Source organism: Odontesthes bonariensis, chromosome 8 (assembly GCF_027942865.1).
Source record: "Odontesthes bonariensis isolate fOdoBon6 chromosome 8, fOdoBon6.hap1, whole genome shotgun sequence".
Lineage (NCBI taxonomy): Eukaryota > Metazoa > Chordata > Actinopteri > Atheriniformes > Atherinopsidae > Odontesthes > Odontesthes bonariensis.
The window spans coordinates 5,365,186-5,497,286 of record NC_134513.1 but is presented as its reverse complement, the minus strand read 5'-3'; the positions used below and the strand labels follow the sequence as shown (position 1 = coordinate 5,497,286).

The 132,101-nt window shown below is 43.5% G+C and overlaps 2 protein-coding genes across 8 annotated transcripts; one reads left to right on the top strand and one right to left on the bottom strand.

Moving 5' to 3' along the window:
• Positions 1–11,280: 11,280 nt before the first annotated feature.
• Positions 11,281–107,438, bottom strand: foxp2 (forkhead box P2). Of its 7 annotated transcripts, none has more exons than XM_075471412.1 (18): positions 107,428–107,438; positions 106,724–106,789; positions 77,215–77,401; positions 61,356–61,445; positions 52,455–52,592; positions 51,065–51,151; positions 49,180–49,378; positions 47,891–48,176; positions 46,118–46,222; positions 40,340–40,427; positions 38,815–38,898; positions 35,415–35,625; positions 34,512–34,615; positions 34,273–34,374; positions 31,715–31,836; positions 30,488–30,557; positions 29,490–29,794; positions 11,281–11,410 (listed from the first exon to the last, which is right to left on the bottom strand). In XM_075471412.1, exons 3-18 carry the CDS (start codon positions 77,389–77,391, stop codon positions 11,407–11,409), a joined length of 2,172 nt encoding a protein of 723 aa, XP_075327527.1. In that variant the 5' UTR covers positions 77,392–77,401; positions 106,724–106,789; positions 107,428–107,438; the 3' UTR covers positions 11,281–11,406. The 7 variants fall into 7 exon arrangements, with proteins under 7 accessions (XP_075327527.1, XP_075327520.1, XP_075327524.1 ...); XM_075471405.1 differs by lacking the exon at positions 11,281–11,410 and adding an exon at positions 21,970–25,640; XM_075471409.1 differs by lacking the exon at positions 11,281–11,410 and adding an exon at positions 21,970–25,640 and having other exon boundaries at positions 34,512–34,588.
• An 11,517-nt stretch (positions 107,439–118,955) lies between these two features.
• On the top strand, positions 118,956–125,200 carry ppp1r3aa (protein phosphatase 1, regulatory subunit 3Aa). Its single transcript, XM_075471404.1, has 4 exons — positions 118,956–119,890; positions 120,631–120,689; positions 120,804–120,901; positions 121,428–125,200. Exons 1-4 carry the CDS (start codon positions 119,109–119,111, stop codon positions 124,518–124,520), a joined length of 4,032 nt encoding a protein of 1,343 aa, XP_075327519.1. The 5' UTR covers positions 118,956–119,108; the 3' UTR covers positions 124,521–125,200.
• The last annotated feature ends 6,901 nt before the right edge of the window (positions 125,201–132,101 follow it).

The window sequence follows — 132,101 nt, the reverse complement described above, 5'->3', positions numbered from 1 at the left end:
TGTGTTGAATCCATTACAGGGCTGATGTGTAATCACACAGGACCTCTGTGCCCCCTCAGACTGTAATTACCTGGATATTGATACTCCCTCACTCCATCCCCTTGAGCTTCTCAAAACCCAGAACTCCATTAACCAGCATGCAGTGCTTTCAGCATGCCTATCCGGGTGGCAATGTAGAGATTTCAGACAGAGGGGGGGGGGGGCAGCATGAAAGAAATCATGATTAAAATTGCATCTAAGGGCTGGGATTTTGGCCATTGTTCACCACAGAATGAATGATGATCAGAGCCAAGCCTCCACTGCAAGCCCCCCCCCCAACACACTGGAACTGTACAAGCAACATGACTGCACCGTGAAATCAACCCCTGTTGTCAGTCTTTGTCTCTCTTACATAGTGACACCGCTGTTGCTGCTGACAAACATTATCTTGTGTGTGATCATGTGCATAGTGTCACCCCCCCGACTCCCTCCCCTCTTTTCTTTCAGAATAAGTCAAAGTGGAGCTGGCTGTGTAGACACAGTAGGTTGTCACACTGTGTCAACTGCTGGTGTCAGCATTGCATCTGTTGCAGTCACATCTCAGAAGACTCTAGGAAGCATCTCTCTGTTGACTTCATCTGTTTGTTTGGCAGGCTGCCTGATTGCTGGAGTGTGTAGTGGTGAAGAGAAGCGCCAGCTCAGTCGCTGCACACGCCACCGACAAGCTTAATCCTCCTTTGCTGGGAAAAGAGGGAATCTGGCCCCAAACAAACAATGCAGCTGCAAGCACCCATGTCTCCCCTCTTGCACACTGCAGTAGACCAGGCATTTTACATTTGTGCTGCTTGCCTTGAATACATTTTATCAGGAGAAAAGTGCATGTACAACTGCTTTAAAGCAATAGCTTGATATTTTGATAGATATGCTTATTCGCTTTCCAAGATTACATAGACGAAGCCAGCTGACGGTTAGCTTTAAGTATGCATATCATTAAAGAAAAATTGTCCACTCCTCCAACCCAGTGCCTCATACCACTCTCATTCAGGAAAGATTGGGATGGTATGGAAGATACAAATGAAGAAATAACACTTTCATTCTCTATTTAGTACAAACCCAATACATTTCTTTCATATTTTCTTAATGGCCTGCAATGTATTTATTTTTTTTTTTAAAGCTGATACGGGGAAGATTTGGGGCTCGTAATGAGTTTTCACAAAGATTGCTTGACCAACAGAGGATGTCGGCAGGCAATTAGGCAGAATCCACAAAGTCTTTGAGGAGCAAAGATGAGAAAAGGATCTCGTGTCAATCTAGGGTGAGAAAATAATTCAAATGTCAAACATCAATGCTCCTCAAGGAACGATTGGAAGGGATTTGCTTATGTCTCTGTCTACAGTGAACAATATCAAAACACAATTTAAAGAAATGGTTTTAGTGCATAAAAGACAAGGGAGCAAACCTCAGTTGGAGACCTGTCATCACTGATCTCTCAGATGGTGCAGCATCTAGAACCGTCGTTCATCAAACTTATACATCAGCCACATGTGCAAGATATTAGTAAGTTACACTTAAACAATCAAGAAGTTTTAGTCATAAATACCACAAAGTATCTCCCTTTAAACTGAAACTAAGCTGACCACTCCTTTCCTCGAGCAGAATACTAATACAGAAGTCTTGGTAAGATCATGAATATGATTATTTCCTGAAATGCTGATCACTGTACTCCTTTGAAACGCTGCTAATAGCATGACTTCAGCAACCTTAACAGTCCAAGTATTCACTTTGCCTGGACACCTGTTTTTTTTTAACTATGAGGCCCCCTTGTTATCAAAAGTTTGCGAACCACAATCATTTTTTTTGTGCTAGAACTTTGACCAAAACGGAGCTGAAAATGAGAAATGGCTGCAGGAAAGAGCATCTGTTATTAGGCCTAATGAGCTTATTCCTGAGCAGGTTGCCAGTCTAATAGAAATGCAGATGTTGGCCCTTGGGACGACTTTAATGACCAGAAAAGAGTTTGAGGTGTCGCTTTTAACAGCAAGAACCAGCACCTGTACCTGATCAAATCCTCAAAGATTTTACACAGGAGTCCATGCAGAATGAGAAGAACTTAATAAGTAAAGCCTTTTGAAGCTGACCATGACACCAGCTGAACCTTGACGCCCTCACATGATTAATAGCATTATGGTAAGTCCTCTCTTTCTTCCTCCAAGCAAAGGATTGTTTGAGGCTGTCTGATCAAAACATTTCAACCTTTTATTGGTCCAACCGTCAAAGAAGGCAGACTCCGTGTTTGGCAATGGGAATCACTCTGTCTGGATGCAAAGAGAACACGAATAGGGCATACAATAAATTGATGAACTCGTTAAAGAAAGTCTCTCTATGATCAGAGTGAAGCCTGTTGCTGCAATTGATTTGTATTCAGTGCAAAAAAAACACCCTGTTCCTGGAGAACTTTGGGAGCTGAAGAGTCAATGACTTTGTGCTTGTAAAGCTGCACATCTGGAATCAAGTTCCAAGTGAGAATGCACATAATCATTTACAAATGTGCACAGAAAAGCACCAGACCTCATAAATATGTATCCTTCAGCCAAAGGCAGAGAATAGCAGGTGATTGGCGATTAAAACTGATATCAAATACAAAACTCGACTGGTTATCACAATAACTGTGAAAATCCACATGTGAGGAAGGTGCCTTCACAGCAGCCTTAAAAGGATTCGTAACGGCCGTTATTTTGCGAAAAATAGGAGATCAAAGCTGACACCCATCTGAGATTCATTTGACTTTATTGACAATCATCTAAAGCCACCAAGACAGCAACTGTGTTGGAGCCATCACTCAGGCTCATTGCCCTGCCATGTGCTGACATGTTGATGACATGTGCAAACTGAACAAAGGTAAAGTCTGGTTTATAACTTAGGTCTGAATGCATATCACTTGATGTGACAAATGTATTGTAAGCGCTAACCTTTCTCATTAAGCACCTTTTTATTTCCAGCACCACAACACACTTTGACACAGTGAGAGTCAGTGATGAACTGCTGCTTCACATTATAGACACGCCACTCAGGCTCGCAGAGATAGTTACCTATTATATGTGACAGTTACAAGTTTGTGTCAGAGAGGACTTGTTTTGGTGATCTGAACCTTCAGACACATTTAATGAGCACTATTAATGCTCATTATGTCTGTAAATTAGGGGTAGCAGCTTACTCTTTTGATTGAAATGTCATTTTTCTGTTTTTTTTAACACAACTGTAAAGAAACGTCTCATTGCTGAAAGGTATCCGTCTCCTCCGTCCCCTGCTGCCTTTGTTGTCCAATGTGGAATGATAATCAGAAATGTAAGACTGTTTGGATTTCTATGATCCTTCCCAGATTTCTATTAGCATAATCCATAAGCCAAGCTAAAGCAACACTGGCTACAATCACAGTGGGATCCTTATTTGTTAAGGCGTGATGCCTCATACCCTGTTTGTCCTGCTTTTAGCTTTCTTACTTGGTGCCAGCAAGTACCCCTGAGTCCTGTTAGCGAAACCCCCCGGGTGGAGGCAGATCAAATTTTACCCACACACGTTACACAAACAAAGCACCGAAATGCTCTCATATTCATGCACAAATTCACTCCACAAACATACCAATTTTATGATTAATTGGATGCCCTGTCGAAGCCTTCTAAATTGTGCTTTTACATAAGTTATAATTAAATAAGACAAATTCAGGAAGTGTATGAAATCTCTCTTTTACGGAGCAGAAATGTGAGTTTTAATTTACCTCATGCCGAGCCAAGCTGCAGTCACATGCAGAGAGCCAATTCACTGTGCATCGCTCAGTGCATGATGTCTGGCTTGGACAGAATGCGTCGTTAAAACAAAAACCCCTATGCCAATTTATGGAATAGCGGTCAAATATTTATCCAGTTGATGAGCTGGGCTGTGTGTTTCTGCCTGACAATAATTAAAGACAAACCCAAGCTAAAGGTGAGCAGTAGCCCTGACAGCGTTTTTACACCGGCCTGGTTTGAACAATGAGGTAGTGGCAATGTGAAAGCGTTGTGATGTGTTATTTTCCATTTGCTAATGAAGGCATGATGGGTAAGAGGAAAGATGGATGTGCAATGCAGCTTTGATTGTTTGTTCCCGCTAGCGTGAGCTGATGCATATTGGGTTAAATACCAAAGTAACCACTTCAACCACTGTATGAACACAGGAAGCAGCATCAGTCTGAAATAAAACGAAAAAATTGAAACAGATAAGTTTGCATTGTTGATGTGAGCCTCTAACCTCCACCGAGCCACAGCGGACCCTGCTCAACATGTCACAGTGGAATCATAGTCAAATTCTGTCATCGGGAAAAAAGAGGAACATTCCCCATCTTCCACTGCACATACACAATAGAATACAAAGATGTGAGGATGCGTCTCTATGTCCTTATTTCCCTTATGGTTGCCCGCTACCTCCTCTGTGGAAGCCACAGAGGCACAGGCATGAATGGGTATGAATGGGATGCTTGGTTGTGTGATGTGGTAAGGGCCTGTTGTGAGAGCTGGGGTATCTCAGACAAGGATCACAGCCTGAGGTGCTGCGTGTGTCCAATGAAGAGTGCTCAGCACCCTGGGATAACAATGAGAGCAGAGCAGTTCTGAAAATCAATAAACTGCTGGAGCTCTCCTTGGTCTCCTTCATAGAGAAATAACAGCATGCCAGAGTCTATCTGTGTCTCTTTATTTCCCCCTCTGTCTCTTAACACAGTCTTACTCCTCGGCTTTTGTTTTTTACATAAACAGGCTCACATGAAAAGAGATGATCTAAAACACATTGTAAAGTATGGTACACAGTGTAGTCCATACAGTAAATATCGACACAGCATTGAGGATATGTTCTAAGTGTCCTTTTTTTAAGTATGCCCTTATAAATGTCACCACTAATCCATGGACTCAAAGCATTAATGTGAAGATTGCAAGACGTGCATGGAAACAAGTCAAGATGGGAGAAAAAGGGGATTTTCTAAATCTCCCCTCAAACTTGTCTAATTATGTTAATCAAGAATTCTCCAAATGTCAGCATTGCTGGAGAGGACGAGATTTGGAAGAGGGTACAGTAAATGGTGAGCAAACCAATCAGCTGGATCGCAGTGAATTAATTACAGTTAGACATACAAAAGAGGCGGGCTGAAGTCATGCGCTCACTTCAAGAGTTAACACCAGTTAAAATCAAGAATCAATTTATTTCTGGATAAATATTTCCCTATCCTGAATCAGCAAGGATTTGACTCTATTGGCTTAAATCCACTTCAACTGGCCGGGAGAACTAAATCCAGTGAAATCTCTCTCACTCCATCCTAAAACCAGCTCGCTGTGAAAAGTTGAGAACAGTTCAACTTTTCCAGCGGCAGCTCAAGCACCAGCCAAAGCAACCGAACCTCAGCATGTCTGATCTAATCACTAACTGTGGCAACATTTTCAGATCATTTTCAGATCAGTCTCTCCCCCAACACTGGTGATGACACCTCTGTCAAAGCTGAAACAGATCAGAAATTTTACATCTCAGCGACAGGATCAAAGCGCAATCTTCCTCTTAACTAACCAAGAATTTGTGTTTTATGATCCTTCTGATTGGGATCTACATAAAAAATAATAATAGCCCAAAAAATACTGATTAGTAAGGCAAAGATTTTAGTCTTTCTGTTTAAAATGATCGTATTTAGGCTTATGTTACTGGCTCTGAAATACAAAATAACACAGTGAAGAGAGTGGCAATAATAAGCTAAATAATATATGAGTATGGCAAGAGAAATATGCTGCCCGACTCTTTAAAAATTCGTGATGTATGTATAAGTGGCAGACATTATAAACAATCAAGCTGTTTATTGTGTTTGCAGTAATTAGATCTTTATCAGCAGGAGGCTTTCCCCCTCTGATTCTCTAATTTGATACAGTATCATCTCATCCCTGTGCCACAGGTTAGCCACATAGGGAGGAAACATTAATCTAATCTGGCACTCGATTCAAAACTCCAGGGGATCCCCAGCTAAGTGTTGCAATATCCAATCATTAAATGAATATTGTTGTTTGTTTCATGTTGAAATAAATAGGATATGCCTGATGAATAAGCTGCTTCGCTGAAAGAAAATGATCTGCAGCGGTGTCTGCACAGCATTCTAAACTTACCTGTGTACGATGCTGCTTAACGGGCAGATTGAAATTCAAATGCAATACTATCGCTTCATTTTCACGTTCATATAATTTTGTTGAAGGGAATCATATTGAGCCCCGGAGCTTTTTACTGATGCACAATCAATCCGGCAACATGAATAACTTGTGAGATACACTACCGTCCTGGTACCTTTAATTCCTGATTATTTAAGAGTGGATGTGAGTGCCAGATAAAATGGAAAATGAAAACGTAAACTTTTTAATTTGAAGTTTTCTAACCCAAAACTTCCCAACAGCTGGTCAACCTTTCTTTAGGCACACATACCAACTGAGACATCCCATTACACCACAGAACACACCGGTATGGGCCTGGGATGGAACACAACATTAGACCCCATTTGCATGTCATTAGGAAAATGGAAGCCACCTCCCCCTGTGGGTTTAACCCCTTATAAATATATTTAAATATATAAATATCATGAATACATTAATTGACATTGCCGTCACAACACAATCACTAAAAGCACACCACGCTCACACAGAGGAGCTGCTTTGTCTGTTTCGAGGCTCGGCTCACACCTGGAGACATGCGCACCTGCACGGACACGCACGGAACTTCCGTGCTTCGACACACTTTTCACCCAACTTATCCCTGACCTTCTCGTAAACACACACAGAGAGCTTCACACTCCACCCTCTATAAAATAGTCGCACATATTATCCTTCCCTGCCACCCACACCCACCTAGCCTCTTTCAGGCTTTACAACACTGTGTCTCTCTCTGTCTTTCTCCACTTTTCTTCTTTTCTCCCTCTCTGTTCCCTCTGTTTTCATGGATCAGCGGAGAGAGCAATTACATCAGCGTCGGTCTGGCGGCCTGAAGATGAAGAGCTGTGCGGCTATGGGCAAACACCTGGCCATGGTTAGAGGAGCAGAGCAGGAGCAGGAGTCGGAGGAGAGGGAGGAGATGCGATGTAGACAGATGTGCGGCAGGTTCAGGGGAGGCCTGGAAGCGCAGTGTGAGAGTGAGTATGTGTATATGTTGGGGGTTGAGTTGTAAAGGGGAGCAGTGAAGCACAAACGTGAGAACCCACAAGATTTGTGTGTGTGTGTGTGTGTGTGCGTGTGTGTGTGTGTGTGTGTGCGAGTCTATTTGGAAATCATGTGTGAATGTGGTTGAGTAGAGTCAGTGAAGCCCTAAAACAACCCCCCCATCACAAGTGGTTAACATTACAATCCTTCACAGCAGTCAAAACTCTGCACCAGCAAAGTTTCAGGCTATCCATTCAGCGTGCTTTTGCCTTATTGACAGAGTCACAGCCATTTGCATTACAAAGAGGAGCTGTTTGAAAATATGCACACAACATGTCATCTGTAATATGGCTTCAAAATGCTTCAAACGTGTCCAAAAACACTGCTCTCAAACGTCAAGAGGACAATTGAAACGGCAGTGCCGCCATTTCATCGAATCCATGGCTGAGGGTTATTTAACTTTTAGCAGGAGGAAAAGATGGGAGGAAAAAAAGAGGGAAAGGTGCGTAAAAGAAATTGTCGGGTTGCGTGTGGATTGCAGATCTGCTCTTTGACTTCGGTCTAACCTCCAGGAGACCTCAGACAGACATGTGTTTGCCATCTGGCCGAGTTTACCATACTTTATATCACCTGATTCATTCTTAAATGCTACTTGCATTATATTGCCCTGGCTAATTTGGATTTAGTTTTTTTAGTCCAACATGAATGCATATTTCAGATTTGAATTAATCTATGAACCTAAGCGGTCATGTGATTTAAAACATCTGTGAACAAACCAAATGTCGGTTACCTCACATTAGATGTGAGATTTGCATCAATTTCAGCCCACATTGGTCCAAATGAGCCGCGTAAAACCCTCATAAACATAGATAAGTACAGTTTTAATACACAAGTATAACTGAAGGTTAGTGACACCTGAATGTTTCATTCATATTAAAACAATTTCCCCTTCGTGCAGTATACGCTGCTGATATACAGAATATTTTACATGCAAGATATTAAAACATGAGAGTGTGAACCAACTACAGAGAAACATATCTCAGACTGCTTGTGCTGAGGTTTTTAGCTCACAGAGTTACAACTGCAGCTGTTCCCTGAGAATTATGGGTTAGAGGGAACATACTTTCATTGTTGTTTTCTATGGATTCATTTGCATGGGAACGCTGGTTGAATTAACAGTTATGTTGTCATTTCTCATCACACATTTGCTCAGAAAACCTGAAGCTTAATCGTCACTTCATTCCTCTGTGTTTGGTTTTGGTGTTTATAACTGTTGTTTACATGCCTCACTTTTTACTGATATTTACAGGATCAATTACCTGTTTGACAATTAGCTTAGACAACGTATTTGTACTTTAATTGGAAACTGGCAACTACAAACATGAGTAAAAACTCACATAAGCAACATCTCTTAGCTTTAAGCTCTAAAAACCTGAACAAAACACTGAGGAATGGAGAGCCTATGTCGAGCCTAGATGTTTTTATTATGTCGGAATAACGGCATGGATTTTCACTTTTCTACTTTCCACCAGCTGACCATTACCTCACTGCAGTGTTCCTATGTGTGATGCAAACGCAACAGGAGAAAAAGCTATGGTGTCCTTTGAGGGAGCTCCCCAGTCCCCCAAGCAGTTCTATGAAATACAATGAGCTGCAGTTCCTGAGGTGTGACACGAAAAAGAAGCGGAACTTCCTACAACAGTTAAAACAACAACGTTTCAGTGGTCCGAAAGCACCCACTCCTATTCAAAAAGCAAAAAGTCAAATCCTTTTCCCATCACTTGTAGGGCCATTAGCTTAATTTACCTCTTCTGGTCAGTGTGCTGTATAGCCATAATTGAATAGATATTTGGCCTCAAAGGGTGATGCTTTTGTCCAATCAGGTTTCTACCGTCTGGATAAAAATTCAATGTGTTACTTTGATGTACGGGAGGGTTACTCTTTCATCTAGTGACTTGATATCTAGGTGCAGCGTTTCTGAATTCTGAGGCCGATGTTGTTTACAAGAGCTTGGAAGCTTTGCATCGTAAGCTTATGGAAGATCAAAAAACTGCAGCATGAATGAGGGCTTTGAATGCAAGCTCACAAAGTAGAGGTAGAGGTGAAAACACGGGAGATGCCAGAAAACACAAATCATATGAAGTCAGAGCAGAAGGCAAGATAAACAGTGATGCCTCAGTGAGGCAAAGACTCCCGCCAACGGGATGAAAGCTGGAGAGCAAATAGCATTGTTGTTGACTGAGGTGCTATCTTCTATTTTCATATATTTCACAATATCTTATCTGTATTTTTGGTGGCTGTGGACATGCATAACAACACTGATCTGCAGTAGATCAGCATCCACTGAAAGAGGTATTTTGTTCATATGCCCACACAGACTCTCGCCAACAACCCACGACGACAACAGTTAATGAACACTGACCCAAAGAAGCAAAGAGTTTAACTCCCGCATAACACGGAAAGGCTTTGACTGGCCAGAAATGGGCTTGGGATGGGAGCCACTGTCAGGTTTGGGTGGTGAGGTGGGACACGGATGCGGACTCAAAGGTGTAAAAACAAAAAAAAAACAGGGATTAACAAAAAGCGCAGCTGAGCCAGATGACAAAAAAACTAAACATTACTATGGCAAAGAAAAAAAATAAAGAACGTGACTTGACATGAAATACTTAACTTGGCATGAGGGATATTGACGGGTGAGATCTGGCGAAAACAATGAGGAAACCTGGAAACTAAATACTGACTGAGTGATAGGTGAGTGAGTGCGGCTATGGGGAAAAACAGGTGAAGTGAATGAAGGTGATTGCAAAGCAACAGAAACTATGGGGAAAACATGGCTAAACTAAATACCGGACCTGGACTAGAAAACTAAGGCATGAGGGAAAACTAAAACATGGCAAAACTAAAAAACTAAACATGGACTTAAAAACTAAACATGGACTTAAAAACTAAGACATGATTAACACATAATAAAACACCAAACTAAAAACATGGGGAGAAATCCCATGGGGGTGACAGCCACTGAGGCCTCCTCACGGACAGGTGAGGAAGAGAAGCGCACATCAAACATAATGACAAGGAAATCAGAAGAAAAGGCTTCTTCAAACATGGGAAAAACTATCACTTTGGATAAGGGGAAACTTCCACCTCTTCTAATGGCTTGACCGAAAGGTAAATAGAAGTAAGAAATGTCGGCTGAACAGATAATGACTGATTCAGATTGTTGCTGACTTGTGTGTCACAGGCAGTTTGTCGCTCTGCAGCAGCCCAACACAGAAGCACTTGTTGCAGACGAGCGTAAAGCCACAGCACACCTCCAAGCCAATTAACAGCAAAATCAACCCAAACAGATTTTCAATTGATAAATCTTTAATGATACCAGGGATTTTACACAAATACACACTTGACAGTGCTAATTTAAAGCAAATAGGAGGCTTGATTAAAAATTCCCCAGGCATAGTGGGGGGAAGATAAATGTTTGAATAATTTATCAGATTTAATTGACACGACTGCAATGTTGTAAACAGAAATGTTTTGATGTTCGTAATGCATTTTGACACGATGAGAATTTTGGGAGAGTTCCAAGGAAGAGGGAGCTGGTACTTGTGAGATTGGGGAGAGATTCACGGGAGGGAGGGAGGGAGGGTTCCACCAAGGGAAAGAGGCTGTTGAGGAAGATGAGGCAGAAAAGGAGGGTAAAGAGTCGTGGACGCTGAAGGAAGCAGCAAATCGAGCCTTAGCACTTTCCTTTATCGTATTATTCAATATAACAAATGAAAAATAAATAAAGGAAAAGGAGGAAAAGTGGGGGCCATGATAGGCAGGGAAAGTGATCAGGAAACACAATGATACACAAGCCTCTGAGCCAGCCTGAGGCTACGGCCCTTTGGTTTGACCCCAAGAATGCGACACTAAACAAGGATGTAAATACAGCGATAAACTGAGAGAGCAAAGCGGAGGAGGCGGGCGGGATGAAGCTGAGGGACGAGGGAGAATTCTTAGGCAGAACACATGTGAAGTTTGCCTCAGCAGTGCTCACATAAACACAAGCGCACATCAAAATAAACCGAGAGATGGCAGAAGAACAAGGCCAGCGTGTCGTATTCCAAGGCTCGTGCTCCACCGGGGACTTAGCAGGGGTTACACGGCCAGCAGGTGCGGGGCCACAACTTTTCCGATAAGACACCGATCTGCATGTGCCCGTCTGCTTTCCTGTCCGCCCGGCCCCCGGTAAACATTCCGCTTATCTGCAAACAAACAGAGTTTACAAGTGACTATGAATGAATACATCAAATTTTGATAGAACTACCATGTCGGGCTCCCTCGCGCTCAGGATGCATCTCCTCCATGATACAGTGTACACCTGAATACATGAATAGACAACAAGGAGGCCCTCGCTGTTTGTAGGGGTAATGTTGACTGAATTTTTAAAGATGTTATTTTGATTTGACACGACTGGCGGCTCGGTGGAGGTCGGAGGGGGGGAAGATACAAGACAGCCAGAGGAGGAGAAGGAAAATCATCCAAGGCAGTTCGTGTCTGGGGAAGGAACAGAATAAACAGCAGTGGGAGAAGCTGGAGAGGACAGAGACAAAAGACAATCAGCTGGTAAGGGATGAAATCACCATACTGACTGTCATGGGGATGGACGTTATAGAAAGTGTGGGGGAAGGAGACAAAGACATAGAAGTTAGCAGATAAACAGATCCAGGCATGACAGGCTCACCGTGACAGCCCTACACATAAAGACATAAAAGCACGAAAACATAAAGCCAGCCAGATGCAAATATATATGGCAGCTTCAGATGTCAGCATTACAGACAGCAACATAAAGCCACCTCGACAGCCTCCAGGTAATGTAAGTAATTGTCACCATTAGTTTTTTTCCGTCACCTTTTATTCCTAACAAAGACAATAAGAGTCATCACAATGGGTGTCCGCCGCATGCCCCTTGCAAAATGGAGGCCAGGAGCAAAGCCGACATCACGACATGTATGCATTCATGTTGTCTGACGATGCATCGCCTCCACATCAAAGGAAGCCTCACCTTTCGCAAAGGAAGCGCAGACGAAATAAGCGGAGGCCCCTCGCTTTATTAACTCCCAATCAATAAACATGCAGTCAGTGGCGGGGTAATCAGGAAACACTGGCAAATGGCCTGACAATGTATCAAAGCCGACGCTGCGAGGCAACGGCGCAAACTCTAACAAGCATTTTATTACCGGTTGCTGTTACTGACATTAGTCAAAAACCAAGAGAGATAAAATAGAATAAGGAATGCAGCGTGGCTGGGTGAGAGGGCCCCTCGGCTGAGAGCGTGTTTGATAGCCACACGCCTCCTCTTTGATATGATAACAAATATAAATTGTTTAAAAACATCAAATAGGTTGCAAGCTGGAAGCAGGCTTGCTGTGACGGATGTCTGGTTGAGAGGGCGATAATGTTGCTTGTCCACAAGTGTGGCGATGTTCAGCTCCAGGCTTTTTGTTTGAACAGCGGAGATGAGGATGCAGGGCCACATTTTTAAGTGAAATTACTCAAAAGTGATTACTCAGAGGTACGGCGCGTCTGCTTCGTGGTGGCGTTCAAATAGCATCATTGTTCAATATTTGCAACTTTACTGTTTACCGAGTAAAAGTCGGACACACTCATGCTAATACGGCAGTTATTTGAAAAGCTCGTCAAAATAAAGGTGTTATCAGAGAAAGAAATTTGACTGTCTTTTTTATCAGTGTGTAAACGGCATTTTACCACTGTGGCTCGTTAGGCGGCAAAAGTTTTGACCTTTGACTTTTGGTCAATGTTGTTCCCAACCTGCAGAGTTCAGCCTTCTCCAAAAGGTCACAACATAATTATGAAGGGTGATGACGGGTCAATTTATCTGATCTTTGCAGCGAACAGCTCATACACAGATTAAGCTCCACAGATATTTTTCAATCAAGCCAATGTGTCCTAATAGTCTTTATTATTTAAAAAAAGGGGGAAACATCTGGGGAAAAACCCCTAAAAGGTTTAGACTGTTCAGTTAGAAGATTGATAGCTCACCCAGCTGTGCAGGGTGTAGCCATGGGTCTGTTAGCTTAGCTTAGCTTAGCTTAGTTTAGCGTAGCTTAGCTTAGCACCTCCAGGAGCAACAACAGCTCTTAAGCTCACTAATTTATAACTTTTAAACCACACAGTGTGCCTGATTTTCATAAATGAAGCTCAACTGAATTCCTAAGTATAAGCTGAGTTCAGAGTACCTCATGGCTGCAGTGACAGCTTTTCTTCCATATTGGATTGAATGAAGAGTTCTATGTTTTTTTTACAGCCACAATTTGATTCCATCTGCCAATAAACTAGGCACAGAAGAAGACTTGGAGCACAAGTACATTTTCAGCATTTTACAACAATGTTTGTGTCATCTTCACAAGACTAAAAATGACACAGTGTGTAAGGTTTAGTGACATCTAATGGCGCAGTTTCAAATTACAACCAACAACTGGAAATACCCCCAGACACGCCCTTTTGACAAATGCTGCATCCTAGTCTCTTTTTAACCTTTTTAACCAAGAAATAGAAACTTTTGTAATTTAAAATGTATTTTCCAAGTGCGTCCTGAGCAAGACGAGTCGTCGCTTAAGTCAGAAGAAATATCACTTTTGTAATAAGGTAATAAGTTTTAGGTTTCTGTATTTAGACGAAGGTTTATCTGGTGGTGGAAAATCTAGAAGTTTTCATGGTAAGGACTCACATGCACTACCATGCATCTGGACCAACTGCTGCAACACAGAACAGAGAAGCTGGAATTATGACACAGAGACTGAATCTGACTTCCTTCTCTGAAAAAGTAGCAATTACTGAGCTATATTTTCACGTAGCTGATACCGGATTGTTGTATTAAAATTCTAAATATTGTGTATCTAACGGGCTGGCATGGCAGTGTAGCACTGTCAAATAATAGCAAGAAAGTTCTTGATTCAATCCTCAGCTGGGATTTTTCTGTGTGGAGTCTAGCCTTGCCTAATGCCAGCTCAGATGGATCCCGCCCCCTGCTTTCATGAACAGGATCCAGCAGGCATAGATTTAGTTTTTGACTTTTAAATCTGCGGATGTAGAGAAGGGTAAGGTCTTTCCATCTGAAATGTAGAGAAGCAAGAATACAAAGTGTCTTGAAAAAGAGAAACCATTCGAACTACTGAGGTATAAGTTCCCTTTTACCTTTTTCCTATTGATTCTAACTGCGCTCTTGCTGTCAGAGAGCCTTGTTCAGGACCAGCACTTTACCCCGAGGATCGCATCCAGGTGAGGAGCTGAGATTGATGCTCGCTCAAACCTCCCGTCAGCTAATTTGTTTGTTTCGTTCTGGGGCATAACTGATATTAAAAGGAGATCCTGAGCAGTGGGGACAGAGGGATGGAGGGAGCTGGGGAGAGAGGGAGTCAGGGAGGGAGTGTGTGTGGGGGGGGGGGGGGGGGGAGGGATGAGTTTACAAGCCCCAGGTATGGTGAATGGGTGAGTGAGAAGATGCAGAAAAGAAGGCAATGAGATAGAGAGGAAAAAAAAAATCTCATCCAAATAATTTTCACCCTGTGGGCGCTAAAATGCAAATCACAGATCAAAGAGGTTTGCAATGGAAACTAGCGAGATTGGGAAAGAATATCATCAAGCTGGGGTTATATATGTATGTTCAAGACGTGGGACAGACACGCAGGACCCAGGTAATGGAGCTGACCTGCACTTGAGCACTGCCCCCCACTGCCACTCTGATTTCCCTGCCTTCCCTCTCAGGGTTGTAGCACACACGTACAGTACACTGAAAAGTAATTTACTTTCTCCTTACAGTAGTTTTCTTCGCGAGCCGTCTCCTTCGGTCTGTGTTTAGAAAGCCTTTTCATCAGCCAGTGAATGTGCAGTTTACTCAAACCTCCTCTCGAAGCAGCGTCAAATTCCCCTCTTACATGTTGACACTGACATCATGTGTGGCAGAGGGGCCTGTTTGCATGTTGCCCTGCACAGCAAGAAACATCCCATCTCCTGCCTGAACAGCTCCAGCAAACACATTCAGTCAGGAAGGAAAGTCAAAGCGGTCACAGGGCGGCAGCTGTAGCGACAAGCATAGGAATGTGTATCTCACTGTGGAAAAAAAACACTTGACCAGCTTTAGATGTTTGAAATATCCAAGCAGTGTGTGTCATTTTTGTCTTGATTTGAGGCTAATTCGAATCCTTTAAAGATGCAAAAAAGTCTCAAAGTGTCAAATCTCAGCCCACAGTTGTAACAATACTTTAACATCTGCTTCAACACACTGACGTGAGGGAACGTGCAGTCGGTGGAGGGGTGTGGGGACACACAGAATGGGCGAGCTATAGATAGAAGCTCAAGGGAAGGATGTGACTTGGAGAGGGTGAGGGAAGACTGTACGAGGAGTCTCCACATTAATACCTAATTAATGTCTGTCTCCCCATTAATGTCTAATTAACAATTTATGTCTGTCTCATCCACCTGAAGTCCTGTCATAACTTTCCTTGTCTCACAAAATTAAATGTGACAATGTTGTCTTGCGGCACATACTCCGGTTGTCCGCCCCTGTCTGAAAATGGCAAAAGACAGCCTGCAAAACAGATTTTATACAGAATATACATCCGGTTGTGCAGAGTTGGATATTTGCAGATTTTCTGCTTTCACAAGACAGAAAATTCGCAACTTGTTGATGACAATTTTGGGCTCATGACCTTACAATTACATCGTGTGACCTAATTCATGGCATGTCAGCATGCATTAGCAACATGTGCAGCAGCCTGCTATAGCTGTGCAATGACAACACGTTCCAGAAAGGACATTTCTTCTGGCAAGTAGACCTACAAGTTATAGATTACCAGTCACCTCCAGACCTGTCAAACGCGTCTCCTCGTTAATGAGAACTTTAGGTACACAAACTTTATCTAAACACATGTAAACCACCAACTCTTCACAAGGATCCTGCGGGTTTGGAACAAGTAAGAAAAAAAAAATCCAGAAATTTCACAAGAAATACTGGTTTTCCAGAGCTGCAGCATCTCTTTTCAGGGACAGAGCAGGGATGCAGATGCAGCTCTCTGGGTGCCATCTGCATCAGCACCAAAGCGTCCCACTGAGGTGGATTAGCGGTTCGCGGCACTATGACTCTGACTGCCTCAGGATCCGCTTTTTTATGGTTGGTCAGCACAACCTGCTCTCAGTCTTCACTCAGCTCTCTTTAAAGGCACCGTTTCTGCTGTGCCATCCGCCCACCTTTCTCCCTGCACACCCTTCCTTCCATCTTTTCTCCCCGTGAACCTCCCCATACCCTTGTTTTTGCCAGCCGGCCACATTTTCTTTTTGCACACGGTGTCACCTGCTTTGTACTCTGATTACTTCACAGCAGAATTAGTATGTATATTTAATGCGGCTTTTTTTCTTCTTCTTCTCTCGTCTGTGTCTTCTGTTCTTTTAAAATCTTGATGAGAGATGCAGGAAAGAATGGAGATGGGATGGGGTTGCGCTACTTGCATGTCTAGCGGATATGCCAGGGCCATGCTAATAAATGACAGCTGATTAATGCGTCTGTATTCTTTTATTTATAAAAAAATAGCAAGCGGGCTGATTTCTGATATTAATAATACAAGTGGATCCTTTTTGATTAGGCTTCCGTGGAGAACTGTGCATATTCAGCATTACAATTAAAGCCTCTGATGTGAAATAGGAATGACACGCTAATGAAGCGAGCTAGCGAGCCTGAACCGCGACTGTCCAACAGCATTACGGCCCATCTCAGATGAAGAGTAATTATACGAGGAACACTGAAATGTCATTAAAAATCTTCAGTAAGTGATTTAACCCACCATTCCTCACTAATGTTGGATATTTTTTTCTTTACCACCCCCCAACCTCCAGATAAGGTTTCCCCCCTTTTTTTCCCACAAGGACCAAACTTCTCCCTCAGAAGTTCCACAAACAAAAATTGGAAAACAAAACAAGAAAACATCAGACCCCTTCAACGCAAATAATTTGAGAAATGGGACAAAGACAGTGAGATGCATTGTTCTAATTTAATTTTAGAGCTGTGTGGTGGCAGCCATGGTGGATAATTGAAATCATTCCATTATAAATTCCATTATGAATTGGTGATTAAGGCCAGATGTGATTATCATGGACTAAAGATGATAGTTATTTTTCTCCCAACATAACCTCTCCATCCACCTGCACCTCAAAGTGCATTATTCATTACAACTAAACATGAGAAGGAGGCAAAAAAGCAGAAAACGGTGTAATGTGTGAAAGAGAAGGGGAAACAGATGTTAAAGGCAAAGTGTGTTTTATTGTTACAGGATTTAGATTAGTCTCGCTTGGTGTTCCCATTTTCACAAGCGAACGATTTACCAGCAGCCCGGAAGCATTGTTGTTGTTATTAAAGCACGAAACAAACAAATAAAGGACTGTATCATGTTATCATGTCATATTCATTGAGGCTATTGTAAAGCCTCTCTGTGCACGTGGGTGAGTGTGCATGTGAGAAGGGAATGGGGGTGGTAGATAATGCCACAGGCAAGAATTCATGAATATCAGCAGTTTCTCACCATTTTGTTGGGTTAATCCCTTGTTTCAGTTGGAGAAATAGGAATTTCTCTTGCATACATTACTCCGGTTCCTGTGCACCACATCCCCACAAAAGTACCTTTACGTCAGGGTTCCTCTCACATTCCGGTGAGTGAAGTTTTATGTATCCAGGTCACTTAGTTTTTTATTTTTTATTTTGTCTGGATCAGCAGCTCCGTGGGTAGAGCGGAAAGTCAGTCATGTCACAAAAAAGCAGGTGAATTTAGGCATAAAACACGGAGAGCAGCTGGAACCATGCACCTCCGGATCAAACACTGAAGTAGTCTGATGTCATGGGAATTTGGTTTTGTCTGGTTGCTTTTCCTATTTCACAAAAATACTGACTGTGAGGCATCAACAAAAGATGTTTTTACATAAAAATGAGCAAAGACATGACTTATAGACGCTATGAAATGCACAGAAAACGTCACAGATGTGGCACAATCATGTGTAGTGTCCTGTGAGGCCCAACCCAGCACCGGCCAAACGCTTTTTGGAGCTGGGTGGGGCGGGGAAAGGGGAGCAAGCGTCCCCCTCGCCCACCACCGAACCAAGCGTCATGCCTCCGAGCCATGCAATTATTTTTGCACTGCGTCCAATATCAACTTGAGACCAATGCAAATTATTTAAGACGCGCTTCTCAGGGCTTGCAATTATAATAATGATGATCTCAATTAGCGTTGCCATTGCCTTGGACTATTTAGCAGGCAATTTTGCAGCCTCGGGGCGAGGGTCTTCCAGGGAGCCGACACGCATCATCAGGTCAGAAGGGCTTTGGAGAGGAAGAAAGTGACCGAGACGGAGACTGCTCTCTTAATCAATAAACTGAGACTAGAGATATTTACCGCCCAATTCCACAAGGGCATGGCTCATAAATTGACCTAATTGGTCGATGTTGGAGATGAAATGAATGATGCCAGGATGCAGTGTCCAATTCAGACATGCAGGATATAAGCTAAGTTGCCATGTGTTGAGATCTATTCCATGTCAGTGTGCAATTTTTATACAATGCGCTCATATGCATTCCCCCTGAGAGTTGGACTTGTAGCATTCTTTTGTATGTATATTCCAGGCTTTTGTGGACCTAACTCACTACTTTAAAATGTGCATTGTACAAAATATTGTTTTTTGTGATTTCCGAGGTAGGTCCACAAATTCAAGTCACTGATTATTAGCTTTCAGCTCCTTATTATGTGTTAAACTCTGGAAGATAAAATATAAAGAACAACTGAACATCGGGTCCTTGGTCACAATTTGTATCCTACAAATCTGGGAAACATGATTCTGGAAACACAGAATTTGGTCCTTGTGGAGAAACAAATGGGGAAACTTGTAAAGATCGGTGCTAGCAGACAAAGAAACTAAATTTATTTTCTAATAAAAAATCACAATATTTGATTTGTTCATTTGTTGGAATTCTCAGTGTCCTCACCGACAAACTTCATTGTGCTTAGAAAACGAGAAAATATCTAGAATTTGATTTGATTTGATTAATAGAATAAACACGTAACACCATTCTGGAAGCTTGTACATGAACAGGTTCACAGGTGTGAGGTAAAGGTGCCAAAATTGGGCATAAAAGGAACATCCACCACAAGCTTAAAGTTTCCATGCAATGATGGGCTGTGGATCAGCACTCAGAAAGCACTCATAAGTCAGAAAATCATCATTCAGTTGAAAAAATGCTGTCAATGCAACAGCTGTGGAGAACTGTGCATCTACAGTGCATATTTCTGTGAAAATATTCACAATAAGTGTCCGTGTGTAAAGGCCAAGGTGGTCCTGCATAAAAAACCGTGCCGCCATGATCAGTGTAGACTCCAACATTGGAAAACCAATGTTACAGAACCCAGTTACTCACTCAACACAGGCTGCCTCCAGAAACTTAAATTTAATTTCAATTCAGAAGTCACCTCAAAGCATTTTACAGGGAAATAAACAAGTCCGACATTTGAACTTATTCAGGATCCAGTTAAAATGAAGTCCAAGCCTATGTATCATGTGCCAAAGATGAGAAAGACCATCCAGACTGTTATGGAGGTGCATCGGTGCCCATGACATACCTTCCATATGCGCAAAGATACCATTGCTGCAAAGGTGTGTATGTGCTACTAAAGTGATATTTTCTTGAGATTAAGTGGTTGTTTCAGCAGGAAAATGCCAGACGTGGTTCTGCACGACTTACAACAGCATGGCTATATGGACACACTGTGTGTGTGTGTGTGTGTTCTTGATTGGCCAGCCTGCAGTCCAGATCTGTCTCCGTGAAAATGTATGGCACATTTCGACGTGGAGAATCGGACGACCACGGACTGTTGAGCAGCTGAAATCTTGTATTTAGGAAGAACGGACACAGATTCCTCTTGGAAAACTGCATCAATTAGTATCTACAGCTCCCAAAAGAGTATCAAAAGTCTCATTAAATGGAAGGGTGGTGAAGCTAAACGTTTTGGTTGTATTTCCGATATAAACTTCCCACCTTTTCTGGAAATCGGGGTCGGTATGCTTACCTTTTGAAGCTGAACTTGTTGTTTCTGTCAGCCATTTAAGCTAAGATGAGCTAACATTTCTGGCTGAAATTTGATATTTACTGACAAGAAACTAGTTTCAATCTCCTCATCTAACCCTGAACAGTAGGAAAAAGAGTAATGTCATAAAAGTACCAAAACATTCTCCTTTCTTTGATAAATAAATAACTCCTGTTCATGGCATTCCCAACACGTCATGTAGTATACTGCACTGCGACTGTATATTAGAGGGACTTTTTCCTCCCTGCCATTCATGTGGAAAAGGCTTGCACCACCAGCTACCCTTTCTTTTATTCATCGCACTGTAAATAACTCCACTTTATGAAAAGCAGTCAGTGTGACTCACGGATACCTCTCTAACCACAACCCATTATTATTTCATGGCCTTTGAAAGACGGGTCTATAGCAGGCGCTCTCACACTTTAATGTCGGAGCTCCCTCTGATGTTGTGTAGTACACAGCGGCCCTTGTTGCACTCCGTATGCAATCCCTCACTTGAATTCACAAACACTTCCGAGTGCATAAATAGCATAGAAGACGAGTGCCTTGCGAGCTAGCTAATGCTCTGGAACGCCACTGCTGAGGAGATAACAGGAGCCTGCCATGGCTGATGTCTGGGACTGTCATGGGAGGGGGGGGGAGAAAGACAAGTGTGTCTTTTCTGAACAACGCTGTTGTTTTCTGACCTCTCATGGGACATCATATGGCAAGGCAAAAGAACATGCATCAGCGTTACGATTAAATGACCAGCGGATATGATTCAAAGGCTCCCACGATGTCCCTCTGAGCACCCTTTGGAACGTGTAAAAAGCTCTCGGCATACAGACGAGCTAATGGGCAACCTATTGGTCATGGTAGATTCAGTTTGAATCTCAATGAGGGTGTCAGTGTGTGGCTGCTCCATGACCGACAAGGTGTGGTAGGCCTGCTGGAGTTGATTTAGCCACATTGCTTGTCATAGCCAGTCAACATCCATCAATCGAAAGGCTAAAAAGCATGTTTTTTTTGCCCCCCCCCCACACACACTTTTGAAGTACCAAGAGGAAACTGCTGTCTTAAAGATGGATGGAAAATGAAAGGCGTCTGATGCAATTTCACATCTTTGTTTCCTGTCCATGATGCAGAACCTTGATGGTAATAAGGCAGGCGTTTCTTTTTTTTTTTTAATCATTATTCTGAGCATGACAACAGACTTAATAATGTGGTTGGTGCCAAAACCACTTTTGCAGTGTGCAGCCCAGAAATGAAGCCTGGTCGGGTCACTCGCTTCGCACAAAAGTCTTTCAAAGGAGTACACAGCAGAACGTCTGCGCACTGGGAGATGCTTGTGGTACATGAAAGCAGCAGCGGGCTGGAATCACACACGGGCTAAAGCCATTACAGGTCCAGAGGGGTGGGCAACACAGCGCCTTGTCCCGCTCCTCTAAACAAGACCCAAGGTGCTGGAAGCTGGAAAAAAGCCTTGTAACATATACATTAAATTTTAATTGTTTTTTGTTTTTTTTCTCCTTTTTCCAACCCCTTCTTTCACATCTCTGAAGTAGCGGCTCCTGAAATGTTAAACGTGTAATGCCAGCTACATTTTCATGGCTGTGCCTTTGTAGAATAAAAGATATATGTGTAACAGTGGGGGAGGGGGGGTGGGTGGGAATAATTTACTCTCTGATGCCGGAGGTAGACAGTTGCTTTTCAAATTCCAAGTTTTGGTCCTTTATTTTATTCAGCAGTGAAATGCCATGAATACAGAAAATAATGTCTGTTACAATTCTCAACCATGACCTTCTAATGTCAGAGAACCTTTAACGTATGGACACAGTACACAGTAATGAGAAGTATAAAAAAAAAGTAGTTGAATCTCGATCGAAAAGGAAATTTAAAAAAAAAAAAAAAAAGAAAAGGTTTTCACCAATTACATAAACATATGTTTGCTACAGTCCCAATTTACTGTATACATAGGGGGATCATATTCTCAATTATTAGAGAAGGATAGCAGTAGAAAGGATACATGACTCAACTGCCAGACATAATGCTTCATAAAGTATGCACAGAGGTACAAGCAATAAATACACACATTAGGTTAAGCCTTACAGCTACGCAAAGCAGATGCAGAAAAAAGCAGGTTTGCTATTCTTAGCGAGCAATGAGAGAGAAACAGTAAAAATTCAGGTAAGTCAGAAAAGAAACACAGATTTTTTTTTTTTCCTCTTAGAAAAAAGTCTGGTAAATTTATGGGTCCACCAAGGTTTTTTTTTTCTTTTTACATAAGTATGCACAGTTATCAAAATACAGACAAAATCAACCCAGAAAATCCAGACAACCCTAAAATCTAGTGGAGGAGGAGCAGATCGCAGTTCTGGAGGTCTTTCTGGTATTATGTGCAAGCAACTATTTTAGACATTTTTTTTTTTTACTTAATTTATACAAAACCCATGCAAATCTACAGGTAATATGCATTCTGTGACTGACAGGTTTTATCCCTCCCAAAACAGTATATCTGAGGTAATGCACTCTGATGCATTGAACATGTAGGCCATCGTCCTGATGATTTTTATTATATTCTTTTTATTAGTTCTTGTTTCCAGTCCACCAAATGATTTTTAGACATGCATTTTTAAAACACAATATTCCCTTACAGGTAATCTATACATCATCATTCTACAAATGTTTGCGGACAACCTATTACAATGCAAATCTTCCGTATCTTGACGCAGGGAATGTAAACGTTGGTTTGAGCCACGTCCTGTGAGACGAGTGTAGTAAAGTGTAACAGCTCCTGTGGCATTCTCATAACTCGTGCAATCTGTCATAATTGTTCTGAACTTGTTGTGCAGAGGTAGAAGCTTTTAGAAAGCCTTTTTGGGTAAGTGGGAGAACCCTTTTTTTTTTTTTTTCCTTTGAAAGACGCAGCGTCCTCTTTATTTGGTGTGATAAGATTATTAAGAACGTCGTCTTCAAGTCGTTTTGCTGACTCCAGCTCAGTACTGAAGGGATAAGCTTTGTTCCTGGGCCCAGTGTCCTCTTGACGTGGAACTGGCAAGTGTGTGTGTGTGTGTGTGTGTGTGTGTCTGAGGATGTGCGTGCTTCCTGGGCTTGGCGTCACACTCCAAAGCAACATATGCACAGTGTGTTTCCATTTTGGTCAGAAGGGGCAGACGCGTTGCTCGTTACAGCACCACACAAAGCCACAGCGGTTCTTCGACAGCATACGCTCTCTGTCAAAACAAGAAAGTTGGCCACGGGATCTCTGTGTTTGATGTTTGTTACACTCTGACATGGTTTGTGTGTGTGTGTGTGTGTGTGTGTTTGTGGCTGCTTTAGGATTTCTTTATCCCATACAAGAGGAGGCAGAATTTTGTGTAACTTTGGTTTACTGAAAACAGAAATGACCATTAAAGCAACAACACTTTTCTAGATGACATAAGCTGATGTAGTTTCCACAACAACTGGTTCTTTTTACCAAGTGTGTTGTGAAAAAGCTGACTACCTACACAGAGCACGTCAGTGTGAACACCGGCTGTATCTCTATAGTTTAGAAGCTGTGACCCACACAATGAGTTTTTGATGAAGTTAAAGCAAATATCACCTAGAAAAGGTCACCTTTCACCTTAGATATCCTCTTCTGCAATGGCTATCACTACTTGCTTTTACATGCTCACCAAGCCACATCATTTCATATTAACTTGAAATCATGACTTATTTGGCTTCACTAGATATTTTTCATGTTTGGTTAGAAATGTTTTCAGTTTCGGTTTGGACGCGGCTCAGAACAAAAACCGCCACGGAAGCAAGACGTGACAGCATTTCAGTCCCACTTAAAAACGATACACGTGACAAAGAAGAAAAGAGGAAAACATGATGTGTGACAAAAGAAAAGAAAGAAAACTTCACAACAACACAACGTTTCTGCACTTCCACTGAATACACGAATGTTTCGTTTTGGTCATGATCCACTTTTACAGTTAGCTGCTCTCCACCGGTTACATCACCAGCACTGAATGCCTGCAGGTCAAATGTCACATCGCCCTTCACCCGCAGCGCGTCTGGCAGGAAATCTCCCAAAGTGGACGTTTTTATGAGTTCTCAAATTACACAAGAAAAATCAGCATTTCTTTCCGCTCTGTCTTTCATCTTTGTATAGGGCTAAATGAAACAATCCCAGAGGTTATTCCAAGGTAGTTTGCTGAACGAAAGCTTCTCTTTGTACTAGTTTAAAGTCACAGAGAGCGGGCCAAAAAGAGTTTGGCGGCTTCTGTCGATAAGCTATTGGCCATTGCTAGTGTTGGCTTTGGTTTCTAGCTGTTGCCTGTGACTGTTTGCAGGTAGACAAAGCTTTAGAACGCAGAGGTAAGAGAACAGCAAAAAAGGAAATGATGCAAAGATGTTCTGTGAATTATTGTTTCCCCAACTTCATTTTCCAGTTTTCTCTTTTTTTCTTTTTTTACTGACACAAACAGGTAACAGACTGGAGGCCAATTTCTTTATCCTTTTTTTTTTCTCCCCTCTTTTTTCTGGACAGCTGCAAAAACAGTCTTGGTAACTGCGGTTCCATTACTGGTGTGATTCAGGGAATGGAATTTACAGTTGGTGGTGTCTTAAAAATCATATCTGCAAATTAACAATGGAAAAAAGTAAGAAGCTAAAAATAATGTACTGGTTTTCATAATAGTAGCAACATACAGGCAGTGACACAAATTTCCGAGACTACTCCTGTGCAAATGATAACAGAGCAACAACTTGAATTGAACCAGCAATTGTCTCTAGACATGAACAACTACTGTGGGTTGGATTATTCACAAACATAAAATGTCTTCCTTTTTGGCAGTATACGAGGCCGCTAGCTTTCCATGGAACATGATTTGCTTATTTGTCTCGTGTTTTTTCCCCAGTCCATGAGTCCATCATTCGTGTAGTGTACGTGGCCACGCCACCCCTAATGAAACGGGTCTCAGAGAGTTTTTTCTTTTTTTTTTTTTAAACAGACATCTCATGTCTGTCATGTTTGGGGATCCCAAAGGACTGCAACAGAGAGTTCCTTTGGACTGGTCTCTATCCGGATACATGCTCAATAAATAGTCCCAGTGGTGAGAGAGACAAAGAGAGTCACCTGTGGTTTTTTGGACTGTGGAGTGGTTTCTAGTCTTGTAGGTCTGCGTGAAAGAAACAGTGCGGTCGGGTTAAGGGATACATTGACCAAAAACTGTATCCTAGTCACTCCAGGTCTTCCGACAGGTTCCCTTCCTCCAGCTCCCGGTCGTCCTCCAGCTCTGGACTGTGATTGGCTGTCGTCACGAGTGACATCGGACAGTCGTCGTCGTCCATATTAAGTGGCTCCTCCTTCACGTGAACCGGAGGCCTATGAGACAGTCAGAATGCCAATAAATCCCGAGATTCTTATGTGTTTTATGACACATTCCTGCAGGCGTTAGCACATCAGTACCAGAGAGAACTCCTGATAATGCAAAATAAAACGTCAGTTGTAGAAATATAAATTACAACGGCTGTAATAAGAAAAAGAACATTTTGGGCACACAGTTTCTTCACTGTAATGCAGGGAGCTGTTCGGCTAACACATGCATATTCTGTTGTATCGAAAAACAAGCGTGACGTATTATCGAGTGAAAGTAACAACCATGTTGTTTGCAAGACGCTAATTCGACATGATGCCTCACGTCTACTGTAAGTAAGCGCATGAAAATTGCATGAAAAACGCTGCCCCTGTAAGGCCGATAAGCTGTGATGTTCCAGACATGTTTGGCATTTAAAAGTTTACTGATGACACCAGGTTGAAATACATGAAAAAGGGAAAAGGGGGAGGAAGAAAAAAAACAGGACACATGATAAATAATGGAGAATTTCTCATCCCTGAGCCCCCTGGAGCAAAGGCAGAGGAGAGGCTTTTTTATCTAGTTAATAGAAAGCACAGCCACTCGTTAATATGCAGGGGCTGTGCATGTCGCTCCTCAAGAGGAAAAACCGGCAGCTAGGTTCTGCCATTAATCAACTTCAGCCCCGGCAGTTTGCTCGGACACCATGATACATGTTTTTAACTCTAAATGCATGAATATCTTTAGCCACTGTCAATAAGCTGTGGGCAGGAAGCAGCAGCGGTGCCGCTCACAGGACGCCTTTCCCTTCAGAACAACAGAGGAGTGGGTGGAAAAAAAAGTGTTGGGCGGCTAACAAGAATAATAATGCTGTCACACACAAACAAGGCGGAACATGATCCGGGGCCCTAGTCAGGGAGAAGGGTTTGTGCCACAATGATAAATCTGACAAAACCTAATTATTTTTGACACATCGGATGCATCAGACAGTCCCCATAGACACTGAAAGAAGAGAGGGAGACTTATCAAGTGGTAGTGCGTTAGGATGCGCCTCTCCTGGGCTGCCTTCATCAGTGGAGGACGAGAGGGCGGGGGGGGGGGGGCTTTGAATTTGAAAAGAATTTTTAAAAGGTACAGATGACTTTAATATTCAGAGCCAAATACTGTAAATTAATATTCTGATGTGGTAGGATGAGAGGAGGAGGCAGATCTTAGCCGGATGCAAGCGGAGCGATGAATATTTCTGTTTCTGTCCCCCTGCTTTAGACAAAGCATGTGCATGTGCATGTGCACGTGCACGTAGAGAAAAAACACACTCAGTCAAATCAACCTTTTCACACCGACATCCTCGTTTCTTATGTGTTAAAATTCAAAACCACAACAACGTGGCTGCAAGCTGCAATAAGGACGTTTTACGTCACATAGTGGTGCCCAGAAAAGGAGTTAAAACACCAAATGACCAAATTAAATTTGCTAAGTAGGGGGACTTCTCACGAAGAATCCCTTAATAAAGAACACATCATGTTTCAGTTGCTTAAAGCTGATACTACTATAGTTAGATTCCACAAGCAAGCCTTCCTCATACTGCATACAAATGCTTGTTTTCCAAAAAGCTCCTGATCATCTTTTAGTCACCATCACTTGAAAATGAAAATGAGCGCACACCATTGATCACCTGTCAGAGCTGAAGGTGCTCCCCCCTGTCCTCGTGTGCTTTTAATATGCAGCTCATTAGCTGTTTGTGTGGCTTAGAAGAAAAATATGTGGCACCGCATTCGCAGGCTTGAGCTTTCTGACACTTTATTAAGATATGTGGATGAGCCATTTAGTGCTTAATGGCTAGCTGCCATTATTGAGTCACTCAGGAGCAAACGCCGGTCTTTGTGGTGTAATAAATACGTGACGCTCTGCGGATGTGTGTGCGTGTTGTGGAGATGCCTGCTCTCACATCAATTGGAGATTAGGAGCGGCAATCATGCAGAGGTATGTCAGGGATGCAAATAAGGTCATTAGTCCAGGCAGCCTAATGGTGGGTTGGGCGACAGGAGAAGTGGTGTAGTGATGGAGGGAGGGGGGCATCTCTAAAATCTCACTAGGATTCATTAACCAACACCAGAGAGGGGTGGTCACTCAACAATTAAAAGTGACGGGATAAGGCACAGCTCACGAGACAGTGGCATTACCGTAAATAGATTTTATTTTATTTTATGTAAACACGTGATGGAGTCGGGTGAAGCACATCCAGGAGAAACACTTCACTCGAGCTGTGTCCATTTTGTATGAGGTTGACGATTTGCTCAAGTTGGGAAGTCTAATTGTGAGTTTCGGTCTTCCCGGGTGTTACTGGCACTACTTCTTTTAAGCAAACCCCTTAGGGTGTACATGAGTGTATTACAAGTGCACACTGGCAAATACACACGCCAGCGCATGCAAAGCCAGCATGGCCCAGGGCAAGCTGGTCTGCGGTTAAGCAGATATCATTAACCTTTAGACATTTAGGGGAAGGGGAGGTTTGCCGAACTGTTGAATTGAGTTGGTTGTGCAGAGGACTCCTCTCCTGAGAAGGGCCTTCGAGGTGATGTACTATTTAGTTTAGTGCTACAAGCCACTCTATTATTTAAACCCATTCTGGAAAAGGCAGTCGTGAAAAACACATTTCTTCCATTTTGAGGTTGTCGTGGCTGCGCGAAGGCAGGCAGGGATGGAGGAAAGGAGGGAGGGCGGCAGGGGGAGAAGGATGGATGGATGCATCTCATCCTCCGCAGCCACTCATGTCAAGGCAGAGTGGTCACAGAGAGGAGAAAGCAGGAAGAAACGCACAAGTCAGTATTGGTCTGTTGCTGAAAATTAAATGACCTGAGGGAGTGGTAACATTGGGATTCTGTCTGGAGCTGGGCAGATTTGCTCCACTTAACACCCCATTTCAGAGACGGGAAAACATGTCCAAATATATTAACGTATAGACACTTGATAGGATTAGGCAAACACACTCATAAATACACTCAGCCGTATGGAGAAGAAGCGCATCCTTTATCCATTACCGAAGTGGTCGGCTAATGTGGACTGACTTAGCAACATGAGCTGTGATGGACACTGGATGAGAAACATCACAATGTCATTTTAACGGGGGTTTTCCCCCAAATGTTGCATGTTGTGTGTGTGTGTGTGTGTGTGTGAGAGAGCGTTTCCATACCAGCTGCCTTCACTCCTTTACTTATTCAGACATTCCTGAAAGTCACACAATATCAATCTTTAAAAACTCTCCCAGCTACATTAAAAAAAGAGACGTGGGGGGAGGGGGGTGTTTAAAGTAATTAATGCTATACTTGATCAATATTAATGGGGACAGTCTTGCATAAAAAATAGCAGCTAAACCTCTATAACGCACGCTATGGTGTAATCAAAGACGAACGTGTAGTAAGAGACTATTTATAGCCTGAAACCATGGCCCAAAACGTCAGGCGTACTTCAGGTAGAACCACAGACGGAATGAAATTACCACAGCGGATGGAGGAAGAGAAAGTCTGCTTATAATGTAACACTTTATGGATATTGAGCATTGCCCTTGGGTCAATGCAAACAGAAAAAGAGACTGATACTGTGGGTTAAATGCCAGACAATTAAACTAACAAAGGGCGCAAAGGCAGCAAGTGAATTCAGGCTAGGCAAAGTGAGGGGGTGAGGGGCAACTTTGTGTAAGGTGCAAATTAGTGTGTTCCTTATTCATTTAACATTTTCAGGCATTTCACAGGAACCCTGCTCAATACTGTTCTACACTTCAGTGAATGGTGTCGACCAGATGAACCCACGTATGCTCGTGCACAGCTGCGCTGCATACAGGAGGCAAACTGTGTGGATTTATTCTGTCTGCGACTTACATGTGTACAGGGGGGGAGTATCCGGGGCTGCCGTGCTCGTTGGTGTCCAGGTGGTCAAGTGAGCCGTTGAGCTCCTCATGGACGGAGTGCAACAAGCTGGGGGGGCTGACGCTCTGCGTACCTGGGGGGCTGCCACCCAGAAAACCGTGTGGACTCCCACCTAACAGTCCATGTGGACTTCCTCCAGTCAGCCCAGAGGGGTCTCCGCCGAGGAGGCCGTGGCAGCTGCCTCCCATTGGGCCTGCGGCACTGCTCATGAGCCCCGGGGTCCCCAGCAAAGGCAGGGAGGTCTCTGCCAAGGCAGCCTGCAGAGGAAGAGGAAAGAGCAAAAACGATAAACATGATTGCTGATGAGAGGAAGGTAAAAAAAACTACTTTTAGACTTTTTTACAATTGAGAGGTCCAGCAGATTTCTAACCATTAGGTTGTGGCTGAAGGATGATGGGAGAAAAGTTACGAGGGTGTAATTACACGAAAAGTTAAGGAAGTAAGAAGTTGGAAGGCAGGTATGACGTTTGGTGGCAGAATGGAGAGTAACCTGTGCACTTCTTGCTGTCAGCTACCTCCCACCTACTGCCATTCATGTGCTCTTGTATGATGCGGCTACGTATTTTTTTTAAAAAAAGTCCCCCCCCAAAACTTTAGCTCACAATAATAAAAAGCCCTGACACTTTCGCCGGCTGCGCATTAAAGTTATATACAGTGATTAAATTTTTAAAGTTTTTGCCATGAGCACCTCGCTGGCGTACACTATGAAGCCAAATCATTTATGACAGCTCAGATAAATATTAATGCACATGCCCTTGCATTTGCACATGCCGCAATCAATCTGGGGTGGCTGCCACCGATGAGAGAAAGGAAGGAGAACGGAGAGAAAGGGGGAGAGCTGCTTCTTGGTTCGACCACAGGGTGGCCTTCTGAGTCTGAGGGTGGAGAGGAGAGAAGGTGTGACAGGACTGATGCCGTGAGCCGTCGCTCAGGAAACTTTAGCTTCGTACCTGTAAGCTGGCATTTAGTGCAGTTCCATAACCAAGGCTGGAGGGCAGGTTCTTCACCAGAGATGGACTTCTAAACACAATGTAAAGAAAACAAAACAAAGCAGTTAATACACAATGTTCCATCCTATGCAAAATGCCATGTTCAGTCTATGTTGTTTTGTTTTTTTTGTTTTTTTTTCAGACAGATGCAAAAAACTAACTGTTACATTATTACTGTTATATGTTAAGAATATCACACAATGTATTCTTTTTCAGCATCTGCCCAGTCTTTTTTTTTCCTTTACAAACAAACATAAATAAAAAAAAAATTAATAAAAAAAACTACAGTCCAGCAACAACACACACATCAAGCCAGACTTACAACACAAAACCTAGATAAACAAAACAAAAACACAACACCCTAGGAAGTCTACATAGCATTCATATCCTGTACCTGAAAAAAACATATATATATATGCAGAGGTAGGTACATCCTTACATATCCAGCAGTTGGGCAGGAATGGGCCCCATACTTCATTAAATAGATCTTCCCTCCCAGCCACTCTATAGGTGACACGCTCATAGCTTGCCATTGAGCTTAGAACCTCTATCCACTCCTTAAAAGTGGACAAGATGGGAGATTTCCAGTGGCGTAAAGTTATCCTGCACCCTGTTATCATAGCTAAACGACACCATGATTTTCGGCGTTTTGACATTTGAATATTATTTGGAAGCAGTCCCAAAAGACACAGTGAAGGGTTTTTGGTCAAGTGCGTACCAAACATCTTATTCAAGAACAAAATTATGGCATTCCACATGTCACTAGTTTTGTCACACTCATATAACATATGCACCAGAGTTCCCACCTTTCTATTACATCTCCAACATATATCACTATTTCAAAGTTTCAGTCTTGCCAATTTGGAGGGAGTCTAGTAGGATCTATTTAATATCTTATAATAGATGAGCTGTGATTGGGTTTCACGTGAGTAACTGTACCATGATGCACATAGATTTTTCCAGTCATTTTCTGGAATCTCCTGAGCCAGGTCCCAATCCCAACATAGTTTTAAACCGTATAGTTTTGGCACTTGTGTAATGTTCAGTCTATGTTAATAAGGAAGCATATATGAACTGAATGGCAGGGACACAGAGAGAGGGCTTCAGAGGGCCTGCTGAGCTGCTGTGATCCTCTAAATGCCATTGACCTACTGCTCTACATGTGAGGAGCGTTGGCAGAACTCCTACCCTGTGATCTTCTGCGACCTGCGTTTCTGGTACTCCACCTCGTCCACCGTCCACACCGCCCCCTTCACATTCTCCACACGCACAAAGCACTTGTGCAGGCTGAGGTTGTGGCGAACAGCATTCTGCAGACAGACGACACACACGGGTCAGACGGGCGAGGTAAAACAAATCATATTCACTCATTATCCGTCAAGAAAAAAAGGCCTGGAAATTGATTTTTTTTTTTTCCTCACATTTTGAAGAAATTCTTAACATTCACGCACCATTGATTTAATTAGTAAAAATTGAGTGAGAGCGAATGCTCTTACAAGTCCTGCACACAGTACATATCAATCAGAGTAAGTAGGCTAAAAGGAGGTAATCAGCATAGCGAATGGCTTATGGTGGTGACAGAAGTGGTAATGCCGGCCTTGATAATGGTGATGTCAGTAACCCTTCCTGCTCCAGAAAAGCACAGCTCTTAATGGACACATTGCTTTAAAGATGACAGTATTGGAAGAAGAAAAGACAGTTATCAGGAGACCCTCGTGTCGTTGTGTGTGTGTGTTGATGAGAGGTTGTGTGAGGGTTGGAAATAAGCTGAACTCCATCTGACATCTATATGTCCAAATTTTCTTCATGTGGTGTCACATCTGGTGTTGAACATGTGCTTACATGACACACTTATCTTTTAAATTTATTATCAAAGCCGCCTTCAAATTAAAAACAGGATGTGTCATTCATTATTAAAAGCAGTAAGGTGTTTTCATTAATTACAAAATAATAAAATCCTATTAAAACAAAAATCATATTAATACAACCGTCTGAGCATAATTAAAACATGCATAGGACTCTACAAATAATAACCTTGGCTTTAATATCCTTGCCTCTCATATTTATCATATCTCTTAGCTTGGTGTGTACAGCTCTTTCTTCAAGAAAGGGATTCAGAAAAAAGAAAAAGAAAAAAAAAAACTCATAAGCAGATCTCGCATCTGACCTGAAAATCCCAGGATTTGATTGATCTTAATGCCCATGGCTCTGAATATGATAATTTTAATATTAATGAGCAAATGAGCAGTTTTATTATGCATGCTATATAGTTAGAACTAATAAGCTTCTGGGTGAGAGAAAGGAAAAGTGGGGCTGGGGGGGGGGCAGATCTCTTTTGAGCTGATGAGACCAAGCTGAGATATTAAACTACCTTTCATTTCTTTCTCTCTCTTCTTTCTTTTTATAAACACATTCTCTCCGTTAATCTAATGACAAGCCCATCGCTGATCATCACGCTAATGCTTACAAAGGGAATTGTGGAGCTGTGGATGTAAATAGATCACCTTGGTTATTGTGCGGGGTTGGAGACATGAAGACAAGATATTTCTAAAGTCACTGTGACATCCCTGCTGGGAACAATGGAACTCATGCAGGAAGGCAGGAGAGAAGCCGTTTAAAACCGTTTGGGATGTTGTGAAATCCAAAGAGTGGCAAAACCGCTCAGAACATATCTTGTCATAACATTATTACACAGCAAAGCACGGCACGTACTGTATTTAACAAACTGGAAAAGGGCACCGATCTTCTTGCATGCCCTCCTGAAGTGGTGATCACACACCCATGTGCTCATTTGCATCCCAAATCCAAATTAATTCACTTTGCTAAATCTAGTGCTGTGACACGTCTCGCATGCTGATGAGCGGCTGCTGGAGTTTTCCCTCCAGTCCTCCGTGCAGCCACAAAGGCTAAAGGAAGCGAAAGGAAAGCGTGCAGGGGCAAACGGAATAAAACAGCGAAGACACCGACGCGCTGCAAGGCTTTCTTTATCAGCAGGCACACACACTCTGGGCTGAAATGTGGCATTTTTCACCATCTTTGTGCAAGCAGACAGGACAATAAAGTTGTGAGGACAGATATACAAATGGGCCCTTTTGTGTGGGTAAATAAAGAGAGCTCCCTCCATGACAGGCTCATTCTCACTTCCTCTCCCTGCTTTAGTTTCATGCGAGCACACCCTTAACCCCTCTCTTTGAAACAGTTTATGTATTTGTGTGTGAACATGAGAGTTTTTGTGTGCATGCATCCTTGGCCTACCCCTCCACACAACGAGGGTCTGTTTAACAGCCAAACAACCATCTTTCCTTCCAATTAACCAATGATATGCAGGAGACTGTAGTTTCAGGAATAGGAGGAGGGGTGTATCTCCTAACAAAAGGTGCTGATGATGGAATGGCTGCTGTATAATTAGTGCGTCAGAGCCCTCTCCTCTCCATGCCAAGCCTCCACTATTAATTGCGCCAAATTAGAAAAAGATATCTGAGGGGGAATAATTCTTTCAGCTGTCATTTCTAAATAGAAAAAGCGGTATGGTGGAAAATAAATAAGAGAAAGAATGAGCTCTATTCAAGGGAGAGGTTAGAAGGAAGGGGAGAGGAGTGTTAATCGCTTTGTGCTGAGTAAATGTATGCTTCCTTCAGGTTTTGTGTTTGACTCAAGCAAGTGGAAGGACCCTTTTTTACTTTTTTGAGGAATAAAATGCAGGAGTAGGACTGAGGTGCAGAGGAGGGTCGGTTCATCAAGGTTACCTTCCAAGTTGCAGCGTTACGTCTGAAGTAGGCAAACGTGCGTGTGAACCAGCTGTATATTTCATTAAGTGTTAACTGCATGTCGGCAGAGTCCATGATAGCCTGAAATGAGATGACATCAAATAATGGTTTACTAACACACCAACAGGCTGAGAGTGGTAAGAGAGGGAAAGCTGCCATGATTCATGCAGCAATTAATTTTAATCTAATCAAGCAAAGTTAATTTATTTCCCACTCACCTGTCTTATGAGGGTTGCATAAGTAAATGGCGGTCTGACATCTGCGTTCTTATAAAACTCGTAGTTTGGGGCAATCTCTGGAAAAATAAATACTGTGTCACCACCTGAAATAATTGGTAAATTTTATTCCTTTAGGTACTGAATTTACTCAAGGTCTCATCAAATTAAAAAGGGGGAGGAGGGTGGTTGGAGAGGGAGACAAAGAGGGTGGGGTAGGTAGGACGGAAGAGGGGGGGGGGCACATCAAATCAGCATTTTCTATGTCTAACAAAATGCATTTTTAATTAATCTCCCTCGTGAGAGATCTTAAACACTTATACATCCACAACATGAGATCTGTGTAGTTAGTTCGGGTGAAGTTGAATAATTTATGCCTCTTCACACTAAACACAGAAAGTAAATACAAACATCAAAGACAGGCCGTTTAAAATGCAGAGCATTAATACATGGGATGTCTTAATATAATAAATATTGTATTTTTTCACCATTATTTGAACTTAATTAACATTCATGCAATATTTATGCGCAGTGGAAGTTCTTGTCTGTTTACATTTGGAGTGATTAAGCTTTTAGAAATCCACCAGACTTCTCACATTTGCAGTTGGGAGTATGTGGATGTGTTCCACTGCTAATAGTGCAGTGCTCTGGGTTGAGCTATCACTTTAATTTGCTATTTTAACATCCAATAGATTTAAATAGAAAAAAGTCAGGGTTTTGTTTTTTTTTCCGTCAAATCAGCATTTAGACTAATATCTGTATTCACATTAAATTCAAGCATTTTCGGTGGTTTATTTCCCTAAAAATCCAAACATCGGTTACATTGACTTTTCTTGGGACCTCTGTGATTCGGATTCTGATATTTGAGGGCCCGCGTTGTGTGTAGCGCTGAGTAGTTGGTCCTACCTGACGACAAAGGCATGGAGTATTTGTCCGAGTGGCGTCTGCGCATGGCTCCCATGCTGGGGACGTTTGCTCCTCCCAGCACTGACGGTACCTGGGGCATGGCAGCCATGGGTGTGATGGGGGCTGTGGGCGTGGTGGGGGTCTGAGGTAAGTTGGGGGGCGATGCTGAGGGCAGATTCTTGGACATGGTGACGCTGGAAACCAAGTTGAGCTGCGGAGGAGGAGCACAAAGTGAGATTCATGGAGCGGAAAAGAGACGGATACAAGTGTGAGATCAGGGAGGAGGAAGGCGATATTTTGTGGTTTCTTGCACAGAGCAGTGTGTCTGCACTCCTCCTCTCTAACACAGCTGTGTTTCCACTAACAAGGCTCGTGGAGAGGAGCCAGCCCATCTCCACTAATTACAACCACCAAATTGTATCATAAGAATTCTAATTAGAGCACGCTGTTCAAGATTATCCAGCGATCAGCCTCCGTGTTATCCCGGCCCCATCTCTCTTTATCTCTCGATTTATTGCACCCTCCCTCTCCCACTTCCTCCCTTCCTCCTTCCCTCTCTACCCACCCCACTACAAACAGTCATCATCATTACACACTGAAGAAATGAGCATCCCAAAAGTCCAACGTAGGTTTCTGATTCTGGTCCCGAACCAAAACTGTGACATAACTGCACATTGTTCTGAGGGGGGGGCACAGTCTGTTCCACTGACCTACTGTCACAGATAACTTCAGAAAATCTTAGTAGACAAACTACAGGTGGCCTTCTGTTCAAGATGAATAAATCCATTCTTAATAAAAGCCTTTGCAGTTATGATTCAACGACGACAGGCTGGGTCAACAGCGTAAGGATTCTAATTCTGGTCCTTATTTTTATCATCACCGTAAAATAATGGAAGTCTGCACAAATACATACTGTAACAGAGTTACTCCAACTTCACATTAACTAAGCCTTTACTTAATAAAACAATCTATAATCTCTGGATTTGACATATTTGTGCTTGTCTTTCTGGAGCCTGATAAGACAAGAGCGTGTTTCTAATGACTTTACATCAGAGAAATGCAGGTAAATACCATGTTAAAAGCAAACATTTACAAAAGAAGCTACACTTTGAGCTTTTTAGATTGGACCGATGTCATTTTTCTATCTAAAAAAATAAAGGTTTCAGGTTTAAAATGCTTTTAAGAGCAAGTCTGAGCTCTGCGTGGGTTCAATCAGAATTTTTCAACTGGTCTGTCTTTGTAGAGCAGCCTGCTGGACGGGATATCCTGCGATTACAGAAGCTCATTTTTTTGTTGTATATGCAAAATAAGTACTGGCACTTACTGATGAGAGCCCGGTCTAAAATGCTTTTTTAAAACGGACATTTTCTACAACAGAACTTCAAATCAACACCACAACTGACCATCATTTCTTCAGGAGAGATTCTAATTGTTGCAGAGCTAATGCCCCTAATTCAGCGCGCCTTGCAGTGAGTAAGAATGTGGAGTTCACGTTCTTTCTCAGGGTAAGGCTGTTGAGACAAGTTTAAGAAATCTGCATTGACAGTTATGTTCATTTGAGATATTAATGCACTCTTTACTGGATCTTTGTCTCCACTCCTTCAACATCAGAGACGATGGAGTGTTACTTACCTCTGGCTCGAGTGCCATCTACGCTCGCTAATCGCTCATCTTCTCCACCACTTTTTCACTTGCTTCCCAAATCTCATGTGAGAGGCTCTAACCGACTGGAAAATTCCTTTCTGACCTTTGAGTCTCTGCGCTAATTTACTCGGAATGGTAATGACATCGTTACATATTCAAACCAAATTGCCTTAATTGTAAGCCTACAAGTGGAATGCATCCGTAGCGAGAGTTTGAATTGAAAGCGACTTGAAAGACGGAAGGCAGTGTGGGCCCAAAGGCGCCGAGAGATGGAGGGGCGAGGCCGAGGAGAAGGTACCATCGGTCATTTGCAGCTTGTGTTGATAAATACGCCAAAATGTCAAGTTTGAGAAACTCTGGCAGACGGAGGGGTTTTCAGATCATATACCCACAGCTGTAATGAGCTGCTATGGTGCTGTCTATACAGGCTTCTGTTGTTCGGTAAGTCCAGTGTGTGTGTGTGTGTGTGTGTGTGTAAACGTCAACTTCTCAGCATTCTGTTACATGACTTCATATGTGCATTTGGGCTAAACCATAAACCATTCCCCGTGATTCATGCTTCCATTTGGGAATCCACCAACCATCTGTTTTGTTAAATCTCACCACTTCTGTACAGAAGATAAACACACATGGATGTCATTCCCCCAACAAATCTTCATCTTACCTCCCGTTAAAAAGCAGGGAAGCCTTAAAACTGAGGACTTAACTGTTCGTTTAGGAATTCTGTCTGAATTGCCCCCACCATCAAATGCAATTAGCTGCTCTTTCATGTGTGCTTTATGTAATGCAATACTTCATTAGCATCATTCATTCATATTCAGGCGTGGATTATAGGCTGCAAATGCTTTATTGGACGAGATGGAACCAAGCTGCTGGAGTTTTGAAGATTAAAAAAAAAGAAAGAGCTACAGAGAGGGAGAGAGGAAGAAAGAGAGATTGAATAATAAAAAGGGAGTTTGATTCCTGATGGAATTATCGGATAATTATGCTATCTTGTGATTATCTACATTCTGTGATGAGAGGTGATGAGAAAAAATATTCCATTGAAAGTAGGCACTTACTAAGCAGCAGGAAGACGCTAACAATGTTTTGCTGTCTAATATTTCAAAACGTCTAAAATTGGCAGCGAGGGGGGGGGGTAATGTTTTCAGAAATGTACCATCGTAATACCAAATTCAAATGCTGGTTAGAATGAATGCATTCATAATCATTCAATCTGAGAGTAAATGGCAAGAGACAGAAAATTCAGAATGACATCATTTTCCTTCTCCAATGACTCCCTTTCACGATTTTGGGCTATTTTTTTTTGGTCGCCAATTTCAGCTTCTCTGTGTGTTCATCACGTTAACATCTTCTCCACTCAGCTGTTATTTTCAGCAGTTTGTTCTTAAAATGACACATCTTCTCCTTGCTCATTCCACTCCTGAGTGCTTCTGCGGCCACTGAGCCAAACAGTCATCAGCAGCCAACAGGTTGTTTTGGCTATTATGTCTATCACAAAGAAATGACCCCGCTGTTTCAGCCGAGGACTCCGCCGCTCCGCCATCTAATACACTTCCAAAGTCTATTGTCCTCTCGCAGCGCACAATAACTGATAAGAAGCAGATGTAACTCTGTATTACAAATCCCATTCCCCTCCTTTCATCTTCTGTCACTCATTCGCTCAACTACTGCGCAGTTAAACTGTTCATTTTCTGTGTGGCTGTCTTATTCGGAGCCAGACATGTTTACGGCGGGCAGAGCAATATGCACTCACTGGTTTGGGAGATGATTTGGGTTCTGAGGGCCGCATGTGCAAGTGGGTCATCATCGCCTGAAGACGCTCACGTTCTTTAGAAAGCTGTGAAGAGAAAAACAGGGGAGAGTACATTAGGGTGGATTAGAAAGGAGGGGAAGAACAGAAAAAAAGACGATGGCAATGGAAGGGGAATACGAGACCAGGGACAGACAGCTGCAGAAGGTGCAGACAGGTCAGGCAAAACAAATAGCATTTCATCTTTTTGTCAATACAAGAATTTAGGTCAGCCAGGCTTCGACAGTAACAAGCTAGTTGGGCCATAAATTAGGTGGTCCTGAGTGTCTGCTCAAAGTCCTGTGGACACTGTTAGGGGATGGAGCGTAGCCAGCAGCTGCCGGGAGGTGAAGGGGTCTTCCAAACAGGGTACCAGGCGGCCCCGCCTCCCCAGTCCAGTTAGTGGCCCCAGCCGGTGCCTATCATCAATCTAATTCATACGGAGTGACAGGGACCGGACCGTGTGAAAGGCTGAACACCCACCCACCCCCCACCACCCCCACCCCCCTGATACATACGCACACACAAGGCTCCAATACACACAAAGACACGCAGGTAAGCACACACACGTGTGCACATGCACAGAGCTGGGCCTCATTACTGGTGACGGCTCTCGTTGAAAAAAGAAAAAGAGGGGGATGAAGGGGTTCAGGAATAGAGTAAAAGGGAGAGACAGGACAGACAGTCCTGTAATTAGCCACACTGTACAGATCAAACTTTAATAAACTGCTGCTGAAATAGAATCGTACAAACGCAACTACACCCATCTTCTGTTTTATTTGACATAATTATTTACTTTCAAGGCACTCCAGATTACTGCCAGTTCATTTCAAACTGTTCGAGTGAGCAGACGGTAAATATGTGTGGAAAGCGGCAGGTCTGGGACGCAAAGGGGAGAACTTTTTCTCTCCTACCCAACCATCCCCCTAAAGTGAGGCCTGGTTTCATCTGAATGTTTCCAGTTTCAAACGTACATGTCTATTTGTTTCTAAAGGAAGAGCAGCGCATGTCGCCAGTGCTGAGTAATAATGTCGCTCAATCAGCACTCTCATTATCTAGCCAGCATGACTTCTTAATAAGGTCACGCTCCACCTACTGAAAATAGTTCCCTCCTTTTGAGCTTTCTTCAGGTGCAAAGTGCAGTTAATTAACACAGCAGACTGGGAGAGATGCGCTCGCTATTAATTGGAAAGAAGAAGAGAAAAAAAAAAGAAAGCAGAAAATAAAGCATTGGCTTAATTCAATTAAAACAGCCATAATGGCTTTCGTTGTAAGGCCTGAGGATTCCTTTGTTTAGAGGCTTTGTTGAATTCAGCAGGTCCTGCTTGTCTGGGAGTGTTAAGCAGACCACAATATGGCTTCTTTCCAGCTTCCACAACTTGAAAAAATAAAGTTTTGAATGGAAAACTTGTGACTGAGGTGCTGTAAAAGGTGATAATGGAAGAATGCAACAAGGCGTTTTCTCTTTATCACTCCTGAGAGAACTTACTTGTATTTCAAGCTGCTGTACAACTTGCATCTGGACTCTACACTGGGCTGTGCTCCGGTCATCGAGGGCATGTTCGCTGTTTAGGTGCCTGGTGGGACAGACAGACAATAAGAGATATTACACCCCAAATTATAACCCATCAAATGTGTCACATCTAACAAGAAGACAGCGAATTATATTCACTTTCATGATCAGAATTGTGGAGGATGATAATTACAGTATCAACGCTGTTGATATGTTTTGTCTTTATGATAATATTTCTATACTGGGACAATTATCTATAGGATCCAGTGAGCAACCATTGTTCTCCTCTGAAATGAGGTAATTAGAAGTAACATGATGGTGTGTGGTGCCATGTTTAACATGACAATAGGCCTGCGCCAGTTTAGATGGCTAACTTCAGTACCACCCTGAGCACTGCTTTCTTCTGAGAATAAAAGATGCTGGCCCAGCAGAATGGCTTTGTCGCCTTAATTTACTGAAAACAATACACACAATTTAACACCAGCAACATTTGACACACAAAAGCAGCTCTTCACTTCAAGGTGCATTATCCTGCAGCAGACATATTAAATATATCTGGTGTGTTCGCCTCATTGGAAGAAAAAGGCAGTCAGACGGCCACAGCAGTCAATGAGGGTTTTTGTCTTGATTGGATTTCGTCTGTAGGACACAAAGGCTCCGCCATTAAGGCAGACCTTCGGTCCCGGTAAAGCGTGCATTGGCAGACGCACGCAGAAAAACACAAATATGTGGCGAAAAGGGCTCTGCAAAGTGTTGTGATGCTGGGTAATGAGCCTCCATCTAAATGATCATTGGTGACAAACTCACAAAGCAAGCTTTGAGGAGGAATGCTTATGAAATGCCAGAGCTGCCACTTTATCTCCAGTAATTATAGGTTAGCTTGCAGACCCTTCAATGATCATTTACAGCGCTGCCTCCAGTGCATTAGAGGGAGTACAAAATATCTCCCCCTCTGGCTCTCACTTTATCTAAGAACACACACTCGCTTACATTATCGTGAACTTGCACAAACTCTGATTGGCCACGCAAAAAAAATACGCACACTCCCACCACATCCTCCTCCACTGTCCTCCCTCGCTTCTTGTTTATCTGCAATGTGCTAAACAAGACAACCCGATGAGCCGGCTTCTCTCGGCCTGTCAATCAAAAGCCGAACAGAGCATTTGTAATCACAATAGCTCTGTACCTTTCAATTAGACTGTGCGCATTTAAAACCATTTCATCTTGTCCCTGCTTATGCTTTCGTGGCCATTCAGGTCTGGTGCTCAGAAATTTTTCATTATAAATCAAGAATGAGGTAGCACTAAAGAAGGAGGGGAGGCCAGAGGGAGGGATGAGGGACAGCGGCAGAGGGGAGGGACGGAGTGGTGGTTTTCTTCAACCCTGTGCCTAATTGCTGTTTCAGAATGCGCATGCAAAAAGGGGGCATTTCATTAATCATTTAATCACGTCCCTTGCAGGATGAGGGAACTAATGTTGCAAATACCCTTTTCATTTCACTGCCCATAATGCTATCTTATGCACTTGATGTATGGCGTGTGTCATGAATTACAGCTGCTTCAAAAGCACAGAGTGGGCTGCTCGCTGTCCCTGAAGATACCTCATTACAAAAAGAAAAAAAAAGGAGACAAAGACGATGGGGGGAATCTTTATTAAGCTCGCCTCTCATCGACAAGCAGCTTGTTTCTCTTGCATTTTGCCAATCTGAATGTGTTTGTGTGCGAGGGCCTCGCGACAGTCCTCTAGACAGTTCGAGCTTCCAACATTCAATTTCACTGCTGGCCAGTTAGCAAGGCGATTACAGGAAGATTACTACGTGCATTTATGAAATATTCAAATGGCAGCATGTTCTGCTGAGCATTAATAATGCCAAAGGAAGACAAATGGAGGAGGAGGACGGACGCACATGACGGAAAGAAAATGATAACGAAAGAAAGTCTTATTTACTGAAATGTGGGGAAAGAGTATTTTCCTCTTTATTTCCATCATTTCTGAACTACAAATCAGTTTTAATTACATCAAAATCCCCTTACATTACCTCTTATCATATTCCCTTCCACATCTTCTCTTGTTTGTCTCTCACACACGAACATTTTCATTACACTATTATCTTGAACTCCACTGTCTATTGTTTGCTTAAGTTATAGCTAAATCTATATAATCTGAAGGTGAAAAATGGAAGAAGTTGGATTGACCGAACTGTAGCGCCTGTGTAGAACCACTTTAACTCAGAGGTGGACTGATATTTGTCTCAATATCAAGCCTGGCTGGCTACTGTTTATGTTTACTGTTACGGCTCATTCCAGAGGAACATTGATTTATGCCCTTCAGGGAACTACCCATGTGAGTTGCGAACAGGGGAGAAAAGATGTAGATAGAGACTGAAAGATGTAGCCAAGGAAGAGAAATCAAAGCAAATAAAAAAGACAAAGAGAGTGATAAACAAAAGGTGAGGAAGAGGCGAGACAAAGATGTTGTTTTTCAAGCCACAGATAAGGATTTGTTCTTTATTGCATCCTTCAGTCTGCCTTAAAGAGAAGGGAACAAAAGATCTCAAAGGTTTTTCCCCAAAGCTGCTCACATGAATATGTATAGGCCATCAACGTCCACTAAGGGCCCAATAATAAATCTACTCAAGCCAGCATATATGGATGATACACTTCTGCTAATTGTCTGTGTGTATTATCAGGGGCTATGAAAGCCCTGCAGAGAAAGTTAGGCCCCCAAACTGTCTGCATGTGACACACAAACACCAAATCAGCCAGTCTCACACACATACACTCACACATACATTGCACAACACTTCTATCTATCCGGGTTTGTACTGTAAACCTACTTACATAAATAACTAAACCTATATTTACAAATTCTCTCTCACACATACAGTTGCTGCCCTCCCTTTTAAAGGTCTTGTCACAGTGCAGCAGACATGCGAAAGGGTGGAGGAGGGCTGGGGGTTGCCTGAGTGCCCGCCTGCCTCCACAGCGTGCATATGTGTACATTATATAGAAACTGAGACATGTGGCTGCTGCCTTGTGGGTTTAATTAGCAGCGGGTTACAGACACCAACGTTCAGGTTAGTGGCTGAGCTTGCCATTTTAACATGGAGCCTGCCTTGCTGCCAGTAATAAGGAGAGCAGAGCGGTGACAGAAAGTTGAGGAGTTAAGTGTGTGTGTGTGTGTGTGGCCGGTGTGGCAAGCATCCGTTTATGTACAGATAGTCAACGACAATCATTTAAAAGGGAAACAAAAGGTGAAAAGCCAAACTAGCGGGATTGAATATATACATGTTTGTGGGGGGGGTTTTGTTTTGAAATAATCAGCAAAGTGTTCAAGTCAAAATCTGTGGTGAGCAAGAGAGATATTGTACAGACAAATATGGCCTCATACAGTGAGAAAAAAGGTGCATATAAGAATCTAAATGTGCCAACATTAATTGGATTTTCTTTACCAAAGGCTTCCCTCAAAAACAGCTCACAGCATCAACGTGCCACTCCTCTTTGTCTTGTAACTAACACAAATACACCCACAAACCGTAACACCCACCACTTAAGAAACAGTCCTGGCGACGCTTTTTCATTTTCAACTTCACAGAGCTAATTCAGGGTGCCAGCCACCTTGCAGCTACCTTCTCCAGGTGAGAACACTTTAAAGCGCAGTGAAGAGCTATTAAATGCTGATCCTGACAAGTTTCTTCATGCAACAAAACAATAGATGACTAAACGTGTCACTGCCGCTGAGCCGAGCTCCTGCAGCGAGCTGCGAGATGCCAGCCTGACTCGGGTCTCCCCTCCCCGCTCCACCCAACTACCAACATCTAAACTGTCATCTAAATTTGACACCCACTTTATGTAACCCCGTTTAAACTGTGCCCGTGCGTGTCAGTGTGTGTGTAGTCTACTGGCATCTCTGGGAACATAAAAGGACTCCCTCTGACACCTACAATCACTGCTCCGAGGCACGCCGCCGAGCAGCCATCTTTGTTCTAATGACGAGCCTGCCTTCTTTGTCGGTGTCTGTTTTCATGTGCTGGCTGGGTTACACTATGGGTGGGGTGCTGAACCAAGATGCTGTTCTGTAGCAGCCGATGTTCTGGAAAGTGTTCTTACAAAACTGTCTGCCAACCTGTGCGCTTGCTTTCAAGTTGGAAATCTACCTGTTTTCTCTCCCTCCGTCTTCCTCGCTCTTTCAGTTTGCATCCTTTTTGCAGAGGCTTACCAGCTTACAGGATTCACAGGCACACACATCGCATTAAGCAGTGTATCTCTGGCCCTCACCTGAGTAACCAGCTAAGCTACCTAGACACAGTATCCTTAGAGCACACAGACTTCAGTGTGAACAAAGCGCACGGTGTAAAGGAATAGACTGATGCCTTCCTTAAGTTAGTGTGCTGAGGTGATAGGACACGATATAAGAAAACCTGCTAATCCGATGCAGGCTTGCTGAATCACATCTGCTCCCAAGCTGCAAGGCAAACTGTCCTACCTGAACTGGAGCGGATGTAGTCCAGGTTCCACAGTGGATAGTGCACAGCAAACTGGCTTTCTGTAAGCGTCAGTTCTGAAATCATGCTGCAGCAGATGATGCCTACAGATGTGCTATGCCCACTCTACAACACTGACACTGACACTGACATGTTTGCGTCACATTTTCCAAAGGGAATAAGCAAACACACTTGTCAGGCTGTGGTTGTAATATATATTCACGTCTGATTCATTTAAATCCACTGCTGTCAATTATAGCTCTTTTAAGTGTCTTATATGGCTTGACAGCGTGTGAAAACTGAGCCTAATATACTGCCTGGCTGAGTCTTTGAAAGACTGGTAAATACCAGTTTATTATGCTCATTTCAATCCAAAGATACTCCTTTTAGCTTTAAATCACAAGCTGCTTGAATTAGCAAAAACCTGACCTAAATCCTGCAGCAGCTCCCCATGGGTGGACCAGTTTCTTGTATCAGTACATTTCTGCACCTTATTACAGTCAATACTGTAGAGAAATGCATTAGTTGGAAAATAAGCCAGAACAATGTCCTGATTTCAAGAGTTTATGTGAATTCACATGGACATTTACAGCCCATGAAAAACACTCACCAGATCGTTATTTCACAGTTAATTACAAATCTAATTAGAATATTCAAATTAAAGCTTTCCCTTTCTTTTCTTCTCTGTGTGAGAGCAGGGAGCCAGGGAAAGAGGGAGGGAGAGAGACTCTCGGTGAGTGGCAATGTGATAACCTGTAATCGGCAGTGCTGCAAACACCTTCTTCCTTTGATGTCCCCCCACTAACATCCTGGCAACAAAGCCGGCCAATTACAAATGAGCTAATTAACTAAATTGTTGATGGAGCATGAAGAGTTCATTTGCTCTGGCGCCTGCACCATGACAACAGTGAATGGGGGGCTTTTGTTGTGAAGGTAAGTGTGCGGCCGTGCGAGTTGCCATTAGCTTTTGACACTTTTTCACAAACCTATCAGGCCCCTCCATGCTTGGAAGGAAATTTGTTATGGATAAGAGTTGGTGTGAATCGTGCTTTGGGGGAGCAGAACCCTGTCAGGTAGCTGTCTAGAAGGTCAAAATGTGCTCTGTGGAAGGCAAAGTTGCTTTCTTTGGAAGGCCACAGAGAGAGGAGGCAGTGCACTGAGTGAAGGGGGCAACTTTTGTGTGCTTCAAAAAAAAAAAAAAAAAAAAAAAAGAAGAAGAGAAAAAAAAAAACATCCAGAATTGCATCTTAGTCATAAGAGCACGTTCTTACTTCAAAAACTGTCCAAAGTCCTCACAGATGTTCTCACAGCCGGGCCACTTGCACACGCCATGACCATACAGTGGGTGAGTTCCTCCGCTTTCTTCATGTAGTGAACTAGAAGCAGACCAAAAAGAAGGGGGGAAAAAAGAGAGGGAAAGAAAATGAGCAAACGAGAAAAAGGAAATGAGGAGGGGAGGGAGGTCTGAAGAATGAGAGGGGCAGGGCAGCGTAAAAAAAAAAAAAAAAAAAAAAAAAAAAAACTGCCTGGAGATGATTTACATGAGGTTGCAATCAAGTGGAAAGAGATCAAAAGATTCAGCAGATTCAGCAGTGGGCAATTCAGCTGTTCAGTAACCAAGACTAAACAAGAGAAACACAGCCTTAGAGCCATAAAAAAAAGAGGCAAATTCAGTCTATAATACAAACTGCATGAACTCAAAGTTCAGCTAAGAGAAACCCAGAACGAGCGGCAGCTTTGTCTGTGCCAAAGTCACCATCCCATCGTGTACAGCCATCATCAGGAGAGGAGGCGTGGCTTTCAAGTCAACATTAAAAATCCAGACAGCCGTATAATTTTCATCAGGAGATTAATACTCTGTGTAACTTATGTTCTTTGAGGACAGGGAGAGCAGGGGTGTTCTGGCGTTTTTCAAATGGCACCCAAATAAGTTACGACCCTGCCTAGACAGCACATCCTATTAAAGATGACAGTTTAACCTTTAGGCTCGGCAATGGTGTGTGTGTCTGCGTGTGAAAACCTAAGTGAGAGTGTGTGTGTGTGTGTGTGTGCTGTGCAGTTTGGCTGCTCGTAGGTTCCGCCTGTGCTTGAATGTGTGTGGTCGATGACAACATGCGAGCGTTAGCGCCGGCAGAGCTCACGCTGAGTTTTACAGAGGGGCTTCCCCCACATTGATCCGTGGCATGTTGGTAAGCAGCGCTCCTGACAATATTCCTTGCTCGATCATTATGAGACACCGCACACCCCTCGGGACACAGGCAGATAAAAAGTCTTGTTTTCCCTTTCTTCCTTCTCCGCTCATTCATTCTCTTTCTCTTTCTCTCTGTCTTGCCTCCAAAAGATATCTTTTTCAAGCCTCCTTTTAGTGGTACTGGAGAGATAGCATCTACTTTAAACCAATTACACAGCACTTCCACCTCCAGTGTGAGACTCCACCAAACATCCGCACAGACACACACATCTCCACCCTAAGTCCTTATTATAATATCGCCCAAGAAAAGCCTTTGAATAATGCATGGGCAGATAGGCAGATATGTGAACAGTCAGTGTTTCGGTGCCGGGTGCATTTATAAAAGACGCTGTCACAAGGATAAACATCCTGGAAACGCCACTCAAGGCATCACATATTCTGTTTACATGACGAGCACGCAAGGAAGGTAATTTTCAAAAGAGAAAAAAAGAGAGAAAGCGCTAAATACTTAATGTACAAGGGGTTACCTTGTCTTCTCTGCCAGGGAGGCTTGTTGTGAGTGCGTGGCTTCTTCTTCCTGCTTTTGATACGTGTGTGCAGGCTAAGTGTGTTCACTGTTCCCTTGGGAGAATAAGCCTCTTATTTTTTCTTTAATATTACCAAGACACTAATAAACTATTGCAAAAATAAACAAAACACCTTGTTTTCCCTGGAGTTCTGATGTTTTCTACAATGAGTCGTGGCACAACAACAAGCTTGTGTGATGGGTGCCAGCATGCCGCTGTGATCTTCTCTGTCTTTTTTCTTCGTGTCGTACGGAGAAGGTAGGCCGATGACAACTCAATTATTTTACCTCTCTCGCTCCCTTTCTCTTTCCCGCTCTCTTCTGTGGTTGAGGGCGGGCGACTGTCCGTTGGTGATGGAGTGGTGAGAGATGGGCGGCGACGCTTTGGCGGGATTGGAGGAGGAGGTAGTTGAGGAGGAGTTGTTGGTGGAGAGGTCTAAGCCGCCGCCACCCACGCCGGTCCCAGTGCCGGTGCCGCCGCTGTTGTGTTTGATGCCGTTGTCCTCCATGGTGTGGCCGCCGCCTCCGGTCACATCCTTCCACAACTGCTGGAGCTCTGCGGGGCTCAAGCCACCTACATCAAGAGGGAGAAAAGGGGATTACATTACACAGCGTTCATATCAGTGCGAAATGAAAAGCCCAATATTCTGCAGGAAACAAAAGGCTCGACTCTTTAAACAACCGGAGAAGCTGCATGCAGATGATTAACAGGCCTGGGTCTCTGTGAGTGACGCTGCCACTGTAATGCCTCGCTATAAAACTTCAATCTGAACTTCACTTCTCGGCCTGATAGCAGCTCGCACGCATCGCTCTGTTGTGAATATGTAAAAACTAGGAAATGTTCCATGTTAGATGCACAAGATTTGTTTTCAGCTTGGAAACTAATTAGACATTATTCACTCCTGTGATTTCTGTCAAACATTTCCCTGCTTGTTATCTCCTGTTTCCGCCATTTTGGTGATAAACAGCAAACATGGGTGTTTACTTGGCTCTGGAGGAGAAAATGGAGCCTATTCTCCCTTCTCCCTCACTGTGTGTCCTTTTATTAATCTCTTTTGCTTCTCCCAGGTTCTCAGTCAAGGCAGTAAACAACAACAACAACTACTGAAAGAAGGAGGAGGCTGGGGAGCGGGGGAATAGAAAACAGAGACGGAAACAACAAACACGAACACTGGCAGAGCAGAGCTGCGAGAAAAACAGAGGTAGACAAAGAAAGCAATAATCAAACAAGGAGAAAGAGAAGAGGGAAAGGAAGAATCAAAGACTAAACCAAACATTCATGTGGAGAGTTAAGGACAAATTGGATAGCAGTGGAGCATACCAATGAGGAGAAGCCAGACAAACAGATATACTTAAAGATGTGCAAGCTAAGTGTGTGCAACAGGAACACAGGTGCATACCGATAAGAAAAACAAAGACAAGAAGATGAAAACAGAAAGACGGACAGGTTTAAAGATACTAGATGGAAATCCAGACTAATCACAGAAAGTATGTGACAACAACAGCTGCAGGTCATGTGCTCAAGATCAGCACAGCTGCATCCCTGCTTCCATCACCCATTCCCATGGCCTGCTTACCTGGTGGGGGCAGGGTCTGTCCGGGCAGGGCAGCCTGGCCCGGAGCGGGCCCAGGCAGTGAGAGCAGGCCCTGGCGCTGCATGTTGAGCAGGTGCTGCTGCTGCTGGAGCTGCTGCATCTGTAGGAGCTGCTGCTGGAAGACGAGCTGCTGGGCAGCCAGCTGCTGCTGCTGTTGTTGCTGCTGCTGCTGCTGCTGTTGCTATAGAGAGGAGGAGGAGGTGGAAGAGAGGAGCAGAAGAGGAGAGAGGAGAAGAGGGAGTGGAAATTACAGAGGAATTAACAGCTGAGAGTTGAGTGAGCTCTGCCTGGTGTGTGAGTGGATGCATCTGCTGTGACCTCAGCTACACCTCTCTGCTTCTTCCTCTGTGACTCTACAGGCTCTACCTCTTTGTCTGCGCTCACTCAGTCTTTTTCCTGCTTTTTGGACTGTTCCACAACAATGTTGCCTCCTCCTCTCCGTGTGCGTGAGCTCACACACACAAACAGCCACAAAGCAATGCCGACAGACCGGCTCTCAAGCTTGTCAGTGTATGTGGCTTGTGATCGTGTGTGATACTAAGCCTCTGGTATAATCCCCCCTTCTCCCACCCCTGATAGTTAATTGTCTCGCCTTCACTGATGGTCTGTTGCAGCTTATGTGACCAGAGGCACTGGCAGAATGAGGATGCGCAGCCTCACGTGCACAGGAATGCACAGACAGTTGCATAAGGCTCGTGCAAAACAACAGCACAAACAACAATAAAATGAAAAACATCCAACTCAACCACAACAAAGCAAGACAGAAAGGAGCAAATATCTTCAAGTCTATAAAGTAGTGCCAGATCGCAAACGGTTATATAATTCCATGGCCTCTCAGACTGTAACTTGGCTGTATTATTAGATTAAATGGAATGTCTTTGTTTTTGGAATGCTTTTCAGTGTTTCTCTCATGCACAGACCCATGTGTGGGGTCTGTGCATGCAGCATGTCGCACACATGCTTCCGTATGATGGTATCACGGTGCACCTGGGAAAGTCTGCAGGTGGCGGGAGGGGAGGGGTAAAACTTGTGATGCGCTCACTGGAAAACAGGCTGCGTAATGGCATGTTAGAGGGAGGCAGTTTGCCCTCCACAACCCTCCACAACGCGCCTCAAGAGAAATAAGAGAGCAATTTCTATTCCATATTTGATGGCGAGGCCCCTGAAAAACTATTCACAAATCCAAACAGAAACAATGCCGCCGGGAGGTCAGTTGCAACTTCCTGTTGGGGCAGCATAATAGGCTGCTTGAGGAGAGAAAAGAGCATGAAATAAATAAATAAAGGTTGAGTGTGTCTGTGTTTATGAGATGCCATTTTTTTTCCTTATCAATTTTACTGCTTCCACTGTTGTCTGGATGTGGCCCTAGACTTGCTCATGAGGTTCAGCATCAACACCGTTACGCAAATGTGCTCGAGGCTGTCATGCCTGTCTCTTCCCTTGTGATAGCCAGGAAAAGAAAAGCCATGTCTGTCGACCAGCTGCCTGTCACCGTGATTTATGAGCGGCGTAAATTGTAACTTTAGTGGCGGAGCAAGTGTTTGAGTGTTTGTGCGCCCACAAAAAACGGTTCATTAACGGGTTAGATGCAGGACCCTTTGTCTCTGGTCCCCTTCCTATAAATCAGTGAGTAATACCAAAGTGTGTTCAAACGTCACCCGAAACAGTGAATTAAGTGGGTCAGCCCCTCCATTTTCATTGATAGGAACAGGAACAGTATCAGGAATACAGTTGGTGATGGTTTTTTTTTTATCCGAATTAAACAGACTCTGTGGGTACTTGGCATATGTTGAGTATCCCTTTCTATCACTTCCATGTCACTTAAATCTCTGACTGTTTGGGAAACGCTGCATGGCGTCACATCTACCTCTTTAGCCTGCTTGGGGTGCTGTTGCTGGAGAAGCTGTAGATGAAGCTGCTCCTGCTGTTTCTTATAAAACTCCTGCAGGTGTTGCTGTGGACACAAACAGAAAGACACAGGCAAGAATGAGTGAATGGATGTTTTTAAGGTGCTCATCTCCAGATGATCTAATTATCAACCGCTGATAATCCTTGGCAAACAGTGAAACAGCGACAGCGATCCATCACATTAACTCTGGATTTGGCACGTGCTTCCTTTGGAGTGGGTGAAATAAACAGAGTAAACCCTCTTAGGATCAGGCTTACAACAATGAACTGATTCCTTGAATACACGGAGTACTATAGCTATTTAAACTTTCATTTCACTTTTCTTTCAAGTCATCTTCAGATGGGTGTTTGTCCTGGAAGAGAGTCCATGAAGCAGACCATTTGAATGCTCTGAGAGAGTAACTGCCCATGATTTAACAGGCAGTGATGTTAAAAATGAATGGGAGCCCTAGGGGCAAGTGAAAAATTGTTGCTGTGGTCACATAAACTACACGAATCAATAATAAAACTTTGTTGTATGCAGGTTTTCGCTGTGATCCCTGATGATTTAGGATTGAGGAAAGATGTTCTGGATTATAGATTTGAAGATGATTAACTTTGCTGTGTTAAGACTGACCGAGTTAACAACATAGTTATTGTAATATATGGTGTTGTGAAAATCAGAACTGTTGAGCCAAAATACATGTTAGATAATTGCTTTACTTGCTGTAAAAAGGATGGGCAATCACATGCAATTGCGCAGAAAGCAAATCTCAAGCACTTAATGAAGAAGGATAATCAGAATGACTGACATTCTTAATTAAACTATTCTCTTTTTCTTAATCAAATCTAAAAAATGAGAAATGGATTTCAACGATGACACGAGGCTTTGCCAAGTGTGTGCTTTCTCAACTCGATTCCAAATATTACATCATCCATCACCTATCATTCAGCTTCTGGTGCCCTACTCTCTCAGTCCCTGATGGATGCTTGTCAGGGAATTGAACCAGCGACACACCAGAGACGGTTAATTAGAGGTGACACGAACAAGAACGTCAATTTCAGTTTCCTCTCGGTAAGCGTGTCAAGGACACCGTGTTCAGCTGGCATGAGTGGCTTGTGGCTGTAACGCTAGCACAGGAATGACTCAGGGCTGCGTGGGGATGAATGTGTGCATTTTGGTGTTCTAACAGTGAGGCTACGCGACAATGTTTAGGCGCTAAAATAAACTTTATATACAGCGGCATGTAGCACAGATTTGTATGTGTAGAAGGTAAATATGCATTTCTGATCCAATGCATACCACCCCACCACTGCATCTACAACATGTTAGTGTCTAACTTTATACATTTGATCCCATTAATATTTACCTGCTGCAGCATCACAGCCTGCTGCTGCTGGAGCAGGGCCTGCAGCTGCTGGGGGGAAAGCACCTGCTGCTGGAGGATCTGCTGCATCTGTTGCGGCGTGATCACCTGGGGACTCATCATGGCCACTGACACTGGAACCTGGGCAATGGATGAGGAGTGATGAAGCAATGGAAGTTGGAATAGAGTTGGGGTGGAAGAGTAGAGGGACAAGACAAACACGACGCAATAAATGGGGAAATTGAGGGAGGAGAGATGGGGTAAACAATGAGAGAGCGGGTGGGAAATTGATGGAGAGATGAGAAAGATGGGAGAAAGTTTGAAAAACAGAGCATTAGAAAAATGCATCAGGCATAGTGGTGTGGGTCTGCAGGGACTGTGGTAATTGGAGGTTTGAGAGGTAGGGAGAGCAGGCCTCTCATGGCTGTGACGTTTGGCAGCCTAGAGGAGATGCTGAAGGACAGATGGGTGCTGTGCCTTTGTGTTGCTCATCTTATTTTCCTGCCTTCACTCTGCTGGGAAAAGCAGGGGATTTAAATAGACATAGACCTTAATTAGCAGGACCCTTGAACTCCCCCACTTTAGTGTGCCTATCAGTGCTGCTATTGTGAAACAGCATGAAAATGCACAACTCCAAAGTTGATTAAAACTACACTGATGAAGTGGACGCATGACAGGCACAATCAGTATAATACCACGGGCCGTGGCTTAGGGTTGGGAGTACACCTTCAGCATTATTTTATCTTTGAAGGGAGGAAAACATTTATGAAACAGGAGAGGTAGACTTTTTAGATGCGTTCTGCCGTGAACATCGTGCATTTCTTTCTAAAACAAAAGGATCCAGAAACCTGAGTGTTATTTGGTTTCTGTCGATGTATCATTTAAGAAAAAAAAGTGTCATTTTAAAGGCGATAATGATTCAAATACAAGAAGTCAAGTTGCAGCAGAACTTCACCAAAACAAAACAAAGATACATATCCTGTATTTCTTCCAAATTCTTCGTCAGGCGTCAGCGCATGTGAGTTCTGAGGCAGCAGATCAATAGAAAAACGATATATTTCTCCACTGTCTTTGATTGCACACATTCTAACAGGGGAGTGCAAGCTAACGGTTTCATTGTGGAGCTTCAGCTGCTCACGGCTGCTTAAAAATTGAACAACTTTGGTGGAGAAAAGATAACACGTTTTTTGCTTATTTTTTCCCAAAACAAAGTCAATGAGCAACGATACCAAGGCTCAACAGTTTGTTAACTTGAGACGCACACTTGACGAAACTCGCATCTCTGTCAGTGTGACCTTTAAAAAAAGAATCGGTTTAAGATACACACGAGTTTACTTGTTTCTGTCACAACAATGTTTTCATGCAACACTTTTTCTGAACAGACAATTTAACACAGTTAAACATCAACATGTAGTAAGACCTTCACTGATTCTAATTGCAACAGTGTTTGGCATGGCGCTTCCATGACAGTTGCTCGCCTATATGGCGTGTCAAGGGGCCAATAAGACATCCCTGTCCTCGTCTCCAGCTAATCAAGCTGGCTTGATTACTTTCCATGCATGTCTCTCCTTCCTCCCCTCCTTCTCTCTCTCTGTCAGGCCTTGACACGTCCTTGTTTAGCTCTCCTCTCCTCGACACCCGCCCCCCCCACCCCAGGTTTTCCCCCCTCTTTGATTAGCCGAGACATTTGCATGGTCACTACACATTTTTCATTTTAGAAGTCATTATGCATTAGTGGCTCCTGATCGCCCGCCTTGACTAATCCTGATGAACTGAAAATCACAGCTGAAGGTCAACTTCCAGCCGGCCCCGCTGCACATTCATATTCATATTCAAACAAATCCTGCCTCCATTGTTCATTAGAGTCTTAGAGAGAAGGGACTCCATCTAAGGTGGAAGAGATGGAGGAGGAGGAGGATGTTGTGGTACATCTCTTTTCTTCTCTGGACTCCTCGATGCAAGAGCACAAGAGGAATTGCATTCACAATAAGCGAAGCGCTGAACAAAAGCCGTCAAAAGTTGCAAATTAAACAGTCCGTGTGTAATTATGCAAATGCTGTGCTTACACCTTCAATGTTATTAACCCTTTAAGGCACATTTGCAAGGTAAGTAATTACCCCCACAGTCAGTCCTGGTTTTGTGTTGGTTGCCATTACAATGGCACGAGTGCAGCATAGAAACAACACAAGAGATGCACTCATTAAAACTATTAATTGGGTGCCGGCTCAAAGATGTTTTGGTTCACAAAAGGGATGCAGGCGTAGATGCATAGGATTTAACTCAAATGTATGCGCATGAATATGTAAAGTAGAATTAAATATAAATTGCGCATCATGCTTCAAACTGTTTCTCCATTGAACAGGTGGTGGAAATGCAGGCGTTCAAAGCCACGCACTTGTAAAGGAGTGATGCAGAAATTAAACGAACCTGTCTTCCATTAAGAAGAGACGAAAAATAAACGGACATTAAACAACAGGTTGTAAAATACAAAATGTCTCTTTTTTTTGCTTTCATTAGCTTTTTATGAAGATAATAGGTGATAATCACCTCCATTTAATCCCTGCTCCAAACAAGAAAAAAAAAAAAGAGGTGGGGGGGTGCAAAAGAGAGAAAAGGCAGCAGGAAGAAAGCACGGGGAGAAAAGGCACTGGCCCACATCCATTGTGAAGTGCAGCACAATGCTAATTCCAGCATTTAACTGCATGCTTTTCTGCTTGACGTATCAGAGGCTCCAAGATGAAAGCAGATAAGTAATTGCTCTCCTGGTTCTTATTCTTCACTGACAACCCATAAATTTAATTTTACACACACGTTCATTTACATTTTCGAGTATATGACATGATAATTGCAGGAATATAACACCTCCATTCTGCAGGATACTGCAGGAGGGCTTGATTGACGGGAGCGGTGAATTGAAAGGAACAGGAGGCTGAATTGCCTCTCCTTGAAATGATTTCGCCACGAAGGGATAAAATTAATGAGCATTTAGAAGACGTCGGCAGTGGCGTAAACATCCACGCACCGTGAATAGACTATCGCCGAAGAGGAGCCGCGATATCCAATTGGGCTGCGCCTCTGTTTCTCTGTTATCCAGAAAGGAAAGGATGTATTTCCAGGACTGGTGTTAAAGTAGTATTAATGGGATTTATTCAATTGTTTGAAATTAGCTGCAGCTGATGTACCTTCATTACTGAAAAGGTTCTAATGGTGCAAATTATGCAAAAAAAATAGCTTGCCATTTGAATGTAACCCCTACTTTACAGGCATTCTGAAAAAACACTGAACTCCTTATTAGTTGACGTACCTAGTCTTAAAAAGAACAATGAGATAGGCTGACACGGACTGTGGAGTTATGTGGTTTGCCCTCCAAGTTGGAGAGCAAAACAAATGACCTTTAAATTGGCTCATGATGTAAAAACACTGGTGGGGCCCTCACCAGAATAAGCAGATCATTACACCGCTCTGGTGTCACCCTCTCCAATACTGAAAAGGTCAAACTCAGGTATTCCTCCCGGCCAAATCTGGCAGACCACTCTCTCATTATATTTGATTTAACTGGGCATTCTGGCATTAGATGTAAAACACTGCGTCTCCACACCGTACTGCTCACTGTCCTGATGAATGGACAAATGCACTTCACTGTGTCGCACTTTATCTTTACAGCTTTTATCAAAAGCAGCAGATAACTAGTATCAGAGTTCAAACTTAAACAATTAGTCTCAAAGAGAGGGATTCCTTTTATTTCCATTCCCTTCCATACAAATCACTTAGTGATAATAAGCAGGGGGATATCTGATGATGAGATGGCAGCCACAAACATGGTGGAGTGGTTATCAGTGACAGATGTTCCTGTAACACTGGACAGGGGACTGGACTGTGCCACTGACACTGCTAAGATAAATGCATTGAGAAACGGAAGGCTCCTCATAGCCAATTACTTTGGATCTTTGGTGCTAATTAAGCCACTGGCTTCATTTTACACACACAGAAAGAGATCAAGAAGGGAGAAAGCCCTCCATCACCACCGCCACCGCTCCCTATTTCATCTGAATGGCCTCAACACCTCACGGTGGTACTGGACCGAGCTTGTAGATTTCTGACCACTCTTACTCGCCAATTACTGCCCAATGTGGCCAGATCATTATTGATAGCTGGGATGCTCTACTATAGGGCCACCGGGGCAACAGGGCAAGCTGGACTGGTGAGCGTCTGACTCCCGAGTTCAAGCATGTGATATGCAAATAGTGCATGTGTGTTTACTCTGTAAAAATCACACACGCATGCATGTAAGCCTCACTCAAATGCATGTTCAGCTTAGGGAGATCAATACTCTAGATTGTCAGGACTGAAGCTAAGTAGATTACTGAATGTTTTCCTAAATCAATTTCTATAGCAGTTTGGCAGCAGTGCTTGGGAAGTACAATTTATCATAACATAAGGACCCATCATGTAAAAGCATCTAATAAGAAAGCCTGAGGAGATTGGGACGGGCTTAGCACAATTTCCATATTGATTTATCTCCACATGAAGAAACTTACTGATTAAGCCTCTTGACTGTAGTGTACACCAGCGTGGCTTTGCAACATAACTTGGGCACATTGTTTGTGTCATTATCAGTGTGCTCCGTCACACCCTTATCTCTAAAATGGCACAATTCACTCCCGACTGATGCCTCCCTGCAGGTGCACATAGTTCAAGAGTAAATAGGAGCGGCAGAAAGAGCGAAAGGGAGGGAATTAAAAAGTGCAGAGAGAGAAGGGGGTTGAAATAGAAAGAGAGGGAGAGAGCAGGTGAGGTGTGTGTGTGTGTGTGTGTGTTGGGGGGGCATTTTCCTCTGATGTTGCAGGTAATATGGCCTCCACTGGATCAGCCTCTTCATCAGTGACACACAGTAAATTACAAGTGCTTCAAGCAGCTCAGTGAATTATAGTTCATCACTTGGAAAGGCTTTCCCCCTCACCACCGGGGCCCTGGCGTATCAGATCTGCCGGTTAGGATCCAATTAACACCCTGGCCAGAATCATCTGATTGCATGTGTAAGGGCTGGTATAACTCGTTTATTGCACCCATGTATCTTCTGTCACAAGGTAAATTTGTTGCTGCTACATCAAAGGTCTGAGCTACTTTTTTTTTCTCATCCCTCCCTCTCACTTTCTCTTGATCCCTCAAACTCAGCTACCTCGCCTTGGGGTTGCATTTCAACTTCTTTTGCATCACAATGATGAACCTACTCTGTCCTCGCAATTTAGCAATCTTGTCCTGTAGGTGTTGTAAAAGCAAGGAAAAAAGAGAAGGAAAGGGGAGGGAGACGGCACATGAAAAAAAAAAAGAAAATCTTGTTTTCTGGTAACAAAAGCAGTAACCAAGGGTGTTTGACTTAAAATGTGCTGACGTTATTCTCTCTTTCTCTCTCAGAGTCAACAGAAGTTTTCCTCATGAATAACATAATATTTTCCCCCACTCTTTTTCCCCTTCGCTGTGATAATTTTTCTCTATTTTCAGATCCAACCAGAGGGGATGCAGCTGAAAGATATATTCATAAATGTAAATGTGAACTAGCATCCTTTAGCCATGCACGCCGGAGTCAGCTAACCTATACTCAAACCTAGCGTCAAAGCCCTTTTCCTTGCATCTATATGTATGTGCGTTCCGGATGAGAGCCAGTAAGCAAATGAGTGCTGCCATTGAGATGATATTGGCTGACTGGTGAAACGTGGGGAGTTGACCTTTAAAAGTGTGACACTTCTCAGATGGCCACAGTCAGTCTAGCCTGGGCAGAAAGCTCCAAATGTGCAGAAAACACAGCTCAACCAGCATCTCCACACGATCCATAAACCAACCGTAAAACTTTTAGTATTTTCATTCATCAGCAGCTGAGCATTGTGTGGATGAAACCGGGGTCATTAGTCTTGTAAAAAGGTATTCACAGCTTGACAGTGTGAAAGGGCCACAGTAGCAGCAACACTTGCTCGGGGCAAGCTCTCCAGAATGGAACTGGAAGTTAACTACCAAGAGGAAAGGTCAGGGGCCTCCTTCACATGGCCAAGCACCCAACTCACACGCTAGAGCAGTGTTAGGGAGGGTTCTGGTTGTGTTATGAGTACCCCCTGACGTATGGAAGTGCAGGCTGCGTCAGCGGGGGAACCCGGGGGTGATGTGGTAGAAGGACGATGCACGATGGGTGAGTGTGTTTGGGTCAATTAAATACCTACCAACAAGTAAACACTGCTGTTACGTCCCGCTTTGCTCTGCTCCTCCTGATGAGCAGAGACTTGCACTAAGTCACTTCTTGTGATGCAAAACTTTAACTGTCACTGTGCATGTGTTTGTGTGTGAGTGCAGACTGTGTGAAGATGCATTATGTACGTGTGTGTGCGAGCGAAACAACTGTCAGATTCACGGGCCTCTGTAATCCTCTCCGCCTCTGCTTGTCCGCGTTTCTTTATTTGTATTCCAAATGTCAGTGTATAAATGCCTTTCAGAAGGGGGGATATTGCCATAGAGGAGAGGAGCACGAGAGGAGAGAGCGGCAGAGACAAGAGGGTGTTGTGTGCCTTGGGAGAGCCGTGTAAGCAGCATGGCGGAGACAGGGGGATTTACAGGAAGAAATAGGTGTTTATTGAGTGCTCCCGTGGGCTTACTGTGTAATAATAGACCTGTCACATTACGCAAATGTGGAGAAGCAGCTTGTGTGCGTGTGTTTGTGGGGCTGTTGTTTTTTTGTATTTTTCATGTGCGTGCATGTGAGCGTTAGAACTGCCTGCCTCCGCATCATCAACTCCTGAGAGCAAGTGGATAGAATTAGTCAGGCGAGAGCCTTTAGCCGCTAATACGAGTAATTAAAACTGCAAGCTGAGGCACTTAGATGCTTGTGTACTAAATAATTTACATGTCATGATCTATGGATCATTTCTCGCTTCTAAATACCAAAGACGGAGAACAAGAGGAGAGAAGACTGGCAGAGGATTTATCAGCATCTCTGCCATAAGCAGGATGTCATGGTTATATTAATCCTTTTCCCACTTTCTGCTGCTCTAATCATACAAGGGGATCAATCCGTGTGATTCCTCGGGTGGAAAACATGTAGCTTGATTGCCATTGACTCTTATCTAGCTGTGAATTTAATAAAATATTGCACTGTAGCGCCCATTGTGGCCTCATAATCCAGGTAAATAACACAGCTTTATTGGGTAAAAGCCCCCAAGACAAGAACTAAAAAAAAAGAAAAGGTTTTAATCAAGTAAAAGTTTCTGCTGCTTTATACTGATATTTGCACACTGGAGCATTACAGTTAAAATGTCATTTGAAATGAGTGGATTCAAGGGTGCACAACCGCATCTTCCCACTGTAAACACCATCTTGAACCAGATGCAGTGAGCCATGCTGGTGCAACTGTGCCTCTCTTACATTATGACACTGTGCATGGAGACTTTTTGGAACAAAGAGGTGAGGATGTTAATAAAGCTGGATCAACAAATGGATTAGCGGGAAGCTGAGAACAGGCTGATCGGAAGGCCCTCTGATTCATATTGATTCATATCGTCAACCAGGCAGAGATGGAGTAAGCAAATGTAAATATTCAATATTTACCATCTTCTGGTGTTATTAGAGGCAGGGGCTTGGACATGGGCTGACAGTTAGCATGCAGCTTTCATTCAACATGGTTCCTCAAGCCATGTTCGGTATTTGGTGACTGTGGAGGCATTTGGAGATCAGGATCCCATTTGTTTCAAACTATTCAGATACTCAAACAGAGAAACCACAGCAGACCGCCACAATAAGTCATGGAGGGCTCGGGATGAATGACCAATTTTCCCATCACAGCTTCACAAATAAAAAATACAAACTTAATGAAACAAAAGACCATTAAAAACTATGTACAAGCTGGATGCCGTTGGGGAAGACAGTATTAATTATCAACACTCTTGATGAGTCTGAGCTGAATTATAAGGCATGACAGAGCCTTTGACAACCTTATCTCTACACCAGTACGTAATTAGATACACAGGGGTGTGACTCCAATTGAAGGTGTCGCCATTGTTAGACTCTGTGAAAATATCCACGGGTGAGGTTAACGCCAATTTCCCTGTCATTAATGAAATGCAAAGAGCTCTTAATGAGGTAAACCATTGCTCTTTGATAGTACTTATTAGCCGAGTGGAGGGCACAAACTCCGACACTTCAGTTTCAAACAGCTAGGAATAAATTCCATAAAAAGAGACACGCATTATAAAAAAACATGGAGCAGATGTCAAGGGGTCTTTGGAGGAGGGAAACCAACTAACCAGCTTGCTGAGTATACGCAAGTATGAAAAATATCTTCACACCAGAGAGAAAGAAGGCAACGTGTATACGAGTGTGAAACCGTTGTTGTGTGTGTGTGTGACCTCTCCAAATCACTGACAACTGAAACAGACAGCTCTACAAATCAATAAGGTAAATTAGCGGTGAAGGGTGGAAATGACATGCGGTTAAAATTAGCTGTGTAACCCACTAGTCATCCTGACATGTCTTTCAAATATTAACTAACCTCTGGATTTTCTGTGTCAACAACACGATGGATCTAGTGCAGCGAGGCACACAAATAAAAGACGACCTTCAGCTCTAATGACCTTTGGAAATCCTTGTGGTATTACCGTCCAGTTTAACGGACAATATGCATCATATTAAACCACGAGCTTCGTGGGTAGCAGTGGGCACATGGCCTGGATAAAACTATTTTTTCTTGCGTCTATGTGACGTTTAGCTTCCTGGGGACTGACTTGTCCAGCTTTAGGATTCCAATGACAGGTCAGAGGATTGTGTCTGCAAATCAAACAAACTTTATGGAACAGAGGAAATCTTCTTTTCGGAGGAGCATGTATTATGGATGGACTTAAAAGATTAGACGGGGAGCTGCTTTACCTGCAGTGGACGCTGCTTGTCCTGGCTCTTTGGAGATTTCAGGCCACTGCCTGGCTGCTGCAAGAGTAATTGCCTCGCTGCTTGTAGTGCCTGGGAAGAAGGGAGCACAATACAAAAGACAGTGTGAGAAAAAGACAGGAAAGAAAGACGGGGGGTGGGAAGAGACAGGGAAAATAAACTATTAGATTTCCTGAAGCTCACAGTGAAAACAATTCCCATTTTCATGCGCAAAAAACTGAAAACCGACTCATTCTGACGTGGTTAACATTACGCTGAAGATATGTTCACAGAGCTGTGATCAGGGATAAATACCGTTTGTCTAGAGCAACCCTGAAGAAGAGGATGGAGGAGGCGTAGGGGAGGAGGAGGGGAGGGGAGGCAGAGTAGAATTGACCTGTCTAGTGTGTGCTCAACTGAAATATCCACTCCTCTCTGCAAATTACTACCACATTTGCATATTCATAATATCAATTTGAAGTAGAGGCAGCACCATGTGAAGTGTCCCTTGGAGCTGTAATTAAAGTTGACAAAATCAACATCAGATTACATTTAGAATGAATTAACTAGCAGCCCAGGTTTTACACTATGCATTAAGGGTGCTTATGCACAGTGGATCTGCGATGGATGGAGAGATGAAAAGATGGCGGGGGAAACAGAGACCTTTCCCTGTCTGATGAAATTGGTTCACAGTTGTTTACACATGCCATGAAAAGAAAAAAATAAATCTGTAAATTGTAAAATTAGTTATCAACACGCTTTGATGTGTTTGCTGGGTTGTGGCGTGATTTATTTCTCTGGGGTTTGATGGGCTGACCGTGTGATGAACAAGCACAGGTGCGGTGGCAGCGAGGCAGGCCGCCTCACTCCCATCCTTCACGAGCAGGATGAGAGAGCCAGAAAGGAACACTGTGCCAGCTGCTCAACACAACTGAATACATTGTACTTCAGGCCTGGAAGCATCAAGTGGGAGTGGTAGAGTTAAAGAAAAAAAAAAGACAACTTCACAGGTGCTTTGCTTTTGATGGGAAAAAAAGAGGATGAGTACAAGAAGCAAGAAAAAAAATAACTCAGGTGGAGAGTGACACTTCCCCAGGAATCAGCGGTGCTCATTTTATTCTGGTGCTTGCCTGTATCCATGACAACGACTGCCTTGACAGGGCGTGCATATGGTGCTGCTCTACCAGGTGGTAGGAACAATGTTTGAACTAGTACATTGAGATCCTGAGCAAACAAGAGGAGAAGACAGGAGACAGACAGAGAAAGGCAGTAAAAAAAAAAAAAAAAAGAGGAGGAGGAGGGAAAAAGTTGCCATGTCTTAACCCTTCAGGGAACACAGCCACCCCCACCTGATCAATTATGAAAAGACAGACCAGGGTGGGTGCCTGGAGAGGTGGGGGTGGTGCTGGGGAGGGGGCTGTCTGGCTGCTCAGGAGGAGCCAGGGCTTCTGATCTAAAGTAAACAAACACATTACACTGGCACTGGGTCCTAACAGCATTGATCCGTCTCCTCTGTAAGAGGAGTCTAGTCGCCAATGCTTTAAATATATGTGTGTGTGTGTGTGTGTGTGTGTGTGTGTGTGTGTGTGTGTTAGCTGAGCCTTTATTCAGAGCACACACTGAGCTATGCATCAACACCTGCAGTGGGCAGCCACACACAAGCATGGAAAGTTTGGCTGTGAGGGAACAACATGGCTGGGAAATCAAACATCGTGTTTGATTTCTTCAGAACATAAAAGACAAAACAAATTCCTCGAAGGCAGCCAATCACTTCGCTAATTAAAACACAGGGTCCAATTAATCTCCCCTTGATTGGTGAATCAAAGCAATTATAAGGCTTATTGAGTCCTGCACACAGTAGTTAGAGGGAAGGCTGCTGGATGAGTGCGGCTCAAGGTAGCTGTCAGGGGGAACTGTTTATCCATGTGTGAATCAATAATGACTCGCTGTGTTATACCCAAAGTCAAGAGAGCCGCTCGATATATTACACACAGTCAAGAGTACAAAGAAAGAGACGTTTTTAACTGCACTTCCAATATCTATGCGAAGTAAATACCGAGGGAGATGCTCGCATGAGAGGTGACGCAGAAGGGTGATGAGAGATCAACTACAGCAGGCTTATTAGAAAAGAAGTCTGCTGAAACTGAGCACTTCTCCAAACACAGCACAGATCTTATCAACACGGACAAACTTTTCCTCAGTGGCTTGTCATGTCTGAAACTGTCTGTCACCTCTTCCGTGGAAGCGGGGTTAGCCATTTTTCAGAGTCTGTGATGGTGTGGAAGAAAAAAAGAAAAACTTCTGTCCCCTCACATTCACCAGCTCTGAGTATTCAGCCATTACAGTAAAAAGCACCAATTTGTGCCACCCACTTCTCACTCCACACAGATGGTGAGCTAAAGCCCATCTGAAAGCACAAAAAGCAGCAAATGCCAAGGAAAGTCATCAAAAGTTTTCTGAAGAAAAAACCGGCACGAGTGCAGACGCACCGTCTATTTAACCCAGGTTGCTATGCACGAAAAAATGACATCCCCAGTCTATTAATGCACACGTTGTATAAACAGCACAATGTGACACATTCTTTAGAATGAGAGAGCAAGCCAGACAGAGCCAAAGAGAAAAAGAGCCAGGCCCCGCTATATAAATAACAAGGCACTCAGAGGCATATTTGATGTTGATATCCATCACTGAGGCTGGAAAGAAGGGGGGAAAAAATAAGGGGAGGGAAAATAACACAGAGTGACCGAGACCGCGACACAGAGATCCTTATGAAAATAAGATTCAGCCCAAATGGATCTGGTGTAATTGGTTTCAGATAGTGAGGTCAGGAGAAAGGCGATACAGGCAACTATTATGCGAAACGGACTGAGAAACAAGAATGTTTACACAGGCATTCCTCTCCTACATTAATAGGCATGCAGAGATCACTGGAGAGGGCGGAAAGGAGAGAGTGAGAAGAAGCTGACAGAAAAAGGAGGAATGGGGGAACAGAAAAAGAACAGCCCCCCTCTCCCTTACATACAGGACGGCTCCACCTATCACAATGCGGCTCTGTAAGGAGCATGCAAAGATCTCAGACAAGTATCAAATACTTTAGCAGGGCCTTCGATATAAAGTCTAACCATTACAAACCTCCAGATTGCTTATTGCATGTGGTGGTGCTGACACTCATAAGCCTTCCATGAAGAATGTCTCTCTTTCAAATCCACATGGAGACTTCACAATATTCAGCCATGACATTGGAATCTGATATATTTGAGTGGCGGTGACATTGTGTTTGGACAGTGCACATCGCTCCCCGGCTCAAATCTCATTGGGAGTTGTTGTTATTAAGGGATATAGCTGATATTGGAGTGATGCCACAGGTATGTAATAAGCTGTCCTCAACAGGTACTTCTTCACAGGATGTCTTCACGTCCCAGGAAGTCGCTGTAAACATGGTTGTTGATCAGCTGTGAGAAATGGGCTAGCGTCATGCTAATGCGCTCTTTCTGTTGTGCTGAGCAGATGTTTTGTGTGTATGCATGTGTGTGTTTATTGTAGGGAGGAGAGGGCTGCTGTTCAACACCAGGCTCTCGGCCAGAACAGCTCCAGTCAAACTGACAGCTTTGACAACTCTTACACACACACGCTTCAGGCATAAGCACACGCATGCACAGACAGCACTGCATCACCCCGCTTATCTATCTTCGCTTCCAGGAAAAGGAGCGAGGCGGTATGCGAATGAGAAAAAGTCTGACTCTCTATCGAGTTGGAGGAGTTGCATGCCATGGAAAACAAGGCAAAACACTTTAAGCTGAACAAACAAATATGTTGGCGGGGAAGATATGCTCCGACACCAAAATATTTACACCATATTATCTCATGTGAGTGGATTCAAGGCAGAGGATGGGTGGAAGGATACAGATCTGAAGAGACTGGCTTGAGAGGATAAACAAATGAGAAGAGAAGCAGGATAAGATGCCCCGCACAATGTCTGAATGCAAGGCAGGGATTTCATTTTGAGAAAACAAAAAGTGTACCTTCAGTAACTCTGCCACAGGAGTGGAAGAACTTATCCTTCATAAAGGTCACGACTGTGCCTCAACAACGGCTCCAGATTCAGTTCCCTTATCACCTCCACAAAGCCCAGACAGAACACAACACACACCTTCGCCCAGTCTGGTTTGCTTGATTGAATACTTGGACAGAAAATAAAAAGTGATGACTTGGGCTGAAGTGACACACACAGAGGGCAGCGTGGTCTGGACGTGTTAATCGAACCCAATCGCTCCAAAACATATCTGCGGGTGATTTTTTTTAGGTGATCCAGAACAAGGCGTAAGGCAGGGAGAAAAAAGGGAGAATTTGGAAAGTATGCAGGAGTAATGAGCATTTTAATGTATGACTCGATAAATCAGCAGTCCGTGGAGAATCTGCTCGGGCCTCAGGACGGAGGTAAAACATCCAGCAGAACAATGGGCTGCTGTGTCCCGCTCCGCTACCTCTGTGAGTGTATGTTCAGCTACTTCAGCTCGCTCTGTCTCAACATACAAAGTTCTTCAGCCAAAAAGACAAATCAACTCTAACTTATGCTAATTTGTTGTCTTTTCTCCTTGTATCATGATCACTGACTCTGCTCCTTACTGCTTCTCCTCTGCGTTCTGAATTCAAGCCATTCTCCCCCGCTCACACGCTCTCTGTGTGCTCACATCAAATTATTCATTTCTTCCTCTCATCTTTTCTTTCCTCCCACTTTCTCCCATCTACCTCACCTCTTGTTTATTGATTCTCTAGATTAAGAATTCCTTGGGTGACGGATTGTAACACACAAGCATCAAATTATTTTGGGGTGTGCTTATTTGCCTTTCCCTTGCATCTATTTGGCCTGTGTCTGTAGACAATTATGCCTACCCAGCCCCAGACTCAGGTGCTAATAATGAAGGACAAATAGAATCGTATGTGTAAACTTCTCCCACTGATGAAAATTTATATTAACTTTCTACCACAGTAAACAGAGCTGCATAGCTACACCGTCCCCGGAGGACTGACGAGATGAATTTGCTCACTCCTGCCCCAGGAAGAAAGCTTGGAGAGGAGAAAAGAGTGATGGTGGAAAGAGGGAATCAGAGGCGTCTTCCTCCATTGTGTCGCTGCACACATGTTTTTTTTTTTCCCCCTTACAAACAAAACGTGGCTCTGTTTTGCAGATCAAAGATCAGAAATATGCACCGATGTCTGAGAGTTGAAGGGTATATACGAGCCAATATGCTGAGACACTGGCAGGCTAATAATGGAGAGCATGGCCCTCTGTCATGACTCACTAACACCCCACTTCCTGCTTTTGTCACCATGGATATTCTGTACTAACATATATCAGTTAAAGCAAAGGAAATATGTATTTTTATTATTCCCAAACTGAGGTACAATTTTTACAAAACTGCCTACTTTGCTTGCAAATTATGCTTGAAAACCTTAAATACTCCCAAAGAAAATCAAAGGTGGAACTTGATTTCACCTGGAAAACCACATAATGGAAGTCATCCAGATCTGCCCTTACAGGTTCCACTTCATCACACACAAAACTCAAGTTAATCCTTACAATTTACAGACTCCCCTTGCTCTCCTCTCCAAGTCTCCACTTTGGCCCGTCCTGCATCGCTCCACTTAGATGACAGCATGACCATTGTGCAGGTCTTAATCTACTGCTCCAAGGTAAGTCTTTCAGAGCCTGCCAACTGCAAACCTCCTAAATATGCCATCGCTTAAAGACGGGGTGGACCAAAAACACAAAAATAAAAAGAGAGAGGCCAGGGAAGGCATTTAGGTGCAACAAGAAAGGAGTGTGTGTTTGTTTCAGACAGCTGGTTAAGTATTCTCTTTGCAAGAGAGAAACGAGTGTGAGGTAAAGTTTAGTTGAGCTTTCAGAGACAAAGAAATACTCCCTCCTGAAGTCTCTCCTGAAGTTTCCTTCACAGGTGACCGTTCTAATCCTTCTTTACAGGCAAATGGAGGTCACACATCTGGATGAATCACTGATATGAAATATTACAGTCAGAACAGCAACGTGTTAAAGGCGCTGAGCTCAGTGGAAAAACTGGAACTATGGAAAAAAGTAGGATGCAGATGATCCGAGCCGTTACAAATAAATGAAAAAAGAAGCGTGAGCTCACTGCCTGCAGCAGCTATTCTAAGAGCAAACTACTGTAGGCATTTTGTCATCATCCTGTTCAGAGGATCAGACATTTGGATAAAGCCACTTTTCATGGAGCTCGTGTCTGTCTTTGTTGACAAGGCTTAGGCTCCCACTCCAAAGAAAAAAGGCCAGGAGCGACTGGCAATCTGATTATGACACCAGAGAACAAGCGCCTTCTGCGAAAGAGGCGGTTTTGTGCAGAATCTCACCAGCAGAGGCTGCAGAAAAACATGAATACTGTATGTTGACACAATCGTGTGCATGCATGTACAGCACATAGGACACACATGCACAAGCAGAGATGGGGGCCACAGTGATAAATAAAAGGTTGTGTAAACTTTAGCTGATCTCAGCTGCTGCATCCAAGCTGGGTAAACTGCATCTAAGTCAATTTGCCTTCAATTAAACCAAATAAAGTCAGAAGTCATTTGGTAAAACAGCGCAGCTTCCACGTTACGGTGTTATTTGTCTGTATGTCCCCTAAAAAAAGAAGCTGATGTCACTGAGACTGCTCACTGTTGCAACACGAGCCGGTGTGCTGATTGAGTGCTTCTGTACATGACCCTGTCTTGGGGGCTCTGCTGTTGCAGGTCAATAGTATGAGTGTCTGTCTGTCTCATCCTGCAGAGCTCAGGTTAAGTGTTGAGTCTAAGTGTTACCCTCTTCATGTGGTCGATGAGAGAGAAAGCGCCCCGACCTGAGCTGTGAGTGAGCTGACCTCAATCACAGATGCAGCACGATTTCCAGCGTTTTCAGCCTGTTTACAGGGAGCGAACATACTCCGACACAGTGGTTTAGAACTGAGGGATACACAGTGAGCTTCACCTAATGCACACCATCCATCCTTACTTTGTTTCCTCATTTTATCAGGGGAGGCGAGACAATTCAATCCGCTTTTATTCCATTCCACTGAAGCAAACCAGGACAGATTTTTAACAGCAATTACTTAATTTAAGCAAGTTTATGTGTCTGCTTTGTTTTGCCAGTCCTCTCAATGAGGAGTGCTCTCCACTGAGGGTGATGTATCGTTCAATGTATGCCTCACTTCCCTCAAAGATCAACTCAATAAACAGCCACTCCATCTGCCAGTGGAAGGGCAGTGGATCACGATCACTCCCCGTCTCCTCTCTCAATCTCTTTACTTATGTAACACCTATCTTTTCCCGGGCTCCTCCTTCTCTCTTTCTTCCATCCACTCTGCGTTGCACCTTGGTGGTTGTCTTGTGAATATTCCAATTACAGCGATGTGTGTTTGACCTTTAAGTGAGCAGGAGAAGATATAGTTATCTACCTTCCACTCTGACACCCAGCATCTGTCAATCAGCTCCACCTCCCCCTCCAACAAGCTCACCAGAACAGGCTCGACTAAGCCGGGTCTCGTGTTTGTGTGTGTTTGTCTGTGTGTGAGAAATGAGAAAGAGATGGAGAAAAGGAGCACAGACTGTGACCAGGGTACCAGAGTGAGTTTAAAAAAAAAGAGCCTTGGAGAGTTCAAGTGATTAAAAAAAGTGCACAAATGCATAAGGTTTGAGCATGAATACACAAATGCACACCACACAAACACACGAGGACACATAAGAAAGAGATGTTAAACCAGCTTTTCCTTAATCTGCGAGCAGCCCGACTGCACTTTACTTCCATAAACAAAGACTTTTCTCAACAGCATCCTATATCATGCTTCTGAGAGCAAGCGAGCGTGAGCAGAATCCCTCTTCTTTGGTTTCATTCCTGCACCCGCCCTTTTCCAAAAGGCTAATCTACATCTTTCATTGAATCAAGAATGGAAATTCACAAGAAATGCTTCTTTTTCAATTTCATGCTGAAGTAGCTCAAGTTAGTGGATGTAATTTCTCCTAACAAGAAAATGTATCACTCTGTCGCACACTTAGTCCAGCTATGTGAGAAAAAGCGGCTCCTTTCTGCAATTTTTTTCTTTCTCGGGCTTTGATAAATGTGCCAAAAGCATGATCACTCCCTTCATAGCACTCCATACAAGGACAGAACAATTACAGTGGTTATCAGAAAAAAAAACTAAAAAGCTATGGTTGAAATTTGCATGAAAGATAAATGACGTATAATTTAGGGCTCTGATATGAGTATTACAAAGTGAAGTACAGACTAAGTCAAGGGGAGGACTTTAAACATATTGCAGAGGCCTCGTGTGATGGTACAAAGTCAAAAACAGGAAGGAATCCTCTCTTCACACCTTTAAAACTTGTGCCAACAAAGAAGAAATTCCTTGCTGCGACACAAATTTTTGGGACGACTAACGATGCAAAAACTCCTGCAAATCCATTTGAAGTTTTGTGCAAATTAGGATTATCAGCTTTGAGGTGAATTGGAGGATGAAGTCCAAACAGGTGAAAGGGAATGCATGAAGAATAGTATCACAGAAACAATACCACGCATGGCCAAGCCACCTGGCTAATGTATATTTATCATGTAAACTTCGGATAAATGCATATGCAGAAACAATCAAATCTATTGGTTTCCACTGGAAGATTTTGCACTATGGACTCAAGCGTGAAACCAATATCAGCTTAGTGTCTACTCAAGCTTGAAGTGCCGAGCCCGGCTCACAAAGCATGTTCTGCATATGCTCATGGGCGTCCTTTTTATCAGGGTGGAACAAGCAGCTTTCCAGTGCTATCACTGATCAATTCGCAAGAGTTAAGTCCCCAGTGTGGGTAAATAAGCAGCGGTTAAGTCTTGATGAGGAATGGCAGGCTGTTTGAGTGGGAACATAGGCTGGAGAGAGGCGGGCCCGTCTATCTTTGCTACAACGGATGCCGAGTGTGACTTCTGTCATTAACCTCAGGCTACAGTACATCTTATTCTCTGTATCTGCCCAAAACAAACGCTCAGTTTACTCTCCCAAAAAGGACTCAATTGTGAGTGGATTTTCTTTCCCTAATCACCTCTAAAGACTTTTTATTTGTCAACTTGTTTTCTGTATTTGCTCACATCGAGAAATATTTCCTGTAAACTCGTAAATGATACAGATTGCAGTCCACCAGTGAGGAAGAGGCCTCGGCTGATGCACTTTAAAACTCAGCAGCCTTAGCGCTAAAGCTCGCAGTGAAGAGAGCCAAAGCCAGCGCTAAGTGACATGTCAGTCAGTTTGCCTGTTTGAAGCCTTCAATTCCCCACGGCCTGAGCTTATTTACTGCATTTGTATGAAAAGCTGTGGAGAGGAGAGGGCTGAGAGCCCGACTGGCTCTCTTACATATGTATACAGTGTTTGGAGGCAATGCGTAAAGAGCATCTCCCTTTGCAGGCTGGTGATCATACAACTGCAAACAACCTGGGAGAAGGCTAGAGCCATTTATATATCCAAAAATGGGTCAGGGATGAAGCTAATCGGAGCAGGACAGAGTGTTAACAAATGCATTAAAAAAAAAGGAAAAGCTGTGATGATACCTGGAATCTGTTAGCAGAGATTCCAGGCATCAGTGACATTAAAGATGCTACTTCTTCTTGCTAGTCGTCTTCTTAACCAGATTTCAAGTCATTTTCATATTAGTTAGAGAAGAGGAAGAGGGTATACACAACAAACCATCGGGCATGCGTTTCAGAGTCTGATTTGTTACTATTCATGACTAAAGCAGGGAGAAACTGTAATACTAGACATGCTTGTTAAATTCACAACACTCCAAAGCTGCCTTCTAGCAAATCCTGTCTTTTGGTTGTCAGCTTAAGACACCCGGCATATGCATATGTAGGATTTTTAAGCTCTGTTAAATGGATAGCGGTGTCGTGGCCTATCAAATGACTATAAGCCACTTGCCTCTTTTGGGGGTGGGGGGACAGTTCCAGAGAGAGCGGGCGGCAATGCGTCACCTTGCGTGCATCAGAAACACCCCCCCATCCGACATCCTGCAGTTATCTCCACATTAGGAGAAAACAGAAGCATTTACGTGTGTGTTCGGGCTGTGTGTGACAGTTTCACTCCACCCCACTTTATTAATGACTGTTTAAGCCGGTGACAGGGGAGTGGCAACAAACAATGACAGAATGCCTGTTTTCGATTGTGAGGCCGCTAAAGATGATGCGCCATTCAACACCAAGCCGGTTTGCAAATGAATTATTGTGGAGGGTATTGAGCTGAAGCAATTGCTTAGCCCTCGAAGAGAATGCACAGAGTGTGTGTTTGTGTGTTTATACGTGGTTGTATATGTTGGTGCTTGTGTGAGCGGACTTATAGATCCAGTGCCATTTATTTCCCAGAGCTGGACCGGGGCAGTTAGGGAGGCGTAAAAGGAAATGAGTTGTGAAGTGGCCATTGATCCCGGCCTGCGCTGTGTTGGCTCGAGTCTGCAGGACGATTGGCTGCTGTATGTGCGACTCAATGACTGGCTCTTATTTACACATAGGTGGTTAACCCTGGCCAGGTCATTTATCACAGGACTGCCACTCGACACAGGACAAAAGGAGGAGAAAAAGACTAAAATGTGTCAGGCCTAATCTGAATAAAGAAGGTCAACCAGTTAATCCAGTCCCACGTAACTACATGAAAATGTAAATTTAGATGTGGCTTTTGCTCTTCATTTTAGCCAAAAAGTATAATAAAGTGCATAATCTCACATAAGAATGGAGGTGCAGAGTTTGGTGTTTTCTCCTACCTTTGACCTGTACAGCACACGGCTCTCACTTCACCACAGCTCCCAACTGCTCGAGGATAAAATGCCCATAAGTGTTCATTTCCAGCAGATTTCACTCCATCTCTCATCCTCTCCTCACAATTCCTCCATCGCTCCCTCTCCCTCTCTCTCTCTCTCTCTCACTGTCCCTTTCTCCCCGTGTCTCTTTCAAGCCTTGCAGCTTGACATTTCGCCATGCTCTCAAGGGACGCCTGTGCGAAATGGAGTTACTGGGAGAGCGCCACTGTAAATTCCAGAAGGCCACATGTAATGTGTCTTAAACATAGATGGACAGCCCAGGTTTCAAGGAGCTGAAGAATGAAAAAAAAAATGGGAGTGGAGGGGAGACAGAGGGAGAGCAGGAGGAAGAGGTGGTGTCTGGATAGATAATAGAATAATACTGTGTTTTGTCTGGGGAAGGGTGAGCAAACAGTAGCTATGCTGTCATTCACATCCTATATCTTTAGTGTCATCGCAAAGGGGGGAACTACAGGCCTATATGTCACAGGCCTGTATGTACTATTCTGTGGGGACTGTCTGCTGATAGCCAGCTTGGAAATAAAAAGAAGGATGGCTTTCATTGTAAATAAGTCAGACACAAGGATTGCCAGCAAAGAGCCGTCTTTTCACTGAAAGGGGAAATAATTTCACAAAGACATACAGTACACCCAGCTTTCCTAATGCTCCTCCTGCCTTTACAGAGAAACCTTATCTTGGCACAGACGATGATGTTTCACAAAGGGCTCCTTTATGAAATCGTTCATTTTTCAGCTGAGGTCTTTCTCCTGTCCTGAGAGGTGATTGATGCATCAGGCCAGGGCCAGTGTCTTATTTACACAGTTGAGTGGGGCAATCTCAGGCCTGAAAGATAAACCTAATGAGCTTCTTTGTGTAAGGGTGCAAATGAGAGACACCATCCTCCCACCCTCCTTCCCTGCTCCATCCAAAGGGACAGTCTGGGTGATTAGGCCTTTAAATTATGCTCAAGGGCAAAGCCCAGATTTGCATCTTAGGTGTGTGTGTGTGTGTGCGGCTTCTCAAATATGGCACAAAAAGAAAGGCAGAGAGGCAGGTGAAGGGCAGACGGAGAAAGATGCTTGAGGCTTGTTTGTGGAAAGTGATGTTAGGTGAGAACTGTGTGTCAGTATTTCAGAGAGACTGCAGTGTATATTAAACAACAAGCTTGAGCTGTTGGAGGGGGGAGATGAGCTCATATGCATGTCAAATGGGTGTGCATATGCATACACACACAACTGTCATTTTGTCCTTTGTCTGTGGGGTAACTTTCTCCCTAATGACTTTCATTTTTGGGGAGAATTTCATTTGCCCCTAAACCCTAAATACTACCCATCACTTGCTGTCAGATTTCTCATCCCTTCTATTTCCTGCAGCTAAACAGCTTGGAAGGCAGGTTAATTGCTGTCACTCTCAAGTTGGACCACTGCCTTCCCCTCGTGTAGCGACAGGGGTAACCTAGAAGTAAGATGGCACCTTGGTGCACTTATTGTAATTTATGTCAATTTGTTGCAGTCATTTGAATAAGGATGGGTAGTTTGCATTTTACTGCATCATGTGTCTAAAAAAAACAGATGCACACCTAACCAGTTTACCAACACAATCCAACTCCCAGCTGCATCTGTGTCCTAACAAACATTTTTAATCTTTAATCTCTCCAATTGTGTCAGAATTTAAGCCCTTGAGATGAGTAGTGGGCTGTAGAGGCATAAGGTTGTCCCTCCAGCTTTCCAGAGGTCTTTGGTTAAAACAACTGACTTGACCATAATAGATTAGCAGGGGCTTCCATCTCGCTCTGAATATCAATATACTTCCTATGGTAGCGAGCCCATTTAGAGGGGGAAGTAGTCCTGAGTATTGGCTCATCAATCCCACTGATAACCCTGGCAGGATTAAGTCCACAGACCACTGTAATCAACTAACAGACTCATTATGGTACATTATGGTATAGATCCAAAGATCAATGCATTTCTTCCATGTACATACACAGCAGCAAAAAGCATTAAAGCAGAATTCTGACTGTGGCCAATGACAAATTGATTGGTAACATGAGCTCAGCACATTTTGGGGCATCTTTTTTTAAACAGGAGCTTTCACAGTGATCACTTTGCATTGTAATCAGGGCTGTGTAACATTCATCATTTGCTCTGATACATATCTGCAGCTGGCAAATTGCAATCAGATACAGATGGGTATCTAATCTGTGATCTCAAATCAAATTAGGTCTATTTAGACAACCCCGGGAATGTGGTGATGAAACCCTGACAGGAATTAAGGGCTGGAAATTTAATTGTGACAACGGTTATTATTCAGACCCAGGGTGAACCGAGTGTGTGGCTTTGGTTCAACCAAAATAAAAAAAAAATAAAAAAGTGTGTTAGGTATTAGCTGCGTGATTTAAGGAAAATCGCAGCCATTAATATTTGAATATATAAAAATTATGTGTGGAACTTAGTCTTGATCTGTGTTCTATAAGCCTTTGGCCGAATCTAAGGTGATGAGACCTTAAGATGCTGCTTTTCTAATTATAGCTGCGGGTGGTATTTTGGAGCTGCTAGGTAATGGCAGAACCCATAGGGACAGTGGAGAATTCATCAGTGCTTATTATTAATCATCCCCCCAGCAGCGTGATGAGAGACTGGAGCCTCTATACCCAGCGGACCACTCAATGTCATTCCAAATATGGATGGAAAATTAAAGCCAACAGCCTTACTTGAGAATGGACTCTTCTTTTTTAGCATCACAGGTGCAAGAAAAAAAAAGTGCAAGCGCACGTATGTGCATGCATAAAAAGATCCAGATTTTACACACACCTGCAAGCTGCCATTCAACACACCTGACAACATCACGGTCGCCACATCTGCAAAACAGTCCTGACAAATATGTTTATACGGAGTAAAAAAGATGTCCTTCTTCCTTGAACTGCGTGTTCTCTCCGAAGAGATGCAGAGCGAATGAGAACAGGAAGTGTGTGTGAAGTTAGCAGCGCAGGGCCCCAGTTTTAAAAAGCCTCCAGAGACCTGTTAGCTGGACTCCTCATTTCAATGTGTCTGTCTCAGGGTTGGGAGAAGGCTTGGGCTGGCCTCTTTACAAGGCACACACTGTCACACACCCCCACCCACCCCGCCGCTGCACCCACCCAACGCCGCGGCTTACGTCCATCTCAGACTTAACTAGACACTTTATGCTTATGTGGCTTTTTTCTCTTAGTGCTGTGGCCCTTTTTTTAAACTTTAACAGGAGTGTCTCTATGTTGCATTTACTGACTTAACATTTCCAGATGCATTTTTTTAAGTATTTTTGTCTTATATCAGAACTGTAAATCAGATTTGGGCAATTTCTAGCAATTCTAACTGCAATTAAATTATTTTACCTACGCTTACTTGTACGGACATCATCTTTTATATCAAATCTTTGTTCAAATAAAAAAAGCTAAAAAAGTTTTTTTAAATCAGAAATGTCCTACCAAGGCATAATTGATGCAAGTGCCCCTCGGTACAACTTGCAATAGGATTTTCTGAGTCCTACCATTTACCAGAATCTTTTTATCTTCCTCCCATCTCTTTCCATTTCACCCTCGATCTGTTGAGGGCATTGCTACAGATAGAAGGCTGTTCCAGACGCAACATTTTCAAACGTAAAAGAGTGATGACTTAGAGCAGGAGAGAATTGACCCTAATCAGATGTGTGTGTGTGTGGAAAGAGTTGCAGAGTGGTGATAAATTGGCGGGTGAGGCCACAGTGATGCCGCTGCAGCCACCGGCAGGACAGCAGGGATTCTGCTGTGGATGGATGATGGGTGTAGGGACAGCGTGGGGGAGATATGAGGGGGCTGGGGGCCTTCAGGACGTGCTTTTATACACACACACAGATGCAGACACACAAACACATCGGCTTCTGTTGTGTTACCCTGACCGATCTGACCACGGGGCTTCAGCTGCCTTTAAAAGTACACACACATGCACACACAAATGCGCGCTCGCATCAGGCCAAAGGGAGAGCACGCATCATTACGAGCCTGCAGCGTTGTCCCCCATCCACCCCAAAGCATGGCCCTCTGACCCAGTCTCCCACTGCTCTTTTGGCAAACTGTCAAAGCCATCATTCACCGTGAAAAGACACGAGAGACACTTGACTCCTTTACTCTGCCGGCGACTGACTTTCACAACTCCTGCCCCCCAACCACCACCTCTCACACCCCACTGCAGTTCATTCACCCACAACTTGCTCTGACTGAGATGATTACAATGAACCATGGGTTTGAAAGGACAAAAGATACCGCAAACAAAGCATCAAATATTTGTGATCACCAAAGGAATTCAGTGCGATTAGAGCAATAAATAATCCAAAATGATCAAAAAGGTGTCAAAAAAAAAAAAAAAAGGGAAAAATTTCTATTGGGAGAAAACGGAAACAGAGACATAAGGTGCAAGTTGCTTTTTCAAAAGTGTCCTGGTCAAAGGTTTCTCTGCTGCCGGTGGGTCGAAATGTGTGTGTGAGCCGAGTTAGGAGGCCCTCTGGTGGATACAGAGCCGCCATGACACACACACACACAGCCATTCACACGCTGCCCACACTGGACCTCACGGTGCTCCAACACACATCCTCTGTCCTCCACACTCCCTCACACTCTTACTCACACACTCAGCTTCTGTCACATGGGCTCACACGGCTGCAACAACATCTCAGCATGTAGACACTGTAATGCCAACAGGAAAACAGACTAAATGCAGAATAAACTGCTGTAAACCCTTCCACCGTCTGTAGGAAACTGCCACCAGCAAAGCATTCCACCAGCACAACAAGCTGCCACCAAAATATTTACCAACAGCCTGTTCTGTACACAGTGTTGTTTTCCACAAGCTAAAAAAACACACCAAAACGCTCTGATAATTCACTTTGCCTCCTGCCTGTGTGGAACAGCCCAGCGCCGCCTGAGCAGAGAGCACAGCAGAGCAGAGAGGGAGAGCAAAACAGAGTGAGGGTGAGGGAGAGCGGCAGAGAGACGAGACGGGGGAGAAACACAACTTACCTGCTGTTGTTGCAGATGCAGCAGCTCGACTGTGCTTACTTCGCTGCTTGTGTCACCAGCGCTTGATCTCCCATCTCTACTGCCAGCCTCTAATTGGCTGCAGCTTAGGGTGCTCATTCCATTTTGACTCATTGAACTGTTGCTTATTGTCTCTGTGGCCGACTCCTGCATCATCATGATTTAAAACCTAGAAGTGATTAAGAGGCACCGGTTAGGGCTCTTCTTGTTACAATTCCCCCCTTTTTCCCTCCTTTTTTTTTTTTTTCTTCTTTCTTTGCACGCTTCCATTATCAAGCCCTCAGTCCCCCTCTGCAAATTAAAGCATTTAAAGTAGAGGGAGGGTGGGGTGGGGGGGTGGGGGGAGAAAGGGGGGATGCAGGAGGAGCAATTATGCATTCATTGTGTAAATGAAGCAATACAAAGAGATGCATGTCCTGGTGCTTTTTTGAAATGGGAAGGAGGCCTAAATATGTTTATATCTCCGTAAATTTGGGGATGAAAAAATAAAAGCCCCGGATTTTTTAAAATATATTTTGAAACATAAGCAAAGAACTGAATACATTCTTTTGAGAAAAAGAAGTATTTTTAAAACAAAATGAAAATATGTGCTTAATTTCTACCATCTTCTTTGCACTTTGTCAGGCAGAAAAACAGAACTCCTAAAATATTGTCCCTCTCAGAGCTGTCACATTTTTATTCTGTTCCTGCCTCTGAAAGAAGTTGCCTAATGACGCAAAGCTAATCATGCAAAATTAAAACGTGGTAGCAGGGAGGAGGAGGAGGAGGCTCCACATCACATGGTGCAGGGCTGCTGATGAACACTACGAGAGGTTTGTCATTCTTGCTGTGGCTAAATAAAATCTGCCTCGCAGGCTTCCATAGCGGAAGGATACTCGTGTAATTTACTGGCTTGAATTCCTTTTTTTTTTCTTTAATCAAACATTATACATGTCGTTTGTTTTACGACTTTCGCTCTTTTTTTTCTTTTTTTTTTTAATCACCTTCATTTAACGCAGTGCAAATACTGCAATCAAACTTTCTGGCTGGAGATTTACAAGCTGAAATGAAAGATTTTAACAGCGGTAAATAAATATAAGAAACCGAGTTAAATCTGTCACCGTTTTTATATGTAAAACTGAGAAAAACACAAGGGGAAAATTCTATCCTGAATTTCACTAATGATTGTGCTAAAACAGCATAAATTATGCATATAACCTCCTCTCTTTCCAGTAATAAATGTTTTATCATTATCCCCTACATTTAATGCTCTGTACCTTCGCTGGGGCGGAGAGGAGCCCCACCAGCGTCAGCCGACATACTCCGAATAAATAAAAGACACTAAGAGCTAACAGACTGCAACTCAGACTGCACTCCACAATTAAGGACGGGAAATATTCTGCGTTATAAAACTGATATTTGAAAATATCCGACATGATTAAGGTAGTTTTCAAAGCTCTGACACATGCAGACATTTCCAATCCCATATTTTAACTGCAATTTTCGCCATTTTCACACAAAAGCACATTTTCATACTCAGTTTTCCAATCTACCAGAGCAAACCAGCACCAAAGAATAAATAAACCTGCAACAACAGAGGGATGAATGATGATTGCATGTGAATGCATTTTTGTGTGCTTTTGAGCCCAGTCCACATGGGTACCGTGTGTATTCTTTGGCCTGTAAATACCATTTTAATAGAAGTGTGTACACGTCCGTCGCCGTGTTTGTGTGTACATGTGTGTGTGTGTGTGTTTGACGAGGGGCAGATACAGGACAGGCCTTAAAGGATGTCCACAGCCAGGATAAACAGGATCTAGGCAGGGAGAACAAACAGGGCTGAGCTATTACACAGAGCAGGGCGACAGCTGCCCGGGACACAAGTAAATAGGGAAGAGGCCAGGACAAGGCGTGCTTGTGAACAAACAGGCCCCTGTTTAACACCACGCCGCTCACTACTGATGGAGAGAGACACGGTGAGAAAAGGCAGAGGGGAGAGTAAGACAGCAGCAAGGAGAGAGGTGGGGATGATGGAGAAAGACAGTGGGAAAGAAAGAGGAGAGGGAATGGGAGGGAGAAAGGTGGTGGCGGTGGCAGTGCGAGGGTGGGTGGGTGGGGGGCACTGGCACAATGTGACATCCAATCCGGTGATGAATCTCAACAGAAGAAACTCAAGGCTGCAGCCGAGATCAGCCGGCTAATAAGTATTCAAATTAGACATAAATTTTACATGCCCGATGTTTAAAATATTCAGAGAAAGACTGTCTGATTGCCTTTACTACGATTTTATGAACATTCTAATAGAGCTTGGATCTTTCTTTTTTCTGCTTTCTCACTCGGACCGGCGATGGATGTTCGGAAAAACTTGGAAGATATACGAGACAAGGAAATAAGGCTTTTTATTAACAAGTGAATGCACCGCAAACTGCGGCGGAAATCTAAGGAAAATGGCTTCATTGATATTAACAAACCAATATAATTTCATGTGATGACTTATGTATGAAAAGTGAATGTAATGTAAAGAAGAAGAAAACATTTTTTTTTATATAAATGAGCAGATCAGACAGAATAATTTCAACTAAATACACAAATAATAAAAGCCCAGTGCACAGCTTAATCTCAGCCATAATCCCTCCTCCTCGCCACAAAAATAAAATCTGTGCAATATGTCAAGCTGCAACATGATGATAATGCAGATATATGCAAAGTATATTCGCAGAGATCAGATGGTGCTTTAACCTTAATGACAGCGGTGAGATAAATTAATTAGCCATCTAAAGGCGCCATTCAAATCTGCCAATTAGAATGTCAATTAGAAACACAGGCAGGCTGCAGTGATGAGCGGACTCCCAAGCTGCGGCTCCGACTGTGGGGTGATGGGTCTGTCACAGCCAGAGACACACAATACTCAGGAGAGACGGATAGCGACAATACTCAGCACCTGAGGGTGTGACTGCACGAAGCGCGTTTCTGCGTCTGAGTCTGTGTGTGCCGACCACAGGTCCTCAAGTGCCCTCTCCCTGAGGGGCACCCGCCCTGACCCCACATCAGCCAGTGCTGAGCCAACTGGGTTGGAAAGAGCCACGCCACCTACAGCTACAAAATCTGCCGGGGCCCCTTGTTCTGATCTGTGGTGGTGCAGGCAAGTTTAATGTTGCATGAATGAGGCCGCCGGCTTGTCCACATGTGTGTTTTACATCTACAAAATGTTGGTGTCCGGCGCTTCAAACACACTTGCAATTTGATGCCATTTCCTCAAGCCATAATCTTCCAATGAGGGAGAACCTAGACCTCTTATTATCATGATCGGAAGTAGAGAGCAGAGCTGTTATTACCTGGTAATACGCTGGTAAATGTGCAGATGTGTTTCTTACACATGGGGAAGATGACAGTGATCCCAGACGTTTAGGATGTGGGGTGGTAAAGATAGCTCTAAACTTACTGCTGCAAATGATCCATGATGGCTTCAACAATTCTATCAAGGTAAGGCATTTTCATGATGAAGCAAAGCAAGACCAGCACTTTATTTGAAAGGCTTCGAACCAAAACTGCACAACCAGTACTTTCTATTCCTCTTCAGCCTGAACAAATATTTACTCTCGAATCTTGCAAATCTCTCTCCTTCCATCAGAATCCGAGGGAAGGGTCACGGAGAGGCATTTGGCCCTGGCTTTGGCAGCGTTTCTCCCCTTTCTTCCGAGAAGTGATACAACAAAGGTGTGAGGAAAATTGAGCCTTTCATTGCCTCATAGACACACTCTCTCTCTTTCTCACACACACACACACACACACACACACACACACACACACACACACGCACATACACACACACGCACATACACAACACCTATCATTAAAGGGGAAAGAAGCAGCCCTCCATCTTTGTTTGCGAGCTCTAAAAGCCCTTAATGTAGCCTCATTACCTGGCCTGTCTCCCGCTCTATCATGTGCAGTAAACACACTCTATGACACTGGCCATCCATCTAGAGGGAATACACAGCTGTCTGCTGTGCTCCAACACTGTTTCGGGAACACAGAGGAATTTAAGGAACAACACACACTGTACACTGTTAACACAGCACTGGCCTGACACTGGTCTCATTTTAGGGTTATCCATTTTCAGTGTGAGGATGTTCTCCACCGCGTCTCTGTCTAAAACACTGATCCATTCCCTCATTCTATATGCATGAGTTGCAAAAAATATTATCATTAGGGTGACACAAAGGAAAGGTTGTGGGTGGGTGGGTGGGGGGGGGGGAGTGACCGCTAAAGCTGTGATCCCAGCCGTCCGTTCATTATCAGTTCACATTTCAGGTGGCTGGTGGGAATTCTCTTGGTTTGTGAGAGCAAAATAATAAAAAAAAAAAAAAAGAAAGAAATAAAAGAAATTACATTTCACAGTCTGCTGACTCCTCATTGCTCTCTGATCAGGTCGAGATATGGTTACCATTTTAAATAATCACAGATTCTGTGCTTGAGTGAAATTAATTCATCATTGCCATAAGTGACAATGCATACAAAATAAAGAAGTAACTGTGCAAGGGCAGGAGCTCACATGTTCAATACTTTAGATTGCTTAATAAATCAAAATGCCATGTGTGTGCTGACAAAAACTGCTGCTTAGATTTTTAAAGAAATACATTTAACCCAAAGACTAAATAATTCAGTGGAAATATAAGTTTAATCATGTATGAGTGGGACTATTTGTTTGTGCTTAGGTGTGAGGAGTCATTTCTTCTGGCAGTAAGTTGTCACAGAACAATTCATTACAGGCCACCGCCTCACGCAGGCAGCTGGGAGTTGGAAATGGAAAAAAACGACCACTCGGAAAGCTATGTTCGACAAAATCCAGTCTCCTGGATTAAGTAAGGCAAGCCAGGCTGCTGTGCCTTAGAATTAAAAGCTTTAATGACTACTTCTTATAAACCTGTGTATGGTAATGGTTTCTGCTCACTGATAGAGGAATTTCAAAAGTGCTTCACCGGTGAATAAAGATTGCTTTGGGGAAAAAAGGGGGCTGAAGAAATCATATTTACAAAATCAGGAGTGGGGCCAAATGAAAAGAGATGAATATGAATAATGGACTTTGCTTTTTTGCCGGATTAACATTATTCAAAGCAACAGAATCAAATGTGGTTATCTCCTGTCCAATGAGCCCTACATTGACAAAACCTCAGTCATATTTCAATTCTTCATTTGAGCCGACAATAAATTGTAGTTCTGTGATAGGAGACATTCAGTAAAGAATGTTCAGAACTTAATTCTCTTCTATTTACAATAAGGAGATGAGGCAGAATAAGATAAAAGACAGACTATTGCCACAGTGTGCAAGTGTCCATGAATGGATGAGTGAGTGTGTGTCGGAGTCAGTGTTCGAGGAGAACAGAAAGGGAAAAAAATGACAAAGAAAACCAGAGCAAAGTGTAGAAAGTGCACGTTCAATTGTACAATCTGCACAATGTCGCTTTAGGATCAAATGCAAGAGGCACTCGTGAACAGCGTGGACGATATTATGTTAGTGAGAATTAATATTCCATGAATACAGACAGCTCACACAACAGCAAAACAGTCAAAATATTCAATTAAAACGAAGGAAAATATCTGAAATAAAACTGAATTCAGAAGCCTTTACACGTCTGACTTTGCTCAACAAAAAGTGGTGGAGCAGCAAAAAATGCACATTTCTTGAATATATAAACTGTGGCGCAGCTCAGCTCTCACAGAAAGAGAAAGAGAGGAGGAGAGAAACTAGTTTTTTCCAGCATTTAGGCTCGTCCCATATCATTTACATGTTACCCATCAGACGCCTCGTTCTGCTGAGGCAGGAGACAAGCCCTGCCGCTGCGGGTGAGCAAGACAGTGACGAAAGCCGATCAGTCGGCTCTCATTTGCATATTTGCCAATTCTGTTAATTAACTCAGCCCACCTAATCAGGGCTAATTGACCTATAAAGAGGGGAGGCCTCATTGTCTCATCCAATCATCTTTATCAGGAGTAGAGGAGGTGCGCTGTGAATTCAGGGTACTTCCGACCTAACTGTATTTATAGACCTCATGTGTGGAAGAATTCCACTCAGAAAGAAAAGGGGTTTGATTCTCTGAGTGATCAGGACTGAGCCGCTTTGACGTGGACCGAGAGCCGGATAACAAAAACAAGCAAATGGACAAAATCTTTACACTGACGGGATTGAGGAGAGCAGAGAAAAATCAGAGGAGCTAATGACAGCTGGATGGTGTGAGTCTCCGGTCGTCCCTTCCACAGCGGGACAGATCCAGCGGACAAGCGCGGGGGAGCCAGCCGCGGCCGGCGCAGCCACAGAGACATAGCTCATTGTGACGTTTCCAGTTATTTCTGCTTGATTAGGGCCATTATGTCTCCAGCTCTGATTTATGTTGTCATTCCCTCTCAGCAGTCCTGCATCGATAGATCTTAATGAATTGGTAAATAAGGGTGAAGATTGCAGTTGACAACACCGCAACATTCCTCATTCATACCAGACAAGATTTATGTAACCAATTAGAAGCATAAAAGCAGGAGGGGGCTCGGTCAGGGGGAAAAAAAAATCATCTTTCCTCGGGAAAATTACAAAAGCCTTACCCACGACAAAACAGATAATGAGCTGTCTTTAACCTCGGCTCAGTCACACATAAAGTTAGGGACTTTAAACATTTTGAGAAGACAATAAAAAATAGGATTTTTTTACAAAAAAACACAGTATCCAGACTGGCATCGACTACCGTTTAAGCCAAAAATAATGACGGAACCAACAGATTAATAATTTATCTGCAACACCAACAGAGAACCACTTTCATATGGAAATGTTCAGTTCAAGAAGCGCCAGCGTAGGGGAACAGGTGTGTGTGTATCCGGTGAGGTCACACCTCTCAGCCGGTCCTTTAATGCCCGACATGTCAGTGAAGAAATGGTCATTTGCATTTTTTTTTCTTTTTTTTTTTAAACTGCCTCATATTTCAATTATTTAATCAGCCAAAATTGTAGTTCTAGGAATTTATTAGCAGGCAAATAAAGGCCACTTTGTCATTAAGAAAAAAAAAAAAAAATCCAGATAAAAGTGCTGATCATCAATAGTCAGCGACAGGCCAGGAAGACCCAAAGGGCAGGAGTGAACAGAGGTGGAAAATTAAAGCAGAGTGATACGGGAGCCGGCTCCTTTCAGCCTCTCTCCCTTCAAGCACATGCAAATGAGGCCGTGCTGCTTAACTGCATCATTTATGTGGATAATAGCGGCATCATCATTATGGGAACTCAAATTAAATTACATCACAATTAGCATAACAAAGTGATTGGTTAAACTTTCAAAACAAATAATGCGGCTCTGCTAATGAACAGTGTTAATTGGCCAGTGTGCATTCTAAATAAAACATCTAGGTAAACATGTGTTTTACTTAAACCATTTTGAAATTCATCCTCACCCCCACGATTTTCTTTCCGTGTCTCTCTCTTTTTTCTTTTTTTTTGTCACGAGAAACAAAATGAAACGGGTGTGGAAAGAGTGAAAGAAAACAGAAAAAGAAGAAGCCTGAAACTGAACGCTGCCAGGGGGATTCGTAAGCTGAAATATAAAATGTGTAGCATTTAATTTTCCTGCGCTAAAGAACCTATTATATGCCAGACTCTGGAGAACAATGTAAATTATCTGCCTTCAAAATGGAGTTTGGCCAATTCTCCATGTGAGCTAATCACATAGCTCATTATGCATTAGGGTATTAAATTATGAAGAGGAGTCCCTTTCGCATTCCTGTACAAAGCCCTATGAAATGTTAATAATATGCCCACAATAGGCCAAAACCATGCCTTGCTCACCCTCATCAATATTTAAGTAAACAAATGATCCCACTCGCTTTTGATAAAGATAATTAGTGCTTCACCCAATTATCATTCCTGTGACCTCTTGCCTTTTAAACTAAACATCTGCTCCAAATACTTTGGGATATTTTGCTTCCCATAGAAGAAGTAAAAGGAAAAACTTTACACTCAAAAAGCACATTTCTGCAGATGATGAATATTTGATTTGGTACAACACACGAAAGGTTACACGGTGACCGTGCCCTATATTATTTAGTTTCATCATAGTGCTACATCTGTCTACTTGATTTTAATTATCAATGATTAGCTTAGCAAGCAAGTAGCAACATCTGAGAAGCACACTGATCAAGTAATACGAGAGCAGAAAACACCACAGCAAGTTCACGCTCGCACAGACACACGATCGTAAAAGAGCCACGTCAGTGCACGCGCGCGCGCACGGTCACACACACTGAGCCATTCATCAGCACTAATTAAGCAGCAGATTAACAGAGCCCGCAGACCAAGGCTGAACGGTTACACAGTGGGACGACCAACAGGGAAGGCAGGAGACACAGCCCGGCAATAAAACACAACCATTAAACACAGCCAAGAGCCTGGAGTCGACTATGGGTGACACACGATTGATGGCTGGATGAATGAACGGATGGATGGATTGATGGAGGGATGGATGGAGTGTGCATGACATTTTTTTTTCTTTTTTTTTACCTTAAGGTGAAGAGTGCCAGAGATCTTGACCAGAGAGCAGAGAACTCGCCTCTGCCACCAGCGAGGGTGTCTAGCATCAACGGCCGCAAGTCGACTGGTGTCACTGTGTGAAGAGGCAACACTATCTGTGTCATCACTTCAGCCGTGTTTATGGGGGATGGCATCATAAACAAGCCGCCCCCCCCCCCCCCCCCCCACACACACACACCTCCTCGCCACCCGCATCCTAGCCCCCGCCCCGGGTCCCCCTGCTCCCTCTATTTCTCTATTCTCGCCACCTCACCACCACTGTGCCATTCATGCATACTCAAATCACCCTTGCCCCATTAAAAAAAAAAAAAAGAAAAAGAAAGCCCAGACGCCTCTCCTGACAATTATTCTATCATTTCCAGTTGTCACCGGGGCAATTACTGACTGGGGGTCCCTGTGCAGGTCAGACATGTGGGCCCGAAAGAGGAGGCTTGAGTTAGGGGAGCGAAGGGAAAAAAATGGGAGAGGGACAGCTGAGGGAGTGTGTGTCAATGAGAGGGGGGGTAGTGTACAAAATGCTAATTTATAGTGGCTTCTTTCTCTCGCCACCTTTGATATAATTACAACATCCTTTTCCTTTACCTGCCGCTGATGAAATTTCACATTTAGTGGAAAAACAAAGTCATTTTATTCTCCATCTCTGAAATCTGACCCACCTTATCTGTGTTTTTCCTTTTTTATTTCTAAAATTTGGAATAATTTCCTAATTCCCTCCTTTATCCTGGTTACTTTTTACGAGTTAGAACAAAAGAAAACATTTAAATCTGTGCATTTGGGTGCAAATGAGTGAGTGTGTGTGCAGCCGCTCTCTGTGTGTGGGTGGGTCCTGGCTGAGTGTGTGTATGTGAGAGTGTGTGAGACGATCTTCACACGGGGACTGCTGTGGCTCGTTGCAGGATGCTCGCCGGCTCTCCGCTTGCACCTCGCCTGCGTGTTTACCGGGGAGCTCCGCTGCTCTAATCACACATCTGCTTCGCTAAAAACTCTGTTTTTCTCTCTCTCTTTCGTGTGTGCAAGTGCAAACACACACACCTACACACACACACGTGCACACACTCTTACACAAATTCTGCCGGACTGACTTGCTACTTTGCTCTATGTAGTCGGCGCAGTGAGACAAGAGCGAAACAGACGCTAAAGGACGCTGCTAAGAGAGGTGCATTCGCCCCAAAGGTATGTGTGCCTGGCTTTATACTCATGCAGTTCAATGCTTTTCTTTTCAGCTCTGACTGTGTGGATGTCAAATGTGTGTGTGTGCGCGCGGAGATGTAAAGAGTCTGAATAGGATTAGTGAAGGGCTGAGCGGCAGTTGGTATCCTATACCGTGCAGTGAGTTTAAAGGGCACTTAAAAACAATTAGCCAGATCAAATCCAAGCATTACCCGGTTACACACTGTTGCAAAGCACTGCTGCATGACCACAACTACATGTCTAAACACAGGAAAAAAAAAAAAAAAAAAAAGAGACAAAATGACCTACCTTTGAAACAGGGAGTGAGAAATCCACTCTCCTCGGTAAGAAGCATTTGAAGAAGTATTCTCAGAAAGCTGACAGCACTAGTGTGTGTCAAAAAATGGAGAGTCGGGGGAAAAAAAATGCCACTGGTAGAAAACAGAGGATGAAAAGTAGAAAAAAAATAGGAGAGCAGAGAGCAACTAGCTGGCGCTTACTGTCAAAGACATCACCAGAGAAGTATTTACAGCGGTATTTACAGTAGTGCGAGGGGAGAGCACCTCTGCCTGGTCACGTCTGAGAGACAGTTGCCGTTTCAGCGCTGCCTAATTAAAACAAGTCAGGCAGCCCCGCTGGATTGTTTTGACGCCTGAGGACCAATAGTACACAAAAACCAGTGGCTTGATCGGGGGGAAGGGGGGGTGGTCGTGGGGAGTGGAGTAGAGGGGGCGGAGGGTGGCGAGAGTTGGCAAAGAAATGTGTGGGGGGGTGGTGTTCTGGAGGAATCTGAGAGGGGAGGGAGACTACAAAGCTTGCAAACGGCATGGGGAGACCACCACATGCAGAGTGCCTGCAGTTTTTCTAAAACAAAATGCTAAGGTGACGCTTTCAGACTTCTTTGTCAAGATGCTTTCACCGCAGACTCCACTACAAAAAGCTTTTTCCTGCATTCAAAAATAAAGAAGTCTCGCTAAATTAAAAACTTACTTTAAAAAAAGAGCCCAGTTCCAGTTTATAGATGTTTAAATTTAACTAAATAATTAAATAAATTTGAAAAAAAGGCAGTTTGTGTTGGAAATGCCTCCCAATGAATGAGGTCAGTATCTCTAACTGAACCTGCAGAAAGCAGCCCATCCTCACCGCCTGCCCCAGAAGCTGAGGAGAGCTGAATCCAGCTCAGCTGGGCTCAGATGTGCCGCGTGTGATGTATCGATGTGTTCCCCCCACTGTAAACAATGCACAACAGGCAATGAGACGGAACATTTAGGGCTAATGGTGTTTGCCAATCCTTTCGTCAATTTCTTTTCATTCCCTCCTTTCTCCCTTTCTCTCCCCCTCTCCCTTGCATGCCACAGATGTTTTTCTTCGTCGCTCCAACAGACAGGAATCTACTGGCAAGAAGAAAGCCTTGGTCTTCCCCATGAGAGAGGAGTACAAAGCCCTCAGTCTGCACAGAGCAGATGCGGAGAGCGGGTCCATCTGCCACCAGCTTGCCGTGCCACATGGGCCTGAGAGATCTAATACATGAGTGGGCATTTATTTCTTGATCTATTTACCTCAATATGTTGGTGCCACAAATATAGAATGTTACATCCATTTTAGATGGAACCCCAACACTGAATTAGAAAGAAATGCACACAGACATATGCTGGCAGCCACAGCATGAGGTTAGAAGAAGGGCAAGAACTTCTGTGTTTTAAGGAGAGGTACCCGGGGCAACGGCGACAGATTTATTTAGGGAAAAAGCAGCCCCTAACGTGGGGTAAAGACCACTTGAACTCACAGCTCTGAGCGGTGCACTGCTATGATTTAACAGGCTCTGAATAGCACATTATCTCCCCGGCTCTGCTGAAGCATATTTCAGCTGTATGATATCATTATTAAGAGACACAACACAGACCAAAAGATGTAGCATTTTCATTAGTGTCAACTGTCTGAGCTCTGGAGGGGGGGTAAATGCTAAACAATCCTGGCAGAGACAGAGACAGTGGGAGCTGAAGAGAGAAAAAAGGAAGAGAGATGACAAGAGTGCAAAAGCAGGCAGAGGAAAAAAGAAAGACCGCAACAGGGAGAGTCAAAAGGGGGCAACATTAAACAACTGCTGTTAATTGCTCTAAGCATCCACGTTATGCCAGTAATTTCTACCATTTCTCTTTCAGAGCTAAATGCTTCGGGGTATAAAGCTCCTTCAGCCCTTTTAATAAACTATTCAGAGCGCCTCACTGGAAAAGACAAACAAAAGGCCCCTGGTCTTAGAAACATTTGCTTTACTAGTGGGAATGCTATGCCCATTTCTCCACATCTGTGACAACTGTGTGCCTTCTGCCTTCAGGTGATTATTCCCAAGTCTCCTCTTCCAGTGGCTCCTGCTGCCAAGGTCAACGGAGACTAGCAGGCCCACCAGCGTCTTGATGAGGTGGCAGCAGAAAATGGGGAAGAGCGACAGACAGACATGTGTAGCGGGTTGGGCGGGGAGGGGTGAGAGTGGCAGCAGCTGGTTACAAACCTTGGCAAGAGCAAGAGCAGCAGCAGCGGGGGAGCAGTGCATATGAGATGCAGTGCAGCAGCGTGACAACGACAGCAATGGATGCCGTTTCCCATCCCTTCGCACCGCAGTGACTTCCAGTTTACACACAAACACACTAGTGCCACTTACTATTCATTTTCAATTAAAGCTGCAATGCAGGGCATTGCCTTTGGGGAATTAGACAAGTGGCACAGGTTTCCTCAGCACTTCAGCACCACTAAGCCACGCCAAAGTACCAGCACTGTCATTTGCTTTATCAGCCAGACCTCAGCCATGTGACCCACTCTTTTTAACCCCTAACAAGCTAATCTTTAATGAAAGGATTTTGGAATAAAAGAAAACCTTTAGTACGTATAAAAAAAAATGTATACAATAACAAAGAAAGCACAAGTGCCAAGAGCTGGAATGATATACGCTTTCCACTGGAGTTTATCTGTCTGACTCCCTTCCTCCATTCTCACGTTAGAGCCAGTCAGACAAAACCAAGTGATGTCATTACTTCCCTTTACAACACTGACAACCAATGAAGGCAAAGAGCAGAACTCCACACATAAACGCACAACATCAGCCCCATTCATTAGTTGTCACTCAAATGTTCCACAAGCACGATTCATAATTCCACTAAGTCCAGCCTACAAATAATAAAAAGTCAAATAAGGCATAATGATGGGGTAGGGCTCTTTTTTTGTCCTGGACAATGCTGATCACACGATATGTTGCTTATGGCCACAAAGGCAGAGGCCATTATGGGCCGGTGATTATATAAGTGGTTGGAAGGCAGCACCAATTTAATTTACTGTACTTAAGCACCAAGGTATCCATGGCAACTTGCCTTGCACAGTGCATTCAGAAATCCCTAATGAAATGCCTATTAAGTGGATGATAATGACAGTGTCCAAATCTATTTGCATATGTGTTTCACCGCAACAATTAAATAAATAAAAAGAATAAAAATATAAGGGCAGCTTGTGAAGGCAGAGAAATCCCTGATTACTGCAATCACAACACTAAACACTGGGTGATGCTTTTGTTCTGCCTGTTGTTTTTATTTTTTTTTATCTTAGAAAATACACTATTTCTAAAATCAGCTCGGTCATCTGGTCTCCAGTCTTAAATATCACCCTCAATAAAAGCAACAACTGATTGTTGTGGATGAGGGTGTGAAATGAGGCCTCGCTGCCTTCCTCTCCGAGTCTCCACATGTGACTTCCATTTGCGACTTTGGCTTAGTTCCCAACAGGACATCCCTGAGAGAGTGTTTGCTTGACTCAATATCAACAGCCCGAGTAAGCAGTTGGGGGGGGGGGGACGCTCAGGCCAAGCCCGGCCTTGGGTTCCTATTGAAAATAAACTCGGCTGTACATTCGCTGGGAACAGAAATATCAACACGCGCTGCGAGGAGCCACGTATAGCACTCAGCAGCGTTCCGCTGGTGCCTCTCCAAGGCTTAATGATACCTGCACCTCCCCTCCAGCTGCTTCTGCCGACGCGGCTGCTACACACAGACAGCAGGCGGGCGGGAATTAAAGTATACATTACAGCAGAAAAATAAAAGAGATCGAAATGACAGAAGTCAGGCAGTTCAAGCTGACCCGGCCTCTTGAAACGAAGGAGCTGGTAGACTAGCGACAGACACTCCAGGTTAAATTGGCACTCCTGCGCCTCCTCTTATTTTCCCCACCACAGCTAAAAAATAGCTTTTCTTCAAACGAGTATCTGAATTAAACGAGTTGCTGAAATCAAAGGCTCAGCTGAGATGGATACATTTGAACAAGCAAGTGCAGCTCACAGCAGTTTACCTGTTATACAGCAGATTGGAATTAGATGAAAGAGCGGCGCGTGGACAACTTTCCTTTCTCACAGTGATAGATATTATCATATAGTAAAGACAGCAGCCGTTTAATTAAATTCCCACTTAGAGGAAGGTGGGTTGTTGTGTTTTCTTTTTTGTTCGTGGCCTCTAGGATGTCATCGAGATGAAAAGAAAGCTCGAAAAAAAAAAAAGTGAGATTCAATAGTCGTTTCATGCATTCACATTTCCTGTTAGGGATGAATCCGAGACCCGTTTATGACAGTGATCTGTAGTGTCTGAGGATCCCACAGCTCCAGCTCTGCCAAAGAGATTATCATTCCCAGAACCGCAGCTACACAGTTGAATGGCAGCAAGACAAGCTCGACTGGCAGTCAAAGGAGCACAACACCTGTATATGCTATGCAACAACCGCTACCTAACATCCAAGGAATCCTACGGATGCTTTTACAAGTAGCAATGAAAAATACTTTCACGCTAGATGAGAAATCTAACACTGACCATGAATTCGATAAAAATAAGAATTCGGAGAACAATCGCCAGCAGCGATGGAGACGTGGAACTTTTGGCCCTTCGTGCTGGACCTCATAGCCCTCCATCCATTCATGACTAAAACACCATTCAGCCAGATACTAATTGCATCAAACAGCGGCCTGATAAAATTAATTCGGGAAAACTGCATTCTAACAAAGAATAATAAACTCATTATATGGAAAATTCAACACTCATATTCTCCACACCGCAGCTAATTCAAACCTAATTTTTACTAGCCACTAATTTGAGGGTGAAGGGTGGGGGATAGGAATTACATCTGGAGGTAATTGAATGTGTGGAACCGAGCCCAGTGGAGGCTGCGATACCCCCACCCGCCCCCGCACAAAATAAAGAAAAAAAGAGCAAGACAGACAAGACATAGAGGAGGAACTATTTAGGTGAGTGGGACTTCCAGAGCACAGAAACGACACTTTCCACCAAAATGTTTTCATTGTGCTGTCACCAGACACAGGCTGGAGAGGATAGAGGTGCCGCAGCCACAGGCTGAGAGGCAGACAGGAACACTGATAAATGAGAGTGGGAGTGAGACTTTAAGGAAATGTGGGACTCTGGATAAGGTGCAGGCTCCTCCAGACAGCTGCACCGGGTCAGGATTTAGTAAATAGCCAAATATGTGGAGCCCGAGGAAGGCTGTGGGTTAATTTTGACTCCACAGTTGTGCCTGCTGTAAAGGCTCAGGCTTTATGGGGAAGTCTCCCTCTCAAGTGACCAGCTACATCTGGGCTGCCTAAGTGGGCTGCCTAATAAATGGCACACTTTTTCAATGATCTGCAGTTTCAAAGCACCGAGTAAAGGGTATCCAGCTGTATCGATTTCCCTGTATGGATGCAAACTGAACAGCCACTGGTGAGGAAGTATTTGTGAGAACAACGAGACTAGCGCCGCTTATGTTTGAAAGGATTTTCTTGATCACTCAGAAAGCCCCCCCCCCCAAAAAAAAAAAAAAAAAAAACTGAGAGAGTTAAGTAAAGTTTGACTCCTTGGGGGAGGACATTAACATGTAGGGAAACTTGCCTCCACACAAGAACCCCCTGCTCTTCACTTAAATCCTTTGCCATCGCTTCAACACTAAATGTGTTTTCCAAATGAAAATAAACGGAGTCCGACTGGTTTGAGGCAGTCATACTCAGGAATATGAGATCAAATAAAGGCTTCTGTGGAGGCTGAAAGGAGAAATGAAATGGCTTCTGAGGGGAGATGTACCGAGTAATAAAATTACTCCTTTATATCTTCCTAAACAGCATATGTTCCCCTGGAGTGGGTGAGGGCTTCACTTTGGTCAAAGACAAGTATGCAAGCGGCAATTTTTCCTTCAGGGAAGATTCCCTGATACACTTCTTGAGACTTGGCGCACTGCAATTTTCTTGAAAACTATTTCAGCAACAAGTTAAGCGGAACTTTGGAAGTTTTACTTTGATGATATGCTGCCAGCACACTGTCATTGAAAGCTATGTTCCATTAAATTGGAACAGCAAGATTCATAAACCTATTGCTTTTCAATGAGTTCAAACTAGGCAAGAACGTTCAGCTGAACACTTGCATTTTATCCTGCTGTAGCGCATGCAGCTACTTAGAAGTGACCATGATGTGCTGCAAACACGGGGAATTATTTCCAGGAAGAAAAATGTCACTACTTGGAAATTAGTTTGATATTGCAGTAATACAAGCACCGTCCTATTTGGTATTGAGGAAAATCTACAACAAAAAGTATGAGTCTAACTACTTAAAATTGATTTGTATTCTTTAAAAGGTGGTCACAATAATATTCAGATGGACTTTTTCACCACAGCAGAGGGGTTATATTAGAGGAAATTTGCAATCGGAGAGAATACATTATAATTCATTATAGAGTAGCTATTAAACCTTCAGTATAAAAAAAAGCTTTAGTACAAAGATTGAGCCACTTATCAGACCTACTCACTACCTTTAAAAGCTGCCCATGTTCAGTGCTCTGAGTGGCAAAAAAGCAATCGCTGATGACTTTGAAAACAGGACGAGATGTACAATTTAGCAAAACAGAGACGGCTGGCGGGGAATTTTAAGAATCAAAGCTCACAATTGTTTGTTCCTAAACGAAGGAGGAAGTAAGTTTAAAGAAAATCAGAAAAACCTTCTTAAAATCAATCAATAGAAAATATTTGGATTATCCTGCCCGTAAAAAGCTTTAAAAACTTTAATAAGAAAAGTGTGCTGCATGTGGCAAAAATTCAGCGGAGATATGTTCGCAGTTTCTGCATGTTTTTTTCCTTCATCTAAGAAAAGGAGACAACAAATTGAATCAATTACTTCCCGGCTGTACACAGATGTCCCCGCTTCAGTTTGTTTTGCGCAGTCTTGGCATGTAATTAAGCAGTTTACACCAGGCTGATGATGTTTGTGCCGTGACTTCGAATTAATTTCTGGAATGAACGCAACACAGAACTTCTTCTCTGCAAAGCTGCTGTTTACAAACACACAGGAGTCGAGAGCAGATCTCATTACACCGGGCCCCAAAAATAGTGCTTCTCAGTGGGCATCACCGGTTTACACTTGTCAAGCTATCATCATCGCTGATTTTTAATTTACACGATGACACTCAATTACACACCGAGGCGACATCTTTCAGCGTTTCGTGAACTTCGAAAAAACAACTTTCTCACTAAGTTTGTCCTTTGCCTCTGTTTCAGTCGGCTGCCTGGTTGAGAAAACAAATGGCAAAAAAAAAAGGGGGGGGGCAGGGGGGGGGGGTTCTGACAGCTTAAAAGTATCCATCAGCTGCACATCCATCCCCAAACAAACAGCAGGCTCCACTTCAAATACATAGCAAGACTGTTAGGTAATCTTCCCCTTTGTTCACTCTCCCTGAGCCTTGGTGACTAACCTCGATCTCTCCCCGTCCCACCTCCCTCCTCTAAGCTGACACCAGAAGCGCAGCAGAAAGCATGAATTGGAAAGATAGATGTGCTATCTTACGTGTTGACCGAAGTTGTATCTGTTGTTTTAAAAGTGAAAGAAGAGGAGGCAGGCAGCACAAGGGCTCTTTGTTTTAAAATGGGAGGTTTCCTTTTCGATATACAATATCCTGTGAGGTACCAAGCGGAATTACAGTAGTCTGGTGTCTGAGCTTTCTCAAAGGGTGGGGGGTGGGGGGGCCTTACAACGTGTGTCTGTGAATTGTTGCATGCTCCTTAGTCCATTGTTGTGTGGCTTGCATGAGTCTCTTCCATCTAAACCTGGGAAATCAATCATTCTGCTAAGAAATACCTTTTATGCCAGATGTGGCACTTGGAAAGAAAGAAAGAAAAAAAAAGACTTAAAAAGGCGTGCTCGTATTAGGGAATCTGAGGGTCCAAACAGTACAGAAACAAGTTGAAATGAAATATCTATAAGTGATGAATCAAGCTGTCAAAAAGCCACCTTCTTTGAATTCCTGCTTGTTATTTTAGGTGGCTTCTCCACGGCGTAAGCATGTCAAATCTTTAAGTGTGTAATAGTCTCACTGTGAAATATATCTTAACTATTTACTTTAGTGCTGCCAAGGAGAATGAAAGACAAATGTTTCATTAGCAGGTGACTTTTTTTTGTTGTTCCTTTTACAAGCCTGTGGCAGTTCCGTTCCCTGACACACAGACACGCACTCCTGCATACACCGAGCATAATTATAAATGCAAGACTTGCTATAGGGAGCTGAACTTTTCACACCTTTCAAAGCCACAAAATTGGATGGTTTTGTGGTTGTGCAGCTGCCGCTCCACGCTAATGCAAGGCGGTGTCATATGAAAAATATTCCTCTCCCCAAACCACAGGGCTGGTCATTAATGAAACACAGGCCGTGCAGTGAGGTCATACAGAGTCTAGATTTCAGCAGCCACACTTAAAAACCGCTCAGAGAGAATAGAGAAACATGAACACAAATCAGATTCCAGCTCCAAGGACGGGGAAAATAAATAAATAGAGAAAGGCACTGGCCCCGCTCACATTTTCCCCCAGCGCTCTGCAAACAACCATCAACTGCAGCTCAGAAACAGCTCACAATGAGAGCAGACTAAACAATCTGGTCCCGGCCAAGGAAAATGCTAAGCAACTCCGCATACAGGATGTCTCACCCTAATTGCCAACTATCAAATCTCACAATGGAATCTATCCATTTGGCAAAATCTTCACAGCAAACTTGGCAGCGTACCTTTGCTTTTAAAAGTGTCAATTTCTGTGATGAGAAGGCAGGACAAATAAAGACTGGGAAGTACAGTTGTCAAGAATTTAATTTCTGTCCTGGATTTGGTGGAGTTTGTTGAGCTCACAGAGAAAACCGGCAATAACGCGTTCCGAGGGTGGAAAAAAAAAAACTTTATTAGATAAAGGTGCTTCGGGTCTTGTAAACGAGTGATTAAAATCCTTAGCATTAAGATAAACAGACCAAATAGGTCCCCGAAGACATGACCACTCAGGAAGGGGAGAGCAAGGGCAAGACCAAGTCAGCAAGTAGGACCGACACACTGTGTTCCGGAGGTGGGCATGGAAGCCTAACAGGAACCTGGGGACCGCTATAAGAAGCAGGGTTACCAGAAGGGACAAGGCTCTAAACAGGAAGCTAACGGGACACTTTCCACAACCTACCATGTGGCATTGTATTTTCCAGCCAGTCAAAGCCACGCTCACAGAGACCCCATGACTTCAAACGGACAAAATAGCAGCACATTCATGAAACAGAACAGAACTACTGGGAATTAAAGAAGGCAGGGAAAAAAGAAAACACACGCACACACACACAAAAAAAGGTAGCAGACCTCGACAGCAGATGGTAAAATTAACATTTCAACAGTTCCTTCCTTTCATGTAGGTCTCGGCAGAACTTTTTCTTTTTTTTTGTGAGAGAGGCTTGGGTTTTGGTGAGATATAGCGGTGTAGAAGGCATCTGGAAAAGGGGAAGAAGAATATTGGCTTATTGCTCCTGATGGTCCAGCTCTATGAAAAATTAAATAGGTCTGTTTTGCAGGTTTCCACTCTCTGGAGTGCCCTAAGCTGTGTTATGGAAACATCATCTCGGTAATTTATACGCCAAAGAACACCTGGTGATGAAAGAAAAATAAACTATTCTTCTCTTTCTTTCTCCATTTAAAACCCAACACTTTGACTTTGTGGTCTCTCCCTTTGATGTTCTTTTTTTTCCCCAGCTTTTTAATGTCCATCCATTTGGCTTATTTTGCAAGAAGTTGGCATCTATTGTAGAGTTAAGTCGTTCACAAAATGCTTGTCAGATTCCATTTTGAAGTCTTGATATACACTTCAAAAGGTGCTGGAGAGATGTTATCATGGAGAGACGAGAGGACTGAGGCATCTCTAATAAAGACCCAAACAATGGACAGCCTCTCTTATTTCCAACCCTGTCCAATGGAGCGTCTCGGTAGTACCCATTAATTTGGACACAGTTCTGGCTAAATTACATGTGTTCCACCTCTGTGACATTTTAAATGCAATTAAAAGCTGGTTATGAAAGTGTGCGCGGACTTCCCTGTGATGAAGGGAAATCACTGACGTGATTAACATGCAAACGAGCTCATGCTGGCAGACTAGATTGGGGTTTGAAAACCTCAATTACTTTTGTGTGATTATCTATTTACCAGTACACAGATTTCCATTTCTCATCTCCAGCCGAGTTGCTCATGCACAAGCCTCAATTACACGTGGCACACCTTTATTTATGATGCGCATGATGCTGAAATACAAGCCCTGCTTATTTTTTACTATGATGTATTGCTTCCTTACAGGGCGCTCACGAGGCAGGACCACCAGACCAACACTTCCTAATGTTGAACCATTTGCTTTGTGAGAACTTAATGTGATCTTGACCCCGCACTCGCCAATCCATCCATCCAACCCTATTTAAACTCAGTTTGATCCTCCTCTCGTCTAGAAAACAGGAAGACTAATGGATAAATGGCGGCCATTTATCCCTTTCAACTCAACCAGAAATATAGCACTGCCAAAAATGAAAACCTTTTAACATGTGTGTCTATTAAAGGGAGACTAATTGCTGGAGAATATCCAACTATATTGGGAGGTAGTTTAGATGAAAATGTACATTGAAATGAACTAGGTATTATACAGTTGTGTGTGTAATTTAGCTTGGATTAATTAAACATATTTCAGTTACTTTAATCAGGTAACATTTTATAAAAACATGCAAAAGTTAATAAACTTCTGCGCAAAAGTCGACATGCTTTTTTTTTTTCAATCGTTTATGCGAGTCTTAATTATTCCTTTTCTAAACATTGTGACGTTGTCGTCAGAGCTCCAACCCTTTTCTTGGAGCTCAGGAACGGGAAGAGAAGGAAAGACACATATCTGTGGCAGAGCCAGGCTTTTTCTCATTGTGCCCACCCGGCATACATAAAACATGCCCTGTTGCTTCAGCAGGAGCAAAAAGGAAAACAGTGCCATCAAGTGAAATTTCTGAGGATTCCTCAAGCACCTCAGATGATGGATCTATCTTGTTCATCTATCAAAAGGTGCAGAAAATGTTGGGTAAACTTCGATTAATCCAAAATAGCCTTTTTATTCCCTTTTTCTTGTCATGGAGATGCCTGGTTAAGCTAACCTTATACAAAGAGTAATCTTTTACTATGTGAAAAACTTGCATTGCAGACTATACAATCTTTATCGCTCCTCTTGATGAGAATGTGAGGCGCATGAGCACCTCCCACTCAAGTAGACAGATGATAAGACATGTAATAAATTTGGCACTCTGCTGACTTCATGTTCAGAAAGCTGTTCGAGTTACCTCAGGAACAAAGGGAATCGTTATTACTATTTGAGCTCAGTTGCCAGGACTTGGCTGCAGCATTGATTCAAGGTTCCGGAAGTAGAAAAAAAAAAAGGAGTAGACACAGCACACCGAGTGAGTGAAACAGGCTGGAGTGATGAGTGAGAGAGAATAAAAAAGAAAGAAAGAGGGAGAGCTTAGATAATAGTAGATAATGGACAATTAAGTCAGGCTAGTAGTGCTTGCTGCAGTTAATAGCAGCTTCTGGTGCAGCAAGTCCCCGATCACCACTCAGCCATATTCGCACTGGGAATACAGGCGAAGTCAGGCTGCAGGCGACTGGGCCTCAGAAGTGTACACGCTGTATTAGCAATCTCCACACTGCCTTCATACAATGCTCAATACCAACAAAGTGTCCCAGAGTGCAAATGCAATCATTCTGCTGATGGGAAGTGCGTGGTGCCCTAACCTTGTCCATTGTTTCATGTCCTTTCACCATCAAAATAAACCCAGAAGCTGTAAATCCCTTTTAAAATGTGATATACAGCCGCTCCTGCGTGCAGACACTGAAATTACCATAATTAAACCTATATAAAAGCTAATTGCACAAATATGTGTGTGGATGTCACCGGCGTGCATCACAGGGACAATGCTCGTATGAGGGGCCTCAGAAGTGATTTAACTGCCCACCCAGCCCCCCAGTCCCTTCAAGCATCATCTAAATCTATTGATCTGTGAAACACAGACACCCAGGGGAACCAGTTCACTTAATATCATACATCTAATGATGAGATGAATAACGATTATACCATTTGGTAATTAAACGTCTTACAAACCATTTAACTGACTGTGCGTCAGGAGGGGTCGCTGGAGGTCGGAACGATTGTTTTTAATCCTTGCCTGACGCCAAAGTGGGAGACGCACGTCGGAGTTAGAGCTGGAGATTGTCGGTGGTGGCAGAAAACTGCGGCTGACACAATGGTGAAAACACATTCGTGATTTTTAGCAGCTATGGCACTAATCTGTAATGCTGTCAAGACTGGAGAAAAACAGCGTGCCGGGGGCAAAGGAAATGGGGGAAGATTGAAATAATAAAGCAAATAAAACACCGTAGCTTCCCACTGCTGCTTGCTGTTATTGATTTAGAAATCTCATTAGCTTGTGATGAGTGAGTGAGAAAAGAAGAAGACACTTTTGGGCGGGCGAACTGTAAATACAACCGGTGACATGTGTGTTTATGAACAAACACCTACCCTTTTTGCAAGAATCTGTCTGATGCATTCAAAGGTGCGTTAAGCACGTGACTTAAGAGCTGATTTACTGTCAACATTCACAACCCTAATCCCTTCTTACAGGCAATAATTACCCAGCAGTGTCACACCCGTTTGTTGTGGAGACAGTCACACTGCATGGATGTGGCTTATTTCTTTACATGTAATGTATACAGAGAGCAGAAGAACAAAGATAAGTTTTCAAGGTTGCAAATCAACCTCAGAAATGTCCAAACACTTTGCAGAATCAGCCGGTCCTTTCTCCTCAAGAGGGCTAACAATGCCTTTCTGCAGCTGACTCCAGCTCATTCACACAGCATTCACACACAGAAGGGTGTGTGTGCAGTAACCCTGGCTCCTTACTGAAGGATAGCTGGTAAACATTGTCATTCCAAAAGAGACGGGATTAGAGACCGCTCTGCCCATTGAGAGGAACAGTATTCGAAGAGAGAGCAGGAACAATAGCCAAATGGAGGACAGTATCACAAGGGTCCAATGTCTGCTGTGATGAATATGTGGGAGATTATAACCCATTCCATCATTTCCATAATGCAAAACTCTTTTTCTTCTTTGCTCGCAGACTATTCACTAAATAAATGAGAAAACTATCACCCGCGCAGAAATATTTGACAAAAGGCAGAAGTGGAGGGAGACTGAGATTTGAATGACCCCCGTGCCTTTGACAATGCAGCCGCTGTCCGGACACATTCAGAGGCAGCGGAGTGAGTAAGACCTGGTAGAGTATTTATCACTGGGCACAATGTAAATGTATTACCATGTCACCTATACCACTTTACAGCACCGAATAGAACTACAGTGAATACAAGAGACTTTTATATAATACCAGATGGAAATATGAAGGCAGGGTTCTTTTGATTTGTGGCTTTACTGCCTCACTAGCACATTTACCAAGGGATCATTTAGTGGACGCTGGTTTTAAACCTTGTAGCCACAAAGAGTCAGCGCTCCCATTTAACCAATATGCTAACTAGCCCGGCTCGTAAGTCCTTCCAACGAAAATAATTCAAATGAAACTTAATAGTTTGATTTTCTTTTCAGAGCAAGTTGCTAAAAGTTCAGAAAAATGAGAATGTTCATTGAAGAAGCTGGAGATGACTTCTGGCTGCAGAGTAAATGGCCTTTGCATTATAATGTAAGCTCTATTCACAGTTTTCTGTATTAGGCTGGCATAAGCGTCCACTTGACTGCAGATCCTTGAGTGCAACTGTTACTTTTCTAGAGAGCTCCTCAAAAAACATTAAACTTGTGAAATTCCTGAGCCATAGAAAATATCTCTCCTCACACCTCAACATCACTGACATCTTTTCGGCCGTCCACTTGATGCATGTGTGCGTCTCCGCGTGAGTGTCAGTGGAAGAGAGGAATTCTCTTCAAGGCCACATGCACACGCACGGGTGTGCATCATGTGCTTGATCGCTGCAGTCTATTCCAGAGATCTCTCCCATGGTAGCCTAGTTTATTTACTTTATCTGCAATATAATGCTTCAGTGAACATTAGCGACTTTGAGAAACAAGTTTCAATCAGTCATCGAGTGGCGGCGCATGCAACCCTGTGCGTGTGCTCAGCCAGGTGCAGAGAAAAAGATGGCCCTGCGTTAGACCCAAGGCCCGACAAAGAGGTCTCAGAATAACGCAAAATAGAAACGGACGGCTGGAGTAGAGGCAGAGGGGAAACAAAAGAAGAGTAGAAAAGGAAAAACAGGGAAGAAAGCCAGAGAAAATAAAAGTGTACAGGACAGCAGACAGGAGAACTGAGGGGAAAAGGTGGTGGTGGATTTGGAAAAAAACGAGAGTGGAGCTAAATAAAAAGTGATATTGTTTCGAGAGACGAGGTGAAAGAGCAAGACAGACGAAGGGAATGGTGGAAGGAGACAGAGACGGAGTTAAAGAGAACGCACGGGAGAGAGGAAGAGAAAAAGAAAAAGCAGGGAGACAAGATGTTCTCCCCGGGTAGAACGGAGCAGGTCTTGTCCAATAAACACAGGTGAGCAGCTCGACAGGCCAGGACCACCGAGCTGACTGACAGCTGAGAGCTCTCACTGACCGCCAGCTTTATGTTACATGACATGAGGAGTGCAACTCAACTGACAGAGAGAAAGCGCCTGCACCTCTCAGAGTGCGGGAGGGAGAGCGTGAGCAGCACCCATCCTCACACAAGTGCACGGCTGTTTAAAGCAGCCTCCACGCAGCGTGGCCGCAAAGTTGCAAAGACACAACTATCCACTTTCACGCGTGCAGACAGGAGAAGAGTTTTCCTTCACAGGTGAGCAGAAGAAGGAAACACACTGGTGCTTCGGTTAGTTAGTGGGAGAAAGCGGGGAGTCGCAGGCTGTGGGGGTGGGATGTTCGCTGTGTGCCGACTGAATCTTTTCCACATGACGGGCCTCGGGCTGTTTTTGTCAACTGCACTCTTGAGCAGCAAGGAGTCAGGTAGTGTGACCACATGATTGCCCAAGAGGCACCGTGGTGAGGGGGGGAGAGACGGGGAGAGGGAGCGAGTGAAAAGGAAGCGAAGGGCAGAGAGAAAAAAGGGGGAGAGGGATCGGGGGCCGGGGACAGGACCGATGCAGCACGCATGATGAGGTGTAATCACAAACCCCATTCAGAGTGCAGTGGAGTTTGTCAACATACACACATTCACATTCCACTGTCTGTCAGCTCTATGACCCAAATCGAGCATGCTGAGAGAAGTGTGTGCTTTTCCACACACATGAATACTTTTTGGCCATTTTGCCTCCAACCAGGTAGTAACACTTGCACCGTCTGAGCTTGTGGTTTGTGGCGAGGAAGCCGGATTCCAAGCTGTTGTAGGACTCAGCTGCCACCGGTATCCCTTTTCAAGCTGCGATCAAATGATCACCATGAACAAAGGACCGGGCTTGTTGCCTCTGGAGTGAAAGCGTTTTGCAGTGGCTGTGACCGCGTGGTTTGATTTCAAAACTTTTACTTTAAGGCAGAAAAAAGCGCACCCCAGCATCAGAGAGACCCGTCTCATATAGGAGTCTCAGCAACACGGATTTAAAAATGATAAAAGTGTCATTTTTATGAAAACAATCAATGACGACATGCAGTTTTTAGACACTTAAGTGATTAAAAATGCACACGCAAACACATATGAAGCGTCAAACAGTTTGAATTCTACATTCAAACATGCATGTAATAAGATGAGATGACCTTCTGTCATTTTACATTTACATAAACCTTCTTTATTTTGGATAAGTAATGCAAGACAGGCCTAAATCCCACTGTCATCATTTCCTCTGAGGCTGATAGAAAAGGAAAAACAGGGATGTATTTCCTAGAAATCCATTTTTTTCTGTGGCTCCCGCACAGCATGACACAATATTGTATTATGCTTGCATTTTCAAAATGTCCCAAATGTTAAGAATTCTGCGTCAACTTGTTGGCAACTCGGCGCATGTCGATATACTGACACAGCGTGGAAGCCCGGAGATAAACAGAATTCATCAGTGGGTTAAATCACTGTATATTTAGCTTTGTGTCATGATGACGATATCCCTATAAAACACTGTACTCTGAAGGGCTAACATAAACTTTGGACTACGTGTGCAGGCTGAAAAATGAGGCTCCGTGACAGGTTGGTGATAACACACAAGTTCAATCTGTCAAGACAATCAGCGTTTAGACCTTGGGAGAAGAATGTGTGACTGTGTGCGACTGATTCAGTGGACGCCATCACCTGCGAGAGAAGCCACTCGTAATTCTTCCCACCTGAAAGAGGGAGTTCAACCTCATGTCAGGCCTCTCTGATGTCATGCCTGCCTCAGGTTGGGTTTCACAATAATCTCAGGCTCTTGGAGAGATGCCATCCAGCCCAGCTTCCGCACCCGACATTTCTCCAATTAACTTGAAGGGAAAGAATAACACGAGAAACACTACACCCCTACTCGTTTTTTAGAAATTAAGCTAGGGCTTGCAGGGTGTTTGCAATCACTCATTTCCAGAGAATCAGTCATCTCTAATATGAGGTGCGCACACACAGGACTGTTGGAGGGGCTCCAAAGTATGCTGAGGCCACCTATGCTGAGGGCAAATGAACCTCTTCTTTCTTTCTGTTGAAATTTTCAAAAGCAATATATTCTTCCTCAAAATAGAATGGAGACGTGGCCCTTTAAAAACAGCTGGAAGAAAGATAAGAGTGAAAAAGAAAGAGACAGGAGACAGCCACGAGGATCAATAGACTCAATGAGTCTCTTTATCTTCTCTTAAGTAATGATGGCAACACTCGTTTTGAGCCTCCTCGCTCTTTACCTTCATTCTCATGGCAACTGCGCACTCTTCACAAACACTCTCCGTGCAATTTCTTTTCTTCCCTGCCGCTCTACCCCGCACATCCACAGCCTCGCTTGTTTTTCTACTCTGACCCTCAATCATTTCTCTTTCAGATATGTGAAAGTCAAATAGCCGACAGTTGCAAGCGAACGCTGCTGCATGAAAAGAAAAAAAAAAAGAGAGAAGGAGTCTGAAATGTTTATACTGAGCAGGAGACACGGACTGAAATCAGCCTTGTTATGGTTACGTTTTCAAACTGGATCCTAAATGGCGCTTTCTCATCAGCAAAGGTCCAAAGGAAAGAAGAAAAAAAATTGGGAATATAAATATCAGGTGTGGAAAAACACTTCCTCAAAGGAAATAAGCCAAGTACAGTTCTGGAGTGTATCTCAGAGCAGTAAAGTGCCGTATCAGAGGGATCAGTAGTGGGCAGGTCACTGGTCCAACCACTTTGCTCACAGCACGACACTATCAGATCCCAAACCAAACTTCATTAAGTTGGAAAATGGAAACTTGGGAAGTTCCAAAACTTCCAACGCCTTCCCCTCCCTTTCGCCTGAGAGTGAAGACAAAACAGCGGCCCGCAGGGAGAGAAGGGCACATGGAGAATGGCAGCGGATCCTTGGGACAGAGAGCAGGGAGAGTAAACCTTTGATGAGTAAGACTTTTTTGTTAAGCGATGGGGCTTAACTTTAAAATATTCTGGGTGGCAGTGAATGGGGGATTGACCAAGGGCCCTGATCTCAGCCACACACTGGGGGCACTGGGGTTAATGGTGGATAAAGATTAGAAAAAAAAGAAAAAAGTGGAGGGAGGGGGGTTGCTTTCCCTGATTTCCATCCACGCCCCACCCTGCAGTTTTAACCTTCTCCTCCAGTCCCAAGCCAGCTACACAATAGAAGCTACCAATGGGGAATGATCCAAGTCCCTTTGATTTCTGCCTCTACCCCCTCGACTGCTCTAAGTGCCCAGGGTAAAGACCCGTGGAGGGTTCCCCTGTTTGCCCACTCACAGGGATGACGGTTAGCAGGCTCACAGAAACCATCTGGGGATTGAAAGTGAAATGACAAGAGGTCTCTGATCTATGACAAGAAATCAATTTCAAACTGGAAATGTGAGCAGAGGGGCGGCTCAGTCCGAACCGCAGCTCCTTTAAAGCAGCAAAAGATTTGCTTAATTGCTGTAGATTTCTTTTTAATAATATAAGTATATATGTCTACACCGCAGCTCTTGCTTGCAGTGTTGCACTTTCTCGCAGTGATTAGAAGAGCTTCATTAGGCCAGCAGATATGCAGTGAGACTTCATCTTTGAAGATTTAACTGAGAACGAGAGAAATTACCAACGGCTATCTGAACTTCTTTTAGGTGGAAAAGGAAATCTGGACTCGGTTGGGGAGGTCGACTTCGTTTTACAGCCAAGTTGCTCAGGACCTTTGCCTCATATGTCCCATATGTCCTCAGCATATGTTTCATCTGAGAAGCCACAGGTTCTTTACAGTGAAGGAAAACCTAAAACAACCCAACGGTCCCTGAAGTGGTCATGGATCCGTGGCAAACCGTAAACAATTTTCTGCTTCAATCATAAAATCATCTAAATTAAGCCGTTTTGCTATTTTTTTCTCAAACTTCAGGCCTATCTTAATAGCTTAATACTTTTATCATTAAGAAAACATTCCTGCACTAACTGCTCACTAACCAAAAGCACATGAAACATTAACTGCAGAAAATCCTTCCATTCAAAAAATTCACACACACTCACACACACTTCTCCAAAGACCAAAAGTTTGATTCCTCAGGCCACGGTTCCTTCTTTTACTCAATTTCTTCTCAGCATCTCTCTTTCTTGGTCTTGGAAACAAGAATCTATGTGTCTGCGATCCTGTTGTACGGATGCCTGAGTATTTCTCTTGGATTGATTTAACACAACGATCAATATTAGGCATGTTAAAGGCTTAACAGATTACTCAGAAGAAGAATTTTTCTCCAAACTGTCAAAACACCGTCTTGAATCGTGAACTTGGGAAAAACAAACTATGTTTCATCGTGTCCTGCAGTGTCGATGAGTATCTGAATGTAGGACATCTCAACCAATGAAGAAGTAACAGAAATTTCACAGTTTTAAGTGTTTGTCATTGAGTTTGGAGCAAGAATAGAACTGAGTATCTTAGTATCCGAAACTAGTGCATTTGCATGAATCTCATTTTTCTAAATAATACCTTTCAATTAAATGGTAATGGTTCTTCATTATGACTGGAGCTACCCACCATGGATTTTGATACTCCAAATTTGAGATTTCTTGCCATATACTTTGAACCAATTTCTTTCTTTTCTTACCATCTCTGCTTTTCTTAATGAGTTGACACTAATGCCTTTTAGACCATGTAATTAGGATCCACACAGGATTATTCAACGATAAGTGAACTTTACTTAGTTTCAGTAAAGCCGAACCCCATCAACAGTTAGAACTGATGCGCCTCGTTACAATGGCTATACTAACCTGGGAGCCGACACAACATCAGGTATGCAAAAAGTCAAAGAAAACAGCTTCCACTCACCACTTTGTACTTCACACGGAGGGTCGTCTGCTTCTTTCTACCAACGCAGAGTGTGCATATTTCATCCTAAAGAGAAAAATGGGAAAATAGATGTCTGGCCTGGAACACGAGCAGTGCATTGCCTTTGAAGAAGCTACCTTTGCTTTGTGGTGCATCAGTGTTATCAGGATAGAGTAATACACAAGAGCTAAATTAACCCCTGTTCAGTTCTGCAACAAATCTTAATCAAGACATCAACTAAATAAATACAAAACATGAATTCTGAGCTTGACCACACTTGCCAGCGACAGTGCATATCATAACTTCTAAGTGAGAGTAGATTGAAAATCCTTGGGGTGTGAAAACCAAACAGGCACAACTGAAAGGTTGCCCAGTGGAGGGGGAATTCTATCAAGGTGGACAAGATGAAGATTTGTTACATTTGAGGTGGAATGGGAACCCTGTGACCCCCACCAGCCACTACAATCAGCCAAAGCAAAGGGCTCTGACGGTGCAGCAACACCACCGAGCAGAGCTGCCGAGTTGATCAACTATTCTCATCTCATCGTATGTGAACTAAATAAGACACGGCTTTAAAAGGGGGATAAACTGTGGGTTACTGCTAATCTCGATACTGATTGTTGAAAACACAAAGTTAAAGCTACTCTAATCCCTCTCCAGGTTAAGGCTTCTGTGACATGAAGGAACCGCGTTCAGACACTCACCCTGAGGGAGAAAACTTGCTGTTGTTGTTGTCCGTCACAGTGGGGGGGTGGGGGTCCGGCGATGTCAGCTCGCTGAAACGGGAGACGACAAAATGTATGCCATTAGTCCAAATCCACCTCATGACACGTTGACTTTTTCCTTTGGCACGATCGTTGCTGTTACAGACAAGTGTGGACTGGATGGTGAGTTGCATAACTATTTTCTGTATGGTGTGTAGGTGAAAGCAATAAACTTTGAAACAACAAAGTGCACCTGGATTTTACTGTGAAGCCTGAGAGAGAGTGTGTAAGTGTGTGGGAGTGTGTGAGTGCATGCACCGACAGGCAACGCACAGTACAGTACAAGCACAACACCGCCCCCACCCTCCACACACGCTGCTCACTCCAAAGTGAAAAGGTGCAGTGCCTGGAAGGCTCAAGCTCTCAGCGCCAAGTAAATCACACCGTTAACCTGACACCATTGATTTCTCATGCAGCCCTATTCAGCCGTCGACATCACAGCACACATGTTAGAGACCATTAGTATTGATGATTTTTTGTGTTAATCACACAACTGCAGCGACAGTGTACAATAGCACAACTGCAGCTACTGATTACTCTGGACACTTTTACTGCATATGCATCACATTCAGAGGAAAAGCCCAAGTCTCTCAGAGGGTGATGGAGGCCCGCTCCTGCTGCTGGGGGCATGAGGGGCAACGAAATGGCCTGGATGTGCGTCTCTGAGCCGTGTGTGTGTGTGTGTGTGTGTGTGTGTGTGTCTTTGTTTTTTTTTTTTCCTCCCTCTTTTATTCTCCCAGAATTCCAATGACCCCTACAGGCAACCAGCGGCTGCTGAATCCTGAGGAATGTGCTCTCTGAACTGTACAAAAAGCCTTCAGCTCAAAGAGCACAGCTGAAAAAAAAACATGCCAACTGCTATAATTTTTCACAGTTGTGAGTTGGAGGAAAATGTTGCACAGATTGCAGAGCAACATTTACCGAGGAGTGGGTAAGAGGGCTCGAGGTGGGGGTGCACCAACCAGCATGTGGAAAACAAAGTTTCACAATCAAATCATTCTTTTCTAGCTAACAGCCTACCTGAATTGGATGAATTAACATCTCAGCAATGAACAAACTGTTTAACTATCTTTAAATAAAACCACTTTAAATAAATGATTTGCTCCTGTGTAGACTTCCACACATCTGGGCTGTGGAGACGTCATATTTTATTCACCAGAAAAGCACAGAAAATCATGCTATTAGTCTGTATGACCTCCAATTTGTGGGGATTTACAAATACCACACATGACTTTATGCCAAATATAAAACCATTGGTAAATTCTATCAACTTATAAATGTGGCAAATGCTTCAAAGTATTCATGAAGGCCTAATAACGCTATAGGCTGATATTTACATAAAGCGCCCGCGCACTAAGTCAAGATAAACTATTTAAGACCCAGGCCACAAATACCTCCACACTGCGGAAAAAGGAGAGTCCTGCCATGAAAGAGGACATTATGCTAACAAGTCAGATTACTGTACACAATAACTTTATCTTAAAAGTAAATACCATCCTCTGTGTTGGAAAGGGGGGGTGGGGTGTTATGGAAAGTCACTCGCAATATTTCTGTGGGGACCAAACGCTCCTTATCAGCGTTAGTCGAGCAATTCAGGCCTGCCCGAAGAAAGATGAGTCTTCAAACTCATTCTATTCATGGTCAGACGTGTAATTACCCTCTGCTCACAGTCTAGACGTAACCGCTTTCACAGTATTTAAGACCCCCTATGCAACGCACGGACGCCGGCTCCTACCACCGAGCCCTGCACGTTAAATCTGTGGGCAGATAAATTAGCGAAGAATGCAATAAAATAGACACAATGAGAGGAACTTTATCCTCCCCGCTGCTAAATGAGATTTCTTTGAAATGCAGATCAGTGGCTCTAGATTAGTGAATTTTAGCTGCTGTCAACATCATAACAAAATACAAATGCGATTGTTCGCTCCTGCCTTATCTCCTTGCTTCCATCTGCTGGCTGGTTATTTACTCCCCCCTGATTTACTATGCAGATCTAAATAAGTCGCATCAAAAGGAGGGCTTACTGCACAATGCCTTCTTAAGCTTCTACATCAAGGTATTTGAAAAACCGGTAGTCACATGAAAAGGCTGCCCATCAAAGGCACATCTCTAATGAACTCTCCCATATCAGAGGGGGTTTGTGGGGCCTGGCTTTAATGCCTTCTATGTGGTGAGAGAGGAACAGACCAGCAAGCCAGACCCACCACACCATGGCAGAAGAGGGAGGAGGAAGAGGAGGGGGAGGACATGGAGGGGGAGAAGAAAGAAAAGACAGGAGGAGGAGGAAGGCCTCAGTTATCAGATGAGATTAACTCAGCACTAGGACTAGACCTGGGTCTTTCCATCCATCCAGCCTTAAGGTCTACGAGGAAAGCACTTGATGAAAAACTTCAAGATTAGAACAACTTAGAATGGATTAAAATGGCCACAGGTTAGTTTTACTGGATCACTAGGAAATAAAACTGGACAGAGAACAGAAACCTGTTCTCTGTCCTTCTCATTCTTCCCAGGAACTACAAACAGCTCCAGCAGTCTCAAACAGAGCTTTTGCATTACGCTCCGGCAATAACCTTTAATTTCATGGTGTATTTGTTGCATTCAGCACACAGGATGGATTACAACCGACAATCTCCAGACTTATATTGGAAAAATAAACTGCATGGAGAGATCATGATCTGTAAATCCACCGCCACCATCGTCACCACCACCTCACGTCTGGATGAAGGGGAGACCCCCACCAACGAGTGTGCAGTTTACCAGCGAACAATTAGCCCCGGAGCAAGAGCAGGCCCTGCGCTGGCACATGTGGTTAAGAGGCGAACGCTGCGGGAGAGCACCAGATGATGAAAGGATGAGGATGGGAGGAGGGAGAGGAGGGCAACAGAGGAGAGGACACTGAGTGGGTAGAGGGGTGTGGGGGGGGAGGCGCGTGGCAGGCACGCGTGTGCCAGTTTAGGCTTCTAAGCATATCCTTCGCCATTCACTTACAGATCCTCTTTCCAGAGAAGATAAAGACACATAATGAGAGAGGGAGTTAGCCGCCGCCCCAACTGCGCAACATCTTTCACCCAAATTTTGGGAATCAATCCAAATTGAGCTGTGATGTGAAGGCACCTGATGGTTGAGTCACTTTGCTACAGAAACCTAACTTCTCGTCCCTCCCCTTGCACCGCCTCAAGCACCTTTGTGCTGAGCAGCATGCCAACTGGGCCCAGTGCCAGTCGCATTTGCAACCACAAGGGAGCCCCGTCTTTTTTCCTTGCCTAATGAAATGACAAAACAACAGATTTGCATATGCAGGAACAGGTGCTGTAACAGGTTTGACTCCTCTTGACCCACGCCATGTAAAAGAGAGTAAGTGAAGAAAAAAAATGCTTTAAAAAAAAAAAAAGTTTATGACCAACAGCTGCCTGGAGGTATTTAGGCTCTGATGGGCACTCAAGTCTGCACCATCTGCCCTGCTGCTTGCCAGAAGTGACAATCTAAATTAAAAGCTACTCATCAAATACCATAAAAATAAACCATTGTTTGGCTGGGCCCATATGTTGTGGCTATGTTATTTCATTCTCAGAGCTGCAGTGGAAGCTGAGCTTCACGGACTGTAGCTGTGATCCGGGGAAAATCCAGGAAGCCACACAGTAGGCTGTAATTACTCTCCCACCGATCTGCAGCCTTCAAACCAAAGCCCTGCGTCATCCTACAGATTATCCGAGTGCATCCAATCCACATGACAAAGAAGAAAACCTAGATGAGCCAATGTGGTGAAAATATGGCTGCTGTTTAGAGTGGGATTAGGGATCGCCATCAAGGAGCACGAGTTGGGTGTTCAGATGATGAAAGAAGATAAAAAGACTCCACCATACTGCTTGTGCTGGACAATAACCATACTTTTTTTTTTTAACATCTCCACATGAATTCCAGAAAAACAAAAAGAAATTGAGGTGGAGAGAGAGTGTGGGTGCGACAAAATCCAAAGTTAAAGAGATGCATTTCTGTAAATGTCAAACGTCTCCCCTCCACATTCTGACCATATTATGTGCTGACACAAATGGGGCATGACTTGGAGCAATCATGTAGTCCTTTACAGAAAGACACAGCAAGTGTGCAACAACCCCAGCCTCCAGACCACCAACCAACCCCCCGCTTGCATTATGCCTCCTGTTTTTATTTAGATGAGTGAGACAGAAGGAACAAACCTGAGACAGCCGTGACCCTGCGCAGTGTTGTAACTTGGTCTAAAGCTATGCCAGCAGAAGGCAGCACCATATGCCCTCAGCCCCGAGCTGGATGCTCTTTCTGCAGCCTAATGTGCCTGTCAAAAACTGTTATTGTCATGCCCCCCCCTCTCCAGTGTTTTTTCCACCCACAACATGTTTGAGATAAACATTTTTTTTCCTCCCTCTCTGTGTCTGTCTGGGTCAAGAGCAAAGGTCCTTGGAGAAGTACGGCACACAGAATGCAGGAAGTCTTCCTGTTTCTGAGCTGGACATCACTCATCAGTACCAGCCATTACATGGCTGATGCACAGCTATTAAAGCCATGATTACCATGTACATCCATATTTTTGTGGGTGTGGGTGATTCGCTGTGGTTCTCATTTGTGAACCATTACTCAAAGTAGCAATGATAAAATCCGACTCGGTCTTCCTGTCTGCACGTTTGCTCTGTTAGATGTGCAGCACAGCTTTCACGCCGCTGACAGTTTATCTAAAGGATGCAAGTGATGTCTTAACAAAAGGCTCTTTAAACAGCGTCAGAGTCAGCCAACGCTCTTCAGTGATGCCTCACACGGGGTCTGACTGTTTACAAGTGACAGGCTGATGGCTAAATGCAGCCGGAGCAGCCCTGACCTTGCCTTTTACCATGAGTGACCCTCTGTCTCTTATTCAGGGCAAGACTGCAAAAGCAAAGCATTTTTTTTTTTGCTACACTGTCCAGACAATAAAAGCAATAATGCCCTCGCACCACACTGACCAGCAAGTAAACGTGCAACTGTTTGCTCGACTGAATGAATTTATAGTTTAATGGATAAACAGAGTGACATGTTGTGCTTATGGCGGCTTTGACTGGGAGCCGTAGGGAGAGAATTACACAGGAGGTCACGATCAAGGCTGTGGTGCCAGGAGAACTCTGTGAAAAGCCTGAATTATTTTACATATATCTGAGAAACATTGTTTACACGGATCTTAAAGTCTGTTTTATAACTTTGCATGAACGTCTCTTTCCATTTCAGAGCCCTAACGCACTGTGAGGTTATGCACACCAGCCAAGAGCTACACTTCAGAGCTTGAGTTCGGTCATTTGTTTGTGGCTTTTGGGATTCTTGGAGTGGGGCACAGCGCAAAACAATCTATGCATCATATTCTGACTCTTTATTATTTCTGTTTAAGTAAATATAGAGCCACAGCCTTTTTAACTTGGCCAAGTACACGTGGCCTCCAGAGAAAGGAACTTAAACAAATTCGACACAAGATTATGAACTGAGATAAAGCAAACTGTAAACATGAATGAGTATGTTTCGGACTTTTCTCAGATCCTACAATCTCCTTTTTAATCCACATCCCCTGACCCCACCCTGTACCGCTTTCTCCAGCCAAGAAGTCACAATGTTTCTCGTCGACAACAGTGTCTGCTCGGGTTTAAGAAGTGACCCAGAGCGTAACTAAAAAAGGCTGAGCTGTCTCAAGACTCTTAGTAACTGGGGCACACAAAACATCATTACCGTGATGTGGATAATTACAGTGCAGAAGGGTGGCCTCTTAAGCATGTAATGCACTCTTTTATCTTTAGAAGTCAATCTCTCCGAGGCTGACAGCTTGCAGCATATGATCCTGGTAAACAAATACTTTTGCGCGGCATAAAAGTGCCATTAAAGGCCAAAACTGTCAACACAAATTCCATTCTTACTGGGGAAGGACCCAAAGTGCAAAGGGAGGGGGGGGTGAGAAAGAGGGAAAGAAAAAACGAAAAACAAACGCTTGATCACTTCAGGTCACTGTAACTTACATGGAGGTTGTCATGGAAACATTTCTATGAATTTAACAGAGATAAAAACCTGATCACGTGCCGTTAAAATGCCTTTGAGTTCAGCAACAGAGTGGAAGTAGACGGAAGTGACAACACACTTGGGAAGTTTACGCGTATGGAAGAGTGATGCTGGCGCACCAATCGCGCGATCGTCTGAAACCACGCTCCCCACAAACGTAGCGACACATCGAGGGCTCGGGCGAGCCGTGTGCGTAATTACGGAGGTGTTGGGGGAAGGGTGACGTGCGTACTGTTTCATTGCTTGAGAACTGAGCTGCCTTAAAAACGGAAATCGACACATCCAAATCCCCACCTAACTATTTTCATCGCCGTCTATTTGAGCACTTTCTGCATTCCCGGGAAATGGATGCAAAGTTGTCATGGAGCCCCAACTGCAAAGCACTCTGCTTTACTTTGGCTGCAAGCAGCCATTTCCATGTCTGAAGGTAGAAGCCCAGCAACAACCGGTGTTTCATTGAGCTGAGAGCTGAATCTTAATTTTGATAAATGATTGAAACGTATGACAGGGTATACACATTAATCCTGTGGAGGACATTCATTTTCTTATTACCATAATGTAGAACACGACCACCCGATGATGAATGCAGCAATCAAAAAATGGACGCAGAGAGGGGAGAGCCGGGGTAATAAGTGCGCTGCTCCCAACAACGGTCACTACTGGAGGGAGACTAATGGCAGGTCTCTCTCCATGTGTCCCATCGCCTTAGGGAGAAAAATGCATCCTGTTTTACTAAATCTGCTGACCTCACTTACCACACACACACACACACACACACACACTAACACACACACAACGCCCCAACAAAAGGTAAACAAGAGCATACGAACCATTTTAAACATGCTTAAAGAAATGATTATAGGGGCACTTCAACAAAGGGGCTGATTGTGCACCGTCGCTGACATATTTCACAAGAGGCATTTATTGCTGCCTGGCCTTTGAAGAGCGAGAGCTGCTGAGTGAGGTAGTGTGTATGTGTGTGTGTGTGTAGGGGGGGGGGGGGACTTGGCCCACACCTGCATAACTGAGGAGGGAACACCTGTGCACCCTGCAGCTTGAACAAGGAGGGTGGCTCTGGCTAATCCGTGGGTGAAAGCCGATCAGAGGACAGGCCTGGAGAGTTCTGCAGCTCCCGAAACCTCGTTAGAATTTCTTTCCAAAAAAAAAAAAAAAAAGAAAAAGTTACATCTATTGATATTTGGGCCACGGTGATTACGGAGTGACGAGTCATGACAAGTCACATGAGTGTAACAGAGCATCTGGAGAGCTTTTAAGGCTTTAGAGATAAATGAGCTTTAATTGTAGTTCAGCACGGTGAAACTGAGCCCTCCACCAGCTTCCCCGTTTGTCTCGGGACAGCGAAAAAGATGGAATATAAAAATGGAGCATGCATTCACGGTAAGGCGTTGACTGCTGATAATTATATCTGGTGATGAGATATTTGATCAGTCCTGCATATAAAGCACTGATAATCATAAACTAAACTATCGAATTGCATTTCATTTCATTTTATTGCAGAGCATGAAGCAAAAACAAAGATGATGATGGAATTATGTGAGCACTGTGTTTCCTTTAAAACAGTATCCGTGTGTCAGAGATGACAGTAATTCAGAGGAAGACTTCTTTTAAAAAATATGCAGCATCCAGTTAGAAGCACAGCAGAAATAAAGTCTCAAATTAAATCTTATTTTTCTTCCCAATTAACCAAACCCAAGCATCACCAATGAAAAGCAGACAGGTGGGTGACAGAGCTGCTAAATGAAATTCATTTTGTCACAAAGTGACATTTCTCTAACCGAATTGGAGCAACAATATATATATTTTTAATTCTCTGGTTATTTGATGAATTTATCAATTGAGTAAGCACAGACTGAGTTCCACGTGCCATAATTTTCCTTATGAGAATCGTAAATTTAAGATTTGAAGAACATAGCAGGCTTTCCAACAATAAGTCAGCATTTAAAAAGTCAATGTTCAAACATTAAAAGAGCCAAATACTGTGCTGAGAGGGGGTGAGGTGGGGAGGGGGGAGACCTGTCAAGAGCTGCTCTGGGACCAAAAAGCACATAAAGTCCTCGCGCAACTTGTAAATAAACAGCCTAACGCTGCGGGTCAGGTAGAGACGCGCGCGCTGAGGAACAACAGGGCGAACTTGTGACCAGCGGTCCACTTCCTAATTCACGTGCAGCGGGACAGAAAAGTAAAGAAGTCACAGGGTGCGGAGAAAAAGAAGCTCAGGGGCAGGAAAAAAACTTACCACGAAAAAACGCCAGGTATTACTCCCTCACGGTGAAGCCAAAGGGACACACCGGGTGAGAAGCCGTCGTCCTCTATGCTCGCAGGGATCTTCGCACGTGACTGTCCAAGTTAACCATAACGCGGAGAAAATGAACAACAAGCTGCAGAGTAAATAAAAAGCTCAATATTCCTCCGCTGGGCACCGCTGTCGGAGACACACACACTCTCCTGCTGTCTCTCGTCAACGCCGCTGTTATTACTAATGCAACAGAGAGAAAAGCGGTACACTGAGTCCTGTTTGAATGACGCGCAATGCGAGGCAGAAGCGCCTTGTTTTTTCTTTTTTTTTTCTTTCCTCGTTACGATTCAAACACACATCAAGCTGAATCCCGGCAAGCAAGTATATTTGGGACTAGAACCCCCCCCACCACCACCACCACACACACACACTCCCCCCCATCCCACCCCCGGGGAGGCACTTGCTTGTGCGCGGAGGTGTGTATTATTATTTTTGGGCGTACTGCGACCCCGTGTGACGTCAGGGCCACCTGCTAAGTAAATAAAAAGTCATTTTTAAAAGTTTGTTTCCCCCCTTATTCTGGCTTTTTCGTGGTCTGGCAACGTGTGAGGGAGCTTACGCGAAAGTGCTGCGGTGGCACGGTGTTGCTGCCCGGTCCACCCGAGCCGGAGACACGTCCACAAAGCTGGGAGACCCGCGTTTTTACGCTGAAACTCCCCGTTAAGTGGCCTTAAAGAAAGAGGGAGAAAATGTGTTTTGCCCGTAATGCTGCTTTTCACATTTCACCTGGAACATCTGGAACTTTCAGCCGCAGCAGACCTCCTTGTTTCCCATTTGTAGGCGCAGGACTTGTCCGTCACATTTATGTCCACCGATGGCACTAAAATATAGATTTTATCTTTATCACAATTATTCACACGTGAAATGTCGTCTGTGATTGTGGAAATTAGAGCATGGGAGTCCCACCGATCTGATTTTTTTTCCATAGGTTTTGTGTTTAATGTTTTACGGAAAAAAATAAAAATAGATAAAAACAAAAATTTCATGAACGTTCTTTTGTGTGCAGAAAAGCCAACATTTTACGGGCACCCTTTTAAAGTCAAACTGTTGCTGAGAGAAATGTGTATTTTTTTTTATCATTATCATTATTAGATGCTCAGCCAGATGTTTACTGCAGATGTGTTTCACGAGCTCAAATCACAGCCTACTTTGTTTGAAGGAAAAACTCCATTTTCTTTGTGTTTTGTTTGCTTTTAGCGTGACACCAACGCGTTATTTAACCTATTTATTCATATTTTTAGGATACGAAGCGAGTCATTTATAGAACCTCTTTCAAACCTCGTTAAGAAACGAATGACCAGATTATCTCGAACTATCAAAAGAAAGGGTGTCCCCCCCCTTCTTCCATGTAAGACATTTTAGAACATTTAATTCTGTATTTTATTATAGGCCTATTTATTTTTTTCATGACTCAGTTGTATGAAACTTTATTTGATTCACGATGAATAACTTTTTATTGGAATAACGCAGGTTGGAGCCAGTGTGTGTTCACAATACATTTAGTTTTTTTTAAATATGAAAAAAATTCAAAAAAGTTATTTGGTATATCCATGTTGCTCCATGTTAATATTGATACTGTTTCATATGTGTGTGCAGGTTCGGAATCCCCTGCCCCATAAAAACTGGCCTTCCTTTATAGAAAAATAATCTGTTTTGATGTGATACTGGGGGGAAAGGGAAAGGCGCGTTATTTATCCTAAGAATCTGTAATTATAATAATTGATGACTGTTTGTCCCACTTTGTGTTTTTGCTTGTGTTTTAAAAACCTCATTTCTATTGTAAATTCCATCAAATAGAAGTCGGAGGAAACAGCATCTGGAAAATGATGAAGGTACAGTATGAGGAGGAGAAAAAAACAAGAAGTGTGGAGTTGTGGTGGGGGTATGCTGCCATCTACTGGTCGACTTTTAAAACGGTTTTCTTAAAGACAACACGAAAGGTGGACTTGAAATAACACTTGAGATGTTTTTCTATTTCCTTTTCCTTCCTTATTGGGTCATTTCAGTTTTTCTAACTATTTGAACTAGTGGTACTAAATAGGACCCATGATAAGCATTTTAAGGTAAAAATACAACTTAATTTTTAAGTTGTATTTTGTACAAGCCTGTGTCTTGATGGCTTTCATTATATTTTGATCACATAGTGCCATCTACTGATATATGATAGACATGCAAGTTGTTCAGTATTTCTATATGCAAACTGTTGTTCTGTAAATAATGCTTGCTGGCTACAATGTAATTTAATGACCAAACAGCAGTTCAGAACCAGAGAAGAAGTTATTTGGTTTCTTGATGTAGGACAAAAGATTCTTTGAGGACAAAAACCCACTCACCTACCTGTAAGGGATTGTATGACAAGCTCGAAAGTCTTTTTACAAGATCTGCTGAATTTAGGGGTATAGTTACTCTGCTTATCGGGGATTAGTTGGATTAAACTTCCTATCCAAGGTGGTTTTGTTTGAAAGCACACACGTCTATTGAAAGAGGGACACCAAAAGTCCAGCCTGCTAAGAGGAACGTAATAATGTTCAATTTTCTGTTCCAAGATGCAGTGGACCGTAAAAATGAAGGCTGCCTCTCGTGGCAGAGATACCAGAGGATCTGCAGAACAATACCACAAAAGCCTGTCAAGTCCAGCAATAAAACTAATTATGATTTAATGCATTATTGATGGACGTTCTCTCATTTCTTTCTTTCCACGTGGGGGTCAGCGGTTTGCATTGTCTCTGGGGAGGATGATTCTCTCTTGGAAGGGGATACTTGAACAGGACGGACAGTTTCCAGGACAAGTTGTGAACTGCAGTCACTAAATTGCAGAGACACACGCTCGAGGATTTTTATTCATGCAAACGGGACTGATCATCTGCAAATAAAATTGTCCACAGTCACATTCACCAGGTCATGGGGAAAGCCGGGATGTGGTATGAGGTGTGAGTTGGATTCCGTCTCTAACAGGTTAAACTTTGGGTTCCATGTCAAGTCTTTTTTTATTTATTTTGTAACCTGCAAACATTTTGTGAGAGCATGACTGAGGGGATAACCGGTCAGCCTTGGTCGAGTTGTGTCCTATTAATAGGCCTGGCTCAGACTCACAGTGTTCAGCTGTAACCCAACTCCATCTGTCAAGTCACGTCCTCTTCCTGCTCTCCCCTCTACTGTGTCACTGCAGCCAGGCTAGGGGAACTCGGGTCTGTGCCACCCTCCGAGACAGACAGACGGCAGGACAGGCAAGCAGCTGCCTCCCTCACCATCGCGGACTATGGAGGCTCCGTCTATGCAACCCTCAGAAGAGGCAGGGGTGATGATTGAGGAGGACGAAGAGGAAAAAAGTAGGGAACAGGATGAGGGAGGGCTGGAGGCCTCTTCCTCCATTGGCTCCACCACAGAGGAGGATGTCGATGAGGATTCAGAACCAGAAGCCCCGCCAGTTGTTCGAAGGAAAGTGTCGTTTGCAGATGCGTTTGGTCTCAACCTTGTGTCGGTTAAGGAGTTTGACAATGTCGAAGTGGCAGAACCAGAGGAGAGCTGGTCCAATGAACTGCAGGCAGCCCATTCCTCAGAGGAGTTCTATCTCTCTTGCTTGTTTACATGCCCATCATCTGCGGAGGAGCTGGAAGAGAGGCTGCAGGCCCAGATGTTGGAGCTGGAGAGCATCGAGCTGCTCCCGGGAACCACCACCATCCGCGGCAACATCAGGGTGGTAAACCTTTGCTACAGCAAGAGCGTCAATGCCCGAATGACTCTGGATCGCTGGATCAGTTACTTTGACCTGCTGGCAGAGTACGTGCCCGGTTCCAGTGACAGGAAAACAGACAGGTTTACCTTCAACTACACCCTGGTTCCTCCGTTTGAGAAAGAAGGTACCAGAGTGGAGTTCTGTTTCCGTTACGAGACTTCAGTGGGCACATTCTGGACTAACAACAAGGAAATGAACTATGTGCTGTTCTGCCACCAAAAGGGACCGGGGAAAGAACACGGTGCCCAAACACAGGAGGAGGGCGGCAGCTTCAGGAGCAAGAGGAGCTGTCTCAGGGCTAACAGGTGAGCCAGTGTGGGCCAGTGTGAGCCATGCCTCTGCTGCTGAAAGTCGACAATACAACACAGTATTGAATATTGTAATGAAATGGAGTCTTCAATCCATAAAGGAATTATCTAGAGCGTGGGTAAAATCAAGTAGAAGCAAGAGAAGGCCAAGCTGTAATTTGATACAGTGTGAGTGATGTATTTACACTGTGCTGCTCTTCTCATTAGGTGAAGTTGAAGGCAATAAAACCTGCTAGTTGGGCCGTTGTGTGTTTACACTAAGCTGCTATGTAACCACTCAGTGAGGGATGTTTGGTCTGCAGGACACATGTTGCCCTTTTATGGTCAGATTTCTGTGCATGTCTCACTGTAGCGTGGAGAAAGAGATACTTTGCCCTCTTTTATCACAGTTAAGCAAAATTCTTCCATATGAGTGATGGCTCCTTGTTTTAGGAACTGCAGTCCTGAAACCAGATGGCTATCCTCTGCAACTGCAATCTGCCTACAAAGGCACAAAAACATGTTTTGTGCATACATATTACCATTTTGGTGCAATCATAGCAAGGCCAGTTGTTCATTTAAAAAATAAAAAATCCATATGTGCTGCAAATGTTGAGACATTATAAGCCTCAGTGGCTGGTGGAAAAACAATCTGTTTTTAATAATCACGAGACAGTGAAGCAGAATATAAGGAGCTGGTAAATGAACTCAGTGTGTCTATGGTTCAATAATTGTGTTTTGTTATTTTTGGACCACAGGAATGGAGGTGCAGACGAAAAGACCAAGGAGACCAGTCACACAAATGTATTTTACACAGGTGTGTTTATAGAACTTGATATTGACTGTATGTTGGTGCACACACACACAGATGTATGAATAAGTGTGTAAGTATGCAAGGAGTTTTTTTACCCCTTTTGACATCTCTTTGCAGAATTAGAAGCCGCATGTAAAGCAGAAAAGGCTGGCAGAGAGAGTATGGACAGCACCGAGATGCAGTCGCTGCTTTCCTCTGAAGAGCACAAACCTCGGGTGAGGTTCATGCAATCGTTTTTTGGAGCGGCAGCCTCTTTTCTTAACTCTGGAACATCAAACATTAAAAACTGCCAGCTATAAAAGAGCTTAATGCTGCTCATGCGCTGTGTGGCCAGAAAAGCAATGATTTTGGCAAGTCTTTTGGTTTTAGAGCTTACCTGCATGCAGGATGTTCTTTCTGCAAGGGTACGAGCAGAAACTGAGGCAGAGATAGGTATCTGTGCAGTGCTGAGTGAGCCTCAGGGAGATATGTAAAGTCAGCTGACCCGATACTTGAGATGAGGCCTGAAATCACTCACGTGCAAACCACTAAGAATAAATGCAACCTGCGTGTGCACATGCAGGAAAATTAGGGTTATGAGATGAGATCTCAGAAGTGTTGCACTGCTTTGCATCATCACAGTAAAGTTAAATATCACAAGCTGGATGACCTAAAAGATTAGCAGCACATAGCATAGATAGCCTCTCATTATAGTTCAAGCCAACACTTAATCTGACCTTTGACTTTTGGCCTTCTTGACAGGTGGAACACGTAATAAGCAGACGCAGGGCAACACGTTTGGCACATGTGCAGGACTACTTCTTCCAGAAGAAGCGCCAGCTACCAAAGGCACTTCCACATGACTCAACCTGTGGCCAAAAGGTTTCTCAGCATATGCCAGCTCCATGGGGCGATGCTGCCAGCTCCGCCTATAAAGGACGAAAGATGCAGCTGAGTGAGAGCCCGCCGGTGCTCACCTACCATCAGATTCCTCTGCTTCCTCTGGATTGGAACAATGACGCATCGCAGCGGTGGGGGGGTGCTGAGGACTTCTTGACTGGGAGAGCTAAAATGACTTTGTCAAAAGCGTCAAAAGAAAACACGCCAACTGTTAATGATGTGTGGGCGACTTTTCCTAAAGCTGCAGATGATACCGACAATAAGGAAACCTCTGTGAGTGACGTGTGGCAGGTTTTTCTTAATGGGCACAGCTGCAAGGACCACTCTGATGTCCCAGAGTCAGAATGGCTGCAGACAGCAGCGTTGGTGTCACCCTCAAATGATAAGGAGCCTCAAATTCAAAGTGCAGCTCGAAGTCAGGAGTCTCCAGAAGCTCAGCTGGGCAGAGATACTGTCTTACACTTACATACCTTAGCTGCGTGTCAGCTACTGTCAGACACTTGCGAAACGCTGTCGGCTGCTGTTGCCTTGAACGCTGAAGATCATCAGCCTGCAGAGGCATGTGTCAGCAGCCCAAGAGATGACAGCGCAGCAGCACAAGATGCATCCCAAAGGTCACAGAAAAACTCAGTAACAGACACTCCACAGGAATTCAGCCTCAACAGGGCACCGCCCGTGTCCGAGGACTCTGTCGACAGTCCGACTGAGTGTCACAAGCATGCGGTCTGGGAGCGAGAAAGTCAGGGAATAATGGGAAGAGCAGAAGGAATAGAAGGAGACGAGCCCTCCACATTGCACACAGCTGACTTGGTAACAAGCTCAGGGGAGTTGGAGACAACAGACATGACAGCAATGCCAGAGTCTCCGAATGCCAGCGCTATTGATAGGATCTCACAGGGAGCAAGGCAGGATGAGGCTCTTTCTTCCGGCGGGGATAGGGAGGTTACAGGTACAGCACACAATGCAGGAGATGACATGCTGGCATTTAGGGAGACAATCAGGCAGGAGACAAAGAACGGGGTGAGGTATGACTTTTCCACGTCCAGACAGGGAGCGGAGGAGGGGATGAGCCGTACGGAAAAGAAAGCGTCTCCAGGAGAGAAGACATTTAGGCCACAGAAAACCGAAGAAATCTCCCCAAGGTGCGCAGATGAAACGCAGCGGGAGAATTTTCTGCTGAAGCAAAACAGTGGAAGTCCATTACAGGAGAGAGACAGTGAGTCAGAACCTGCAAAGTCACGTGCCGGTGGATCTGATCCAAATCAAACGTGTGGGGAAAATTTGGAGCAAAACGGAACGGCTGCGACTGAAGTGAATGAAAATGTTCCATCAAACAACCAAAACGTGGCGGCATTCAAAAAGACAACACGCAAGGAAAAAGAAGGCCACATTTTTACAGACATGGAAATGATAAAGACATTAGATGAGCAAGCATGGCAACATAATGATGACGCTTTACAGCTCAATTCATCTGGGCAGATGGGAAGCCCATCGTTTATTTTGGGAGAATATGTTCAGAAGAGCGGGGACTTAGCACCCACACAAATAGATCAAAGTGCTGAGCTGAAATCTGAAGCAGGTGAACAAGTATTAGACTTAAATCAGACAGAAAGGTTGAGCTGTGATGGAGAAGCATTGGAGCAATGGGAAATAAACCCTTCAGCACATAAAAGACCCACAGATGAATCAATGGAATTGAACAAGGCTTTTCAAAATAATTACAATACAGTCAGACCTTGTCCAACGGATAAATGCAACCCAAACCTTGTGGAACTGGTCGAGCTGACACCGACTCACTTGCGGGAAGACGTGAAGGGTCAAAAAGAGGATGTGAGAAGTGAAATAAGCCCCGAAGTAGTTGCAGCGCAGGAGAATGGGACAAAGAGAGGCATTTCAACAGGGAGCCAACCTGAGACGTCAGAAACAATAGAAGAAGGTATTCAGGAAGATGAGAGGGTGAGTGTTGGGAAGCTGAAAATAGAGGCAACGAGGGAGCCAATTGGTAATGTGGAGAACCCTCAAGGGGAGATGAAGAACGCAGTGAAAGAAGAAGACTTGTCAGCGGAAGTTGAGAGCTCAGAATATAAAAAACTGTCAGATTCCACAAAAGAGCCCATTACAGCCGAAAATACAGCATCACTTGAGGAAATCGAACCAGGATTGAAGCAGATGTTCGTAGAAAGGTTTGGAGAAGATTTGGTGAGGAGGATTTGGGAAGAGGTCTTTGTTGTTGAAGTTCAGCCTCTGAGTGGAGACACACACACTGCTGATGAAATGAGGAGAAAGCTCACTGATGCCACGCCATGCTGCCATCTTATTTTGGTGAAAAACTCGAGTGACACTTTTGATTCGGGTGTATTTTCCTTGACAGAACCAGAAACAGATTTGAAGTTAAATCTATGTCATGGCCCAGAGAAAACTCCGGCGGCTGGAAGCAGTGAGTACTCTCTGAAAGACGAAAGTCAGTCATTTGCCACAACAGTTTTACCGACTCCCATTTTCTCTGAGTTACGGACCGATTTGGATTCAAGTGCTCGTCTCAGTGAAAACACCAGAGAATCAGAATCAGCCCAAGCTCTTCGCTCCACAAAGGATCAGGAGAACTATCGTCAAATTAAAGCAAGATCAGTCACCCGTCTGGAGACGGTTGGGCAAGTAGACGACCGTGTTGTGGCTCACAAAGAGAGTCCTGATCAATCAGCCCATCAGTCTCACAAACATCTGAGCTCCTCCTCTGAGAAAGAGTCTGACTCTCTCATGTGGTGGACCATATTATACACCATCGGTCACATCACCAGACTCCTCATCTGCACGCTCTTGGTCAGTGGAGTCCTCGTTGTTGTTTTCCTCTACGATTTCCCCGCGTTCTTCACCCTCTACATATTTTCATTGTGTTGGTGGATTTTCAAGTGGCAGAGACACCAGGAGACGACAGACAAAGGAACGGAGGGATAAGCTCAGATTTAAGCAGAGGTGTTGACGACGGCTGTGTGTGGCATTTTTAAACATAGATCCCCAAATTAACGTCCTGGTACTGGGTGTTAAACCCGATGAGCTCAGAGAGTCAAGAAGATTAGAAGCTTGAATACCAGGTGGGATTCTGTGTGCGTTTGGGTGTGTGTTTTTATATTTGACTATATTTTTCCAACTCTTATGTGAATTAGTGCAGTTAATTCACGCTTGTGACCCCTTGAAACAAAGCAAACTCTTCTTTGGACCCCATCTACTGCTACTAGGTCAACCAAAGAGGGATTTTGTGTTGCTGCTGTGGAAGTGAGTCACATATTCGTACTTGATTGCACTGCTGTGGCTCTTTAAATTTGTTTTGCAGCTCCGTGCGGTGGACCCGGCCCGCTGCCCGGGTTGAGAACCACTGACTCTTGGAGTCAAGCGATTCTTTGCAAATCAAACCAACAACCGAGGTCAAAAACCCTGAAAGTGATTTAAGAAAGGAATCACTGAAGCTGTTGCCGAGTGTCTTAGTTAACACAGATTTGGTGCAAAACATTCATGTGTCTGATGTGTGTATATTTGCTGTGTTTTATGGGCCCAATTCCACTTTAAGATGTACCAAATGGAACAAAGTGACTTTCCTTGATTTTCTTTAATAAAAGAAATTCATGTGAACAACGAAAGCTCTTAAAGTTGTTGTTTTTTTGGGTTTTATTCACAGCATTGTTCAACATATTATTGCTTAAATTCATTATTTTACCAAATACGTTCTATTTATCTTCACAGCGATAAGAAACACTGGCAGGTCTTTATGCTTAGGATTGCAGATTGCTATAAAATGTTTAGTTTACACAGGAAGGATAGTTTTTACAACATAACACGATCATCAGACAAGTCAACCGTTTGAACCTCAAGGGCATCTCTTCTACTCCTGCTTCTATTTCTGAGCAGTCATATGTCAAATGAAGCTGAGATGAACAGCATCGATCATCTTGTTATAACGGAATGATCTTCTGGGAAACTGAGTCCTGGAATTTAAGAGGATGTCATGGTGCTCCCAGATGTCATCTTCCTCCCCCAGCAGGACAGTACGCGTAATAAATGTGTTTTACAATGCAACGCACGTCACAAGCATGCAGACTTTGTGGAAACTCAACTCAACTCAACTCAAACTTTATTTATAGAGCACATTTAAAAAACAACCGAGGTTGACCAAAGTGCTGTACAGGATAAAAGCTGCATTAAAGGTAAAAGTGAATAATGCAACCGTTCCAAGCAGTTAAAATCAATAGATACTAAAACACAGTGCAATAAAATAGAATAAAATAAGTTCAAATAAAATACTTTAAAATAAATAAAATAAAGATATAAAACAAATCAAGGTTATCAGCCAAGAGTCTACTTAAATATGATTAAAAAGCCAGGGAGAAAAAGTGGGTTTTTAAGGAGGATTTAAAAGCCTCAAAAGATCCTACAGATCGAATGTGCCAGGGAAGGTTATTCCAGAGCCGAGGGGCCGCTGCAACAAAGGCTCGGTCACCTTTGGTTTTGAGTTTTGTTTTTATTTTTCATTTTGGAAACGCACCGACATGCTCCTGAGCTCTGGTAAGGCTGCTGGCAATGAAGCGGCATCTTGAGTGACGCTGAAGTTCAGTTGGAGTTACTTGATCCTGTCTGGGGTATTTTGACCTTTTGTAAGCTGGCACTGGTTCCATGTTGGCACCTTTAGCCAACTGGCAGAAAGCCAGTGGTGGTACAGTGGAGGGCTACTCGTCATAGGGCACTGCTCTGAGGAGGCACAGCACAAAGCTGGTGCAGCTACCACAGTGTGAGCAGACAAAAGGTAGCAGTGATGGAAGAAAAAGAGAAACTAGGATAGAATCTTAATTAACTCGGGTTACCCAGAGGTGTGAGTTCGCTTCTTGAATCACCGACAAACTCACAGCATGTAGGGATTACAGATTAATCAGGGCCTCGTGGGGCAAGGAGAAAAAATGCTGGACACATACAAATGAATTTGCCAGAGAGAGTTACAGTAGCAGCCAGCAGGAGCAGTGAGTTCCATCTCATTTGATTGGTTTTGTTGATAAATGCTGGAATACAGTAACGTAATAATGCTTAGAGGTCTTTGGTTATCATCAGCATCGATTTATCTGCTGTCTGTTTATTTGCAAAGTGGACGTGGAACTCAAATCATCTTAGAAAAGCTTGGGATAACTTTTACCTGGGCTCACAGGAGGCTGGTGTGGCTCCCACAGGTGGACGTGCATAACTGACTCTCTGGATCACACCCTGAGCCTTGTGATACAGGACTAAAATGAGAGCTTGCCATCATGAGTTGATGCCCCCCCCTTCATCCAACCTCTCACATTACAAAGCGTACACAGGATTATATGGGGCCTGGGAGACCAGTGTTCTTATGAGGTCAGATGGTTTTGTGGTTAGTTCTGTAAGGAGCACAGTGCTCTGTTTTTTTTTTCCTGGGTCAAGACTTCGTTTTTAGGGTTGTTGTTACAGTCAGTTTAGGGTTGGTTAGCCAGTTATGCTGGATAAGGATAGAGTAAGGGAATAATTAATGTTTAACTCACAAAAGTAGTAAGATAAGTGTGTGTGTGTGTGTGCCAGGGTTGGTGTTCACTCCAGTGTACGTGTGGGGATAAGAGATCAGGGAGGCAACCTATAATAAGGAATGCACTATCATGTGAGAGATACTCGCAGGAGGACCTTTAACAAGGATTTGCCACAAGATTAATGAACCAATTGTCAGTCAACAAAGCTAAGTTAAGGCTCTGAAGCAGGATTTGTTCCTCCCACAGTGATATAGAGATAATTTGGGGAGTTTTTATTATTCACTGTGGAGAAATCAAGGAGGAAACAGATCAAAAACATTTGTGATGTCTCAACCTTTTTTTTTTGTCTCTGCCTCAAATGAACACTACAGCTAAGGGAATCCATAATTCAAAAAAAGAAAAAAATATTGTGATAACACTGTTATGCATTGAATCTAAATGCATAACACAGGAAAAAGAAAGCTTTTTCTCAGAACTAGATGCAATGCTACAGTTCTTCCAGCAGATGTCAGTGCATCTCCATATTTCAAAGCTCCAGTCGCGGGTCTGAAACCAGCAGGTGTAGTTGGAACTGAAATATACACATGAAACATTCATGTTGAAATGATGTATAACCACTGCATGAACACCTTGATAAAACATTTGATACTGCTATTGTGGGTAGTTCTAAATTAAAGCTGTAAGTTGTAACAAAAATACAGACGTCCAATCCAGAGAGCAGCAAAACAATCTTTCTCCCTTTGGCAGAATCACTTTGCAGTGAAGTGCACTGCTGGGGACAAGAGGGTGCACGAGGATAGGCTTTGTGTGTGAAAGAACACAAAATGAGTCAGTGCTGTGTTGTTTGGCCTGAGGGAACCAGAGGCACTCCGCTGACAGATTGGAGACCTGACAGACTGCATCGTCCACACTCTCCCCCGTCTGGGGAGCAACATTTTTTTCATTCCTTTTTGCCATTCCATTGTTGCAGCCTCCCTGTCGGCACCCCGTGCTCTGCCCCCTCAACCTTCAGCCTCGCCTGCATCATCTGTCCAAGACCCTCACCCCTTCCCAATCCCGCCATCTTGGCCTCTCATTTTATCATTTATGCCTGACCACCCCCCTCGCCTCAGCCTGGCCTCTTTGTCTATTCTCAGTCATGACAGGCTTTTGGCCACTGCTACTTGGCCTTTAAAAGTTGATGCACATGGGGGTGGGGGGGCACAGACTGCGTGGGTGACAGTCACACACTATTAAATTCTGATTGCTTTACACTTACTGCCAGATTCAACTGAGAAGACTGACATAAAAATGTAGGCTGCCGTGTGGCATCTGTGGGAATCTTTAGGAAGTCGAGCTGGTTGCCCCCTAACTGCCAGGCTAGTCATTTGATCCTTTGCCCCTCCAGTGAAATATATTTGGCTAGGACGCTATGGATGACAGAATAAAGCAGAAGCATGATGTCATGGGGTAGCCCCACAGCTTGCACACGCAGCTAAAAGATATGCAGCTCCATGTATTTTGTTGCATTCCATCTTGTGTTGTGTTTCCAGTATTGTGGCCCTACTTCAGATATCGTTGTCAGCATTAGCATCTATGCTACTAAAGCTAATTAAGCTAATTAAGCTATGGTTAAATAGCAGCAAAAACATCTTATGATACTAAGTGGTGCATGTTACCACTGGCCATGTCCAGTTCCATGAAACAATGGCACAGTTTAATTTAGAGGTGTTTATTGGTCAGTTTCTGTGACCTCATCTGGTGCAGTTCCTGGTCAGTCATTTAAACCAGAATGGGGAGCTTCCAAAAGCTTTAACAGAAAGGAGACACGGGATGGACCATGAGTTATTACTGCAGCCGGAATTTATTTTTAGATGTTGAATTTTTTTACACTGATTTTTGTTTTTTAGAAATTGATTTTTTTTACGCTGTTGGTTTTTCAAATTCAAAGTCTGATTTTGAGGCTGTAAAAATTAAATATTAGAAATTCGTATTCAAACTGATGGCACAGAAAAACTTTTTCCAAAATAGCGCGGTTCGAAATGCATGTTTCCAATGCCAGCCCATTACCCAAATCACCTCGGGCCAGGTCGGTAATGACATTGTTGTATTATCACCTGACCTGATTGAAACCAGGGGGCTGCAGCAACAACACCCACACACAATATAATAGCCTATATAACTTGCGCACAATATATTATATATAATTTGCAAAATTCCCAGCATAACATTTGGGAAGGCACAGCTTACCCTCGCCTTCATTACCCGCCGCCCATGACACAGACTGTGCAACAAATTTGAAAACACACTGATTCACGCACTGCAGAAAAGTCTAAGATAGACACAAAGTTTTAATCTCTATTGAATATTGAATTAGCTGCTCGACATAATGCCAATTAATGTTGGTTTATCTTGTAGGAGAGGCTTTGCCCTTCCACAACTTAGCAAATCTTACAAAAGTGACAGGATAAATGTCTGATTTAAAGCACTTTGAGTGGTCCATAGGGTTTGAAAAATGTATAAGCGTATAAGATACAATTCATTTATCAGATTAAAGACAAAACATACTGTTGTTCCCCACGAAGTTAGAAACCTCACGGCAGTAGTTGAGTTTCGAGTTAACATATTGGCAGCTCTAATTAATCCCATCCTACAAGCTGACACGATCAGAATACTTTGCAGGTGAGTCTATGAACCATAAGTCTATTATAGGCTGTCTTTAACTAATTAGATCAGTTTCCCACTTCCATTGGATCCAGTTGGTAAAACAAACAGTGTCAGCTGGGAGAAACAGAGAGCAGCCTTCAGAGTCCTTCTTTGATCTGTCGAAGAAGAAACTCGAGACTGCCCACTCAACCAGTTGGGGTCTTGGGGGTCTGAGAGTTTTTTCTTTGTTTTTTAATACACACACCATACATTTATGCTATGAATTGCATGGAGTGCACATATGAATACAGCACTCATGACAAAGCTCATGAGCTAACAGTTGGACTATTATTGAGGTAGTGGTGAGAAGATACTTACAAGGAAACTGAAAATCCAAGTGCATTTATTGAAATGGTTTTAGTAAAATGCTAAGAAGTCGAGATGAAAAGGAAGAACACAGTATTACACAACATTCACACAAGATGTCTAATAATAAACTTAGAAAGCGCATCCAACGAAGGAAGATGAAAAGGTGATGGTGAAAGGGGGCTTTTGATGTTCAAGCTTCTAGATGGCAACACATAATTACTATTACTCTGGGTTAGCAGTTATTTTATAGCCAAGTTAATCATCCAGTTTTATTTAGAAACAAAGACAGGGTAAAATAATTGATCAAGATGACTATGTTCTGCAGAAAAGCAAACAGCAACCCCTGTAAGGAGGTAGGAACGCAGACGAAAGTCTGGGGTTCTTCTGCCTAACTGTCACAGTCTGAGTGTAGTAGAACAGTTAGGGTTAGGATTAGGACTTAAATGGTTAGGTTTATAATTAATATACACGATTGGCCACAGATGTTACAAAATACATGGTTTAGGGTTAGAAAAATCTACATGATTTACACATTTGAGTGTGATTCTAGTCATATCACAAGGATAATGCAGAACAATTTCTGATTATGCATGATGATATTAGTAAGGGTGTAGCCCGCCTCTCGCCCCTTAGCATCTGGGACAGGAGCCTCCCCGCCTCTGAATTGGATTAGATGTGTATGGAAAATATAGATCAGATTTATTGTCATGTACAGTCATACACAAATTTTTCTACTGCATTTCACCCATCCAGGATGGCACCTGGTGAACACACACATACACAGGGTCACACACTCATGGAGACAGATGCCATCGACACTGGAGCGGTGGGCAGCCATTCACAACGCCCGGGGGGCATGGGGGTACGGTGCCTTGCTGGCACTTGCTTGGCGCCCTAAAATGGATGGATGGATGGATGGATGGATGGATGGATGGATGGATGGATGCTGATATGATTAGGTGAACAAACATACCTATCACATGTTTTCTGATGAGTCTCGGCTCCTGTATTTCATGTTCCTTGTGACTCGGAACTTAACTTTTCATGTCTGCTTCCAGCTTTGCTCTGTTGCTTCTCAATAAATGACGATTATTTGTCAATTGGAATGAAGACCTAAAAACAAAAACAGTATTTTATTAAGACTGCAGTTAACATGAAAGCAGCTAGAGTTGTGATTTCAGGAACCTTTTCCAAGTAACTGGAGTTGCATCTGTCCAGTAGCCTCCTAACCATCCAGGCCTAAGCCTGCTATTTCATCATTTTTTTCCCACCATGAAAGTTTAGAAATGTGCTGAGGCAACGTGTCAAGAGCAACTTTTTTAAATGAAAACCTAATGTAAAATCTGAGTTGTTATTCCCTGAACAACAAAAGCGGAGCAACACTTATATAAACGCTCTTAAATGAATTCATGGAAACCCTAATTGAATTAAGCCAAATACGCGCTACTTAGTGCTACTTATCCATTTAAAGTGATTGGATAGAGAGGTAGACTTACAGTCAAAAGAAGTAAGAAAGGGTTAAGGAGAGCTTTAGTGATGACTGGGCACACTCTGAGTTTGTGTCAGTCAGAAGACAAGTGGTTGGTTTTATGAAAGTCTTTAGTACATTTGTCTCCATGCCATTTAGTGCATTGGCCTGACCTAAATATCAGAGCAACTCTCTTTCTCTCTGTGCTGTTGGTCCCATAAAAGGTTCAAATTGCTGAGATACAGGTCGCAGTGTCAGTTTATATAAAGGCTGCTGAAACACCAGTAAAATGGGAAATGAATAGGAAAGTGCTTGCAAAGCTCTTGACATTCTCTTGCTGCTGAACGTCCAAAAAAGAATCTCAAAACCTAAACATACATATTCCTGCTGTGGAGCAAAAAACACCAAAACACAGCTAATATACTTTGGTTTGATATTTCACAGGGGGGTAAAAAAGCAACCTGACACAAAGCATTCGTCACCCCCACCCCCCACACACACAATCTATGTTACATAATACTGTTGTCCTTTGTTTGACAAGTCATAGAGATA

Bases quoted from the DNA above. Each gene is read 5' to 3' on its own strand.
- foxp2 (XM_075471405.1), bottom strand. From the start codon at position 77,391: ATGATGATGCAGGAGTCGGCCACAGAGACAATAAGCAACAGTTCAATG. The intron at 49,379-51,064 runs GTAGATGTGACG...TCCTCTCTATAG, and splicing joins ACCCCAAGCAGGCTAAAGAG to CAACAGCAGCAGCAGCAGCA. The intron at 34,616-35,414 runs GTAGGACCAACT...CAATTATTTCAG, and splicing joins CTCCATGCCTTTGTCGTCAG to GTGGTGACACAGTATTTATT.
- ppp1r3aa (XM_075471404.1), top strand. From the start codon at position 119,109: ATGGAGGCTCCGTCTATGCAACCCTCAGAAGAGGCAGGGGTGATGATT. The intron at 120,690-120,803 runs GTGTGTTTATAG...ATCTCTTTGCAG, and splicing joins CACAAATGTATTTTACACAG to AATTAGAAGCCGCATGTAAA. The intron at 120,902-121,427 runs GTGAGGTTCATG...CCTTCTTGACAG, and splicing joins CTGAAGAGCACAAACCTCGG to GTGGAACACGTAATAAGCAG.